The 121896-nt window shown below is 42.4% G+C and overlaps 3 protein-coding genes, 2 long non-coding RNA genes and 1 pseudogene across 5 annotated transcripts; 3 read left to right on the top strand and 3 right to left on the bottom strand.

Annotated features, from left to right (window-relative positions):
* The first annotated feature begins 591 nt into the window (after positions 1–591).
* Positions 592–25284, top strand: LOC122646497. Its single transcript, XR_006330631.1, has 3 exons — positions 592–603; positions 14540–14543; positions 25077–25284. It is a non-coding gene; the product is annotated as an uncharacterized LOC122646497 (long non-coding RNA).
* On the bottom strand, positions 2311–63503 carry LOC122646496. Its single transcript, XM_043840067.1, has 5 exons — positions 63137–63503; positions 59256–59386; positions 46532–46657; positions 26863–26990; positions 2311–2822 (listed from the first exon to the last, which is right to left on the bottom strand). Exons 1-5 carry the CDS (start codon positions 63333–63335, stop codon positions 2516–2518), a joined length of 891 nt encoding a protein of 296 aa, XP_043696002.1. The 5' UTR covers positions 63336–63503; the 3' UTR covers positions 2311–2515.
* A 9745-nt stretch (positions 63504–73248) lies between these two features.
* On the bottom strand, positions 73249–73713 carry LOC122646911. The gene is made up of 3 exons (XR_006330715.1): positions 73684–73713; positions 73549–73588; positions 73249–73334 (listed from the first exon to the last, which is right to left on the bottom strand). It is a non-coding gene; the product is annotated as an uncharacterized LOC122646911 (long non-coding RNA).
* Positions 73714–96295: 22582 nt separating this feature from the next.
* Positions 96296–102555, top strand: LOC122644707 (G-type lectin S-receptor-like serine/threonine-protein kinase B120). Its single transcript, XM_043838101.1, has 6 exons — positions 96296–97604; positions 100732–100940; positions 101022–101232; positions 101447–101684; positions 101842–101992; positions 102250–102555. The coding sequence occupies exons 1-6, from the start codon at positions 96296–96298 to the stop codon at positions 102553–102555; spliced, it is 2424 nt and encodes an 807-aa protein (XP_043694036.1).
* A 3210-nt stretch (positions 102556–105765) lies between these two features.
* LOC122645764 lies at positions 105766–117554 on the bottom strand (annotated as a pseudogene).
* A 591-nt stretch (positions 117555–118145) lies between these two features.
* LOC122644706 (uncharacterized mitochondrial protein AtMg00810-like) lies at positions 118146–118988 on the top strand. The gene has a single exon (XM_043838100.1). It carries the CDS (start codon positions 118146–118148, stop codon positions 118986–118988), a length of 843 nt encoding a protein of 280 aa, XP_043694035.1.
* The last annotated feature ends 2908 nt before the right edge of the window (positions 118989–121896 follow it).

Here is a 121896-nt window from a genome sequence, read left to right as displayed (position 1 = left end):
TAGTCTAGAGACTTGAGCCTTGGAATCAAGGTTACTCTCTCAAGCAGGGAGAGTAACATTGATTAGAACAGTCACGGCAACAGTCACAACATTCTGGATGACCTCTACTTTGTTAACAAAAGTCAACTCAAAAAACCCTTGACAAACTACAATCTCAGTTCTGGAGGAACCTATGACCAAAATACCCTTGAGAAATTAGTAAATTACAATCTCAGTTCTGGACGAACCATAAGAGAAACAAAAGATTATATCTTAAATCTTGGAAGAGCATTTGTTGGTCTAAATTTACAAGGCTAGGGATTAGAACTAGCTCTCAACAGATCAAGCTTTAATACTAAAACAGGGATAGAGAGTACTCAAAACCTTGATGAAAGTGCTAAAAGCCAAATATTTCTCCAACTCTTAATTTTTGGATGCCAAACTAATTCAAAACTCTTCATGGGCATGGAGGAACCCGGAAAAGATCCGACCAACACTAAGAAAATGGGTATGTTGGAGTGTGGACACAAGTAAGATTAACATATGGAAATTCATGGATATCAGGCTATAACAACTTTAGAATCCCTGCACATGTCATTGACCAACTGGGTTTTCAGAGGATTAGTTAATTAGTTAACCATGACAGAACCTAGCACATTCCTCTTCTTCATTCCTTGTTCCCAAAGATACTAATGATTCTATTCTCTGAATTGCCCTCTCTATAAACCACTCACCTGTTAGATTGATATGTACAATCTCATGGATAGGGAAACTACGACCAAACAGGCCAATAGAGACTGTTATCACAGACAAACCAGAATTCAGATGGATTTCCATGATAGCCATCTAAAAATTGCCTTTGAGACCAAAATTCTAATTTTTCTTTGGATGTGCATACAAAATATTCTTCAAGCTGGGGTTAAGGTATAAAACTATTTAACTAATTTCCAATCTAAATGTCCTACCTGTCACCATGAGGATGAAATCCTGTGGCATGCTTACACTCATGTCCTTGCTTTAAGAGAATTTGATCAGCTTCAAATTTGGGTATTAAAAAACTGAGCATATCTGCGTGTCAAGCAACAAATTAGTGAGACAGGTGATGATCTCTTCCACCCATATCAAATTTCAAAATATAAAAAAAACTGGCTGTTGACAAGAGGTAGTCTCTTAGAATATTCGCTGTGGCAGGCGAGGAACCGACTGGTATCGAATCAGAGAAAATGGAACCCAGACCACCTCAAAATTATAATCACTGGTGCAAGGAGTCTGATTTTCCGATAGTTACAGAATCTGATCATGCAATAAACTTTGACTTCCACCATTCCCATCAACAACCCAAATGACTTGTTAGCAAAGTCCAGAAATACAATTCTAACCAGGACAAAAATTACATAGTGATCATTTGTGAAGCCAGTTTGATATCTCTTCAATTAAATTCAGCTGGTGTTCAATAATCTTTTTTCCAGGTGCAGCTATAATCTGTGCACGGGTTGGTTCAGGACACTGCTCCCCAACCTTTGAAGCAGAACTGAGGGGGATCTGGTCAGCTTTTCAACTGATCAAGGAACAGGAACTGAAAAACGTGCTGGTGGCATCAGAGTACTTGGAAGCTATCAAAAATTCAAAGACTTCTCAGTTCGCAATGGAAGTTCTTTCCCTTCCTATTCGATATTTATACAATGTATAAAGAACTTCATGATTGTGTGATTTGTAATTGAGCCAGCTCACAAATTGGGATGGAAAAGTAATTTTAAAAGACACCCTGGTGACTATGTGTTAGATATTGACTCTTTTAACTCCGTGCAATTTTCCTCAGTTCACTGTTAAATTTCTTTCACCAAAAAACTAATTTCTGTAATGAATTGGTCAATATCAACTTCAACTAACACAGACTACCTGAGCCTGACTCTGGTAAGTAGATTCACATTCACCCTAATGTCCATTAAATTATATTTTTCCCCATGCATTTCAAACTAAACCATTCAATGTCTTTTGTCAGCAAATGAACTTCATAAGAGTAATTCTGTGGGAATCAGTGGGTACAGACAGTTGACCTCACCTTAAAAGTTGGAGGCAACTTTCAAGTTCGGATGACTAAGATGTAACATGTTCTTCTTACCTCATAGATGTAGAAAGAATTTCTCTGTATTTAAAGCATCAATAAGGTATGGATGGAAAGATTGAAGCCCAATATAGTCTCTTGAAGCCCTAGAGCCAATCTAAAGTACTGATGTCATGCATCTAACCATATAAAACTGAAAAGCGGATGTACGGCCTAAGAAAGCATGTGCAAAATGAAGATTTTGAAGTAGACCAACTTAAAAGTTATTTTCACAAGAGAAAATATAAGTGGAATTTCTTTTTTAAATGCCTGTTAAATTTTCTTCCTTTCTAATTCAAGATTGTACATAACAAATATCTTGAGTGGGTCAGTATAAAGAGTATCCCCTACCCCTAGTATATATAAGCATACAAATTCGGAGTGATTAAATGGTGAAATTTACAAGGATGAGCATTACCTTTCGGCAATGGATCAAGAGTTCATAAAGATCTTCGGAATGCCAAGCATCTTCCCATACTGGATGGTCAACCAACCCATAAAGGAGGCATACACAATAAGAAAACAAGCCCGCTTGAAATAAACCCCATAGAAGGCAGGAAGAAGTTTTCTCTCTTTCCAGCTTCTGATCAGCCTGAATTTCAACGCATGCAGTAGTTTAGCCAAGCTGACAAAGATTAACGGAGTTGACAAACCAGTTATAATCCCAGCTATGCTATCACGATATGGGTGCTTCGCATTTCCATTGTTGGCGGGCCAGGAGTCCGTAATCCTTCTGAAGCTGTCCATACCCAAACAAAAAAAAAAAAAAAAAAAAAAAGGAAAAAAAAAGAAAAAAAGAAGTTAGCGCTGAGAACAGAAATTTAATGATTGGAAGATGCAATTCCCATATTTAACTGGAATTTCAAATAGTTAAAAAAAAATTCAGTTATATTTTTCTGAGTTTTTATTTTTTTTTCAACACCCACACACACATAAAGATGATGCCCGGTAGTCTCCAACCATTGCCAAAAAATATGGCCCCAGTAACTAACGGGTTGGAATATCTCATCAAAATGCATTTTAGGCTATTATCAATTCAAGCCTGTCAATCAACTCATGTGAAAAACTGTTAAAGAGTGACTTTTATTCAAACAAGTTTCCCAAAAAGGGCACATTTAGAAAGGAATATCTTAGGACATCTTTTATCTGCCACATGGCATCCAAATTTTGTGGGCATGTTTTGTCACCACCTCCATTCATGTGGTAAATTTCATTCCAAAAGCATTATGCACAATCTAAATGTCTAATGATCATTTGGATGGTTGAAAGAGGATCCAACAATGGTTCAAAGGATTGAGTTTGGCTGTGAGATTTGAAAGGATGGTGGTGTAGGACAGCCTAGAGGTTAAGATTTCTAGGGCTGAACCATGAGGTATAAGCAATAGTTGTCATGGTGTCTTGGTGACCCAAGGTGTTGGAGAGGCTCCAAATTCAAGGCGACAGCAACCAGGCGACCAAGGCGCTTGGATGCCACCTAGGCGACGCCTTGACAACTATGGGTATAACCGTATAAGTGGTGAACATTGTTAGGACTGATTAGGCTATAAAGAAGGAGGATAAATTAGGAAAGGAGTAAGAAATTAGAAATCAGATACTGTTAAGAGGCTGTGAACAGTACCCATGAACAGTAACTCTTAGAAGAGCTTGAAGAAGAAGAATGTAGAAGATATTGATAGAAGGGAAAGTAAGCGATATTGTTAAAGTATATCGAGCTCCTAGGAGGAGGAATCTCGATTAGAATATTCCCTTATTCTAGTCGAGATTCCCTTCCTCGGGAGTCTCTCCTATTTTGTGTTTGTTTGAGTTATATTTTTCTAGTCCTAGTTGGAGTCTCTAGTTCTAGTTTCTTAGTTTAGTTCTAAGTTCTTTTTTATTTTCCTATTGTAATTCGGAGTCCTAATATGATTGGGAGTTTCCCCTTTAATGTAAGGGTTGAGTATAAATACATACAAGGTGAGGGAGACTGTCATATTTGATAGTTCTCTTCTCTTCACCATCTTCTTCTTCTCCTCTTTCTCAGTTCTGGTTCTCTAATAAGTGTTCTTGTTACATGGTATCAGAGCACAACCTTTATTTTGGTACTCCCTCTGCTATTCTGGTTTGAAGGTTTCTTCATTCAGTTTCTCTTAAAGGGGTGCAGCACCCTATGCTGCATATTACTACAGTTTAAACCCTAGATGGAGTTTTCAATTGAAAACTAGGGTTCTCTTACATATCTAGATGTAAGATAGATTGGAGAATTCTCTTCTCAGACTGCGGTACTTTTTGAAGACCACATCTGCAACTTTTTCTTGAAGATCCCACTAACTCTGCGATTTCTTATTGAAGATTTCTTATATTTCATATCCATTCAATGGATTATTGTTGAAGATTGAAGTTTTTCCAAGGAATTTCTGTTCTTAGCTCTACAGCAACATCGTGAGGGTTTTTTTCTTCTCCAATCGATCCAATTTTCTGGTGAGTTTGTTGGATTTAGTTCTCCTTCTCTCAGAACATCACTCGGCAGTCTAATCCTTCTGTTTTGGGTTGGTATACTCTTGGGATTAATATCCCTTACTGCTGCTGGTGTTTTTTTCTGCATATTAGGGTTCATAAACCCTAATTCTGCTTCTGTCGAGTGTGCTGCTACTGCACTGATTATTACTTCTGTGCTATTATCAGTACTGCCTAGTGAACCTGATGAGGATATCAGCCCATTGAGCCGACAGTTCAGAGTGTATCAGAGACGGCAACGTAGAGATCAGTCTACTGCAGCACAGATATGGATGGATGATGAGTTTAGAGACTACTGTATTGCCTGTATTGCTTACTTGGATCAATGATTTCAGCCCCTACTTGCATACTTGGATCGATGGAGTGCAGTCTAGTTAGTTTAGTTAGTTTATTTGGGTTTATTTGGTTCTTTTGTAGTCTATTTGGTCAAATGGGTCGACCCACGGATCAACCCATGGGTACTTTCACTTAAGTGTTATTTTTTACTTTTTACTTGTTATTTATTCCAATTAGAAAAGAATATTCTGTTTTAGGGTGAAGTTGCTATAAAGCCTTGTAAAATCCCATGATGGAGATTATTGATTGAATGAATTTGAAATTAAAAGAAGTTGCTGCCCCACTCTCCTCTCTTGATTGTGGACTGCTTCTTCCCCCCACCCCCCCATCGGGGAATTTTTTTTTCTTCTTCTCCCTCTCTCTCTATCAATCGTCCAGGTAAGACTGCTTCTCTCTTCTCTTCTCTTATTTTATTCTCCTTTCCTCACCTATTGCTGCTACTGTGGAAACCAAACCCCTCCCCCACAGGTTTCAGAATTGCAGCCCATTCCCCTGCTGCAAAGTTTTAACAACCTATTATTTGTTCTATGGATTCTTATGCATTGAAATACTTTCTGATTTTATTTATTAGAGGTGTGATTAAGGAATAGTACAACACTTGATCTTTTCGGACTAATGAGAAAACCTGTACTCAATTTGATTTTCCTGTTCCCTGTTATCAGACATTACCTAAGTTTTGTACACCTTAGCATAGCCTACCTAACCAGCCTTTGTAGGACCCCTAGTCCCTAGGGTTTCCCCTACATCAGTACCACTGCTGTTTTGGTTATTATTACTGCCTTTCTTAGGATATTTTTAAGCCCTACGATACTGCTGTTCTGGCTATTGGATCTACTAATAGCACTGCTACTGACTTAGGTTATCAAAACCTAATCTTGTTACTCCTGAACATACTGCTGCTGATTTTAGGTTATTTCAACCCTAATCTGGTTCTATCTAAGAGCCAATCTACATTTCTGTCGCAGTTACCTTAATCTGGTTTGATGGCTGATCCCAAACCACCAATGGACAATGTCCAAGTTCAGATAATACTATTAAACTCTCTGGAGTTTAAAATTATTTATTGTGGGCCCAGGCAGTGCAAACTTACATACATGCCAAGGGCAAACTGAAATACATTACAAAGGATCCTCCTGATTGTGATCCTAAGGACCCTACCACAATCATAGCTCATGATGAGTGGATGTGTGAAAATTCTATTATCAAGATATGATTAAGGAACAGTGTTGAACCTGCTATTGCCTCCAATGTGATGTTTCACACCCTTGCTAAGGATGTCTGGAATGGCTTACGTGAAAGTTTCTCTCAATAAAGGAATATCTCCCGTATGTATGATCTCTATGAGAAACTCTTTACTTTCCAATAAGGAGATAAAACCTTGAATGAGTATTTTGCCAGTTATAAGGGCATGGTTGAAGAACTACAGATACATCAGCCTTTGATTACCAATCTGGATCAGTTAAAACAACAAAGAGCTGAGTTTCATGTTGCAAAATTCCTCGCTGGACTACATCCTGATTACCAATCTATGAAGAGTCAGTTGCCTACAGGGGACAAGGTTCCTTCTCTCAATGAAGTTTTTTCTTGTATTAACCGTCTGGCTAATCCATCCAAGTTTGACAATACACCCAAGGAGGCAAGGACACCTCAGCCATTGTTGCAAGTCATGGTCGAAGGCATGGTCGTGGCCAATTTAGAGGCCGTGGCCGTGGCACTAGTGGACAAGGTCCAGGCCATTAAAATGTTGACAAATCTTCCCGCCAGTGCTCTTATTGTGGCAAACCAAATCATAAAGTAGATACCTGTTGGGCCAAGCATGGAAAACCTGAGTGGGCGAATGAACAAGCCAATGCTCCCATGACTGACACTACTACTGAGAAACCTACCAGTGAAATGACTCAAAGTACTACTACTTCATCATCTGTGTCTCGTGATGATAACAACCAGCTAGTCAATTGCCTCCAACAATTTGCAGCTGCATCGGCCTCCACCTCTACCACCACTTTAGCTTATAAAGGTAACTCTGCTTTTTATCCTTCTTGTACTTCATGGCTTATTGATTTGGGTGTTTCATGTCAAATGATTGGTAAGTCAAGTTTATTTTTTTTTCCATGAATCATGTTTAAACCTCTTCCAATGTTATACTTGGTGATGGATCCTCTACTCAGTTAGCTGGTCATGGAACTGTCTCTCCAACATCCTCCATGACCTTCGCACTTGTTCTTCATGTTCCTAAATTACCATTAAGTCTTTTATCTGTCAGTCAACTTACTAAGTCTCTTAACTGTTCGATAACTTTCTATCCTCTTATTATGTTTTTCAAGACCTTCAGATAAGGAAGATGATTGGTGGAGGGCTTGAACGTGATGGGCTGTATTACTTGGATGGCACCGGACCTTCCACTGCTGCTACATCTACTACCATACCACCTACCATGCAATAGCATCTACGCCTTGGTTACCCCTTTCTACCTAAACTCCAATTAATGGTTCCTAGTTGTAAGTCCACATCTCAACTTTAATGTGAGGCTTGTGAATTGGGCAAAAATCATCGTGCCTCATTTCCTGCTCGTACTATACCTAGAAGTTCTTCATTGTTTTCTTTAGTTCATTCTGACATTTGGGGTCCGAGTTGAGTTCGTAATAGATTAGGATTTTCTTATTTTGCTAGTTTTGTGGATGATTATTCTCGTTTCACTTGGGTTTATTTGTTTAAGGACCGGACTCAATTTCCTACTGTATTTAAAATTTTTTATCAAGAAATACAAACTCAATTTGACACATCCATAAAAAATTTTCGTTCTAATAATACTCTTGAGTACACTCAAACTGAGATTTCTAATTTTTGCCTCACTGTTAGAATGTATGGGCCAGAATACCGTGGGGGTATTCTGGACCTTTCATCCATTTATGTTCTTCTTTTTTTTTGTTCGGCTATGTAAGGGCATATATGTCCATGTAATATTGTTTCTCTTTATTATAAATAGAGAGCTTGAGGGATCACATCGATTCACTTAAGCATTATTCCCAAACTGTTTTGTTAACATGGTATCAGAGCCAACTCTGATCTAGGTTTTCAAAACCCCCCACCCTCCCATCGATTTTTTTTTCCTCTCCTTCTTCCATCGTTTTTTCTCCCCACTTTCTCTTTGGTTCTCATCCTTCCCTAAGGGCAGCACTACAGAGGTGATCGTATGATCTAGTTGCTGCCCTCCTCCCTACCTCTTTCCCCTTTTATCATGAATTAAGACTTGCTCGATAGCTGCTGGACCTCTCTTTGCCGTATTGAAGCTTTCCAGATTTTTTTTGAGATCGGCCCCTACCATTGTTGAAGGCTGTTTTCCCTTATTGGAGCTTCATCAGCACCCTTCCCAGCATCTATCGAGCCTTTCACACTTGATTGAAGACCCCTACTCCCAATCAATCTCCTTCTTTGGGGTTTTTCAAAACCTTGACAATTATCGATTTTGGGTTTAGGGCTGCTTGTTGCTGCAAATTTTTTTGGAGGAAGTTTCTATCACCAAGGGAATCCTCTATTGATTCCGGGACAGCCCCTATCCAGCTCTACCTGCAGATTTTTTTTTTTTTTGAAGCACATCCCCAACATCGATCTTGACTTTTGACACCATCGATTTTTGGGATAGGGTTCTTCATTGTCGCTGATTTTTCTGGAGGTGTTTTCCCCTTCCAAGAGGGCCACTCGACCTTGCTTTCAGCCATTGTATTGGAATTTTAGTTAGGTTTCTCTTTACAGCAGCCACTCTTTGCAATAATGGGTGACTCGGCTACTTCCACTGCCACATCTGATCATGATGGCCTTGGCAAATCAGAATACCACAGCTTTCCACCAAATCCCAAACTAGATGGAACAAACTACCTACTGTGGTCTTGGTCTGCCTCCTTTGCCATTGCTGGCTGTGGCCTCACTGGTCATATTGATGGCACCAGTACTACGCTGGCTGCCCCTGGTGCTGCCCAGACTCGATGGCTTGCCAACAATGGAGTTCTCATGTCATACTTGATTGGTTCTATGACTTCAGACCTTGAACATGGGTTTCTCCTCCTTGATACAGCTTCTCAGATGTGGTCGGCTTGTAAGGAAACATATGGGCAGCTTGATAATGATGCTCAAGTTTATGAACTCAGAAAGAAGGTTCTTCATACTACTCAGGGGGACTTGTCAGTCTTTAAATATTATGCTACTTTGCGTAGCCTTTGGCAACAGTTGGACCACTTTTTTGATTACCACCCTGATACAGCTGCTAACTTAGCTGCCTATAAGAAACATGTTGACAAAATTAGGGTCTATGATTTCTGGGCCGGGTTGAATGTTGAGTATGACCAGATTCGTGTTCAAGTGTTGGGCCATTCTCCTTTTCCCACACTTGAATAGTCCTATGCCCTGGTCTCCTCTGAAGAAAAGCGCAGGGCTGCTATGTTACACCCTCCTGTTATTGGAAGGACAACACTTCAGACTGCTGCCCCGGCTCGTACTGCACCTATTGGCACACTCTTTGTTGGTAGTTCTACTCCAGGCCCTGTTACTTGTGAGCAATGTCACAAGCCTTACCACACCAAGGACCGGTGTTGGAAACTTCATGGGAAGCCAGACGACTCTGAACCCAAACGGGTTGCCAAGAAGAAGCCGAAAACAAAGCAAACCATTCTGAATCTGTTCCTACAGCCCCAGCTACAGACATTGGTCTATGCCAGGATGATCTACAAGCCTTCCTACGTGTGCTAAGGACTTCCGCTGCTGCTGCCTCTACTACATCCGCTGTCACTGCCAACTCCATTGCTACTTCAGATTCAAACTTTGCCCGAGCAGGTATCCCATTTGGTGGTCATTGTGCTTCTATAGCTTTCCATCCTTGGATTATTGATTCTGGAGCTACAGATCACATAACTGGTTCCTCTAGCCTATTCCACAGATATTCTCCCACTTTTGGGAAAGACAATGTCAAAGTAGCTGATGGTTCCCTTTCTTCCATATCTAGAAAAGGAATCATTAACTGCACTTCTTCTCTTCCTTTGTCTTCTGTTTTGCACATTTCTAATTTTGCTACTAATCTTCTTTCAACTAACAGTATTACTCGTGATCTTAACTGCAAAGTAACTTTTTTTTCCTTCCCATTGTGTTTTTCAGGATCTGGGAAGACGATTGGATTGGGTAAAGTACACAGTGGACTGTACCTGCTTGATGAGGGTCGCCTGTCTCCACCATTACCTTCTCCACTACATCAGAACTCCTTGGTCACTTCTGAACTTTACCAATGACACTCTAGATTAGGTCACCCTCCATTAGGAATTTTAGCTCATTTATTTCCTACTTTGGTCACCAAATGAATAAGGATAACTTTTTTTGTGAGGCTTGTGTTCTGGCCAAACAGACACATTCAACTTAGTCTTTATCCAATAAAAGGAGTTCTTCTTGTTTTAATTTGGTGCATTTTGATGTTTGGGGTCCTAGTCGTAAAACGTCTATTTCTGGCCATCGTTGGTTTGTCTCCTTTATTGACTGTCATTCTAGAAACACTTGGGTCTATCTTCTGCACACTAAAAATCAGGTTTTTGCATGTTTTCAGCATTTTCATAAATGATTCAAACCTAATTCCAAGCAACTCTCAAAATTTTATAGAGTGATAATGGGACTGAGTATAAGGAATCTCAATTTCAAAAGTACTTTGTTGATCATGGGATTATACACCAGACTAGTTGTGTCGATACCCCAACCCAAAATGGTGTGGCTGAAAGAAAGAACCGCCAATTGTTGGAAGTGGCAAGAGCATTGATGTTTGCTCGACTTGTTCCATCCCAATATTGGGGTGATGCTGTCCTAACTGCAGCTTATCTCATTAATAGGTTACCTTCACGGGTTCTTGATTTCCGTAGCCCAGCCGATATTTTACTTGGGGATTCCTCCTTTGTGGTTCCTCCCAAGGTGTTTGGTTGTGTCTGTTATGCTAGGGATACAAAATCCCCTGGCAAACTTGAACCCCTTGGATTACAGTGCATTTTTTTGAGTTATTCTCCAACCCAGAAAGGTTATAAGTGTTACCATCCTCCTTCCCATCGTACTATGGTCAGTATGGATGTGGTTTTCATGAAACCCCTTCTTATTATTCTTCCTCACCTCTTCAGGGGGAGAGTTCTAGTGAAGATGTGGTTCCCTCTCTTGAGTTTCCCCTCCTTACATCACCTATAGTTGCTGCCCAACCTCCCATGACTGATGACCAACCTCCCATGACTGCTGCCCAGACTCCCGTGGGTGCTGCCCAACCTCCCATGGCTGCTGCCCAGCCTCCCATGGATACTGCCCAGCCTCCTTTGGCTGTTGCCCAACCTCTTTTGATTGCTGTCCCTTCACCCAAGGGACAGGGGGAGATAATGGAAACAAGTGGTGGTGATGCTCCTATTCAGGGGGAGCTGACTCCAGTATAGAGAACTATTCGTAAATTTCAGAAGGCCATTGACAAATCCAACATTCTCACTTATAAAAAGAGATGTTCCCGCTTCAGTCCACTGTAGCACCAATACCCATCTAGTTGCCGACTCAGGATCCAGATCCTCTTTCTCTTGGCAAGCCTTCCTCTTCCGATCTTTCCATTGCTCGTCGCAAAGGTACTAGGACTTGCACTCTACATCCCATTTCTCGTTTTGTTTCTTATAGTTCTCTTTCTCCTTCTTTTCGTGTATTTATATCCTCTCTTTCTTCTGTTTCCATTCCTAAAAATTGGCAGGAAGCATCTACAGATGGAAAGTGGAAGGCAACAATGTTGGAAGTAATGAGAGCATTGAACAAAAATAATACGTGGGATCTTGTAGCTCTTCCTCCAGGGAAAAAACCAGTGGGATGTAAATGGGTGTTTGTGGTCAAACAGAAGGCAGATGGTACAGTGGATTGGTACAAGGCATGTCTGGTTGCAAAAGGCTTCACTCAGACGTATGGAGTTGACTACTAGGAGACCTTCGCACCAGTAGCAAAACTCAACACTGTAAGGGTATTGCTATCTTGTGCTATGAACCTTGGATGGGATCTTCAGCAGTTGGATGTGAAGAATGCCTTCCTCCATGGCGAACTGGAGGAAGAGGTATATATGGACATTCCTCTAGGTTTTTCAAGCGGTGTTACCAAGGGCAAGGTGCGAAAACTGAAGTGTGCCCTCTAGAAGCAGTCACCTAGAACTTGGTTCGGTAGATTTCGGAAGGCTATGCTTTCAGTAGGATACAAGCAAAGCAATGCTGATCATACCTTGTTCATCAAACGAGTGGATGATAAGGTAACTATCCTCATAGTCTATGTTGATGATATTGTAGTGACCGGCACTGATGGTGATGAGATGAAAAACTCGAAGCTGTTCCTTGGCCGTGAGTTTGAAATAAAGGATCTGGGGACTCTAAAATATTTTTTAGGGATAGAGGGTGCTCGTTCTTCAAAGGGCATTTTCCTGTCTCAAAGAAAGTATGTCCTAGATCTATTGTCAAAAATTGGGCTGCTGGGGTGTCATCCTTCAGACACTCCCAGTGAAGCTACTACAAGACTCAAAGAAAAGGGAGGCGAACCAGTTGAAAGGTCGTTATCAGAGATTGGTGGGCAAACTTATCAACCTCTCTCACACTCGATCAGACATAGCCATTGTAGTTAGTATGGTCAGCCAGTTTATGCATGACCCTCATTCCTCTCAAATGGAGGCAGTCCTTTGCATTTTACGATATTTGAAGTCTGCGTCAGGAAAAGGAACACTTTTATCTCCCCATGTTCATCTTAAGGTTGAAGTGTACATTGATGCAGATTGGCTGGTTCAAGTGATAGGAAATCCATCTCTAGATATTGCTCTTTTGTAGGTGGGAACCTTGTCACTTGGCATAGTAAAAAACAGAATGTGGTGGCAAGATCCAGCGCTGAAGCAGAGTTCCGTGCTATGGCTCATGGAATCTGTGAATTGTTGTGGCTTAAGGGGTTGTTGCAAGACATTGGGGTTGCTGTCCAACTTACAATGATGTTTGTTAGTAGAACCGTGGGTTAGAAAGAGAGAATTAAAGAATAGAATGACTTATTCATTGATAGGTAACCCCTAGAGGGGAAAATTACAAAGGTACAGAAATACCCCTAACTAACTGACTCTATAAGAGCAGCAACTTAAACCTAATGACATAAGAATTAAACTACCCCCAAAATGACATACCCCCACGGTATTCTGGATTACATATTCCAACACTCCCCCTCAAGTTGGATTATACAAATAAGTAAAGGAGGATCCAGCTTGAACTAATAAGAAAAAAAAAAACTCTATAATAATGCTGACACTCCCCCTCAAGTTGGCGCATACACGGCACTAATGCCCAACTTAAACAAAATGGGAAGAAACAAAGTTGCAACAGAGTCCAGTCTAGACAAATGAATGCAGCTCCCAAATAAACCTTTAAGAACTTGAAAAATAGATCTTCAAAACCCGGGCAGACTTGATCAGCAAACCGGGACTGGAATATCTTCCAAAAAAGGCAGCTTTCACCAATCTTCTATAGCTGCCCAGTGATGAATCTCTGACTGATAATCTAGAAGATAAGCAACTAGGGCAGCAAGCAGCGGAAACAAATGAATTAGGCAGCGGAAATGATCAACCCAACTGTAGATTCTCATATAGACACTGTAAATCCTCAAATAGGCAGGCAATAACCAAACAACTTCAATACTCTTCATCTCCCCCTTACGGTAAACTCAACCCATTAATGAAGGATACCCAATAGCAACGGTGGAGAAGACTGAGATCTTCTATATTTTGTACCAATGTTCCTACAAGTTCTGTTTTCTACAATGGCTGTAGGTGTATTGTACATAATCCCTCCCTCACGTGTAGTAGTACACGTGGACAGATAACAGAGATGATGTAAGAAATAATGCAAAAGTATAATATTCCAGAATTTTCCAAAAGGTGCTAAGGATAATGGAAAAGGAAGAAATGGCAATTTACAGAATACCATAAACTTCCAAAGTGGTTATGGGTATATGCCAAAGGTATGGTATGGGAGGTGGTAAAGTGAAAAAAGAGTAGTGGGATAATGAGTCACGGAGAAAAACAATGCAACCTATAAATTGTCAACCATCTTCAAACAACTAAACAAACTCCTTAGATGGAAACTTCTGCAGGGGAGAGACATCAACTCCAATATTCAAATCTGATAAGTAAACAGATCTGATTTGAAGTAAGGAAAGACTTCAATCTTCAAGGCTTGATCAATCTTCAAACACGAAAGAACTAGTGTGCTAAACTCCAATTTGTAAACTCCCACATGCTAAATAGAACTGACGAAGATATCTGGGCAAAATTGATGTAATAAACTTCCAAAAAACTTGGATCAGATCTGAATTAGTGAACAATGCTAGGATCAAGCTCTCAAAGTAAGCTGGATTTGAATTAGTAGAGAAAACTTCACACAACGGAATAGGTTCGTAGTTGCAACCAATAACTATGGAACACACTGCTGTAATCCCAAATAAACTGATCTCCAGGGTAGTAGATTCGAGTCTTCAACAATGAAAGAAATTCGATCTCCAATAGTAGGATACTCAGTCTCAAGAACAGGGCAGTAGTAGTCCTCATAAAGGCAGCAGTAACATGTCAACCAGTCATGTCTACAGAAGCCAATCAATAGAACCAGCAAGTATAAGATAGATAACCCAACAGATCCATGGGTAGTTGAAGCGGCCAGCCACATAGGAATTAGTAAAAGAATAGGTTGATGGTAGTTGGAGAAATCGAGCCATAAGAGTGAAACCTGAATTTTTTTCAAAAAAACTACAAGAATGATGCTGAAATGTGGATTGAATACTCCTTTGGTATGTATAAGACTCCCCTAAAAAAATTAGCTTGATAGGGCAGCCCTAACCCTAAAATCGATTTTAGTCAGGGTTTTAGAAAACCCTAAAATTGAGATCGATGTAGGGAAAGGGGGCTTCAACTGCTGATGTAGACTTGCAATAGATGCTGATTAGTACTGCTAGAATGGGACCTCCAATGTGAACAACCAATCTCCAGTTAGAATGAGACTTGTCTTCAAGAGGGAGAGACACCAAAAAGTTGTAGAAAATTAGGGCAGCAGCTATTGCAGTAAATAGACCTTCTTCAAGCCATGAATTGATGAAGTAGAGTCTCTTTTAATGTTAGAACCACCTCCAAAGCACTACAGCAGCAACAAACATCCCTATCCCCAAAAATCGATTTGTATCAGGGTTTTGGAAAACCTTGAAAAGTAGAGATCGATTGGGTAGGGGTCTTCAAAAAAGCTTGGAAAGGTGCAATATTGAGGTCGGTATGGAAGTAATCAGCCCTCCAAAAATCAGCAAAAGCTAAAACCTGTAACCCTAAATTCGATTGGAGTCCCGGTTTTGTCAGGGTTTTAGCAGGTAACCAAATTAGAAGGTTAAGGAAGCTTTGCTGTGGAAACTAATCCAGCCAGCAGAATGGGTCCAAACTCAGGTCGAGTAGGGCTTGTATAGGGAGTAACCTTTACAAGAAATCCCAACCTGATTTGATGGTGTGATTGTGAGAACCAGGGGTTGATCCAAAAAATAGAAGGTTAATGGTTTGGCCAGATCTAGCCATTGGAAAGGAGTGAAAGTGGGGTTGATGGATGCTGGTTAAGGTTGCAGATGAAGCTCCAACAATGAACAATCAGCCTTCAATAGTGGTAGAGATCTGATCTTCAAAAAAATCTGGAAAACTTCAATATCGCAGAGATGGTTCCAACAACCATTGATCTGAAAAAAAGGTAATGAAAATAGGTAGGATGGAGGAGGAGGGCAGCAACTAAATCATTGGTTTAGGTTTACCTCATAAGTGCTGCCCTCTTACAAGGATGAGAGACAAAAAACAGAAGAAGGAGAAGCCGAGAAAGAGAGAAAGGAGGGAGAAGTCGATTGAAGAAGAAAAGGAGGGTTTTTTCTTTCTTTCTAACCTAGATCAGACTTGGCTCTGATACCATGTTAGCAGAACTGTGGGTTAGAAAGAGAGAATTAGAGAATAGAATGACTTATTCATTGATAGGTAACCAAATAAAGGGGAAAATTACAAAGGGACAGAAATACCCCTAACTAACTGACTCTATAAGAGCAACAACTTAAACCTAATGACATAAAAATTAAACTACCCCCAAAAGGACTAGAATACCCCCACGGTATTCTGGATTACATATTCCGACAATGTTATATTGTGATAATAAGGCTGCCATTAGCATCACTCATAATCCTGTCCAGCATGACCGAACTAAACATGTGGAGGTGGACAGACATTTCATCATGGAGAAGCTTGAAGCTGGGCTAATCTGTGTTCCCTATGTGAAGTCTACTGATCAGCTGGCTGATGTGTTCACGAAGGGGCTGAGTGGCAAAGTATTTCATTCTCTTTTAGTCAAGTTGGGCATGTGTGATATCTACGCACCAACTTGAGGGGGAGTGTTAGAATGTATGGGCCAGAATACCGTGGGGGTATTCTGGACCTTTCATCCATTTATTTCTTCTTTTTTTTTCTGTTCAGCCTATGTCAGCTATGTAAGGGCATATATGTTCATGTAATATTGTTTCTCTTTATTATAAATAAAGAGCATGAGGGATCACATCGATTCACTTAAGCATTATTCCCCAAACTGTTTTGTTAACACTCACCCATGGTATTATTCAGCAAATCAGTTGCTCGTATACTCCACAACAAAATGGAATGGCTGAACGCAAAAATCGGCACTTACTCAAAGTTGCCCGGTCTATTATGCTTCACATGAGTCCCTAAACGTGTTTGGTGTGATGCTGTCCTTACTGCCTGTTATCTTATTAATCATATGCCGTCCTCAGTTTTAAATAATAAGGTTCCCTTTTCTATTCTTTATCTTGATAGTCCTTTATTTCCTTCTCCACCACGTGTTTTTGGTTGCGTGTGTTTTTCTCACATTCTTCACCCTACCATTAATAAATTGTACCATCGGTCTATTAAATGTATCTTTCTTGGTTATTCTCGTACTAAAAAAGGATATAAATGTTTTGATCCCATTTCTAATAAACAGTTTATCAGTGCTGATGTCATATTTTTTGAAAATACTCCTTATTTTTCTCGTACTTCTATACCATCCATAGTTAACAATGATGATCTTCTAGGTCAACAAATACTTGTCACCATTCCCATCCCCTCACCGGTTCAATTCTATCACCATCGCCGTTGTCGACCACTGACCTTACCATCCACCACTACTCCTATGCCAGCCTCCATTGTCCCAACCACTGAACCTGGTCCTGTTGAGTACTGAATTTGATATAAAGGATCCTGGAGTTGCGAAAAAGATCCTTGGCATGGAAATCCTTGATATGCGTACAAGGATTTACGTGGTTCGGCAAGGTTGCCTACGTCCACAATGAGATGAGATCTGTTTCACTATCAATGGAGAATAGGGTTACAGTCGCTCGTTCTTCACACCTCTCTCAGATTTTCGTTACAGAGAAAGAACTCTCGCTACATGTTTATAGCGAAACCCTATACAGGAAATTTATCGAAATACCCATGTAGTCCTTAAAAAAATTTCCCCAGGGCCTGCTGCCCCCGAACCCCCTCCGTACCCCCACGATAGCCCACAGAGGCTCTACACAGTATTCCATCATCAGAAGTCAAGACACCAAAACCTCAACAATCTCCACCTTGGCTTGAATTCTGACCAGCCACCTCGAAAATAAGTTGTAGATGCCTCCATCTCCTCCTGTACCTTCCAAAAGGAAAGATACAATACCACACCCCACAAACATCCGGGGTGTAGCCATCACTCTATCAACAATAAGTGATGTTGATCAAATCCAAGTAGTGCTCGAACTTCTCTATGGTAACCGGATTGGTAAACATATCTGCAGGATTGCTATCTGTATGAATCTTCGTCAAGTGAATACTGTCTTCTAACACAAGCTCCCTGATCTTATGAAATCTCACATCAATATGCTTTGTCCTTGCATGAAACACCTGATTCTTTGCAAGATGTATGGCACTCTGATTGTCATAGTGTAGCACTGTACCACCTTGCTCCAACCCCAACTCACGAACCAATCCAGTCAACCAAACTCCTTCCTTGGCTGCCTCAACCACTGCCATGTACTCTGCCTTTGTAGTGGACAATGTAACTGTAGACTAAAGCATTGCCCTCCTCGAGATGGGTCCACCAGCTAATGTAAACACGTAACCTGTAGTAGACCTCCTTCTGTCTAAATCACCGGCATAATCAGAATCTACATATCCTGCCAGCTCTGTGGAACTTCCCTTACCACTGAACATAATACCCAAACTTGTAGTCTTACTTAGATATCTGAAGATCCACTTAATTGCATTCCAATGCTCCTTCCTTGGATTACTCATGTATCAACTGACAACACTGACTGCATGAGACAAATCCGGCCTGCTACATACTATAGCATACATGAGGTTCCCAACTGCGCTAGCACAGGGAACCAAAGACATCTGCTCCACCTCCTCATGTGTTGTAGGGCGTTGCTTTTTAAGAAAAAAAAGGGTTTGTAAGGTACAAAAGAAGGAAGACTGGGTTTTAAAACCTAGTGGAGAAGTGGAATCGTTGAAGAAAAGTGGGAAACAAAGAGGTTTGGTAAGGAAAGAAAAAAAATAAAGGGGTTTTTTGCCAAGCCGATACCGTATCAATTTGGTTTTGTACGAAAAATCAGATTTGTACAGAGGTTTTTGGTACCGAGGTTAGGATTCCTAAGGTTTTTCGGCGTTCCGAACTTAGTGGAAGTGACGGTTCGGGTGAATTCCGCTCTGTTGGTATAGATCTTGTGGGTTCGTACAAAGATCAAGGGTAATACAGTTCGTTTAGCTTGATGGTAGGTACGAAAGGCACTGATCAGGTAAACCGGATGGGGGTGAAGAGTTCAAGCTTCTCCATTGAATGCTTCAATGGCCATAATGATTTTACCTTGTGGCAACAACGGGTGATGAATATTCTTACACGAGAGGGGACAGTCAAGGCTCTCAGGAAGAAATCAGAAAAGCCAGAGAAGATGAAGGACGATGAGTGGCAAGAGTTGAGGGATTTGGCAAACAGCATGATCCAATTGTGTCTTGCGGATAGCACTCTTCGTGAGGTCATCGGGTTGGCGGATCCAAAGGAAGTTTGGGCAAAGCTGGAGAGCATGTACAATTCCAAGTCATTGACAAATCAGCTGTTTTATAAGAAACAATTATATGGCCTTCGGTTGTAAGAGGGAGTGAAGTTTGAGGTGCACTTGGATGATTTCAACAGGATATTGATGGAATTGTCGGCTCTTGATGTGAAGATCGAAGAGGAGGACAACGCACTTCTCCTGTTGGCATCACTACCTCCATTTGATCACATTGTGACTACACTACTATTTGGTAAGGATACTCTCAAACTTGACGAGGTTATTGCTGCTTTGCTGATGAATGAAACACGGTTGAAAAATAGCGATAATGGGGTGTCAGAGGAGGGTAATGCCTTGGCTGTAGGTGGTAGTCAGAGTAGAGGCAGATCAAACGAGAGACTGGAGGAGTCTGGCAAGTATAAGGGTCGCTCAAAGTATGAAGGTCGCAAAATAAAATGCTATTATTACGAGGAGGAAGGTCATATAAAGAAGAATTGTCCAAGGTGTAAGTATAGAAAAGAGGAGGAGGAGGAGAAGGAAGGTAAATCATCTACTGTTGGTATCGTGGAAGAGTCTTGGTGATGGAGATATCCTTCTCACTACATCATCAGGTATGGAAACTTCAGATTGGATTTTAGATTCTGGTTGTTCATTTCATATGTGTTCAGTCAGGGATCAGTTTGCTACATATCAGGTGAGTGAAAGTGGTACTGTCAAAATGGCAAATAATGCGGAAAGCAAGGTTGTTGGGCCTGGGACTGTACGGATTTGCATGTTTGATGGGGTTGTGCAAACTTTGACTGGTGTTAGACATGTGCCAGATCTAAGGAAGAATCTGATTTCACTGGGAAGACTGGATTCAGATGCAAATCTAAAGGTGGAGTTCTCAAGGTTTCAAGAGGGGCCATGGTTGTGATGCAGGGATGGATGATTGGTAATTTGTACAAGCTTGCAGGGAGTGTTGAAACAGGTGGAGCTCCTATTGGAACTTAGGCAAGAGGTACAGGTGGAGGACAAAAGTTGCAGGTGGTTCCAGCAATGAACAAGTACAAGTCTAGAATGAATCGGGTGACTTTTGCTTAAGTTTTGGTGGGTGGCGGTGATCTCTCGGAGTGAGCTGCAGCAGTAGGAGAGGTGGAGCCATATCACATCGTGCGGTGGCAATGAGCTGTACGGGACACCCCGGGCGGGGGTGTAGGCCATGCCGGTTTGGGCATGGGAGAAAGGTAGAGACAAAGGCGGAGTTTGCAGAGTCAACATCAACACCGGTCTTCTTTAGGAGGTTGTTTGCAAAATCCAAGCCAAGGTGGAGATTGTTGGGGTTGGGTGTGTCTTATATTCGGCGGGTCCACATAATTGTAGTTGGTTTGTATTTGTAATTGGGACAGGTTTGGGGTCAATTACATGTACAAGGGTAAAATTGTAATTATGTGGAGATTAGGCTTTTGGGTTTCCCTATATATTGTCTCTGTGTGGAAAACCCTGGGAACAAGCAAAGGGGAACACTTTGTGAGGTGGAGAGTGGTATAGAGAGTTTTTCAGGAAATCGTGGAAAATCTCTAGTTCTCTCGGGTGGATGTAGGCAATCTTGCCGAACCACGGTAAATTGCTTGTGTTGTGTGCGATTGTTTTCTTATGTTCTTCCTCGTGGTTGCACATTCGTCCCCAACAGGTCCATCTCACCCTGCTCTTGCTGTTACAGACTTGCCATCTACTACAGTGGACGCTGATCATCTTGACACTTAATTTGACTCTGATGCTGAGTGCTTCATCAACCTAGCCATTGCTGTCTGTAAAGGTACTCATTCTTGTACTTACAAACCCCACACTTCCTTAATTGTTTATCCTATTGAGTAGTATGTTTCTATTTCTCATCTTCCTTCCCACTATCACCCTCTTGCTTCTGCTTTATCTACTAATTTTATACCTAAAACCCACCATGAGGTGTTCTCTCACCTTGGTTGGAAGGCTGCCATGGACACCGAGATGGATGCTTTATTATCTCGAAATACTTGGACTCTGGTTTCATTACCTATTGGGAAGGATCTAGTTAAGTGTCGATGGGTTTATAATATGAAATACAATCCTGATGATTCTATTGAGCAGCTCAACGCCCGCTTGGTTGCTAAAGGCTATACTCAAACATATGGTGTAGATTACTTTGAGACCATCTCTCAGGTTGCTCATCTGAATTCCGTTCGTATACTTATTTCTTTGGCTGTTAATTTTGATTGACCTTTATATCAAATGGATATCAAAAAAACCTTTCTCTATGGGGATGTTCAAGAGGAGGTTTATATGGAGCAACCTCCAGGGTATGTTGCTGAGGGGAAGAGTTCTACCAAGGTTTGCAAGCTTCGTAAGGCAATCTACGGGGTTAAAACAATCTCCAAGAGCATGGTTTGATAAGTTTAGCTCTATTGTCACTTAAGTTGGATTCTCACAATGTTATTCTGACCAATTTGTTTTTGTTCGTCGACAAAGTTCAAAGGTAGTGGTAATGGTAGTCTATGTGGATGACATCATTATTTCTGGTAATGATGATTATGGTATTCAACAACAACAACAACAACAACAAACTAGGCCTTATCCATCTAAATGGGGTTGGCTACATGGATCCATACAAACGTAGAAAAAAAGGAGAAATGAAGACACAAGATATGAGAAGTGTGAAAAAAGAAATGCAAGAAAGAGGAAATAGGCCCAGCCCAGGAAGTCAAGGAAATCAGCTATATGGGGTCGGCAACATGGATCTTTGCCTCCAAAAGGCTCTATCTGAGGTCATACTTGGTACAAGACCCAGATTACGCATGTCATTCCTCACAACCTCTCCTATGGTCATTTTCGGCCTGCACCTAGTTCTTTTGGCTCCTTCAATTAGAATTAGATCACTCCTCCGTATTGGGGCATCCTTAGGCCTCCATTGAACATGGCCATGCCAACTCAAACGACATTTTCGTAGCTTGTCATTGATCGGGGCAACTCCCAATTCAGTTCTAATACGATCATTCCTTACTTTATCCTTCAAAGTCTTTCCGCACATCCATCTTAACATCCTCATCTCTGCTACATATAGCTTCTCTACATGACACTTCTTAATTGCCCAACATTCCGCCCCCTACATCATAGCCAGTTGGACAGCTGTCCTATAGAACTTTCCTTTAAGCTTTAAAGGAATACGTCGGTCACACAGTACTCCGGTTGCACCTCTCTACTTCATCCATCCCACCTTAATTCTCTATAATACATCATCCATGTCACCTTCTTTATTTACGGTTGACCCCAGATACCTAAAATAGTCACTTTGCGGTATCTCTCTCTCCTCAATTGTCACCATATTATCCATCATAGAGTGACTAAAGTTACACATCATATACTCCGTCTTTGATCTACTAATTTTAAAACCTCTTGTTTCAAGCGTTGATCTCCACATCTCTAACTTAGCACTGATCCTTGCTAAATCATATCTTCATCAGCATTTTCAGATGAAAGACTTGGGCGTTCTCAAATATTTCCTTGATATTGAAGTTTTGCGAAGCAAGAAAGGTGTTAGTTTATCTCAAAAAACATATGCCTTTGAACTTCTGATTGGCACTGGAATGTTTGCTTCCAAACCAGCAGAAATTCCCATGGACCCCCATCAAAAACTTGGGTCCATTGAGAGTGGGGATTTTTCGGATGTTCATTGGTATCGAAGATTACCTAGAAAACTTATTTATCTTATTATTACTCGCCCAGATATATCCTTTGCCATTGGAGTTATTAGTCAATTTTTGCAATGTCCAAAAAAAATTCACTAGGATGCTGCTTGCCGTGTGTTGCGATATCTAAAAAGTGCTCCTGGTAAGGGTTTTATTTATCAACCTAATCCGAATACTAATCTGGTTGGGTATTCTGATGCTGATGGTGATTGGCATTGTACTACGAATTATTGTACTTTTGTGGGTGGTAATTTGGTTACCTGGAAAAACAAAAAACAAACTACCGTTGCTCGGTCAAGTGCTGAGGCGGAATACTGAGTGATGGCACATACCACAATTGAGTGATGCGGGTAAAGTCTTTGCTCCATGAGTTGGGATTTCCCATCACTCAACCTACACAGATGTTTTGTGATAATCAAGTTGATATCTATATTGCCAGTAATTCTGTATATTGAGCCCCTAGGAGGAGGAATCTCGATTAGAATATTCCCTTATTTTAGTCGAGATTCCCCTCCTCCTTAGGAGTCTCTCCTATTTTTTGTTTATGTTTGAGTTATATTTTCCTAGTCCCAGTTGGAGTCTCTAGTTATAGTTTCCTAGTTTAGTTCTAAGTTCTTCTCCATTTTCCAATTGTAATTTGGAGACCTAATATGATTAGGAGTTCCCCTTTAAAGTAACAGTTTGAGTATCAATAGATACAAGGTGAGGGAGACTATCATATTTGATAGTTCTCTTCTCTTCACCATCTTTTTCTTCTCCTCTTTCTCGGTTTTGGTTCTCTAATAAGTGTTCTTGTTACAAATATGTAACGTTTTGGTGCTGTGAACAGACACCAAAATAGATGTGGGAAAAAGTGGAGGAAGAGATAAGAGGAGAGGGTGAAGGAATATACGAAGGGATCAGCTTTGATCGGACTCATGTATTGGATCCTTTCATTCCATTCTATTTTTCTACAAGTAGAGTTTACATCCTTATATAGCAAAACAGGTCCTTGCACAAGAAGCTAAAGATAGCTTAAGAAGCAAAGAACTTACTTGCCTAAGAAGCTAAAAAGTAGCTTCTTCAAGAAGTTAAATGTAGCTCTCTGAAGAAGTTACTTAACCCTTACCCTAAGAAAACAAAGCAAAATTAAGAAAATACCCTCAAGCAAAATAACAAGAATACCCCTACTATATGCAGATTTATCACCAAACTGGGCTCCTTTAGGAATAAGTCTAGGGTTGGGTTATATACATGTTGGGCCTTTGTTCCCATGGGTTCCCAATGTAATAGGTCATTTTTATGGACCTAAAGTATGGGTAATAGGGTTGCATATGGGATTAGCTGTTTTAATTCTGAACTTAGTTTTATTTTGGTGTTTTTGTTCTTAAATTGAACCAGTTGTTCAACTTAAGTGATTTTAATAGTTTTCTCTTTTAAGTGTTTAGTTGGGCTGGATTAGGACTCTGTTTTAAGTCTATTTCAGTTTCCTAGTCAATTTAAGTTGCCTAATAGGTTAAGGATTGGGTTAGGCCTTTCCCTTTTAGTGTAGGAGTCGATTTTTGAGTCTTTTATATAAGGTTGTAAGAGCAAGCATTGAACACGAATTTTGATTAATGAATAACTTTTTGCTTCTCTTCTCCATTGAAGATTTTTGTCATGTGTGTGATCAAGGCTGAAACGATTGGTGTTTGATCCAATCGACACCTTGCAGTGTGAAGCCCGGGAAGTTCTTTGAAGCTCTCAGCCAAGTTTTTGTTGAAGTTTTGTTTTTTATTCAAGATTTACAATCAAACAAGCTGCTGCCAAGGGAATTCTGCAACTATAGTAAGTTTGAATCATCCACAACTCCTACCATTCTTGTTATAAACCTTCCATACACCCAAACCCTAAGATTCCCCTTTTTGTTTTCGATTTTTCTAAGACCCAAATTCTTCCCAGACCAAACCAGCCAGCCAAATCACACCAAACATTGATCGAATTCTCCTCTCATACTAAGGAAAACTCGATCCAAGTGGTTCCCTCATCTGACCATCATAAACCCTAAAAAAAATCCATCTTTTTCTCTTTCAAAAACCCAAAACCCTAACCTCTACATTGCTGCCGATTCTGATTAGCGTACCTAGAACCATTAAACTTTAACAGGACCTTCACTGGAAGACTCCCCAACATCAATTAACCCTAACCCTACAATCAAACACTAGATTCCATTATACTCTAATCCTAATTTAACCAAAACACCAATTTTGACCTACCCGAATTATCCTGTTCATAGTAGATCTTGGTTATTTGGCTCCTAGTTTGACTATTCAAATCTAGGACTACATTAAGTGGTATTGGAGCAGATAGAGCTTGTTATGCCACCATGGTTCTTTGAAGAGAAAGCTCCACGCCTTGAAGACTTTATTCCTAATGTTCCTACATCACCCGAGTTTTGTTTGGGAACGGTCAAAGCTGCTAGTCACATGTTGCTTCCCCCTCATCACTACAAAATTCGAGGACAAATTTTTCCAAGCTGGGGAGAGTTGATGCAGATTTATCACCAAATTGGGCTCCTTTGCTTAGCAATAAGTCTAAGGTTGGGTTATATACATGTTGGCCTTTGATCCTATGGGTTTCCAATGTAATATGTCACTTTTATGGACCTAAAGTATGGGTAATAGGGTTGCATATGAGATTAGCTGTTTTAATTCCTTAGTTTTATTTTGGTGTTTTTGTTCTTAAATTAAATTGGTTCTATTTAAATGATTTTTCTTTTAGTTGGGCTGGATTAGGACTCTATTTTGTGTCTATTTCAATTTCATAGTCAATTAAGTTACATAATAGGTTAAGGATTAGGTTAGGCCTTTCTTTCTTAGTGTAAGAGACTATTTTTGAGTCTTTTATAAAAGGTTGTAAAGGGAGGGGGGGCAAAGCATTGGAACAACAAATCATCATGATCCAGTCCCCAATCCCTTTGTTGGAGATGCATGACCCAAAAAAAAAAAAAGAAGGATAGACACAGTTATAGTCCAAGGAGACTACAAAAAGCATTACATTAAGGAGATATTTGCTCTCATTCTTTAGCACTATTGATATGTAGGGTGGATGAAGTGGAGGGGTGCGTCTAGAGTGTTATGTGATCGACGTATTCCTTTAAAACTCAAACGAAAATTTTATAGGACAGTTATACGACCGGTAATGATGTATGGAGCTGAATGTTAAGTAGTAAAGAAATCACATATAAACAAAATTATTGTAACTAAAATGAAGATGTTGAGATAGATGGGTGGTAAAATTAGAAAAGACAATACACGGAATGAACAAATTAAAACAAATTTAGGAGTAGCTCCGATATATGATAAGCTGCGAGCAGTCATTTAAGGTGGCATGGACATGCACAACGGAGGCCTTTGAATGCTCCAAAACGGAGGGATGATTTGATTCCGATGGAAGGAACTAAAAGAAGGCCTGAAATGACTATACGAGAAGTGGTGAGGAAATACATGCATAACTTAGGACTAGTAGCAAGTATGGCTTTGAAAAGAGCTGATAGGAGAAAAAGGATGCATGTATCGGACAACATTTAGTTGGGATAAGGCTGAGTATAATTTTCTTTAGCAATATGGAAAAAGGTCAACATTAAGATAATGCCTTTTGTGCATATAAATTGAACTTACTATGACCATAGTTATTAAGGTAGGAAGGCGACCATGGCGTTTTAGACGGTTAAAAATCAAGGCGACACCGCCATGGCGGCAAGGCGCCCGCCTAGGCACCCAAGGCGACCAAGGAGACTGGACGCCATGGCGTCGCCTTGATAACTATGACTATGACTAACTCAAAATGTGTTTCATCACATTTTAAGGGATAGTAATAATAAATTTGCAAAGAGGAAGGAGACAGCATCCCACTTCTTCAATATTTAAGTGGCACACAAGGTGTCCAGCAAGGACCCACAATACAATCATTTTTATTATAGTGCACACTGGAGACTTTCTTAGGTCAATTTTCCTTGCCATAATTCCTAGTAATGCATAATGAACAAGATCAGATTTTTCAATAAATTGATCTGCATGAACTCACGTTAAAATGATTTACATAATAATGATCACAGTCTAAAACTGGGTAAGTAACATTTGAAGTACTTACAGAACAGAAAATCTCCAAATCATCTCAACCAGAGATGGATCTTTTGCTTGGCAATTGAAGAGACCATCAGAATATATGTCCACTTTGGATACACCAGGTGTATACCAGCAGTTATAAGTTTCATTCACCTCAAAAATGTACACAAAGTGAGAAATTGTTTAGTCATCAAGGACATAGAGTTTCCAAAAGAGTAATTAAATTCAAAATGGTTTAAGTATAAATGACTCCAAGAACTAAAATCTCAAGCAGTTGGCCATGTGATGCTGTGGGCATCATCACAGCTCAATAACATCTGGACAAGCTGAAGTTCAAATGGAAACCATGCAAGTCAATTTACTGTATCTCTTTTCAACGAATCATTTTGCTTTAGGTTCAATTTCTTTCATGGAATGTACCTTACCAAAATTGAATTAAACCAGAAAGAAATTGTACAAGAACAAAGAAACAAAAACAAAAGAAAAAGAAAATGAAAAATTATTTTACCAAAAATTACTACAATGTGGAAAAAAATTCCAATAAATATTTTGGATTTTATTTTCCAGAAAAAAAAAAAAAATTTGAATGGGTCTTGGTCCATCACAGCGGTGCCACAAATGAAGGGCATCACCGCCATCATTCAGCTGGATTCATTTCTTCCATCCGTAGTTCTAAAACTCATTTCGGTAGGCCATTTCGGTCAGAGCTCTCAGCCTTATCCCAACTAAATGGGGTTGGCTACATGGATCCTAGCCATTTCGGTTAGACCAAAATGCACCAAAATTGGCAAAATCTCACCGAAACAGTGCACTTTTTGGCAGACTGTTTCAGTTGGCCATTTCGGTGGGCAAACGGCCATATTATGTTCTGATACTTCAGAGAAACCTTATTTTGGCTTATATAAACATATATAAGCCTTCATATTGAAAAAAAAGTCACACAAAAGTGGTGGTTTGGATTTGCTCCATTGGTTGGCAGTGTTCGCCAAACCCTATTGTATATCTTGTGTAATATTGTCTATTCTACAAATTGTTTTAGTACTAGAAGACAGAAAAAGGCAAGTAAAACAAGTAAATTATGCACCATGAATGATAAACATAATATTCATTAATTATGAAATAGTCAAAGTACATGCTAAATGCGGTGATACATGGTAAGACCCAAGATCCAACTACCAACAATACATGGTAAGTGAATATTCAGCTGGTGCCAAACTCATCATACAAAATGGTAGCCTGTGCTGATCTACCACTAGGGGAACCTGACTCCCTCCACCTAAACCACTCCTCAGATGTGAACATAGATTTGAGGCTGACCTTCTTCGCCTCAAAGCTCTTCAGTACAATGTAGTTTATGGAGAATCTAGTGATGCGGGGCCTAACCAAGTCTCCACCACACTTCTTCCTTAGAAGGTTCAGCGCAAACCCATGGTTGTAGATAAAGGTGCTCACCTGTCTCACTCTCTCAACCACACTCTGCACTAATTTTATCTTCCCCATGTCCTTCAAAATGAGGTCAATGCAATGGGCTGCACAAGGGGTCTACAAGAGCCAGTACCTACAGTTATGCATCAACTTTTCACCTCCTTCTTGAAGTTGCTTCTGTTGTTTGTCACAACATGGACAACGTTCTCCACACCCACATCCTTCAGCAAGCTATAAATGTATTTTGCATCCTTTTTCTCCTTGGATGCATCCATAGATTTCAGGAATATTGTCATCCTATCACAGTAGATCACAAAGTTAAGGGACTTTCACATGGGCCCAATCCAACCATCGCACAGGATCTTCACCCCACAACTCTTCCACATCCCCTTCAGGCCATCTATATACTCTTGAAGCTCCTGTTTCTGCCAGGGCAAGCAGACATTTATCATCTCGTGTGCAATGGGCCCCTTGACCCTTGGTCCAGCCTCAGCCACCGTATCTAGCGTAATCTGATAATAGGGCCCCATAGTGGCTTGAACTAGGAAGCTATAGGATAACCAATTAGACACAACATCCCCAACCATCCCCTTCACATCACTCCACACGTGCTTTAGTATAGCCTGCTTGTGGCCTTTTTCCTGTAGATACCAGGATCCTACTCTACTACGGGGTCTTGTCATGGTGGTACTGGAGGTGGAGCTGGCCTTATACTCTATGATCTCCTCAGGGGCAACTGAGCTTGCTTCCTCCCATGTTACTGTGTCTGTGCAGATCAACTACCACTACCACTACCACCTACCCTGGATGAACCGGCTCCTCCCCTAGATTGTCTGTGTCTATCCTGCTTCTAAAAACTTGGCTTCACTCCTCACCTGTGCCTGCCAAAAATCCCTAGCCTCTGCCTCTGTCTACACATCATCAGGAACATAGATAGGGTCATCATCCTCTGTCTTGGCTGGGTGATTAGAACTGCCTCCTCAAATTCCACCCTCGCCGCCTTCTTTTCTGCCTAAATCCGAGCTCCTCCCCTCATGTGTGCAACTATAGCTCTAGACATCTCCACAATAACCATAGGGCATGTGGCCACATCTTTGGCATTCCAACCACATATTGTTTCAACCTTGTGGCCCCACCTCCCATGATCTGCTCTCCACAATAATTACACTTTGTTTTTCTCTAGTTACCATCAATTAGCACTCCATGCTTCCATGCTATTTCTCCCTTCTTGTCATCTCCTTCTGCAGCCATTATTTCATCACCATGTTGTGTTGCATGAAGAAAACAAGAGGCAAATCAATTGAGACCACTGAAACAACTATCTAGCTACTTATTATTTTTCCCTTAACCCTTATATTTTCTCTTAACTAAAAAATAAATTTTCATAATAGTTTTGCAAAAAAAAAAAAAATTTGATAACAAAAGCAAATATGTTACAATATAATAAGCCTTATATGCGCTTTGAAACACGCTGGAATTACTTCCATAATTTTCCAATGAAAACAGAATATTTTTCCTTATTTTCCTTATTTTTTTATAATTTTAAATTTTGTGAAAAATTTATTGGCCGGAAACAAAATTCCAACTCTGTGAGGTGGTAGATCTCCCAACGGTGTAATATATATAATTGAGCCCCATCCAGTTTATATTTACCCAAATTTTTCACATTTTTGTTGTAGCAAAATCCATTTTTGAAACCAGAAAAAATATATAATCATATATATATATATAAATACAGAAACATTTTCTGACACTGTAAGGTCGTAGATCGGCCTTCGTTGTGACATAAAAAAATTTTCATCATCAACCATTGGGTATTTATCATGTTTTTTTTTTTTTTTTTGCAAAAAATCACTTTCGGGAAAAGTTAATTCTCTTTTTTTTTAGCCCGAATATTACCTGGGACCCGGGTAAGCCCCTAGACTTTTATTTATAACCAAAGAATCAAAGAATCAAAGAATAAAGAATACAAGGGGGGGACATGCCGCCTTACCCCACACCCGTTCTCAAAATCGCTCAAAGACTCTCTTAGGGAAATTCCCCTTACAAGCAAGCACTGCTAGACCCTGAAGACCGGCATTCCTGCCTTGTCTTCCCTAATAATACCAAAAAAGCCTCCCCCAGGCAGACTGCCCCGGTGGAAAGTGAAAGACGATTCCGTATCACAAGCGTGGTTAGCCAGCCAATCCGCCGCTCTGTAGCTTTCCCGAAATGCAAAAGATACATTAGCCTGCATCAGAGAGATAAGTCCCAAGACCTCTCGGAACCAGTACCATCCCTTCCATAAGTTACATCTCTGTAGAATGACCATACTGACCGTGGTCGCCGAATCTGAGTTTACTATCACCTCCGTTAGGCCAAGCTCCTTGCAAAGACTCAAGCCATCCCTGAGCGCCCTGAGTTCAGCTATGGAGTTAGTGCATTCCCCATAGAAATTTGCAAAGGCTGCCAGCACCACTCCGTTCTGATTCCTGATCACCCCTCCCCCACCACCAAGTCCGGGGTTCCCCTTGTTGGCTCCATCCACATTAAGCTTAACGGAATGGAAAGGGGGACACCAATAGATAGGAAGAGGCTGTTTCAGCTTTGCAGCTGGGGCCTTCATTCCAAAGCATTGTAGGATCAAAGTATTCCTAGGGGACTCCAACCTGCCTAGCTTGGTGGGCATTTGAAATTCACAAACCCAACCTTTGATGTGCTCAATAATGGTAGAAGCACTACGACACCTCTCCCCATGCCTTCTGTTGTTCCTCTCTTTCCAGAGCTCCCAAACAATCAAACTAAGCATGATTCCAATGATGTAATCGCTAAGATTTTTGCAGCTCCCTGACTCTTGCCAAAGCACCATCTAGCTTCTGACATCCTGAGAGGGCAGAAAGGGTATGTCAAGAAGCTATGAAAAATATTCCCAAACCTTAGAAGCCGTGCCGCTGCCCAAGCAGTGATTTGTCGTTTCCCTCTGTGGCTGTCCACAACAATTGCACCTAGAGGGCAAAGGGATGCCTAGGGCCATTAGAGAATCATCAGTGGGGATCCTGCCCATCAACAGCTGCCACGAGAAAAAGGCTACTTTCAGGGGCACCGTTTGGTTCCAAATCCATTTTGCAAAGGCCATTCCAGGCGCCCTGTGCCGAACCTCGTTCCAAGCCGATCTAGAAGAGAATCGGCCATCACTCGCCGGAGTCCAGACCAGAACATCATCTCTGTCTGAAAGCACAAAATTCCCGTGAGTGATGCTGTCCTTTACCACCTCGGAATCAATAAGGTCTAATATGTCCTCCCTCCAATTCCCCATCTCATCGACCGCATCCTTGACACACAGATTCAGATTCACCAGAAGCCCATTATCCACAAAGTCAATCAATGGGCCAACTCCCACCCAATTATCTAGCAAGAAGGAGATATTGCCAGCCCCAAGTAGCCATCTTGATCTCTCCATCACGAACCCCTTGAACCCCAAAGTCTTGCGCCATGATTTAGAACCACTCCCAACAAGGCCAGTCAAAGACTCATGAATATTTTTGAAGTACTTGGCCCTGAAAAAGTCGCCCCACAACGAGTGCCCTGATAATACCTTCCAAAGCCCTTTCAATCTGAGGGAGAGGCCCACATCCTCAAGAAGCCGAACGCCTAGCCCCCCTTCCTCTAGAGGCCTACAAACTATCTGCCAGTTCACCCAGTGCCTGCGGTTGCCCCATTCAGAGCTGCCCCAAAGAAAGTCAGCAAATATCCTGTATAGTCTGCGAAGGACAGCCTTTGGAGGATCTAGTGTGGCTAGGACATGGATCGGCATGGAGGAGAGAACATGCCTCAAGAGCGTCACATGACCACCAGAAGACAGGAGCCTTCCCTTCCATCTTGCCACCTTACTTCTAATCTTTCCAATTAGCCCATCAAAGAAACAAATCTTCATCCTGCCCGAATGTAGGGGAGCTCCCAGGTAGGTGATAGGGAGGGCCTTCCTGGGAAAGCCTGTGACCACCCCCACCATGCATGCTGTAGCCATTGTGGCTTTATCCCCTAGCACATAGCAGCTTTTCTTCCTGTTGACAAGCTGCCCTGAAAAACCTTCATACCTGGTAATGAAGCCCATGATTTGCTTGAGGGAGTTCTTCAAGCCTCTGGCAAAAATAATGGTGTCGTCTGTAAATAGGCAATGTGAGACTCCTGGGCATCCCCTCGGAAGGCTGTAGTAAGCTGCATGCCCTTCAGCGAAAAACCTTTTTAAACCCTTGCTAAGCACTTCCTCAGCCAAAATAAACAGGGCCGGAGATAGGGGGTCCCCCTGTCGCACCCCTGGTGGATTTCAAGAAACCAGCCTGCCTGCCCCCCAACACAATAGAAAACCAGCAGTTCTCCACCATCTTCCTGATCAAAGAAATCCACGCCTCACCAAAACCAAACCTGTCCAACACCAGTCAGAGGAATTCCCATTCCAGCCGGTCATAGGCCTTGGCCATATCCAGCTTGAGAATACCATTTCCACCCCTTGTCTTCCGGTTCAAGTCTTGCACCATCTCCTGGGCAATGGCAATGTTGTCATGAATGCACCTACCCTGCACGAAAGCACCTTGCTCTTCCGCCACTAAGGATGGAAGAAGTCCTGCCAATCTCGAAGTAATAATCTTTGCAAGGATCTTATATGAGAAATTACACAAACTAATAGGCCGGAAATCTGCAATTACCTCGGGGTTGTCCTTCTTGGGGATGAGCACCAGGTTGGCAGGCGTAAAGCTTCTTGGGAGTACCCCTCCTATGAAGAACTCTTGTACAGCCACCCAAACATCATGGCCCACCAACTCCTAGCAGGCCATGAAAAAGATCCCTGAGAAGCCGTCTGGACCCGGGGCACTGTCTCTTGACAAGTCAAACACAACCTTCCTCACTTCCTCCAAGATTGGGACAGCTATGAGGGCGAAGTTGTCAGAGTCAGAAATAATTTTGGGAATTAATGACAATAGCCCCTCATCCACCACGCAGCCCTGAGATGCAAAAATCCCTGAAAAGTGTTGCACTGCCTCAGACTGAATCGCATCATTGTCAGAGATCCACTCACCATCTGCACCCTTGAGTTTTGTTAATGCTTGCCATCCTATGCCTGACTTTCACCATGGAATGGAAAATTTTCGTGTTCCGGTCCCCCTCCTTCAACCATGTTACCCTTGACTTCTGCCTCCAAAAAATTTCCTCCTGAAGGAGAACCCCCTGTAGGACATCCTTGGCCTCAGCAAGAGCCTCCCTGGATTCCATACTGTTACAACTGTCTGACTCCGCTTTAGCCCTGCTGACAGTGTCCTCCGCTTCCTTCACCCTCTAATGGATGTTACTAAAAACTTCCTTATTCCATAGACGCAGGGCACCACGAAGAGCTTTAAGCTTGAGGAACAAAACATAAAGAGGCGAGCCCACAACTGGCTTACCCCACTGTCGCTTAACAAAGTCCATAAACCCCAGATGTAGAAGCCACATCTGCTGAAATTTAAATGGAGAAAAAATTCGGTCGCGATTGACAGCAAAGGACATCCAAATGGGAGCATGGTCCGAGCAGGTCCGGCTAAAGTGTGTAACATCAAACCTCAAAAAAGCACCCGCCCACTCCGCATTGACCAAGAATCGGTCCAACCTGGCTAGAACCCGCCTAGCACCTTCTTGGTTATTTGACCAGGTGAAGACACTGCCCGTGTACCCAGCATCTAAAAGACCAGCCCCATTTACAACGTTCCCAAACTCCTCTAACAAGTGAGAGCAAGCAAGCAGGCCGGCCCCCCGCCTTTTCCATTGGGGCAGCCACAACATTGAAGTCTCCCCCCACCGCCCAACGGCAGTCCACTGTTCTGGAAAATGCCTCTAGCTTCTCCCACATCTCCCTCCTCTCCAAGGCCGAGCACAGGCCATGTAGAAAGGTAATAAAAAAAGACCCCACCCCTGCATCCACACACCCCAGGGTGACGAACTGGTGATGCTCCTCCACAACCGAAACCTGCACCGAGTCCCTCCAAAATATCCACAACCTTTCCTGGATATGCAGCGAATCCAACCCAACCCTTCGCAAAATCCTCCGACCCTTTGTGGCCTACGCCTTAGGCTCTACAATCGCAACAATGTCAATCTTGTGCTGACTCACTCTGGCTTTCAATCGCCTTGACGTAGGCTTGTTACCTATCCCCCTTGCGTTCCAAAATAAATAATTCATCTAGGAACAGTTTGTGAAGCCTCTAACGATCCCATGGATCTCGTGATGCGCTGGCTAGGCCCCTCTCTGGCAGGCCGACCCCGTCTGGCCTTTTTGAGCTTCTTCCTCTTGAAGAATTTTTCCGCACTAAGCAAGGAAGCGCGAGCAGCAACCTGCCTGAACCGTCTTCCTGGTCGCGCCCCCGCAAGCACTGGTGCCCTTTCCTCCTCTCCCAGCCTATCAACTGTTCGTATGACCCTTCTCGCGAGAGTGGCATTAAATCTTCTAAAGCTCTCCAAGAGAGCCTCACGGTCCAAGGTGGGTGCAACCATATCCGCCACATGTGAATCGTCCCTGGTACTCCTTGATTGGTCCCTCTGCCGGAAGAAGGGTGTCGAGCCCTCCTTTATTGACTGCGAACCATCCACACTAGTACAGCTGGGTCGAAGATCCCCTGCTACTATTTCAGAACACACCTCCAGCCCCTCTTGAGCCTGCATTACCAGCATTAAGCCATGGTCCACGTCCTCCTCCCCTCTGTCGAGTATAGCGTCAACATGTGGAATTTCTCCCTCTTCTAAAACCAGAGTCTCCGCACCCCTCTCTGTCTCAGGTAGGACTACACCTCCATTCCTCACCCCCTCAGTTAATCTCTGGTCGTTGCAGCCAGGAGCTGCCACTGGTACTTGGTGCTCCCTTCCTCTAACCTCCTCCCCTACACCTCCAACAGGCCCTTCCACAGCATTACCCCTCGCCTTCTGACCAGCTAGAATCCAACGACCCCCCCGGCGAGTGGGCTCCTGTCGCTGAATAGATGAAGACAACCTCCCAGCCATTCCTTGCGAAGACCCCTCCCAAGTAGGAATGTAAATTCCATTGCCATCTCTGTCGACGATAAGGCTCGGCTGTACAGCTTCCCCTTCAAGATGCTCCTTCGGCTTGGATGCGCTTGAAGTTCTCGACTTACTGCAAATCTCCTTTGCGCGGCCCAGCTTCGAACAACATGTACAATACACTGGGAGCCTTTCGTAGACAATCTTCTGGTAAAAACCCTCTGCCCCACATCCTATCCATATCTTCGACGGTAAATTACGCCTGAGATCAACCTCCACACAGAACCTGGCTTCAACCGTACGAGTAGCTGCAGCGGTGGCACCATCCACCTTCAGGAACCTGCCTATTGCTCCGGCGATCGAAACCAAAAAATTTCCTTGGTAAAAGTTCACCAGCAGCCCTGGCAGTGAGACCCACACCGGGGCGAGGGGGGAATCCCACCCTGAGACGAAATCAAAGAACCATTTAAGAAATCGTAGCAGGAAGCCCTGAATATACACCTGTTCTTTCAGCCAGACTTTGACGAAATCCAACGGCGTCGAGAATCGTAGAAGGACGTGTCGCGGGTTTAGCGTCGAGACGATCACATCGCTTTGCACAAAGAGGGACTTCTGAAGATAAGTCTTGATTGCATGCACGGAGGGCCTTCCATGGCTGCATTTAGCAATCAACGAGGTCAAAAAGGCCTGCTCCGACAACTCGATCTCCTCTTTGGAGAAGAACACCGCAGGGCCACCGTAAAAAGATGAAGGCTTCTTCACGGGGATCACTACACAAGGCCCTGTAGAGATAGCAGGGGCTAAACAACGAGAGACCACAGTAGCAAACGAAGGAGCAGGGCCACCCGTTGGGACCCCACAAGGAGAGAGATCAGGGGGGTGCTCCTCCTGAGATGGAGGACCCTCTATGGCCAGTCACTTCGCAAAACGCCAAAACCCTAGCCTGCGCTACCAGGGCTTAACGTGCGCACTCAGTTTTAATTTCGGTGCTAGAAACTCATTTGAAGAGAATGGCAGAAAAAAAGGAAAAGTTATTATCTAGAACTGTTGAATGTGGCCAAATATTCACCAATATGCAGCAACCAATCTCTTTGGAGTGATGTGGCAACTCGTGATACAAGGTATTTAAGTCTAGTGGATTGTGTCGTTTCGGCAAAACGACACGAAACAGGTCAAAATTTCGATGAAACACCGAAATTAGTACGAAACTGTAATTCACCTAGTATTTCGTCTTAGACAGGTCAAAATTACCAAAATAAGCGAAATTCCGCCAAAATTTTGCCAAGATTTAGAACTTTGCTTCCATCTCCCATGCCAAAACTTGTACATGTACAATAATTTAATAAAGAAAAGAAATCTAAGAAAATTTCCAGAAAACAAAAGCTGTATTTCATTGTTCCCTCAAGATCAAGGTTGCACTCATCCCCCCAATTCCATAGGTCAATGTTAACAGATTCAGAATTATAGTGTAATGCTTGGATGATCAATGAATAATCCCAAGCTTTGTATTTATAATAAATAATCACAACTTACATGGACAGAATTGTCCCTCATATAACCGACTCTATTATAGAGTCAATACAAATCATAATAAAAGATAAAAAGACCAGAATACCCCTATGGTATTCTGTCCCATACAATTCAACACTCCCCATCAAAGTTGGTGTGTAGATGTCACACATGCCCAACTTGACTAAAATAGGATGAAACACTTTACCACTCAACCCCTTAGTGAACACATCGGCTAACTGATCAGCAGACTTCACAAAATGAACACAAATGAGGCCAGCTTCAATCTTCTCCTTGATAAAATGTCAGTCAACTTCAACATGCTTGGTCCGATCATGCTGGACAGGGTTATGAGCAATACCAATGGCAGTCTTATTGTCACAACACAGCATCATGGGAAGATGGACAGCAACACCAATATCTTGCAACAACCCTCAAGCCATAACAATTCACAAATTCCTTGTGCCATGGCACGGAATTCTGCGTCAGCATTGGATCTTGCCACAACATTCTGCTTCTTGCTACGCCATGTGACAAGATTCCCACCCACAAAAGAGCAATATCCAAAGATGGATTTTCTGTCGGTAGAGCCAGCCCAATCAGCATCAGTGTAAGCTTCAACCTTTAGTTGACCATTGGGAGATAAAAGTATTCCTTTTCCTAGAGCAGACTTCAAGTATCGTATGATGCGAATAACTCCCTCCATATGAGAGGAATAAGGATCATGCATAAACTGGCTTACCAAACTCATGGCAATAGCTATGTCTGGCCATGTATGAGAGAGGTAGATTAATTTGCCAACCAATCGCTGATAGCGACCTTTGTCAACTAGTTCACCTTCTTTCTCCTTGAGCTTTGTAGTAGCTTCCATAGGAGTATCTGCATGATGACATCCCAACAACCCAGTCTCAGGCAATAGATCTAGGATATATTTCTTTGAGAAAGGAAGATGCCCTTTGTAGAACGAGCAATTTCTATCCCTAGAAAATATTTTAGGGCTCCCAGATCCTTTCTTTCAAACTCATAGCCAAGGAAGTGCTTCAATTTGTTGATCTCATCACCATCATTTCCGATTACCACAATATCATCAACATAGTCTATGAGAATGGTTATCTTATCACCAACTCGTTTGATGAACAAGGTATGATCAGCATTGCTTTACTTGTATCCCACAGAAACCATAGCTTTGTGAAACCTGTCGAACCAAGCTCTAGGTGACTGTTTCAACCTATAGAGAGTACTCTTCAATTTACAGATCTTGCCCCTGGTCATGTCATCCTGGTGGAATGTCCATATATTCCTCTTCCTCTACCTCTCCATGGAGGAATACATTCTTCACATCTAGCTGTTGAAGATCCCATCCAAGATTTATGGCACAAGATAATAACACTCTTACAGTATTGAGTTTCTCCATTAGTGCGAAGGTCTCCTGATAGTCAACTCCATATGTCTGAGTGAAGACCTTTGCAACCAAACGTGCCTTGTATCGATCCACTGTCCCATCAACCTTCTGTTTGACCACAAACACCCATTTACATCCCACTGGTTTTTTCCCCAAAGGAAGATCTACAAGATCCCATGTATTATTTTTTTTCAATGCTCTCATTTCTTCCACCATTGTTGCCTTCCACTTTCCATCTGTAGAAGTTTCCTACCAATTTTTAGGAATGGAAACAGAAGAAAGAGAAGACACAAATGCACGAAAGGATGGAGAAAGAGAACTATAAGAAACAAAACGAGAAATTGGATGTTGAGTACAAGTCCGAGTACATTTGCGATGAGCAATACGCAGGTCGGAAGGAGAAATTTTACCAGGAGAAGTAGGGAATGGATCCAAAGTCAGCAACTGGATAGGTTCTGGTGCTACAATGGATTGAAGCTGCCCTTTTTTGGAATATCCTCTTTCATAGGTTAAAATGTTGGAGTTGTCGATCCTCTTCTGAAATTCACCAATGGTTCTCTAGACTGGAGTCAGCTCCCCCTGAGTAAGAACTTAACCATCAGTATTTTCCATGATCTCCCCCTGTATTAGATTTTCGTTGACCAAAGGAGTAGGGGCAGCAGCCAAAGGAGGAGGGGCAGTAGCCAAAGGAGGAAGAAATCTCAAGGGAAGGAAACACATCTTCACCAGAACTCTCCCCCTGAAGAGGTAGTGAAGAATAATATGAAAGTCCTTCATGAAAAATGACATCCATACTGACCATAGTACGACGGGAAGGAGAATGGTAACACTTATAACCTTTTTGGGTCGGTGAATAACCTAAAAAAATACACTGTAACCCATGGGGTTCAAGTTTACCAGGGGACTTACACAGCCAAATACTTTGGGTGAAACCATAAAGGAGGAACTCCCAATTAAAACCTCAGCTGGACTACGGGAATCAAGAACCCGAGTAGGCAGCCTATTAAAGAGATAGGCTGCTGTGAGAACAACATCCCACCAATATTGGGAAGGGACATGCCGAGCAAACATCAAAGCTCTGGCCACTTCTAATAAGTGGCGATTCTTTCTTTCAGCCACACCATTTTGGGCTGGGTATCAACACAACTAGTCTGGTGAATAATACCATGGACAGCAAGATATTTTTGGAAGTGACCTTCCTTATACTCTGTTCCATTATCACTTCTCAAAATTTTGAGAGTGGCCTGGAATTGAGTTTGAACCATCTTATGGAAATGCTGAAAACATGAAAAAACATGCCTTTTTGTGTGCAAAAGATATACCTATGTGTTTCTAGAGTGATAATCAATAAGGAAACAAACCAATGATGCCCAGAAATAGAAGTTTTACGACTAGGACCCCAAACATTAGAATAAACCATATGAAAAACAGAAGAACTCCTTTTATTTGAGATAGAATAAGTTGAACGTGTCTGTTTGGCCAGAACACAAGCCTCACAAAAAAATTAATCCTTATTACATTCTTTAACTAAAGTAGGAAACAAATGAGATAAAGTTCCTAATGGAGGGTGACGTAATCTAGAGTGCCATCGTTAAAGTTCAGAAGAGACCAAAGAGTTTTAATGGAGTGGAGAAGGTAATGTTGGTAGAGAAGGGTCACCATCATCAAGCAGGTACAATCCACCTTGCACTTTACCAAATCCAATCGTCATCCCTGTCACCAGATCCTGAAAAATACAGTGAGAAGGAAAAAATGTTACTTTACAATTAAGATCACGAGTACAACTACTAATGGAGAGAAGGAATGAAGGATAGTAGTAAAATTAGGAATGTGTAAAACAGAAGACAAGGCAAGGGAAGAGGTGCTATTAATGGATCCTTTTCCAGAGATGGAAGAAAGGGAACCATCAGCTACCCTAACTTTGTCATTCCCAGAAGTGGGAGAATAACGATGAAAAAGACTCGAAGAACCAGTCATGTGGTCTGTAGCACCTGAATCGATGATCCAAGGATGGGATGCTACAGAAGCACAGTGACCACCAAATGGGGTACCTGACCGGACAAAATATGAACCTAAAGGAGCAAAGGAATTGGCAATAGCTGATGTAGTAGAAGCGGCAATAGGAGAAGTCTTTAGTATACGTAGGAATACCTGCAGATCATCCTGGGATAGACCAATGTCAGTAGCAGGGGCTGTGGAAACAGTCTCAGTGTGATGAGCCTTGTTTTTTTATTTTTTCTTGGCAACCCCTTTTGCTTCAAAGTCAGCTGGTTTTCCATGAAGCTTCCAACATTTCTCTTTGGTGTGGTAGGGCTTGTTACAGTGCTCACAAGTAACAATGCCTTTAGTAGAATCACCAAGAGAAAGGTTCCTGTTAGCAGATCTAAATTAGAGAGTAATTGCTTGAGTGATCAATATGATCAAACAAGCCTTGTATTTATAATAGAAGAGATTACATACTAATGACCAAAAATACCCCTAGCATAGCCGACTGAACTAGGAAGTACAAAGAATGTAAAAAAACAACTGTAAAATGACCAGAATACCCCCACGGTATTCTGGTGTACATAATTCAGCACTCCCCCTCAAGTTGGAGCAAATATGTCAATCATACCCAACTTGACTAAATTAGAATGAAACAAGTTTCCAGACAATCCCTTAATGAAAATATCAGCAATCTGATCAGTAGACTTCACAAAGGGAACACAAATCAACCCTTCTTCCAGTTTCTCTTTAATGAAATGTCTGTCTACTTCAACATGTTGTACCAGGTTGTGTGCAATGCTGATTGCAGCCTTGTTGTCACAGTACAACATCATAGGAAGATGAACAGGAACCCTAAGATCTTGTAGCAAGCCTTTCAACCAAAGTAACTCACAAATGCCTTGTGTCATAGCACGAAACTCTGCTTCAGCACTAAAACGAGCCACCACATTCTGCTTCTTTCTACGCCAAGCGACAAGATTGCAACCTACAAAAGAACAATACCCAGAGATAGACTTGCGAGCTGCAGAACCAGCCCACTCATTATCGATATATGCCTCTATCCGAAGGTGACCATGAGGAGAAAGGAGAATGCCTTTTCCAGGGGCTGACTTCAAGTAGTGAAGAATCCGAAGCACAGCCTCCATATGAGAAGAATAGGGGTCGTGCATAAACTGACTCACAGTACTCACAACAACAGCAATGTCAGGACGTGTGTGTGAGAGAAAAATCAGCTTCCCCACTAGTCTTTAGTGCTGGCCTTTATCAACAGGTTCACCCTCCTTTTCTTTGAGACGGACAGTACCCTCTATAGGAGTATCTGCAGGGTGACATCCTAACAAACTAGTTTCAGCCAATAAATCTAGGACATACTTCCTTTAAGAGAGAAAGATGCCTTTAGAAGATCTGGCAACCTCAATCCCAAGAAAGTATCGTAGCTTCCCTAGATCTTAATTTCAAACTCCTGCCCAAGAAACTTCTTCAACCGGCCGATCTCATCACCATCATCTCATCACCATCATTGCCAGTAACCACAATCTCATCAACATAGACTATAAGAATAGTGAGTTTTCCACCAACCCTCTTTATAAAGAGAGTGTGATCAGTATTACTCTGCTTATAGCCCATAGAAATCATGGCCTTGTGAAACCGGCCAAACCATGCTCGAGGTGACTGCTTTAGCCCATAAAGTGCTCGCTTCAATTTGCACACTTTACCTTGATTACTGTCATAAGAAAACCCTGGTGGAATATCCATGTACACCTCCTTACCAAGTTCTTCATTTAGGAAAGCATTCTTCACATCTAGCTGTTGTAGATCCCATCCAAGATTAACTGCACAAGATAGCAAAACTCGAACAGTATTCAGCTTTGCAACAGGAGCAAAGTTCTCCAGGTAAACAATCCCATATGTCTGAGTGAAGCCCTTTGCAACCAAACGTGCCTTATATCGATCCACAGTCCCATCAACCTTCTATTTGACCACAAACACCCATTTACATTCCACCAGTTTTTTCCCTGGAAGAAGAGCTACAAGATCCTAAGTATTATATTTTTTTAATGCTCTCATTTCCTCCAACATTGCTGCCTTACACTTTCCATCTGTAGAAGCTTCCTGCCAATTTTTAGGAATGGAAACAGAAGAAAGAGAAGACACATATACACGAAAGGAAGGAGAAAGAGAACTATAAGAAACAAAACGAGAAATGAGATGTTGAGTACAAGTCTGAGTACCTTTACGATGAGAAATAGGTAGGTCGGAAGGAGAAATCTTACCAGGAGAAGTAGGGTATGGATCTAAGGTGCTACAGTGGATTAAAGTTGCCCTCTTTTGGAACATCCCTTTTTATAGGTGATAATGTTGGAGTTGTCAATTCTCTTCTGAAAGTCACTGATGGTTCTCTGGACTGGAGTCAGCTCCCCCTGACTAGGAACATCACCACCATTATTTACTACAAGCTCCCCCTGTAAAGGATTCCCTTCGGATGAAGGGGCAATAGCCAAAGGAGGCTGAGCAGCAGCTATAGGAGATGGGGCAGCAGCAATAGGAGACGGGGCAGCATCCAAAGGAGATGGGGCAACAACTATAGGAGACGGGGCAACATCCAAAGGAGATGGGGTTGTGGTAATGAGAAACCCAATAAATACTCCAAGATAAGAGCCGAAAATTGGAGGAGAAACCTCTTTAAATGTACGAAGAATTGTCCCAAAAAACCAGCAGCAACAGATAGGGCAATCCCCTAGATCGACTTTTTTAGGGTTTTGATAAAAACCCTGATTCTGGTGAGATCGATGTAGGGTAGAGTGCAATCAAAAAACCAGTGTAGTGAGCTGAAACTTGGATCGAGTGTACTTGTAGTAGTGCTGAATCACCCTTCCAAAAGCTAGCATCAATAGGGAAGTAAAACCCCAAGATCGATATTTGCAGGGTTTTGAAAAAAAACCAATATGAGAGCAAAATCGATCAGGAGATAGAACCTTGTCCAATAAGAATCTGCTGCAGTTCTTGAGCTTCAACAATGTGAAGAGATCCCTTGTAAGAGTAGATTGAATTAGTCCAAACACCTTGAAGTCTTCAAAAGTCGCAGTTAGAGTACAAGCTCCTATCGATCTGAAAAATTCTATAACATTGAATGAGGTGATGGAGGGCAGCAACTAGATCTGTAGATCACCTCATCAATGCTGCCCTAGTGGGAGAATGAAGAACAAAAGGGGAAAGAGGGGAAGAAGAGCTCGAGAATGAAAGGGAGGAGAAGGGGAAATCGAGAATGGGAAAAAGGAGACTGCCTTAATCCGAAACCTGCTTTGATACCATGTTAGCAGATCTGAATTAGAGAGTAATTGCTTGAGTGATCAATATGATCAAACAAGCCTTGTATTTCTAATAGAAGAGATTACATACTAATGACCAAAAATACCCTTAGCATAGCCAACTTAACTAGGAAGTACAAAGAATGTAAAAATACAATTATAAAATGACCATAATAACCCCACGGTATTCTGGTGTATATAATTCAACAGTTCCCAACAGTTGCAGGAGTAGCCGGAGCAGCAGTCTAGAGGGCTGATCTGTCAGTAATAGGAGGGTGCAGCATAGCAGCCCTACGGTTTTCTTCAGAGGAGACCAGAGCATAGGACTGTTCAAGTGTGGGAAAAGGAGAATGGCCCAACACTTGGACACAAATCTGGTCATACTCCACATTTAGTCCAGCCAGAAAATCATAAACTCGTATCTTGTCCACATGCTTCTTATATGTAGCAATATCAATAGCTGTATTGGGGTGGAAATCCGAAAAAATGGTTTAATTGTTGCCAGAGACTGCGCAAGGTAACATAATATTTGGAGACAGATAATTCCCCTTGAATAGTGTGAGTGGCCTTTTTCTGGAGTTCATAAACTTGTGCATCATTACCAAGTTGTCCGTAGGTTTCCTTGTAGGCAAACCAGATCTGATGAGCTGTATCAAGGAGCAGAAAACCATTTGCAAGGTTTGGTTGTGTTGAGCCAATTAAATAAGACATGAGTACACCATTATTGGAGATCCACCTGTCCTGAAGAGGACCAGGTTCAGTCGGCATAACCGTGGTACCATTAATATGGCTAGTAAACCCACGGCTAGCAATGGCAAAGAATGCAGATCGAGACCATATCAGGTAATTGGAGCCATCCAGTTTGATAGGATTAGGAAGAAAATCACAGTTTTCAGTCCTACCATGCCCATCAGCAGCAGAAGTGCCAGTAGAGAGTTCAGAGTAACCCATAGGTGCAGCCGTGCAGCAGAGAAACTCAAATTGCAGAGAAGGGCTGTTGTGATGAGAAACCCCGTAAATACTCCAAGAGGGCCAGAAATTGAGGGAGAGACCTTTTTAAGGGTGATAATATGTGTCTCCAAAAAACAGCAACAACAGACAGTCCAAACCCCTAGATCGATTTTTTCAGGGTTTTGAGAAAACCCTGATTTTGGTGAGATTAATGTAGGGGAGAATGCTTCAAAAAAATCACCGGATGAGGCTGAAACTTCGCTCGAGTGTGGTTCTATAAGGGCTTGATCACTCTTCCAAATATCAGCACCAACAAAAATCAGCAACTCCAAGATCGATATTTACCAGGGTTTTGGAGAAAACCTGAGAGGAAGGAAAAATCGATCTGAGGAGGTCTTCAACATAGTTATCAAGGCGGGAAAGCAACCATGGCGTTTTAGAGGGGCAAAATTCAAGGCGACACCACCATGGCGGCAAGGTGCCCGCCATGGCGCCCAAGGCGTCCAAGGCGACCAAGGAGCCTGGACGCATTGCCATGGCGACGCCTTGATAACTATGGTCTTCAATATGGCTGGAGATAGAAACTTGTCCAAAAATTCAGCCGCAGTTCTTGATCTTCAATAAGGTGAATTGGTTCCATGTAGTTGAGATGGAATCAATCCAAAAAATACTTAAAGCTTCAAATATCGCAGGCAGGGTGCTGGTTCCTATCGATCAGAATTTTTTATCATTGAATGAGGTGATGGAGGGCAGAAACTGGATCTATTGATCACCTCATCAGTCCTGCCCTATTGTGAGAATAGAAAACAAAAGAAGAAAAGGGAGGAGAGGAAAGGGAGATCGAGAGAGAGAAGGGAAAGAAGAAACCGAGAATAGAAGAGAGGAGAGACCCTAATTCGAAATCTGCTCTGAGACCATGTTAACAGATTCAGAATTAGAGTAATGCTAGAATGATCAATGACTGATCCCAAGCTTTGTATTAATAATAAATAATCACAACTTACATGGACAGAATTGTCCCTCATATAACCGACTCTGTTATAGAATCAATACAAAGCATAATAAGAGATAAAAAGACCAGAATACCCCCACGGTATTCTGTCCCATCAATTCAACAGTCAAACTATTATTAGGAAATGCTGCTTAAGTACTAAAATGCCATCAGCTTATATACACACTTAAGTTATATATCTGTCAACAAGGTGTCAAGTATAGGTATCGGGCAGTGTATCAGAAAGTTGGTTTTAAACGATGTCTGGGAGACGTATCAAAGAGACGTTAAAAGACACTAGATATACTTTGATATGCATGGTTATGTTTATGATACATGAAAAACTAGTGTTTTTAAGCATTGTGAACCATAAATAAGTAATGAATAATGATATCCAACCAATGTCAAGTTATCTCTGTCTTCGCGGCATCTATATGATTCAAATCTTTATTGGCAAGTGCAATACCAAAACCTACTAATAGGTAATAAGAAGCAATTATGCAAGAAGATTTGAAAAAAAAAAAAAAAAATCCATTTGGATATTAAGATGCTAGCATATTGTAACCTCTAAAGGTCCAAACCAAGCAAGCAACATGTAAGTATTAACATACTAAACATACTACAAAGAATTAACATAAATAAAATATGTATACACATTACAATATTACACACATTAACCATACTACTTCACTACTAGTAACATACTAAACAAACCTGAAGTAGTATGTAATTATTAATATTAATAATTACTTAAAAACCAAAATAATCTCATACATGGATAACAAATCATTAAATATGATCCAAATACACATAATTATGCAATTTTTTCAATTTCAAATCATTTGAAGAGGTAAAAAACAAAAAAGAAAAAAAAAACCTTATTTATGCAAAATCATAACCATATCGGTCGGTATCGAACCAAATTGATCCGTATCAGGTACCATATCGGCCCATATCAGTGCAATACAGTTCTGTTCATAAATATTTTTATGTAGTAGTTTTGTATCGTATTAACATGACCAATATTGATACTATCGAACTGATACAGTTTATGCATATCGAGACTTGAAACCTTGTCTGTCAAGATGAAAAGCTGTGATAGACAAGCAATATCTACCTTGAACTTATCTTTGGTCGACCATGCAGCGCCAAAACTTGGCCTACAATCAGGAGGTAGTGCCTCCTTAGGAGCTTCTGCCAATGCATGGTGTGTTTGACCTGAAGAATGCTCTTTATACTCTACCTGAAACGAAATATAGGATAAGAACTAACAATAAATTCATCCATGTTTGTAATCATTAAATGCTCGTACACCGTTAAGTGTCATTCTAGTTTCCGAATCGCAGTCAATTATCAAGCAGCCAGTGATTACCCCTGTTTTCTACCTTTAAAGGTTGGCAGTACCCCCATGGCTTTTCATTGAAAACATAAAAAGAAAAAGGAAAGATAATTCAGGGAGGGGGGAATCAATCATACCCTACCAAAAGGCCAGTCACTACAATCACAAATTAGGCAAACCAATTTTATCAATCAACAAAGAGCCTTTAGATACTGTTGTAATGTAATGGGTACAAGGGTAATTCTGCTATAAGGGTACTATGGTCAATGTATCCATTCTAGAATATTCTCCCTCCTATTATAAATAAAGGGGTTGTGGACACATTGTTCACAAGCCAATATTCATGCAATTCCACATGGCATCAGAGCGGAAATCCATCCAAGAATCCTGGAGCTTTTTTTTTTGGTTTTCTCCTCCCCTCTCTCGCGATTGCGACCTAGCCCCACCAATCACCACCGCCAGCCACCCTTCTGCCTCCCTTCCATCTTCCGCCACCCCCACCTCTTCCGCCTTCTTTTTTTCCGTCTCCCCACTGATTGAGCCATTGGAAGTTGAGATTTCCACTGTTGAAGAATCATTTACAGAAATAGAGCTTCAAGAAAGGATCACTGGGTAGGAACTGGACCAGCCTCTAATACAAGGACAAGTTGAGCAGCCCATTGTTCAGGGGAAGACTGGAAAATATCCCTACTTTGATGAAACATTCGCCAGAGGAACATGGCACAAAAAGACTACCACCACTGAACCATCTCCACCTGTACTATCGGCTCCAAGTTCTACTCAACCTGCTCCAAGTTCCTCTCCTGGTAAGCCTGCTTATGATCCTAGTCTTGACTTTCCTATTGTTGTTAGGAAACCTAAAAGGAGTTGTACTCAACATCCCATCTCTAATTTTGTGTCTTATGACTCTCTATCCCCTTCCTTTCAAACATTTGTTTCCTCTCTATCCTCTGTTTCTATTCCTAACCCTTGGCAGGAGGCAATTGCCGAACAGAAGTGGAAAGAAGCAATGAATGAGGAGATGAGTGCTCTGGGAAAAAATAAAACCTGGGAATTGACATCTCTTCCACCTAGAAAGAAACTGGTTGGCTGCAAATGGGTCTTTGCCATCAAGCAAAAGGCAGATTGGTCTATTGAAAGGTACAAGGCCAGATTAGTTGCAAAAGGGTTTACCCAAACCCACAACATTGATTACCAGGATACATTTGCCCCAGTTGCGAAGATGAACACAGTTGGAGTAGTAATCTCCTGTGCTGTTAACCAGGGTTGGGAACTCCAACAGCTAGATGTAAAGAAAGCCTTCCTCCATGATGATCTAGAAGAGGAGGTTTACATGGAAATTCCACTCGGATTTGCTACTTCAAAGACTGAGGGAAAAGTTTGACATCTGAAGAAAGCATTGTATGGCTTGAAGCAGTCACTAGGAGCTTGGTTTGGGAGATTTCACAAAGCTATGGTGTCAAATGGCTACTGATCTTCTCTCTCCGTAGGAGAAGAGCTTGAAGGGGTTGAGGAAGAGCGTAGGAGAAATCTGGGTTTGGGTTAGAAATAGGGCTAGGGTAAAACAGAGAATAGGTTTGGGGAAGACGAGGGTATAAGAGTCATTTCAAGTCCAAGCCCCACGTCATCACTTAACAGCCAGTTCCTAACGGACTATTAGTTTTGTATTTTTTGAAAAATAGGAGTGTACAAGTGCATTTTTTGAAACTTCGGGTTGAGTAGTACTTTCGGCAAAATACAGAGGGTGTACGCGTAATTTTTCCTAATAAGAATGAGAGTACAAAGACAGTAACACGCCTAGGGCAACACAACATAAAACTCCCAAGAACAATTCTACCCTTATATCCCATATTACAACAATCTTATCTCCCAAACATTTCCAATGTGATTTATAATGACTGAACCAGATCTCAATCTACAATGAGGAAACTCTCTCTGTAAAGAACAGTGTCGTCATGGGCTACAATGGCAGTGCGCCTGAGGTGCAAGGCGACACAAGGCGCATGCCTTTAATCAGGCGATGTGGTTCATTGCTATTTTTGAGCTTTGCCTGGTTCATAAAGGCACACGAGGTAATCACCTGATTGAAGTGATGTTATTACTATGTAATTTTATGAGAATTTGGTACTAATGTTTTTTAGTAAGGGTAAATTTGGTACTAATGCTTCCTAATAAGGGTAAATTGGTATAAAAAATCTAAATAGGGGTACTTATGTCATTCTATTGCATTTTTATTATGTTTCTTCTTGGATAAATTTTGTGGAAGAGGAATTCAACACCATTTGGTCTCTACTGAGTCTTGAAAACACTTCTGTCAAGAACTCTTCAAACCCTAAGACAAGGTGAAGGATACCATCATGAAGGGCATCTAGAATTGTTGGTCTTGGCTGGACTTTGGAGCTTCTTCTTCTTTTCTTTTTCCCTTTTTTGAATTTCTTCCTTCTCTTCTTTCTCCTTTTTCTCTTGTTACAACTTACAACTGCTTATCCCAAAAGCTCAAGCAGCTAAGTGAGGGCCATAACAATGTATATCGACACCCTGCATGTGCATGGACCCCACCCTACACCATAGTTGTCAAGACTTTGTCAAGGTGACTGCCTTGACATCCAGGCACCTTGTTGGTGTCGCCTTTCGTCCAGCCCCGTCCAATGCCTTGGTTCGCTAGACGGTGTGACAACTATGCTATACACACACGGCTTTGCACATGACACCATCACGTGGGACAAAGGGGGCACAACATGTAGGGGCCCAACAACATATAACACAAACCCCTTGCACTTACCAAGGATCGAACACTCAACCTCCTGGTTTTGATACTCCTACCATGTTACAACCACTTATCCCAAAAGCTCGAGCTGTTAAGTAAGGGTCACAACAATGTATATCAACATACAACATCTCTCATTCCATTTTTTTTTCCTAGCCCTCTATCCTGCACATGGCTGTCTGAGACTTGAGAAAGCTTCCCCTGGTTCTCTAAGGGGAAGCTCTGTCCAACTTAGCGAAAAATAAAGAAGGGGACTAGGGGATGCTCTCTTCAAAAAAAAATTTCCTGAAATTTTCTTCTTTGTTAATTGCTATTGTACAATTTTATTTGCTAACTGCTATTGGCTGCAATGTTATACTGATTTTTTCTATGTCAACCTCTCTAAATTTCCTTAGGGAGCACTCTGTCCAAGTGGACACAGCATACACCTCAAAGGGAGGCTTTGATCATTGTTTAGGTGTTAGTACAATCTTCTGATGTCAGAAGAACATAGTTCAAGAAAAAAAGATCCCTACTAGAAATACGTAATTTTGCCAAATCCAAAGGAAACAAATGTTATGGTCATTAATTCAAATCTCTTCCTTAACATCTTGAGGGGTGGGATTTTTTGCATACTATTGCATTGTCTGCTCCTCGGATGTCTCATTGGGAGGCTGTTATGCATATCTTACGTTATCTCAAAAAGGCTCCAAGACGTGGTCTTCTCTATGGTGATCATGGCCATGGGCGGATAGAGGGTTGTTCAGATGCTGATTGGGCAGGATCTCCGATCGACAGGTGGTCTACTACAGGTTATTGTATGTTTGTTGGAAGGAATTTGGTGTCCTAAAAGAGCAAGAAACAGAAAGTAGTTGCTCGTTCCAGTGCGGAGTCAGAGTATAGGGCTATGGCACATGCTACCTGTGAGTTGATGTGGGTGAGACAGTTATTGGATGAACTTGGCTTTGTTGATGATTCTCCGATGAAACTGTGATGTGACAACCAAGCTGCTGTCCATATTGCTTCAAATCCTGTGTTTCATGAAGGACGAAACACATTGAGGTTGACTGTCTGATGCAGCTCCAAAAAGGAAGAAGAAGAAGAAGAAACCCTGAACTTAGGGTTTGAATAGGGACCCATAGATTAGGATTATTATTTTCAATACTTAGTTTATTTTCCTGTTTTTAAATTGAACCGTTTTAGAATTGGTTGCATCCAATTGGTTCAATTGGTCTAATTTAAGTGAAGTGTTCCTATTGGTCAATAGGTCCTTATATCCTATTAGCTAGTATGGAATCTTCTTTTAAATTAGTTGTTTTAAGTTAGATTCTTTTATTTTAAATTAGTAGGGGTATCTTAGTCAATTTACTGTTTTAAATGAGTTAAGTTAGATTAAATCTCTCCCTTCCACGATTTTAGGAGGAGACTTTAATTTGTACTAGGATTTGGCCATTGGCCCTTTATTATAAAAGTAGAAATCGTGGGAGGCTCCCCCACATTGAAATTTGAAAAAAAATACTGTTTCTGCTGCTTGCCGACTGCTGCTACTGTTCCTGCCCCTTGGAGAGTGCATCCTTGTGGATTTCAAGGTGGAAAGGGTGGGTGGATTCCTGCGACTCCTTACGCCGTGATGGCTGGGAGGATCTCTCTTTCTGAAGTTGGTTTCATCCTTCATCCTTCAAGCTGCTGCTGGTGGATTCCTGTGGTAAGTTTGAGTTTTAATTCTGTTTTTCTTATTCCTTCTCCTTCCCCATTCGATCCCCCTTTATTTTTCTGTTTTACTTTCATAAACCCTAGCCTGCTGAGTTCTGTCCAGAACTGTTTCTCCATCAGAAATCAATCAAACTTAGGCCATAGCCTCCCAACACCATTATCTACACTCGACCCTAGCTGCTGCCCATAATCAACAGTCAAAACCCTAAATCCTTCTTCTCCATTAAAACCCAAAAAAACCCTTATTTCTGTCTAGACTTATTCAGCCGACAGAATTCCTTCAAATCACAGCCAAACTTCCATTCCCTTGTCCCTCACACTCGACCTTAAGCCCTGGTCATAAATCCCACTTTAAACCCTAGTTTTGGTAGTTTCCCTAAGTTCTAAAACCCAAAACCCTAACCCTAAAATTCTGGAATCAGAATGTTGATTTAAATCTGTATCAATTCTGTTTTAAAAGCCTTCCCAAAGCCTGCATATTAAAATCAGATATACAGTGTCTTATTCCCCCATACCTAACCCTAGAATTTAGTTTAAAACCCTAATTCTGCCCAGCCAAATCAGCAGTCTTGTTTGGTGATCCCATTACCTTGGTTCCTAGTGGGAATACTCCTACCTAGGACTACATTACTGTCATTTTGTTCAAGAAAAGCTACAACAAGGGTTGATTTCTCCTTGTCATATCCGTACAGGATCACAACTTGCAAGTGTGTTTGCAAAGTCTTTGGGGAGTGCAAGAGTGGATTATATTTGTAACAAGCTGGGCATGATTAAAATCTATGCTCCAGCTTGAGGGGGAGTGTTATCGAGACTTATGTAAGTCTCGGTATTAGCGTGACGGTAATATTGAGACAGGTGAGAAGGGCAGTTTAGTCAAGCTTTCTTATTTCTTTTTATTTTATTTTTCCTGTTATGCCCTTAGTGATTATATATAATGAAGTTTAGTGGGAGATTACACATATCGTGTAACTCCCAAGTTGCATATTTCTTCTTCTTCTTCTCTCTCTCGATTTTCCGTCCACTTCCCTAAGGTGATGAGGTTGAAGAGCAGCCGACTGATACTACTGAAGAGGATAAAAATGACACCCTAGACATTCATTTTTGAGAATGGCTCCTTCGATAGATGTTACAGAGGATGGCATAGTTGTCAAGGCATCGCCTAGACGTCCAGTCGCCTTTCTCTCACCTAGTTTTCTGGTGTTGCCTTGGTTTTTTACCCCCTCGATCACCTTGGTTTGCCTAGGCGCCTTGACAAGTATGGAGGACGGCCGTGAAGAAGATTCTGAAACATTTAAAGTAAAGGATAAACAAGGTGATGATGTTGTTGCAGAAGATCACTTGAGTACAGCCTTCACTACAACAACAACAACCATAACCTTATCCCAACTAAATGGGGTCGGCTACATGGATCCGAAGCAGCCATGACAGTAATAGAAATAAGAGAAGTAGGAGGGAGTATAAAAATGTAAAAAGGAGTAAAAGGAAGTAAAAAAAAATAAAATAAAATTACTAAAGGAAAAAAGTAAGTAGTGGTCAAAGCAGCATCCAAGGAACATCCCCCTACAAGGGATCGGCTACACGGGTCCTTGTCCTCTAAACAACTCTGTTGGATTATATGGGCCAGAATACCCCCAAGGTATTCTGGACCTTTTTTACTGTTTTATTTTTATTTCTATTATGTGGGGTGTCCATCTCATTGTGTATTTCAGGATCTAGACTCGAGGAAGACGATTGGATCAGGTAAGGTGCATGGTGGATTGTACCTGCTTGATGGTGACCCACTTGTTACACAGGCTTTACCTTCTCAGCTATGTCAGCCTGCATCATTCTCCTCTGAAGTACACAAATGGCATTCTCGACTAGGACACCCCCCCCCCCTTTAGGAACTTTATCACATTTATTTCCAGCATTATTGAAAAATAGTAATAAGGAAGATTTCTTTTGTGAGCCTTGTGTCTTGGCCAAACAGACACGTTCAAACTATCCTATTTCTAATAAAAGGTCTTCTTCCTTATTTCAATTGGTTCATACTGATGTGTGGGGTCCTAGTCGAAAAGCTTCTCTCTCTGGTCATAGGTGGTATGTCACTTTTATAGATTGTTATTCCCGATTCACTTGGGAAAAATGAGGGTTTTTTCCTATTTTCAGCATTTTCACACAATGGTCCAGACCCAATTTAGTGCCACTCTCAAAGTCTTGAGAAGTGACAATGGGACAGAGTATATGGAAGGTCAGTTCCAAAGATACCTTGCTGCCCATGGGATTGTACATCAGACCAGTTGTGTTGATACTCCAGCCCAGAATGGTGTGGCTGAAAGAAAAAACCGCCATCTCTTGGAGGTGGCCAGAGCACTTATGTTTGCTCGACATGTTCCTTCCTTTTATTGGGGAGATACTGTCCTCAATACGGCCTATTTGATTAATAGGCTGCCCAGTCGGGTTCTTGACTCCAAGGCCCCTGTCGAGCTCTTACTTGGCTCTTCTTCTTTTATTGTTCCCCCTAGGGTGTTTGGCTGTGTTTGCTATGCCAGGGATACTAGGTCCCCTGGTAAACTTGAACCCCGTAGTATCCGCTGCATATTTTTGGGGTACTTTGCCACCCAGAAGGGGTACAAGTGCTATTATCCTCTTGCCAGACGGACACTGGTCAGTATGGATGTTGTTTTTCATGAGACTGTGTCTTATTATTTGTCCCCACCTCTTCAGGGGGAGAGTGTTAGTGAAGATGTGCTGACCATAGAACCTCCCCTACAGTCTGTTTACAATGAGTCTGTCCCTATTCCTCCTACTTCCTACTCCTCCCTCTGCTTCAGGGGGAGAGGTCCCTATACAGGAGGAGACCATCCCAGATGATGTTGTTGACATTCCTACTCAAGGGGAGCAGACTCCTGTCCAGAAAACCATTAGTGAATTTCAGAGGAGGATTAATGAATATAATGTGTAGACTTATACAAGGAAACATAAGCAGCTTCAATCAACTATAGCACTAATACCCATCCAATTGCCGAACCTGGTTCCAGAACCTGCCTCTCCACCTGGTAATACTTCTTCTCCTGATTTACTTATTGCTATTCGCAAGGGTGTCAGGGCTTGCACTAAGCATCCTATATCCCGTGTTGTTTCTTATGACTCCCTTTCTTCATCTTTTCGTGCCTTTGTTTCTTCTCTTTTTTCTGTTCGTATTCCTAACAATTGGCAGGAAGCTCTATCAGATGGAAAGTGGAAGGCAGCAATGATGGAAGAAATGGAAGCCTAAAAAAAAAATAGCATATGGGAGCTTGTGATTCTTCCACCTGGGAAGAGAACTGTTGGATGTAAGCGGGTGTTTGTAGTGAAACAGAAGGTGGATGGCACTGTGGATAGGTATAAGGCACAACTTGTGGCAAAGGGGTTCACCCAGACATATGGCATTGATTACCAGGAGACCTTTGCCCCTATTGCAAAGCTAAACACTGTTCGCGTTTTGCTATCCTGTGCAGTCAATCTTGGATGGGAATTGCAACAGTTGGATGTGAAGAATGCTTTCCTCAATGGAAAACTGGATGAAGAGGTATATATGGACATTCCACCAGGGTGCTCTTGTGACAAAAACCAAGGTAAGGTGTGTAAATTGAAGCATGCACTTTATGGGCTAAAGCAGTCACCTCGAGCATGGTTTGGCCGGTTTCATTAAGGCCATGATTTCTGTAGGTTATAAGCAGAGTAATGCTGATCACACTCTCTTCATAAAGAGGGTTGGTGGAAAACTCACTGTTCTTATAGTCTACATTGATGACATAGTAGTCACTGGCAATGATGGTAATGAGATCAGCCGGTTGAAGTCCTTTCTTGGCTAGGAGTTTGAGATTAAAGATCTAGGAAAGCTACGGTACTTTCTTGGGATTGAGGTTGCCAGATCTTCTAAAGGCATTTTTCTCTCCCAAAGGAAGTATGTCATAGATTTATTGGCTGAAACTGGTTTGCTAGGATGTCACCCTTCAGATACTCCTATGGATGCTACTATTCGTCTCAAGGAAAAAGAGGGTGAACCTGTTGATAATGGTCGGTACCAAAGACTAGTGGAGAAGTTGATTTATCTCTCACACACACGCCCGGATATTGCTGTTGCTATGAGTACTGTGAGTCAGTTTATGCATGATCCCTACTCTTCTCATATGGAGGTTGTTCTTCGTATCCTTCACTACCTGAAGTCAATTCCTGGAAAGGGCATTCTCCTGTCTCCTCATGGTCACCTACGGATAGAGGCATACACTGATGCTGATTGGGCTGGTTCTACAGATCACAAGTCTATCTCTGGGTATTGTTCTTTTGAAGGTGGCTTGTCACTTAGCGTAGCAAGAAGCAGAATGTAGTTGCTCGTTCTAGTGCCGAAGCAGAATTTCATGCTATGGCACAAGGCATTTGTGAGTTACTTTGGCTCAAAGGCTTGCTACAAGACCTTGGGGTTCCTATTCGTCTTCCTATGATGTTGTACTGTGACAACAAGGCTGCAATCAGTATTGCACATAACCTGGTACAGCATGATCGCACTAAGCATGTTGAAGTGGATAGGCATTTCATTAAGGAGAAATTGGAAGAAGGGCTGATTTGTGTTCCCTTTGTGAAGTCTGCTGATCAACTTGCTGATATTTTCACCAAGGGATTATCCGAAAAACTGTTTCATCCTAATCTAGTCAAGTTGGGCATGATTGACATATTTGCTCCAACTTAAGGGGGAGTGTTGGATTATATGGGCCAGAATACCATGGGGGTATTCTGGACCTTTTTTACTATTTTATTTTTATTTCTATTATGTGGGTTTAGTCCCACATTGCTCACATGTAATACTGTCTTTAATTTTCAACAATATACATACAGGCTTAGGGGTGATCATTGATCATCTAAGCCATTCACTCAATTTGTGTTTCGCCAACAAACTCTATCCGCGGTCATATTACAATCGAACCCTACCATATGCAAATCCTTTCTTACCACTTCACCAATAGTCATTTTAGGCCTACCCCTCCTACCTGTTTTAGGTACTGAATCTGGTCACTCTTCCTTACTGGTGCATCCATGGGTCTCCATTGGACATGACCATACCACCTCAAGCGGCTCTCACGAAGCTTGTCCTGGATTGGTGCAACTCCCAATTCGGTTCTAATACAATCATTCCTTACTCTATTTCTCCTGGTTTTGTCGCACATCCTCATCTCCGCTATACTCATCTTATCTATATTACTCTTCTTAACGGCCCAACATTTCGTCCCATATGTCATCGCTAGTCTTATTACTGTCCTGTAGAATTCCCCCTTAAGCTTAATAGGCATGCATTTGTCACATAAAACTCCTGATGCACCTCTCCACTTCATCCATCCTACTTTAATTCGCGTGGGAAACATCATCCTCTATATCACCCTCTTTTTTAATGGTTGAGCTCAGGTATCTAAAGCATTTACTTTGTAGTAGCTCTCGCTCCTAAAGTTTCACCACTTCATCACCTCTCCTGGTTTGACTGAAGTTACACATCATAAATTCTGTCTTTGTTCTGTTTCACTTAAAACCTCTTGATTCCAATCATGATCTCCATTACTCCAACTTCACATTAATCCCTTCCACTGTCTCGTCTATCAAAACAATATCATCATCGAAAAGCATACACCAAGGGACCTCATCTTGGATGTGCCTGGTTAAATCATCCATGATGAGTACAAACAAATAAGAGCTTAGAGCTGATCCTTGTGTAACCCAATTGTAATTGGGAATTCACTACTTTGGCCCTCTGCAGTTCTGACACTTGTCACCACACCCTCATACATGTCCTTAATTATATCCACATAGTTACTTGAGTTCCTTCTCTTCCCTAGGACATGCCAATTGAGCTCTCTAAGAACTCTATCATAGGCCTTTTCTAGGTTGATAAAGACCATATAAAGATTCCTTTTGTAAGCTCTAAAAATTTCCATAAGCCTCCTTATAACCATAGTTGTCATAGCGGTTAGGCGGTCCAAGGCGTTGGATGGTAAAAAATCATGGTGACACCAAGTAAGCGACAAAAGCACCCAACTCGACCAAAGCGCCTGGACGCCTAGGCGATGCCTTGACAACTATGCTTAGAAGGTAAATAGCTTCTATCGTGGATCTCTCTGGCATAAAACAAATTGGTTCTCCAATATTCAGTTTCTCTTCTTAAATGCCTCCCAATGATTTTCTCCCATAGTTTCATGGTATGACTCATTAGTTTAGTACCTCTATTGTTATTGCAATTCTGGATATCACCTTTGTTCTTATAAATCGGAACTATAGTGCTTCTCCTTCAATTATCTGGCATTTTCTTTGAACTCAAAATCTTGTTAAAGTAAGCTTGGTTAGCCAAGAAACCCCCTTACTCCTAAGCTCTTCTACACTTCAATTGGGATCTCATCCGGTCCCGGTGTTTTGCCTACCTTCATCTTTCTTAGGGCCTCTTTAACTTCGGCCCCGCCAACTTGTTGTAGAAGTCCATGACGTGTGTTGGCTTCAAGATTATTTCTCTCCACTTCCGAATCCATCCTATTAGTCAAGGTAGCTCCATTTAGTAGATTGTAAAAAAATTCACCCCATCTCTCCAAAATGTCCGCATCTTGTATGAGTACAACCTTTACTCTTGATGATAATTGTGTGCTTGAGCACATCGAGTATGTTAGACCACCCAAGTTCTTTGAGGAGAAGGGACCACTCCTTGAGGACTACATATCCACTTATCGTGAGCTTCCGGAATTTTTGTTTAGGCAGCAGTTCAATATTCATCACACTCAAGTGATTCCTCGACTCACTAAAACTTGAGGTCGAGTTTTTTTAAGTGGGAGGGAGCTAATGGAGTATAAGACCCTTGATTTAATTCCTGGGCAGGCCCATATTTGGGCCCATGTTTTGGGGTTATTTATGCCCTGGTTAAGCCCGAGTTCCTGCTCTAAGATGGGCATCGAACAGCAGGTCCAGTGGAAGATAGTTATCAGATTTTGTGGGGCCCAACGGATCTTTATGTGGAGAAGGAATTCCAGAAGTTGTGTATAGCTAGAGTGGGGCCCTCTTGGTGGAGATATGGTGGATCTTTGATGGAGAGATTAGCTAGATTAGTTGCTATTTTGTTTACTTCCTATTTCTTTAGTTTCCTTGTCTTTAGTTTGTATTTTTATAGTTAATATTTTGGTGTTATTGTCTATTGACAGCAAAAGGGTAGAGTTTCTATTTTGACAGGTTTCTATTTTTTCAACTTTGTAATTTGTAAATAGGGGGGCAATCTATATTGAATTTGGCAGGCTACTATGGGCCACACCTGTACTGGTTTCGATTTCTGGTTTCCTCTCTTTGTGATTGCTGTCTATCCTCATCCTTCTCCATTTTAGAGGATGCAAGATCTATAAAGCTATATCCAGGTCTCAGCCTGGGCAGTGTGGGCTCCAATGTAAACGGATTTAAAGTGCTAGCGCCCCTTGAGCTTTAGACCTGGTAGGAAGCTTGAACCTCCATCATGGTCCTGCATCAAATCCCTTATGTTCAACGAAGACTCAAACATATCATTCAATTCAATCAATCCTATGTGGGTCGCCAGAGATTGAATAACTCAATCCATGGAGCATTCATTTACATTCAAAAGCTAAAGCATGCCATTGAACCTAAAACCAGCTATGGTTTTGTAACCTTCCCACTACGAGGCCCGATTACAAGTTCATCAAGTATGCCCTCATCCATGCTTTGGTTTGTGAATGGCATACCTGCATTACCTCATCTCCAGATTCTATAGCTTCTAGCAGTGATAGGACCTGTATGGCTGTATCTCAAAGACTCAAACCCTCCTTCACCCCTAGAGAGCCAGAAATCCCAGTTTAGGCCATTCCAGGTAGAAGGATACAAAATTGGAAACAGTTACTCAAGTATAAGAGGGTTAAAAGAGAATGACACAGGCAACAATAGTGAATCACCCAACCACAAGTCTTATACATTAAATAATTTAAAAAACCTAACAATTGATACAGAATTAGCAGAAAAACGAAAAAGATCTGAACAAAGTGCTAATATAACCTTGAATACTGAAGCCCAATAGTAATCATAATGGCAGCGGAACTTTCTTCTTTCCAAGGGGTAAAAGACATGCTTAGCTTTATAGTTCAACCATCCAAGTTCACAGATCTTGGATGATCTAATATCAACACCTACAAGAAATATAGCAATTCAAGATATTAATAATTATAGTAATTCTCCCATGACTGCAAAAAGACAAGAATTAAAAAGGATTTAAAAAAAGAAAGAAGAAGAATAGCTTGTGTGGCAAGACTACGAAGGATGAAGTAAGGAATGTCCATATTAGAGCTGAGTAGGGAGTGGCCCCTATACATGAGAAGCTTAGAGAGAGTCGTTTGAGGTGCCATGGTCATGTTCAAAGGAGGGCCTTTGGATGCACCAGTATGAAGGAGTGATTTGATACAGTTTGAAAGATCTAAAAGAGCTAGGGGCAGGCCTAAATGTCACTAGGAGAAGTAGTGAGGGTAGTCATACATAGTTTTGGGCCTTGTCTCAAGTATGGCCTCAAATAGAGCTGAATGCAGGGCTACGATCCATGTAGCCGACCCCCTTTTAGGCGGTATTGCTGAGTTTTTGTCAATGATGTGGCACTCTTTCCTTTCTTTTACTATTATTATATCTTGTCTTTGCAAGGATCCATGTAGCCGACCCCATTTAGTTGGTATAAAGCTGAGTTGTTTTTTTTTTTATACAAAAAAAAAAAGAAGAAGAAGTAGACAAATGAATAACAATGCTGAGAATAAAGTGAAACCCAGATATAAACACAATATACATCTCTGATACCTATACAAGATTACTTCCTTCATGACGAAGAATGGCCTCATTATTTTAAGGGGGAGATGTAATTTAATTTAATACTTGCACAGCTAGGGGTATAGCCACAAATTGATTTTCATTACATTGTCAATATCGTTGCATTCCTCAGCCTTGGGAGTTCCTCACCAATCTAAAACATTGCAATTTTCCAGTAATTTCTTTCCCCTTCTAGAATTAATAAGTAAAGCCCTCAAGTCAATAAAATTACATAAGGAGATACAGATCAATTTTTTGCAACAAAAAAATGGCCATCAGAACATTCAGGCTTGGCTGCTGATAATCTGTACAGACCACACGTCCGAACAGAAAAAACAGAATCAAAACAACAAAAGTGGAAAGGATAATCAGAGGTAATTCAGGCCAGGCAGTCAAACAGAATAGATTACAAATTTTGCATTACTTGCATTACTGGATATTCAGATGTTGATTGGGCAAGCTTTGCTAGTGATCGTCGTTTAACGACTGGTTATTGTACATTTGTTGGTGGTAACCTTGTTTCTTGGCGAAGTAAAAAAACAAACTACAGTAGCCAGATCTAGTGCTGAGGCAGAGTATCGAGCTATAGCTCATACAACTTCTGAGCTTATGTGGTTGAAGTCTCTTCTGCAAGAATTGGGGGTGGTCTGTGTTATCACCTATGGAGATGTATTGTGACAATCAAGCCGCCATTTATATTGCTAGCAATCCAGTGTTTCAAGAAAGGACCAAGCACATTGAGGTTGATTGTCACTTCGTTCAGACCGCTGTGTTACAAAAGCTGATTTCTACTCCATTCGTTTCGTCGATTAATCAACTTGGCGATCTTTTCACCAAAGCTTTGTTTCGGCCGGCGTTTGTTCGTGGTTGTACCAAGCTGGGCAAGGGCGATATATATGCTCCAGCTTGAGGGGGAGTGTTAGAAGTCGTAGGTGTGAGGGTCTATGGAGAACCATAGACCCTATACGATAGGTCTTAGTTGAGGGGTTTTTAGTTTATTCCCTTTTCTCCTTTGATTTGTTTTTCTTTTTTGTCTTTGATTCTGAAGTTTAGTTTCCTTTTTGTTCTAGGAGACTAACTCCTATTATTTGTAATTCCTTATTATATATATACATCGTGTGAGAGGCTGAACTAATTATCAAGTTTCAGATTCTCTCTCTCTTTTCTCTTCTTCTTTCTCATTCTCTCTTCTTCCCTACTGCTTGGTTTTACCTTCAGTTTGGCTATAATTTCAAATACACCGTGGTGATCTATAACTTCAGTTACCCAGTTATGGCAATGGAATAGCATTTTATGTATCTTAACTAAAATTTTCTACTGAAAATGGAAGTATCTGAAATACTGTTGCAGCCATTTCAAGTAAGCAAGCAAAACACTCTACAACAAATCCAAATCATCTCAAACCAAATCCTCTGTGGCATCACAACTTCATAGGATCTATTTTTTTACCAGTTAGCATAGTTTCAGATGCAATCAGAATAAAAATGATTCACCAAAACCAAAATCCTGGTTCTTCTCCCTTTAGGGGCATTTGGTAACAGTCACGCAGTGTTTCTGGTGCTTTTCTGCTCTACAATAGTGAAAAGGAGTGGAAACGCACTTAATTGTCCAGTTCATTTTTCTCTTCTCCCAAAGTGAACCGGGCATCTGGAATAGAAAAGAAACAGAAATAGAGAAGCAAAAAAGCAAAAAAACAAAAAAAAAAAAAGTTGCTTCTCCATTCTGGAACACTTCAAGGAAGAATTGAAAGAAACAAAAAAAGGGTTGAAACCCTTGACTATCATGAGCCTCTAGTTATCTTTTCCCCAAAAGCAAGAGAAGAGACACCACCACATGTACTCCTTCCTTTCCTTTCCTTCAGTACCTTGCTTCACTGGTTCACCTAAATCTGCCCTTCTCTCCTCACTCATCTCCCATGACTTCTGGTCCCCGCTAGTCTCACTCAGGTCTGGGCCTCACCCTCCCCTGCATTCGGACAAAGTCATTTGGCTCCCCTCCCCCAATGGTATTTTTAGTTCTAGCTTTGCTTGGAACATTGTTAGATCGCATAGCCCCTGTCCCTTGGCACAAATTAGGTTGGTTAAAAGGACATATTCCACAACACTCTTTCAACGTCTGGAGAACCCTTAACCTTTGCCTCCCCACCCAATCATTTCTCCTTCTCCGCCACATCCCTGTCTCCCCCTCCTGTATTCTTTGTTGGAATGGTGTTGAGGACGACGATCACCTCTTCTTTCTTGCCCCCTAGACTCCTCTATTTGGAAGAAAACCTTAGATTCCCCATAGTCGACGTCCCATATCTTTTGCTCGGGAGTGGTTATGGCTGGACATGTCCTTTTCAGGTAGCTCTATCTGTGATATCGCTGGCAAGTTGGTGTTTGGGGCTGCTATCTCTCATATTTGGATGGAGCGAAATCATCAAAGATGGACACTCCGGGTCTATTGACTTGATTTGGAAAGTCATCTTCTTCAATGTTAGCTCTAGACTTCATATGCTCCCCCATGGCTCTCTTACAGATTCCCCAAGGAACAGGCACATTGTTGTCACCTTGGACCTAGATTCTTCTATTTTGCAGTCTTCTGGCCCGGCTTCCTAGGCCTTGAGGTTTGTACAGTTCCTCCTCTCTTTCCCTGTGTATTCCCCTTCCCCCTCCCCCCCCCCCCCCCCGGTCTTCTGGGGTTTTGGTAAAAAAAAAATTTATTCACAAAAAAAAAAAGTGTCAAAAGTGTCTGTAGAAGTGTCTTCCAAACACGTTTTTCACTTCTAATCTGATAAAAAAAAACCACTACTTACATCCTATTATCAAATGTGTTTCTACTCCCACAGAAGTGCCAGCTTCAAATAGCCACTTACTTCCTTTCTTGCGGTTCCACTCATTAAACAAAGAGAAGAACTAACAAAACAACCACTCATTTACTACAAAGTTGGCAGAAAATACTGGATCATTCATAAAAAAAATAAACACATACACTAAAAAATAAGTTCAAATATAGATGAATTTACAGATTCAACAAGCAACCAAACCCTAACTAACAAAACTGACCATAAGACTTCAATAAGAAAGGCAGAGGAAATTAGAGATATTTACCGCTGGAAATAATCTTGCACTGTGCGGCAACTGAAATCGGACTGGAAATTGCGAAATATCCGATCATCATGTCCAAAGATGCGATCACCAACGTGAGGAAGCACGAGGCGACGAAGGGGACGAGAAGAACAAAACAGATACGAAGGAGAATGCGGCAAGGACGCTTATGAGCTCCATCATCTTTCTCAGGGGAATCCATGAGAGGGATTGGTTAATGTAAAATCATGGTGGAACTCGTTGATCCCGCTGCAATTCCCGGTCACCGGAAGCTGTCTTCCGGTGATCGGAGACTCGAAGTTGAAATGCGCGGAGATACTTTTAAGAGGAGAATTGTTTGGAAGGCAGCAGCAAATCTAATGAACATTTTTATCTGATGAAGACAGTGGAAAGTCAAAAAAAACGGAAGTGACGAATGCATCCCTCGGACCCGTGGTTTTAGGAACCGGTATTGGATCGGGAGAATCCGCTGATTCGTATCGATATTCTGGACCGATCCGTATCAGTGCATAGTATAGAGTATAGACAAAGGTAAAAATGGAAGAAAAAAAAAACAAAAAAACAAAAGATGAATCTGACTGATCCAAACTGATACGGACGGATTCAAATCAATAATGGCAGAGATCAATACCAATACCAATGTGAGACCCATGTGGATCAGTATCAATCCGAGTCAAACCAAGGGTCTAGTTCTAAGAAAATGGACCCACGTTTGGTTCAGGTGGTTTAGAATCTACCACGAAAAAGGATACATAGTTAGGTTCGATGATAGAACAAACGGTCAACAAAAGATCCGACCCATTAACAATAGGAAGTTTTAAATACTTGGATATTGCTTGGTGACCAAACCTTGTCATATGGTATGGGTGGCTCTAAATCCTTTTGAATTCACGCAATGAGAGGAAACCACGTAGAGTTGTGATTTAGGTCACCTAGGGGTATTTAGCTACTTGACCATTTCAAAATGGAGACAAGAGATATTTCTAAGAACCCATCCCTACTCTTTGCCTTTGGAAGTAGTAGAGGTGGGGGGCACCTTACGCTAAGGTAGGCCAACCTAGCCTACAAGTTGTGTATGTTGGAATTATAGATGTAAACGGATCAAATTCGAATTGAATGTAATACTATCTGTATATACATCTGATTAACTTTCAAACAGATTTAAATAGTTTTGGGAATCAGTTTTTAGGATTTTAATTATATTATTTGGGCTTATAAGTTCATTCCATAGGTGTTAACCTTAAACTGGCCTCGATTGGGAACGATATTGGAAATCCTGTTTATATGGTCGTCGTACTACATGTCACGAGAAAAGGAGATTTCGGTGCATGGGTATGGGTACATGTCGAGAATGTGTATAGATTAGAATCCGGTACGAGTATCTTATGTAATGCTACTGGCTGTGTGAGTGATACACGTACCCGCTACTCGATGGCCCTTAGACCTGAGAGATTCCATTTGTTGCAGTGTGGTGTTACGGATTTTGGTAAACCAATGGTTGATGTCTGTTAGAGCTATAAACCAGTGCACTGGATTCGTGATCCCGCATTGTAAACAAAGAGGATGCTCAACATGGAATCCACTGCCCGTTCGCGGGGAATATCCAAGAGAGAGAAAATGATTGGTCGAAAGTAAATCTGGATCTATTGTTTAATCTAAATGTTTTTATTAATTTATTTTCAATATAGAATCATTATATAAATTATATTGAGAATTGATTTCGAAGTTTTTCGGCCGTCCGATCGTAATCACATATTCTCTTGATCAACGTACATGATGAATTGGGGATTAGTAGCATTAAAGTACATACCTTATAATTTATTCTGAAATATTTGAAAAGTGGAAAGGCTTATGTGCAATAAAAGAGTTTATTTGACACATGACATTATATGGGAAAGCAAAATATTTATGGTTAAATATCTTTTTATATTATGGCAAGAGATATTATGAGAATATCTTATGAACCATAATTTAGAAAGATTGTATCCCTTTTGAGATTCTATGTCTTCAACTTTAGTAGCAACTCGAGTTGCAAAATTAGAAGATTCACAAAACACCAAAATGGAAGATTGAGCCTTTTGAGATTCTATGTCTTCAACTTTAGTAGTAACTGGAGTTGCAAAATTAGAAGATTCACAAAACACCAAAATAGAAGATTGAGCCAAGTCTAGGATGGACAGGGGATTACTTGAGATCCAAGGATCTCCAAAATCATAAAAAGGGAGAGGGAGGAGCCTCTCCAGGATTTTGGCAGGGCTCTCTCCCCCTCCCACGAATTTCTCTCTCTCCCCTCTCTTATAGTGTGTCTGAGACTTGAGTTTGAGAACTCAAGAAGCTTTGGTGATTTTTGTGTTCTTCTAAAAGTTGCAAGGATTGAACAAGCATTCAAGTGTTGAATAAGTTTTCAATCTCCATATTTGCACAAGTTAGAAGACTTATTATCTATAGGAGGAGTTACGCTTACGACTCTAAGGTAACCATGAGTTTTGTTTTTGAAATTGTTTCTTCCCTACTCTTGATCATGAACTACAAGTATTGACCCGATCTAAATTCCTCTGCGTATCGGGTTTATTCCAACAAGAGTTCCTTACTAAAATCTCTAATTTCTTCTCTCATCAATCCGATTTTGTTCAATGGAAGGAGAACGAAGGATTTGGCCACCATTCTTAACTGCAACAACCATTCAGTAAGCAATATCATGGATGTTTATACTAATTTTTTCTTTCGTTTTTCTCTAATCAGAAACAATTTTTTACCAGGTTTACCATACAACATTTGTTGGTACAGAATTACTCCAAAAGTCCAGAAACATCGATTCTGACTCAGAACCAATTTTTTAAACGTAATGGTTGCCATACAGATCCTAGGTCTGAGTTTTGGATGTCTATACGAAACTAACTCAAAAATAGTAATGAGAATTTGGTAGAGAGAGGAAAAGATTTGGATAACTTTAAAATTTAACGGTCAGTTATTGGCATTTCAATTTCATGGATATTGTAATGTGCATGATGACTACAGGTAATACAATGCAGTCTATGGGCGATGCCTCTTTTTTTTGCTTCACAATTAACACTCCAATCTGAAGATTCCCCCAGGTTTGATAGCATAGTACTTATGCACCTAAACCTGATTTTTTAAAAGTTAATTGTGATGCCAGCCTACTAGCAGATTCCACACAAGGAAGTCTTGGTTTTATCTACCGCAACTTAAAAGGGGAACCCGTCCTTGTAGTGAGTGAAATTTGATGAATTGGCTATCGGGGAAGTCATGGCCATTCGTGCTGCATTATTGGAAGGAATCTCTGAGGATTACAGCAAGCTAGTGGTGGAATAGGATCACAAAGGTGTAATTATCTATCTCACAACTGGGGTTACATCTTCACCATTGAGGATGCAGAGCATTTTGGAGGATATCCGATATTTGGCTTCTTTTTATGATACTTGTATGTTTTCTTATGATCCAAGAGAGATTAACAATTTGGCTGACTCCCTGGCAAGGAGGGCTTGGTTAATAGCGTGTACGACTATTTGACCCAATTCCGATCCATGACTTTAGGAGATATATTTATCTCCACATAAATAAGTTTCCCCCTCCCCCCTCACAATGCGGGTTGGGGTTCTTCGCACCAAAAAAATAAAATAATGTGTTTTGGAAGTTTTTATAATGTTATAAATATTATGGAGAGAGAGAGAGAGAGAGAGAGAGCATTATACGACTGAAATGGTGATATTCCAAGTTTTCGCACTTCTCGACTCTTATAGGCATTCTATGTATTCTTTGGTTTTTTTAATAAATCTTATAAACAATAAAAAAAGGAACTTAGTCCTAAAAAATATCAATAATTTGGTTTGATGTAATTTTAATAGTTCATACTTCATAGTGGAAACTCTCTTTTCTCGTATGGGTTTGTTTTCACACAACCACATTCTAAATGTTGATATTTATTATCTAAGGTGCATTGGGGATAGGTTAACGGGCTTGATTTAAAGGGTTCCATAAGCTCTTGAGCTTTTGGCGTAGCGATCAAATACCTAACATTTGGTATTAGACCCAAACACCACATCATGGGTTTGAGTACAGAAAAAGACTACTTAGGAGAAGGGCTATCTGGAGTAGATTGACGGTGCTCAAGAAAAGACTGCCGACTGCTAGGCAAATAGCCTGGGGCAGAGTGAATCTATTCAGGAATTCAGAATCTAAGTTGTTTTATGGTGAAAATCGAATTGGTTCAGGAATCGAGAATCAGCCCATGAATGAAAATGACTAGGAATCGGCTGATTTAGATCTGATTCAACCAATCTGTTTCTGATTTAGGAAGCAACGATCGATATCGATGAGCTGATTCCAATCCAAATCTATCGATTCACCAATCTGATTCCCGGTTTTTAAAACCATGAATCCGATGAAAACTTGAGAAGAATATACTCGATTAGCCATCTCAAAAACAGACCAAATTTACTATATATTGCTAGTTTAGAAGTGACAACCATGGCCTAGTGGTAAAATTCCCAATTGTTTTTTTTTGGGTGAATAAAATTCCCAATTGTTGACAATGGAGACTTGGGATCCACTTCCCCTTCACATTGCGGGGTTTGGTCAGTGGTGCTTCCTTGTAATTTCATATACTTAATAAATATATGGATGGTCCAACGTAAGACTGGGCTACATAAATTCAAATCAATAGAATATATTTCAAAATATTACGATACCTTGACTCACAAACTCAAACAATTTGAACATTGCATCACCTTTGACAATGAAAAATTATTTATAGGATATATCTTCTTGTCATTAAAATGGTGAAGTCATAAATTATAATCTTCTTTTGACTATCTCTTATTTTATTTTTAAAAGTCATTCAATAAGAGTAAAAAAGGATTTCAAATTAATTTGAAAATAATATATTATTATGTTATTATTAAAAGTTGCAGGTTTTTCGAGTAACCATGTGAAATGACACAATTTACCTTGATTGAATAAAATGTGTCATACAAAAAGGGTAAAAAAAAAAACTCCCCCTCAATCTTGATTACAACAAGATTTTACATTATTTAAATAACTATCTTATTCATCATCGTCATCATCGTCGTCATCATCATCCCACACTAATAAGGATGTAAATGGGTCGAATTCAATCGGACAGTGACATTATCATATTCGTATCCGATCATATTTAGACGGATTCTGATAATATCCTATCCGTTGACATCTTTACTATTTTGTTAATGAGGGTTACGGTTGAGACTTGAGAGTTCAGCAGTTACCCTTTCTTCTACTCTTTTTAGTCTTTGATTTTTTTATGTAAAGAATCACATTATCTTTACTTATAAAATTATAAAAATAAAAAACTTAATCAGATAAACGGACACAAAGATATATTTCAGACATTTTATTACCATCGAATTGCTAAACGAATCGGACAATAATCGGTTGGATAGGGGGATTATCATCTTCGTATCTGATTAGTTTACAGATGGATTCAGATTCTCCTAAATGGATACAAACACAGATCGAATACGGATTTTCGAATATCCGTTGACATCCTTACACACTGAGTTGTTAATTAAGAAATAAAACTAGATGGTTTGGAGTCTTTTAAGTTAATGATCTCCTTGAGGCAAGCAACAATATCATAATACTACGACATCGTGGGTTTGTCCGTATGTTGTGCCCGCGGTGTGGTCCCCACTTTTCGTGACACCAGGGGGAGGATACCGCGGTGCTGTGGTTAGAATGCCGTGACATCACATTGGGAGGCCGTGGCGCTGCGAACAACCCCCTCTAGTCTGGCTTGAATTTTGGCATTTTTAGGATTTTGGGTTTTAGGTCCCTTTTGACTCTTCATAAAATTTCTGTCGGGGTGCTCCGCCACCCTCCCCTCTAAATCCCCCGGCAAGCAGGGTGGCTGTCTACCCCCTACAGCCCCACGTCCTGCTAACCAGCTAACGGGACCGCCGTGGTTGGGGAAGGTGAACAGTACCTCCTTCAACATTTGGTAAAAAGGGGCTTTTGAATCATTTTTAGGGATGTGAGAATGATATGGCTTGGGTGCAAGTGGAAGAGTCCTTTTTGAGAGAGATGTCGATGTCTATCTGTATCCTGTTGTCGTCATCATCGAGGAGGGGTGACAAAATTCAGCATCAACACACGTCCTTTAATCTTGCCTCGATTTGAACCTTGAGATTTTTGTTCCCTTCTTTGAGTAATTCTTCTGTGGGAGTGGTGCCTTCATTATCGTATCAGACAGAGCTGTTTTGGTGGAGAAAATTAACTCATTGGCCTCTTTGAGTTGAGGATTTCTGGATCCGTTGGATTTTCTCAAGTTTCTCCTATAGTTCTTGAACTCTTTTGGCTAGGTCTGGCTGCTTCTCTCTCTCTCCAAACTTGGTTCTAGGGGGGATCTCTTTTTGATGATTCTGTCATCAACCATTTCTGGCTAGTGCTGGCTGTTGAATTGTTGTTGATCATCCCTGATCGACTTCAGTTGCTCAGACTGCTAGCGATCATTTCTGATTTGTTGTTGTTGATCATTCCTGGCCTGATCAGAACGATCCTTAGGATCAGGTTGTCCATGGGAAGTGTAGTGGTTTCCGCCTGAACTGTTGGAGTCCGACCAGCTGTGTGCTTCTTGTTGCACAGGATGGAGGTGTTGGTGATGGTTGTGTGCCTTGCTCCCTATTTGTCCTTGATTTCTCCAGATCGCCTCTATTATGAATTCCAATTTCTGATTCTTTGTGGTGAATTGACCTTGGGTGACTGGAGCCTCTGGATCAACATTTTTGTCATAGAGGAGAGCTTCTTCGTGTTGACTATGCTGGCTATGGTCGCCTTGATCGTGGAGGTTGGTCACCGGCCAAATGGTTGAGTGAGGATTTGCCGCCATTAAAATGGAATCTACCCTTTTCACCTGGAGTTTGGTTCTTCTTTCGTTGTTTCGACTAGTCATTTCCGATGGCTTCTCGTTCTTCTACACTACTTTTCAATTAGGGCCCCATGGTTGGCGCCAATCTGTTGCTGCCGAGATCCTTCGAGATTCTAGGTCAAACCTGCACACAAGAGAACCGAGAGACAAAGCGGATGAGTGGCCTGAAGTGGACTCCGAGGGGGAATCTCCGATGCCTAAGTAAGATCTCGAGGAGAAACAATAGTTATAGGGGTCGGAGACGGAGAAGTAGTAGTCGAGTTCAATGGTGAATCAAATAGACTTAGTCGAATGAGAGTGAACTTACCTTCTTCCTGTATCACGACCCTATTTATATGAACTTGATGGAAATGTCTCTTCTGTCCTTCAGCTTACGTGTTCCTTAGGTAGGTGGGAGATCTGAATGGGAACAGTTAACTGAATTTGTCCGTACCTATAGCTTGGCATTGTCGGAGATTATCTCTTTTGTAGGGCACGTGTAAAGTACCTTGTTCATGCGTTTGGCGCAGGGAGTCGAGGGTCCGGAGTTTGATACGAACCTTTGGTCTGTTCTTTGTGATGAGTTATCTTTGGCCCGGGTTCATTACACATGTTGCCTTGTCATTGGAGGTCAGATTCTATATATATCACTTAGTATCATCTGGAGGCATATTTGAATTAGGTTTCTTCATGCATGATAATTCTACTAATCGATATGTCAGGATTTGGTACAAGAAGACCTCGTACACACAAGTTGTTTGGGTCTTAAATGCAATGGAACTAATTTTGGATTCCCTTGGAAGTTTGTCCATCAACAGTAAAGGTAATCTTATTCTTTTGGATGGGAAACAAAATGTGATTTGGTATACAAATGCTTCCACTCTATCGAGTAATAGTACTGTTGCAATACTAGATGACGTGAGAAACTTTGCCCTTAGAGAAAACCATTCATATGGGTCACTTTGGAAGATTTTGATCATCCCTCTAACACTTTAATACCAAACATGAATCTTGGAGATACCGACCAACATGGAAGGAGTCAATAATATCTTTTTTACCCTACACATTGCAGTTGATGTAATTGCTTTTTTTCAACTAACTCTTCCCTTTAAGGCTATGTTTGGATGTCAAGAAAGAAAATAAAAAATTTGAATTAGAATAGAGATATAGACACATAAATCAATCCTTGCACCATCATGATTTTTGTCCCATTATGTTTTTTCTTTTCTTGGCATCCAAACGTAGCCTTATGGGTGAATCAGTTGGGTATAATCAGTCCCCACCAATTTAGGTTTCTCCTCGTTTAATTAATCGGGTCTCATAGGCTAAGCATGGGCATTGTTTATATTCATTATTGGTTGGCTATTAGTCCATAATTGGGTTAATCGGCTGTAAACTAACTTTAACCGTTCAACTATTGGTGTGAGTCGGACTACAACCAAACACTGAGAATAACTAAATATTAATCGATCTTTGCCTACCGTTTACTAACCAATTTGTCAGATTTTAAGCTTTTTCGATTAATTCCAATAAGACTGCTTATTGGTGCATGCTAGACAGCTTTTGACAACCCTATATCCCTGAGAATGGATCATCTGCACATACGTGCAGGTGATCGAATGTTCTTGTGAGAGGTAACCACTTGTTCTTTTTGTTTCCATTAATATCCCTCCTCCCCTTGTAAATAGCAAAAATGGGACTTTAGGGTTCACCATTCGTCCTTCTATCCATGGGGTTCCAACAACAGGTTAATGTTTTGAATTTCATGATTAACTCCCAATGGAATAGTAATTTACTTGCATCTTTAGGATACCGCGGTGCTGTGGTTGGAATGCCGCGACGTCGCAGTTGGGAGGCCATGGCGCTACGAACAACCCCCTCTAGTCTGGCTTGAATTTTGGTATTTTTAGGATTTTGGATTTTAGGTCCCTTTTGACTCTTCATAAAATTTCTATCGAGGTGCTCCGCCCCCCCTCCCCCCTACACCCCCCGGCAGGCAAGGTGGTTGTCTACTCCCTACAGCCCTATGTCTTGCTAAGAAGATAGCGGGACCACGGTGGTCGAGGAAGGTGAACAATACCTCCTTCAACATTTGGTAAAAATGGGCTTTTGAATCATTTTAGGGATGTGAGAATGATATGACTTGGGTGCAAGTGGAAGAGTCCTTTTTGACAGAGATGTTGATGTCTATCCGTATCCTGTTGTCGTCATCGTCGAGGGGGGGGTGACAAAATTTAGCGTCAACACACGTCCTTTAATCTTGCTTTGATTTGAACCTTGTGATTTTCGTTCCCTTCTTCGAGTAATTCTTTTGTGGGAGTGGTGCCTTCATTATCGTCTCAGACAGAGTTGTTTTGACGGAGAAAATTAACTCATTGGCCTCTTTGACTTGAGGATTTCTAAATCCGTTGGATTTTCTCAAGTTGCTCCTGTAGCTCTTGAACTCTTTTGGCTAGGTCTAGCTGATTCTCTCTCTCTCTGAACTTGGTTCCAGTGGGGGATCTCTTTTTGATGATTCTATCATCAATCATTTCTGGCTGGTGTCGGCTGTTGAATTGTTGTTGGTCATCCCTGATCGACTTCAGTTGCTAAGACTGCTAGCGATCATTTCTGATTTGTTGTTGTTGATCATTCCTGGCCTGATCGAAATGATCCTTAGGATCAGGTTGTCCATGGGAAGGTGTGTAGTGGTTTCTGCCTGAACTGTTGGAGTCCGACCAGCTGTGTGCTTCCTGCTGCACAGGTTGGAGGCATTGGTGATGGTTGTGTGCCTTGCTCCCTGTTTGTCCTTGATTTCTCCAGATCGCCTCTATTATGAATTTCAATTTCTGATTCTTTGAGGTGAATTGACCTTGGGTGACTGGAGCATTTGGATCAACATTATTGTCATGGAGGAGAGCTTCTTCGTGTTGACTATGTTGGTTGTGGTCCCCTTGATCGTGGAGATTGGTCATCAACCAGATGGTTGAGTGAGGATTTGCCGCCATTAAAACAGAATCTATCCTTTTCACCTGGAGTCTAGTTCTTCTTTCGTTGTTTTGATTAGTCATTTCCGATGGCTTTTCGTTCTTCTACACTACTTTCCAATTAGGGCTCCACGGTTGGTGCCAATCTATTGCTACTGAGATCCTCTGGGATTCTAGGTCGAACCTGCACACAAGAGAACTGAGAGACAAAGCGAATTTGGTTGCAATAGCACTCTACTGATGGTATGGACCAAACCTCCATGGCAGAGCTGCAAACTTGGTTGCAATAGCTACCTCTACTGATGGATCTTTCTCTTTCCTTTCCTTGATGAATCTACAGAAAAAGGGGTAAAAGTAGACTAGATTTCGGAATCAATCTCAAATAACAGGGGAAAGAATTGTAAACATAACATTTCATTCTTATTAATTTTGGCTGCCATACTCTTTTTCAGTTCTTTAGCCACAAGAAGAATCACATTTTTATTGGTAAGTAAAGAAATCAAGAAAGTTTTCATAGCTTAACAACTAAGTCCTGTGGCTGGTGTTACCTTCCAGTAATGTTTCTGAATTAACTGCACCCATAGACAACTGTAAGAGCAGAGAAGGTATGTTTCAAAGCTAGATTCAGATTAATTAATGGTATGGACAAAGAGACAAAGAATGCAAGAAATCTCGGTTCTCACCCTTGAGCCATAAACCTCAGTAGTATCGAATATCTCCAACGTTACTTTCATCATTGATCATTTCATATGATCAATGATTCTCAGAATGAAATGGAACGAAGAAACAAAAACAAGAGTTTCTAACCCCAAAAAAGGAAGAAGAAAAAAAAAAAAAAAGGACATCCACAGCAACTAGTAATTAAAGCTAGGTAATTTCTAATAAATCCAATGATCAGAATTCAGAACCGAACAAGATATCAGAAATCTGACATCCTAAACACACTTAGAAACAAATAGAACAAAGATGAAAGTAAAACCTATTCTATTTTCTTTTTCCCTACCTTTGTTTGATCAAAACAAATCCAAATTAGCTCGAATTCTACTGTTTTCACTTTTCACCATCACATCACCAATATTAACCCATGTTCATACATATATAAACTACATACGGAAATCCATAGATAAACACAGAATGAATCGAAGCAGAAACAGAGAGAGCGAGAGAGAAAGGAGAGTTTAAGATTAAAATAAATATTTAAAACAAGAGAACTTAACTACAGAAACCCTAAACAAAAGAATATTGGACAGAAAACTTGAAATACTAACAACAGATCAAACACAAGAACTAATCCTTTCCAACAAATCAAAGCATGTAAGAAAAAAGCAGAGGGGAAGGGTTTGAATGGGATCGAACCTTGTGGGACTTGCGAGAATTGGTATGACTGATGAGAATCTCCGAAATCTTTTACTAATAGAATTGGTCCAATCTATTACGTACCTAGTGAAAGACCAGGTTACTGCCAAATTCACCAGTCCAACTAGCAATAGTTGCCGATTCACCGTTGCTCTGCAGTTTGAAAGAGATTTCAGAGAGGTTTGACGATTGAGAGAGGAAAAAGACTTGAGAGAACTGACTCCTGCTGCTCTAGAATTTGAAAAGATTTTTGAGAGAACTTTGAGAGAGAGATGGAAAGAGTGGGGGAAACGAAAAGGTTTTTGAGAGAGAGATGGAAATCGCGGGGAAGTGAAAACGATTTTGGGTTTTTTTTTTTGAAACCTATTATTTTCTACGGCATTTATCGATAAACGCCGTTGTATTGCGACATACAACGGCATTTCTTTGAACACGCCGTTAATAAAAATATTAAATCATTATTAAACGGTAAGCTACAGTGGCGCTTGTTAAAAAAAATACCGCAGAAACTAATTTGTGTAACGGCGATTGTGCACATATGTCGTTATATATTCATATATGACGACGTTTATACCTAGACGCCGTTATACCTTTATATATGATGGGATTTTTTACAAAATGTCAGTATATCTTCATATATGACGACGTTTGTAGCAAATGCCGCAATAGCTCAACCCAAAGTGCCGCCGTTGCACAAATTTCTTGTAGTGGAATGAGTGGCCCGGAGTGGATTCCGAGGGGGAATCTCCGATGCCTAAGTCAGATCTCGGGGAGAAACAATAGTTATAGGGGTCGGAGACAGAGAAGTAGTAGTCGAGTTCAATGGTGAATCAAATAGACTCAGTCGATTGAGAGTGAACTTACCTTCTTCCTGTATCACAACTCTATTTATATGAACTTGATGGAAATGTCTCTTCTGTCCTTCAACTTACGTGTTCTGATGAGCACATTCATGTGTGAAATCTTAGGGCATAAAGCATACATTTACCATATTGGACAGAGTTACTTCGGTACTTTCTTGTGTTTTTCAGGTTTTAAGTGAATTCTTGTGAAAATGGAGCAAAAGATGCTAAGAATAGTCGGATGCGCCCAGGAGTCAAGAAAATCAAGTTTGGATTGAGCACTGAAAGAATCACGCCAATCAATCAAATTTGAATATGATTATAGTGGGCCCCTTAGCATGATTTTGAGGTGTTAATAGTATGGATGCGTAGCCCGTCGAGTCAGCTTCGCAATGATTCAAACGGCACTTGATTCCGAGTTGAAACGAAGAAGTTACGGCCGTTTCCGTGGATATGGGTTTATTTATAATTATTGACAGTCGGCCGGGGACAAAATAAAACAAAAGTGCAGATTCTAGGGGCCTTAGCATAATTATCAGAAGTTATCTTTCTGTCAGCCGAAAGATTCCATTTGGAAGGCTTTGGAGCAGTCCAACTTCAACTTGAGATATCTTGGGCTCCCAAATTCCAAATTGGACGAAATTTGGGTCTATTTTGGGTGATTTTTCGTAAGGAATACAAAAATGAGGCCCATATAAGCATCCCATGCTCCAGGTTTTTTGAAGGACAGACTTGACATTTCATTAATTGTGAGTGGAATCCTAGTCATCACCCTTGCTCTCTCTCTCCTCCAACTTTTTAAGGACACTTTTGGAATTCTACTTGGGATAGATTTCTTTTGAAAGATATTCTCTCATCTATGGAAGGTTGAAAGGTCAAAGATTCCTTGATCTCATTGTTTGGAGAAGATATCTACAAAAAAAAGGAAGCACAAGTTAAAATTAAAAAGTTACTTTTTAATAAATAGAAGGTTTATGTATCTAGGATTCTTTTCTCTCCCACTTTATATATATATTTTTTTCCGTGGGATTCAAGGCAATGTAAAGGAGGAAGGAGAAGAGAATATTATCTTTTCTTAGGGAATATTTCTCCTACACTTCCCTCTTCTCTCTTCTCCTCTCTTCCCCCTATAAATACCTGTTGCCCTTTGGGTTGTAAGAAGTTAGTTTTTAGTTAGTTTCTAGTTCAATTTTAATTCAGTTTTTAGTGTAGTTTTTAGTTCAATTAATTAGTGAAATTTCTTCTTCTCTTCTTCTAGTTTTTGGCTTTCTAAGTTCTAGTTTGATTTCATGCTTTCAATTTCATGGTTGTGATGCTTTTGATTCATGCTTTAATTTTATGTCTTCAATATAGTTGTAATAATTCTAGTTTAGTTTCAAGCTTTCTAGTTTAAGTTTCTAAGTTGATGACAAGACTTGGAGATTTAGAAGATGAAGCAATTTCAGTCCGGTTCAAGCACATCCAGGTTTTCATTCTCTAAACCCTTAATCTTATCCTCTATCTCTCTCTCTATCTTCTTCTTCTTCTCCCTCTATTTCTTTTATTTATTTTTTATACGATTGTGGTTTGTGGATGCACTTTTATTCCCTTATTCCTTTTTATGTGGTTATTATGTGTAGCTGCATTTTTATTCCTTTCAATTTACGTTAGTTTGATAGGTTAGATGCTAATGTGTTAGGATGCCAATTTAATCCCTTAATTTTGTTAGATGCTTATGAGTTAAGTTGCATTAATTTTCATTAGTTTAATTTAACACTTTAATTTGGTTCACTTTGCATTACTTTTAAGTTAGTTAAATAGAGTGGCGTATATCTCCTCGTATTCGACCCGTAGCTACGATTGACCCGTATGCTTGTGGTATTATTTTAACTCAAACATGTTCCTTAGGTAGGCGGGAGATCTGAGTGAGAACAGTTAACTAAATTTGTCCATACCTATTGCCTGGCGTCATCGGAGATTATCTCTTTTGCAGGGCACGTGCAAAGTACCTTGTTCATGCCTTGTTCATGCGTTTGGCGCAGGGCATCGAGGGTCCAGAGTTTGATACGAACCTTTGGTCTATTTTTCGTGATGAGTAATCTTTGGCCCGGGTTCATTACACATGTTGCCTTGTCATTGGAGGTTAGATTCTATATGTATCACTTAGTATCATCTGGAGGTGTATTTGAATTAGGTTTCTTCATGCATGGTAATTCTACTAATCGATATGTCAGGATTTGGTACAAGAATACCTCATACACACAAGTTGTTTAGGTCTTAAACGCCATGAAACTGATTTTGGATTCCCTTGGAAGTTTGTCCATCAACACACTACAAAATATGTTCTCTTTAGCCGCGGTTTATTCTGCGGCCATTGATCAAAAAACCGTGGCTAAAGATCAATAACCACGGTTTTAAAACCGTGGCAGATCCGCGGCCAAATCTTCCGTGGCAATTCAAAAACCGTTTATGATCGCGGTTTTTACATCCGCGCGTGTAATGGTTTTTTTGCCGCCGTTTTTTAAAACTGCGTCCATAAATCACAAGATACATTTCCCTGACAAAATGTAATTATTTTATAAAAGTTTTTATTTTCAAAATTTATTTTTTAATATAATAACTTAACCACGGTTTCTAAAACCGCGGCAAAGTACAAAATATTTATTAAAAAAAAAACCCACCCCTACCAGTTTCGGTAGGGGCAGGTTTTGACCGCCTCTACAAATCACCACCACACCACTCCTTCCCCTGGATCCCCATGCCCACGCTCCACCCTGCCACTGCACCCCTGCCCACCCGCCACCTACCGCTACACCCCCATGCTCATCCGCCACTGTTGCGTCAAGAAATCGTCGAGCGGTCCTACGAGTGCCGTCACCTACAAGTGGACCAAGGGGTCAACAGAGAGAACCGGTGTGGTTCCGGCCTGGGGCTCTCTGATGCCAAAGTTAGATCTCCTGAGCAAGTAGATGAATAGTGATTATTCAATATGAGTTTAGATGTCCCCTGATGGGGTTGTGTACCTTGCCTTTTATAGTAGTGTATGGCGGTGTGGAGAGTCCCAATTTGATGGCGAGTGTGCCATTGAGTGGATAGATGCCCTGGGTAGCCTGGTGGTATCAAGATCCTTGGCGGATAGATACCCGCATGTGGTGATAACGTCATTGGTGCTTGAATCCATCTGGGTGACGTGACTTCTAAGCGATGGCCTAGAGTCCTGGTGGTGACATGAGTCTGTAGTGACACGATTGGGTCATAGACGAGTGGCCCCGGTGTCCGTGTACATCACATCTGCGTCCAAGATGCCACGCCTGGGTGTGAGGCCATGCCTGGGTGAGGCCGCGCCTGGGTGAGGCCACGCCTAGGTGAGGCCGGCGCCTGGGTGAGGCCGGTGCCTGGGTGAGGCCGCGCCTGGGTGAGGCCATGCCTAGGTGAGAGGCCGCGCCTGGGTGTGAGGCCATGCCTGGGTGAGGCCGCGCCTGGGTGAGGCCACGCCTGGGTGAGGCCGCGCCTGGGTTCAGGCCGCGCCCGGGTGGGACCCCCGGTTGGTTCTCCTTGGTTCTGAAGTGGGTCACTTTGTGACACGTAGCAGCCGCTGACTGGTTCGGTGAATCTTGGATGTATCATTTGCCCCCCCACTCTCTTGAGATAGGATGTCCAAGAGAGTAGATGCCTTTATATAGTGAGGGGTCCACTACGAATGAACTTTCTTTGTGGGGCTTTCCTGTAAATCTGTTAGTGAGGTAGGAGAGGTTGGAGGTTCAAACATTTCCTCCTAAGCTTTTCCTTCTTCTTTTTTGCTTTGTTTTTTTGTAGATATATGCCCCTCTTCTTCACTTTCTCTTTTTTCACTTTCTCTTCTTTCACTTCTCATTTCTCTTTCTTACTTTTTGTCTCCCATTTTGCTCTTCTTTAATTTCTCCTTTACATTCCACATTTTATCTTTTGTCCTCTTTTTGGTGCCCACCATGTGCTTGTCTTTGGGTCACCTAGACTAGTATCCATTTTGCTTGATTTTGGGACCTTGTGTTTGCTTTGTGCTCACTTGGTGCCTTGTTTACCTGGAGGGCTTGAGTGGTGCTTGGCTTGAGTGCCTTGCCTCTGGTGGTCTTTGTCACTTGATCGTGCCAATGGTGTGGCCGCATCGTCGTGTGCCTGCCTCCCCGTGCGATCGCCTTCCCCCTGAGGTAAGTTCAACCCCTTCTCTTTCTTTTTCCTTTTTCTTTTATGCAGGGCTGCGCCTAAGTGAGGCCGTGCCTACGGGCATGAGGCCTTGCCTGTGGGGGGTGAGGCCGAGCCTGCGGGCGTGAGGCCACGCCTGTCGGGCATGAGGCGCACTGAGGTCGCTGCGTTTATGGGGTGTGAGGCCGTGCCTGCGGGCATGAGGCCGCTGGGTCATCGCACCTGCGTGAGGCCACGCCTGGGTGGCTGCCGCCTGCGGGTGTGAGGCCGCGCCTATGGTGGTCGCGGCGTGGGTGTAATGGACCCTTATGCTTCTCCACTCTCCTTCTTCTTGTTTGTGATGGATCTGCTGTTTATACTTTGCAGGTGGTCTTCATTTCATTTTTCTTGCTAGCTTCTTGTCTAGGAGATCGTTGCTCTGAGCAAGTAGCTAGTCTACTTCATTATTTGTCCATGTGATCACCTAATGACTCTGATCTGACTGCGGTCGTGGTTGGATCCCTTAAGGAGTCTTCTTCGGGGCCGTCTTCCCCTGCGGATACTTCTTCTTCTTTACCTTCCCCTATTGCTAGTGAAGGGGAGGAGGAGGTTTCTGGAGATTCCACCCCTAGTAGGGGTCGTAGGGCCTCCAGAGCTTCTATTTCTGTTGGTGACCTTAGGAGTAAGTTGGCTCTCATTCCTAGCGTCTTGACTTCCTCGGACTTGGCGGTTCGCATTCTGGAGAAGACCCCTGATTATGACTTCTCAAGGTTCCCTGAGGTCACTACGCTGCTACCTGAGACTGCTGTAGTGGCTCGTGTCTCTCCTGAGGATGATGTTGTGGTGACAGAGGAGGGTGCGGTCTTACCAGAGGAGAGTATTGCTCGTCCGGCTGAGGCTGATATGATGTCTCCTTCTGGATCAGAGGCTGCTCCTCCATTAGATGCCCCCTGATTTTATAGGTGTTCTTTCTGGATGTTGACTTTTTGGATGATAACTTTTGGATTGTGATGCTTGCTTTTGTATGTACTTGACTCTTTCTTTAGATGTTGATATGATTTGATCCTTGTTGCTTTGATATTGATCTATGCAATCTCATGTAGTTGGCGGTCTATGGGGATGCCTTGTCTCGGTGGTCCTCGGACCTTAGTGGCATGACGCCTCAGTGGTGGCATGACGCCTTAGGCATAGAGCCTCGGTGGTGGCATAATGCCTTGGGCATAAAGCCTCGGTGGTGGCATAACGTCTTAGGCATAAAGCCTCAATGGTGGCATAATGCCTTAGGCATGAAGCCTCAATGGTGGCATAACGCCTTAGACACAGAGCCTCAGTGGTGACATAAAGCTTTAGGCATGAAGCCTCAGAGGTGGCATAAAGCCTTAGGCATGAAGCCTCAGTGGTGGCATAAAGCCTTAGGCATGAAGCCTCAGGGGTGGCATAACGCCTTGGGCATAGAGCCTCAGTGGTGGCATAAAGCCTTAGGCATGAAGCCTTAGGGGTGGCATAACGCCCTAGGCATGAAGCCTTAGAGGTGGCATAACGCCTTAGGCATGAAGCCTGGGGGGTGGCATAACGCCTTAGGCATGAAGCCTCAGGGGTGGCATAACACCTTAGGCATAGAGCCTCAGTGGTGGCTTAAAGCCTTAGGCATGAAGCCTCAGAGGTGGCATAAAGCCTTAGGCATGAAGCCTCAGTGGTGGCGTAAAGCCTTAGGCATGAAGCCTCAGAGGTGACATAAAGCCTTAGGCATAGAGCCTCAGTGGTGGCATAAAGCCTTAGGCATGAAGCCTCAGTGGTGGCATAAAGCCTTAGGCATGAAGCCTCAGTGGTGGCATAAAGCCTTAGGCATGAAGCCTCAGAGGTGGCATAAAGCCTTAGGCATGAAGCCTCAGAGGTGGCATATAGCCTTAGGCATGAAGCCTCGGGGGTGGCATAACGCCTTAGGCATGAAGCCTCAGGGGTGGCATAACACCTTAGGCATAGAGCCTCAGTGGTGGCATAAAGCCTTAGGCATGAAGCCTCAAGGGTGGCATAAAGTCTTAGGCATGAAGCCTCGGGGGTGGCATAACGCCTTAGGCATAGAGCCTCAGTGGTGGCATAAAGCCTTAGGTATGAAGCCTCAGAGGTGGTATAAAGCCTTAGGCATAGAGCCTCAGTGGTGGCATAAAGCCTTAGGCATGAAGCCTCAGTGGTGGCATAACGCCTTAGGCATGAAGCCTCAAAGGTGGCATAAAGCCTTAGGCATAGAGCTTCAGTGGTGGCATAAAGCCTTAGGCATGAAGCCTCAGTGGTGGCATAACGCCTTAGGCATAACGCCTCAGAGGTGGCATAAAGCCTCGAATGTCTTATCTCGGTGGTCCGTGGACCTTGGTGGCATAACGCCTTAGGCATAAAGCCTCGGTTGAGTAGTAGAAGAAGCCGAGTATTCCCAAAAAAAATTTCAATTTATCCTTGAAACTGTAATGCCATCTACTGCTACTGTTGGTGCTGCTGCTACTCCGCTGTTGTTACTTCTACTGATAGTAGTTCTTCAGGTGTAGTGAGTTCCAGGTACGGTCTACCTTCTTGCCCCCCGGAGTCTTCAAGCGGTAGATCCCTGGACATATCTGCTTGGAGACTATGTAGGGTCCTTCCCAGTTGGCTTACAGCTTCCCTGCCTTTCTGCTGGCTGTGATGCACTTGCCCTCCGTAGGACTAGATCTCCCTGGTGGAATAGCCTTTCCTTGACCCTGGCATTATAGTATCTGGTAGTACGTTGTTGGTAGGCGACGTTCCTTAGTAGTGCTCTCTCACGGACCTCATCTATAAAGTCTAGGTTCGCTCGTAGTCCGTCGATATAGGTACGTTCGTTGAACTGTAGAACCCTATGGGACATGGCGCAGACCTCTACTGGCGCCAATGCTTCAGTGCCATATGCTAGGCGGAATGGGCTCTCTCCTGTGGGTGTCCGTACTGTAGTTCGGTACGCCCACAGGACGCTTGGTAGCTCTTTGACCCATTTTCCTTTGGTTCCCTCTAGCCTTTTCTTGACTCCTTCCAGTAGTGTTCTGTTGGTGACATCCACCTGACCATTGGCCTGTGGGTATGCTATCGATACAGGCCGATAGACGATGTTGTAGCTGTGACAGAATGCTTGGAATTTGGGGTTGTTGAATTGTTTGTCGTTGTCTGAGACAAGGATCTGTGGTACCCCAAACCTGTAGATGACGTCATCGCAGACGAACTTCTCCATCTCTGTCTCTGTTATCTTGGCCAAGGGTTTAGCTTCGACCCACTTGGTGAAGTAGTCAATCGCAACGACCAGGTACTTTTTGTTTTCCGGTGCTGCGGTGAAGTTGCCTAAGATGTCCAGTCCCCACATGGCAAAAGGTATGGGGTTGAGGATTGATGTCAGCTTGGTGGCGGGTAGATGGGGTACTGGGGCGAACAACTGACATTGCTCACACTTTTTGGCATATTGGATGGCCTCCTCTTGCATTCGTGGCCAGTATAGTCCCTGGCGAAGGATTTTGTAGGCTAGGGCTCGTCCCCCCATGTGGCTTCCACATATCCCCTCATGGACTTCTGCTAGGGCGTACTCTGCCCCCTTGGGTCCTAGGCACCGAGTAGTGGTGTGTTGGCCCCGCTTGTACGAGTCCCCATCTAGGACGGTGTACTTTGCAGCTCTCATCCTGATCTTCCTTGCCTCGGCCTTGTCTTTTGGTAAGACATCGTTCTGGAGGTAGTTGAGTAGAGGATCCATCCAGCTAGGTCCCTCCTTGATTTCGTTAACCTGCTTTTCCTTATACGTTGGCTCATGCAGGATCTCAATATAGACTGCGCTAGCCAAATTTTGGAGTTCCTCATTGGCTAGCCTGGATAGGGCGTCGACGGCGGCGTTCTCATCCTTGGGAACTCGAACCATCTCGAACTTCATGAAACTCTCGATCAATGCTTGAGCACGTGCTAGGTATGATGCCATCCTATCATCTTTCGCCTCGTACTCTCCATTCACCTAATTCACCACAAGCTGGGAGTCGCTCCAGGTGGATAGGTGTGTGACTTGGATGGCTCTGGCCACCCGGAGTCCAGCTAGTAGTGCTTCGTATTCTTCTTCATTATTGGATGCTTGGAAGGTGAATCGGAGAGCATATTGGATACGGAATCCTTCGGGGCTGGTTAATATGAGGCCAGCGCCGCTTCCCACCGCGTTACTCGACCCATCCATGAACATGTCCCACGATCCGTGATCCTTCTCCTCAGGCTCCCCTATCTCAGATTCGATCTTAGACAGGGTACACTCTGCAATAAAATCTGCAAGAGCTTGGCCTTTGATGGCTGTCCTTGGTTGGAACCTGATGTCATGCTCACTTAACTCCATCGGCCATGCTATTAATCGTCCGGAGACATCTGGCTTGTGGAGTATCTTCTTCAGAGGTAGGTCTGTGAGGACCATGATGGTATGGGCTTGGAAGTATGGTCATAGCTTCCTGGCTGCGATTACCAATGCATAGGCTACCTTCTCGATCCTAGTGTACCTGGTCTCCGCATCGATCGAACATGGCCGACGTAGTAGATAGGCCTCTGGACTTTGTCTTCTTCCTTTAGCGATCTAGGCGACCAAAGGGTGGCGGCCGGGTAGAGCTGCAATTCTTCGTTAGGTTCTGGTCGCCCAAGCAGTGGTGGGCTCTCTAGGTACTCCTTCAATTCTTTGAACGTCTTTTGGCACTCTTCCGTCCATATGAAATCTTTAGGGCTTCGGAGGTTCTTCAATGTTTTAAAGAATGGTAAGCACTTATCACCTGATCGTGACACGAACCTGGAAAGGGCGGCGACCCTTCCATTCAACCTCTGCACTTCCCTGACAGTCCGAGGAGGTGCCATCTCTTGGATGGCCTTGATCTTAGATGGGTTGGCTTCTATTCCACGTACCGAGACCATGAACCCCAGGAATTTTCCAGACGTTACACCGAAGGCGCACTTTGCAGGGTTTAGTGTCATCTGGTTCCTCCTCAGTACTGTGAATGCTTCCTCTAAGTTGGTCAGGTGTTGGTTGGCGTGGATGCTTTTCACGCGCATGTCATCCACATATACCTCCATATTGCACCCGATCTGCTCCTCGAACATCTTGTTGACCATCCTCTGATAGGTGGCCCCTGCATTCTTCAACCCAAGCGACATGACGTTGTAGCAGTAGTTCTCTTTGTCCGTCTGGAATGCGGTGTAGGACTCATCACCCTCATGCATGAGGATCTGGTTGTATCCGGAGTAGGCATCCATGAAACTCAACATCTCATGGCCGATGGTGGCGTTGATCAGTAGGTCGATCCTGGGCAGTGAGTACTCATCTTTTGGGCATGCCTTGTTCATGTTGGTGTAGTCGACGCACATCCTCCACTTCCCACTTGGCTTTGGTACCATGACCATGTTTGCGAGCCAGGTTGGGAACTTCTCCTTTCTGATGAACCCTGATTGGCTTAACTTCTTGACCTCTTCCTTGATTGCTGCTTGTCGGTCGAGGGTAAAGTTACGCCGCTTCTGTTGAATGGGCTTCCTGGTTGGGTCGACATGTAGTCGGTGCTCCGCTATGGAACGTGGTATTCCCGGCATGTCAGAGGTCGACCATGCAAAGACATCCATGTTCGCTTGGAGGAGGTGTCCAAGCCCTTCTTTCTGTTCCTTGCTTAGCAGCGAGCTGACCTGAATGACCTTGGAGGGGTCGTCCTGGCTGAGGGGCCATGGGATGAGGTCTTCCACTGGTCTTCCCCTTATCTCTGTCAGTTCATCTCTCTGGTCACTGACCATATTCTCTAAGCAGAGTGCCATTCCACGGGTGTTACCATTGTTCTTTTTCATGAAGGTGGCGTAGCACTCCCTTGCTTTCTTCTGACCTCCTCGGACTTCGCCTACCCCATTCTCGGTGGGGAACTTCATCTTCAGGTGAAGTGGCGTTATGACTCCTCTAAGGGCTGTCAGAGATGGTCGCCCTAGGAGACCGTTGAAGGACACCACGGACTTGACTACCATGAAATTCACCATGATGGTCACTTGTCGAGGGTGTACCCCGAAGGTGACGGGTAGTTCTATGGTACCTCTGATGGAGGCGGTGGCACCTGAGAATCCATGGAGGTAAGTGGGCTCTGGTTTGAGCTGATAGTCCCGAACCCAAACTGTCGATAGGCGTCCAATGAGAGTACGTCAACAGATGCCCCTGTGTCTATCAGTACCTTGTGTACAGGTCGATTGGCTACCTCCACCTGTACTACCAGGGCATCTTCATGTGGGAAGTTTAGTCCTTCCAGGTCTTCATCCAAGAAGGAGATCACCGCCTCCGTCTTGGCTATCTTGCTTGGCTTCTCTGCCACTCCCACGAACTTGGCATGAGCTTTAGCTTTTCTGGTGGACTCTTGCCTCGGTCCTCCAAGTATGGTGAGGATAGGAGGTCCCTTGGTGCCACTAGGTTCTGTTGCATCTCTCCGCTCTTCTGGGCGATCTCTCTCTCGATCTGTTCTTCTTTCTTCTCATCTCGATTCCACTCTGTCTCCGTCGCGACCTCTATCTCCTTAGCCTGAGCGGTTGTCACGTCTCCCCTTCACATACTTGTTCAAGCTTCCTGCTCTTACAAGTTGTTCTATCTCTCTCTTCAATTGATAGCACTCCTCTGTGTCGTGCCCATTCTCTTTGTGGAAGAGACAATATTTGTTAGGGTTTCGCTTCTCTGGTCCTGCTAGCATGGGTCGTGGCCAATGGAGTAGGTCACGGTCTTGGATCTGCATGAGTATCTGGGACCTGGTGGTGTTTAGTGGTGTGAACTCAGGGGTGCTTACCCTCTTACTTCTCTCTGGGCGACGGTCTGTCCTCTTAGATGGGCGGTCACTCTTCTCTTGTCGACACTTTGTCCTCGACCTCTTACCCTCTTTGCGGTCATTAGGTGCTGACCTCTTGTTATCCTGTGGCTTGGCCTCGATTATTTTTGTTCTAGCTTGTAGTACCTCGGCCATATTTGCAAACTCATTGCACCGCTCCAGGAGCTCTTTCATAGTCCTGGTCTCATGACGTGCCAGGTCCTTGATCAGGTCCAGATCCCTGATGCCTCCTGCTAGGGCTGCATGCTGTGTCTGGTCGTCCAAGTCTCGAACCTCCAGGGACTCCTTGGTGAACCTGCTAACGTACTCTCTAAGAGATTCCCCAGGGTTCTGTACCACGTTCAGTAGATTGAAGGTGGTCTTCTTCTGCTTGACACTGCTTTGAAAGCGTGTGACAAATTGTTCGCATAACTCTACGAACGAGCATATAGATCTCGGTCGTAGCCTGGAGAACCATGATGTGGCTGCTCCCTTGAGGGATGCAGGGAATGCCCGATAGGAGACCACGTCCGACCCACCATACAACTTCATCATGCCATTAAAGTAGTTGATGTGGTCATTAGGGTCAGTGGTACCACTGTAAAGTTCAAATGTGGGTAGTCGGAACCTGGAAGGTAGCGTGGCTGACATGATCTCTGTCGAGAATGGGTGTTGTCTAGGTATAGAATGTGTCTCGCCTTTGGTCTGCTTCTTCAACCCTTCCAGCTTCTCATCCAGGTCGAGAAGTCTTTGATCGAGCTCCTCGTCCCATGTCTGTCCCTCACGCCTGGCCGGACACTCGTTGCGACCCCGTTCACGCTCTCTCCTGGATGTCCCCTCCCGCCTTGAGTGTTGGCGGGATGGGGAATGGTCATGCCGTGATGAACCCTGTCGTGAAGGTGAGGGGCTTTCCTCTCTGTAGGTCCGGCTTCGTCACGGTATGTGACCTTCTTCAAGTAGTCCGTCGAACACAGACCTCCGGACTGATCTCTGCGGGCTAGACACCCTCGCCCTGGGTGTTGGTGTCCTCCCACGTTCTGACCGTGGTGAGAGGTCTCTTGTTCTCCTGGGATGCTGGGATGGCTCCCCCCGCTGCGGAGTGGGGGTTGCCCGTTGCACAAGTCTCTCTGATCTCACGCCCCTGGGAGATGATCTCCTAGGGTTTGGCTCTTGTCGAGGTACGAACTCCACCCTTGCTGATGGCAAAGTCCTTCGACGGTGAGACGTCGCACGCTGTGTTAGGTATTCTCGAAAGAGTTGTTGCTCATCGAGGATCTGTCGTTGCAGGTCATTGATCTGACCCACAATGGCTGGAGCATTGGGGTCAGGTATCACCACCACCACCACATCGTCTGCCTCGCTATTGTTGGGCTCGTCGACCACAAACTGGTCGTTAAGGGGGATCTCTTCTTCCAGAGGGACATGGTCCTGGTCATTGGCTCTGTGACGAGAGCACTCTAGGGGTGGTAATCCATTCCTTGCTCCGTTGTTGGTGGTGGTAGTCTTCCTTCGTGCCATTGAATGAATATGGAAGCGAGCTAGTAGCTGTAATGGCTAGCGTCGTTCCCACAGATGACCCCAATCTGTTGCGTCAAGAAATTGTCGAGCGGTCCTGCGAGTGCTGTCAACTACAAGTGGACCAAGGGGTCAACAGAGAGAACCGGTGTGGTTCCGGCCTGGGGCTCTCCGATGCCAAAGTTAGATCTCCTGAGCAAATAGATGAATAGTGATTATTCAATATGAGTTTAGATGTCCCCTGATGGGGTTGTGTACCTTGCCTTTTATAGTAGTGTATGGCGGTGTGGAGAGTCCCAGTTTGATGGCGAGTGTGCCGTTGAGTGGATAGAGGCCCTGGGTAGCAGGGCTCTATCTTGATTGGCCATCTCCCCACGGGAGGGAGTGTCCTGGTGGTATCAAGATCCTTGGCGGATAGATACCCGCGTGTGGTGATAACGTCATTGGTGCTTGAATCCGTCTAGGTGACGTGACTTCTAAGCGATGGCCTAGAGTCCTGGTGGTGACATGAGTCTGTAGTGACACGATTGGGTCATAGACGAGTGGCCCCGGTGTCCGTGTACATCACGACATCATGTCTGCGTCCATGATGCAGCTCCTGGGTGTGAGGCCATGCCTGGGTAAGGCCGTGCCTGGGTGAGGCCGCTGCCTTGGTGAGGCCGCGCTTGGGTGAGGCCGCACTTAGGTGAGAGGCCGCGCCTGGGTGAGGCCGACGCCTGGGTGAGGCAGGCGCCTGGGTGAGGCCGCGCTGAGGCAGGCGCCTGGGTGTAGGCCGCGCCTGGGTGAGGCCACGCCTAGGTGAGAGGCTACGCCTGGGTGTGGCCGCGCCTGGGTGAGGCCGACGCCTGGGTGAGGCCGCGCCTGGGTTCAGGCCGCGCCCGGGTGGGACCCCCAGTTGGTTCTCCTTGGTTCTGAAGTGGGTCGCTTTGTGACACATGGCAGTCGCTGACTAGTTCGGTGAATCTTGGATGTATCAGCCACTATCCCTGTAACTGCACCCCACTTCCCTACCCCTGCAAACTACCTCCTCCCCACCCCTTCCTTGAACTCGCATGCCCATTCGCCTCCACCCATCTCGTCTCTGCAACGACAAAGAGATAGAAGCTTAGAAATTAAGGGGAAAAAATAAGTAACAGACATTTGAATGTGACAGAAGATTGAAAAAAAAATTTTCAAACTTACCTTACAGCCTCTATAAACCACCATCTCCCCACCCCTTCCCCTGTACCCCATGCCCAACTGCCACCACTCATCTCGTCTCTGCAACGAGAAATAAACAAAGGTTAGACACAAAAAAGGGTAAAAGTAACAAAGATTAGAAAACAAAACAAAACAAAAAAATATAAATAAATACAAAACACAAATTTAGTTTACTGTGTCTCCTCCTCCTTCTTCTTCTACTTCTCCTTCTTCTTCTTCTACTTCTTCTACTTCTTCATCTACTTCTTCTTCTTTTGTTTGCTTCTTCTTCTTCCTGCGTTTGCTAAAGTCTAACTAAATAATAAAATAAGGGAATGAGGTGGGGAATGAGAGCGGCAATCGAAAACTCAGGCGGGAATTTTGAATCTTGGAATTTCACTAATGACCACGGTTTCTATAACTGCGGTTGTATATACATATATACGTGTTTGCTTTTGATTGATGACTTAATCACTCATTCCACCGCAATTAATAAAAACTGTGGCATTATATCAATATTGGAGAATGTTCTCTGTGCCGTAGCGTAGGCTACGCCAAACACATGGGCCTACGACTCAGGGAGCAGGATGGTCATTGCGCCCACCCCCATGTGTCTGGGCACAGCCTGGGTTGTGGCACAGAGAACATCAGCCCTATCAATATTTAGCTATAGTTAATAAAAACCGCAGCTTTCTACCAAAAAAAAAAAATACCGTTATATATATATAATTCAAGAGTAGTCAAGAAACTTCTATTAAATAAAAAATGAATATTTTCAAAACAAAAAGATACATAAAGACATATAATTCATACATACATGTAGGTGTGTATATATATAATGTATTATATCTTTTTTGAGGGTAAAGTATAGATATATCTATAAAACAAAACAAAAAAATATATTTTGAAAGTGGGATTGATGCCATTGAAATTAGGTCAATCAAAGTTCTAGGGAAAAGGATTTTGTTTTGACGGCGGGCCTATAATGATATGACCAAAAAATTGTTTGGAGACCATGGAAACTTGATAAACCTAGGTTTAAACTACCTATTTTTTTGAAAGTGGTATCTGATGACATTGAAATCAAGTTAATCAGAGTTCCAAATTAATGTTCTATTTGAGGGCCTTCATTGCAGACATATATTTAATATAGGCATTTATGTATCTTTTTTTTTATTATTAAATTATAGATATATCAGCAAAACAAAAATATCAAAAATATATAATTTGAAAGTGAAATCTGATGACATTGAATCAGGTCAATCGGAGTTCCAAGAAAAAAGATTCTATTTTGAGGGCCATCATTGACCGACAATGATATGACCAAAAAATTATTTAGGGACCATGGAAAATTGATCAAGATTAGTCTAAACTACCTATTTTTTAATGTTAATGTTCCATTTCGAGGGCCCTCATTGGCAAACATATATTTATACACACACACACACACATTATATTATATGTATATTAGATAATATATTATATATATATATATATATATATATATATATATATATATATATAGAAATTTAAAATGAACGATTATATTATAAAATCGATGATTATGATATTAATATATTTATTGGTTATATTAATTTTCTTAATATTAATATTATTAGGAAAAATTTTCTATTAATATAATTTTCTTAATATTATATTAATAGAAAAGTTTAAAATTTAAATTTATTTTATAATTAATTAAAATAAAATGTAAAATTATAATAATGTGATAGATAGATATCTACAACTATATATTTATATAGTTATACTATTTATAAACGGTAACTATGCATCTATATATGACCACGGTTTTTACAAAGTGCGGTTAGAAGAATGGTATATAGCCACGGTTTATAGAAACCGCATCTAAAGGACTAGTAAATACCCACAGTTTATAGAAACCGTGGCTAAAGGACTAGTATTTACCACGGTTTATAAAAATCGCGGTATATTTGCAACCCCAGAGTACATTTTATCGCATTTTATGAAAACCGCGGCTAAAGAGTATCTTTCACCACGGTTCTCGGCAACCGCGGCTAAAGACCTCCGCCAAAGTGTGGTTTTTGTGTGGTGACAGTAAAGGTAATCTTGTTCTTTTGGCTGGGAACCAAAATGTGATTTGGTATACAAATGCTTCCACTCTATCGAGTAGTAGTACTGTTGCAATACTAGATGACGTGAGAAACTTTGCCATTAGAGAAAACCATTCAAATGGGTCACTTTGGAAGAGTTTTGATCATCCCTCCAACACTTTAATACCAAACATGAATCTTGGAGGTACCGACCAACATGGAAGGAGTCAATAATTTATTTTTTACCCTACACATTGCAGTTAATGTAATTGCGTTTCTTCAACTAATTCTTCCCTTTAAGGCTATGTTTGGATGTCAAGAAAGAAAATAAAAATTTTGAATTAGAATAGAGATATAGACAGATAAATCAATCCTTGCACCATCATGATTTTTGTCCCATTATGTTTTTTCTTTTCTTGGCATCCAAATGTAGCCTTATGGGTGAATCGGTTGGGTATAATCAGTCCCCACCAATTTAGGTTTCACCTCGTTTAGTTAATTGGGTCTCATAGGCTAAGCATGGGCATTGTTTATATTCATTATTGGTTGGCTATTAGTCCATAATTGGGTTAATCAGCTGTAAACTAACTTTAACCGTTCAACTATTGGTGTGAGTCGGACTACAACCAAACACTGAGAACAACTAAATATTAATCGATCTTTGCTTGCCGTTTACTAACCAATTTGTCAGATTTCAAGCTTTTTCGATTAATTCCAATAAGACTACTTATTGGTGCTAGACAGTTTTTGACACCCCTATATCCTTGAGAATGGATCATCTGCACGTACGTGTAGGTGAATGTTCTTGTGAGAGGTAACCACTTGTTCTTTTTGTTTCCATTAATATCCCTCCTCCCCTTGTAAATAGCAAAAATGGGACATGTGGTTACCTCTCATACGTACGTGCAGAGGAACCATCCTCTTTCTCTCCCACCCCCTTGAATATGTTACAAACTTTAGAGTTCAGAGCTTAGTTCCTCTACACGTAGAGGTGCACATACACGTTAGAGGCAACCATTTGTCCCATTATTGCCTTTATAAGGTGAAGAACAGAAGAAGGGTGTTTATGAAAATAAAAGAGACAAGGATGCCCTCTTTCAGGTTACTCGTAGTATTCGTCAAGGATGCCCTCTTAGCCTGTATCTGTTTATTCTAGCTATGAAAGTCCATTCCAGGTTGCTCTCTACTTATCGAGAGTTTAATTTATTTAAGGGAATCAAGATTGCTCATTCTGCTCCTGAGGTTTCTCACCTTCTTTTTGCAGACGACATTTTTATTTTTTGTAGGGCTACTTCTGAAGACCTTCTCACTATCAAGGCTATCCTTGACCTTTTCTCAGACCTGTCTGGTCAAGAAATTAATTTTGACAAAAATGGGTTGCATTTTAGTTGTAATGTTTCTCATTTTGAGGGGGCTTATCTTTGCTCTGTTATTGGTATTAATGAAATGTCTAAGAAATCATCTTATTTGGGTGCTCAACTGTTTCACTACAGATCTAAAGTTATGGAGTTGAGTTCTATTTTTCAGAGGGTTCGTAACAATTAGCTTCTTGGAAATCCAATTTCCCCTCTTATGCTAGTAGAAGTGTATTAATTTAATATGTTTTGGCTTCTACCCCTGCATATCTTATGAATTGTTTTGCATTTCCTCTTCAGATTTGACGCAGTCTTGACTCGATCTACCTATATTTTTGGCTTGGGAATTCTAGTGCTAAGAAAAAATGCGCTCTTATTGCTTGGGATAAATTGTGCCTCCCCAGATCTAAAGTTGGGCTAGGGTTTGAAAAAATTGAGACTCATAATACGGCTCTCCTTCTGAGTTTGGGTTGGAGGCTGTTATCTGATAAATCTTTTCTTTGGACTACAGTTCTTAAAGGAAGATATTTCCCTCATTCTTCTTTATTTGATGCTAAAAATTCTTTGAAAAAAGGTTCTTGGACTTGGAACAACATCATTTCTATTATTCCAAGATTAAGGAAGCTTGCAGCAAGGAGGATTGGGAATGGTAAGGATACTTTCTTCAATTCAGGACTGACCCCTGGATCCCTTCTATTCCAGGGTTCACCATTCATCCTTCTATCCATGGGGTCCCAACTTACAATAGGTTAAGGTTTTTAATTTCATGATTAACTCGAAATGGAATAGTAATTTACTTACAGCTTCTGTTCCTTTGAATTTTTTATTTAATATTTTGAAAATGAATTTATCTAATTCTGATGATAGTTGGTGGTGTACTCTCGCTATAGATGGTCGATTTAGAACCAAACTTGCTGCCAAATCCATTTTACATTTATCCTATGCCCATAACTTAAACCACTCTTCCTGGTGGAAGATTTTTTGGAAGCTTAATCTTCATCCCAAGTTTAAATTATTTTTTTGGCGTGTCTTGCATGCATGACTTCCTATCAATGCAACTCTATCAAAATGGATTCCGATCGACCCACATTGTGCTTTCTGTGGCAATTGTATTGAATCATACTAACACATCTTCTTTTCATGTGATTGGGTTAAGCATGTTTGGGCTATTGACCATTTGGGATTACGAATTGAGTTTCTCTCTCATCCTTCATTGGATCACTTCAATATGACCACATTTCTCTACCTGAAACTTGATAAACTCTCTTTGAACTAGTTTTTTGGTGTTTTTATTATTACCTGCTACTTTATGAAACAAGGTTGTAAAAGGCTTAGAGAAGCCGAACCCTATTAAGACCTTGGAGAACATTGGTTGTTGGATTAGGGATTTAGGTTTATCCCCCTCCCTCCATTTCATCCCATGATGTATATTCTCCACTAGAGAAGGTGATAACTGTGACTTCTGTTAACCCTTTACCTGTTTTCAATTTCCCCTTTTTAATTTGTGCAGGATCTCAAGCCACAGACATAACTACGGTTGGATGGACTTACTATTTTTTGTTAGAAAAAAAGTTTATTTCCATTGCTACAGGTTGGTTAAAGTCTCATCATATTTTGAAACCTGAAATCTCTGGAATTCTTGTAGAGCTTGAGTATGCCACCGCCAAACATGGCTTGAAGGTAAAAGAAGTATGGTGTTCGAACTAGATGATCCCTGATCTTCTTCCATCTCCTACTCATTCTCTTTGGCCATGGCCTTTTCTGGACCACCTTTTGAAGATCAATACTTTGTGTCACGATGTGGTTTTTACTATTATAGCTGATCCCCTAATTTTGGTGCTTGCTACTAATCTGGCTAAACAAGCCCAAATGAACAAATTATCTTTAAAGTCTGATTGTTTATAAATTTTATTTTTCTCATAAAAAAAAATAAAAGATAAGTGATTAGTGGATTTATATTTTACCCAAAAAAAAAAGATTAGTGGAGGTATTCTAGAAACTTTATGGTGATAGACACCAATCACTGACTTTAAGGGTCAAGGCTCCACAATTTTTTTTTTGGGGTCAAGGTTCCATAATGAAGGGCCATTGAAAACGGAAAGGGCGGTTTGATCTACTGCTACGACTTTATAACATTAAAATGACAACTGATAGACACCATTTTGGTCTACTACTATGACTTTTTGAAAAATGACTTCTTGAATTCTTCGGTCTTTTGTATAAGAACAATAAGTGATGACTCAAGTCGTTACCGTGTTTCCTCCTTTTACCGGATGCTAATCTAGAAGCTAAAGCTAATCATCGGGCTCTAACTTACCTCCTTCATATCTACTACCACTTTATTGATTGCTGATCGCCTAGGCAATCGATCTGAGTCATGGTTCTAAGTATCGGTATTGTATCGTACCAATTTTGTTAGTCATCGATATTAATACTGTATCAATAGCACGGTACAAACAAGGGATATTGTAGTTAAAAAAACTCATTTTTTAAGGAGAGTCAGGGGTAATTTTGTCTGATACAGTCGATTCAAGTTGATACCATATTGGTATCATTTTGGTTTTGGAGGTTACCGATATCTAATATTCTGATACTGTGCACTAAAAACATGGTCTAACTAAGGCCATGCTTTACCCACCAGCCAAGGCATGAAGGGAAACCCTAATTTTTTTTCCCCCTCTTTTGAATCAAGAGAATCTTATTGCGTGAAGTTTCTTTTTGACAAAGATGAACAAGCCAAGGAATTGATAAAGACTGAACTATCTTATACGTAATAGATAGGCCTCTCTTAGCAAGAATGTTAACAAAGCCATTATCATCCGTTGAAAAACCTATTATTAATTTGTCACATAGAATCCTTCAATTGGATTGGGGGAAAGATATCATCTACCATAAGGAAAATTATTTTCTCCAATTCCTTAAAATTCAGTAGTGCGGCAATGCTAGGTGGAGATGCCGACATGTGGTAATTCGGACATCCAACGGTGTGCTATGTTGAATTTGGACCATTGAATGTCCGAGCTGCCATGTGTCAGCATCTCCACCTAGCACTGCCGCACTGCCAAGCTTTAGGAATTGGGAGCTTTAGGAATTGGAGAGGATAATAATAGAGGTTGGAGTTTTGAGTCTAGGGAATCTCCACATACGTGAAGTGACGAATAAATCAATTTACATACAATGTATATATGAGACGTGTTAAGAATATATTTCATAATTAATTTGTTAATTTTTTACTTCTTCATTGACACATGTCGTCATGTAATAGTGAAAAATCACTTTGTCTACATGAAGATTCCTTTCTTTTGGGAGCAAGGTTTTAGTAATGGGAATTGCTAATCAATACGGATTTGATACCGATCTGGCTTGGATGGATTTACCCTTGCAGTCTTCAAAAAAACATGGACTTTTGTAAGGAAGAATGCACAATACTGCTCCCAAATATATAGGGACGAAATGATCGCTCTGTACTCATGAAAGGTAGAAATGCCCATCCTACATATGGCAGTTGATGTAATTACTTTTCTTCAACTAACTCTTCCCTATAAGACTATATTTGGATGTTAGAAAAATATGAGTGCAAAGGCTCCTGCCACTGTGGGGTCTAGGGAGGGTCATAATCTATGTAGTCTTACCCTTGCTTCGCAGAGAGGCTGTATCCAGAGACTTGAACACCCGTGACAAAAATCATGATGGTGCAATGACTGATTTATATGTCTATATCTCTATTCTAATATTCAAATTTTTTTCTTGGCATCCAAGCCATAGGGGTGGACCGGTTGTGTACAATCAGTCCCCACCAATTATTTAGGTTTCTTCATCGTTTAGTTAATCGGGTCTCACAGGCTAAGCATGAGCATTAATGTTTCTATTCTTCGTTATTGGTTGACTATTAGTTCATACTTGGGTTAATCAGACTATATATAAAACTTTAATCGGAAGATTCAAGGGGGTGAGGGAGATAGGAACTCTGAATCTTATCATTCCTAGCAAGGCATCATGAGCAGCTTTTGAGATGGGCTTCAGCAATATTTCAGGAGTGAGAACTCTTCTTTCTTCTCTTCCATATTTTCTCTTATTTCTATTACCAAATTGCATAGCAATAGACACTATCAGTGCAGGTCAATCAATCACAGATGGAGAAACCTTAGTATCAGCTGGAGACATCTTTGAATTAGGCTTCTTCAGTCCTGGTAATTCTACTAATCGATACGTCGGGATTTGGTACAAGAAGACCTCATACACACAAGTTGTTGGGATCTTAAACGCCATGAAACCGATTTTGGATTCCCATGGAAGTTTGTCCATCAACAATGAAGGTAATCTTGTTATTTTAGATGGGAAACAAAATGTGATTTGGTATACAAATGCTTCTTCTACTATGTCCAGTAATACTAGTACTGTTGCAATACTAGATGACATGGGAAACTTTGCTCTTAGAGATAACCATTTAAATGTGTCACTTTGGGATAGTTTTGATCATCCTTCCAATACTTTAATTCCAAACATGAAGCTTGGAGGTAATGATAAATTCGGAATAAGTATGAGATTAACATGTTGGGAAAGCGAAAACAATCCGGCACCGGGGAAATTTTTCTTACGCCGGAATCGAAAACAAGTACAGCAAGTATACGTCGTGAGTGGTCCAGCTGCAAACATCGTGAATGATTCGAATTTAGTCAAGCACTGGAATTCCGGTCAGTGGAATGGTCGGAGCTTCATCGGAATACCGGAAATGCCTCAAGATTACATTAATGGTATCACCTTCAGCAGCGATGGTAATGGAGGGGAGTATTACACTTATTCCTTATCTGATACTTCAAACATTTCCCTTGTTGTTCTTCTTTCTTCAGGAAATATAGAGACAATAAATTGGGATGAACAAAAGAAGGAATGGGTTGTTTTTTGGTTAGCAATTAAAACCCAATGTGATGCTTATGGTGCATGTGGGCCTTTTGGGGTTTGTAACAAGATGGAATCGTTAATTTGTAGCTGTATGAGAGGGTTTCAACCTAAGTTCCCTGAGAAATGGAGAAATGGAAATTGGAGTGATGGGTGTGAGAGAAGTACTCCATTACAGTGTGGTTCTGACTCGGAAGGGTTTCTGAAATTGAAAGGAATTAAGTTACCAGATGTTTCAGAATATTTACTAGTTACGGACGAGAATGCATGCAAAGTTAGATGCCTCAACAATTGTTCTTGTCTGGCTTATTCATTTGTTAGTGGACCTGGGTGTTTGGTTTGGACCACAGAGTTGATTGACGTTCAGCAGTACTCTTCCGGTGGTCAAGACCTTTATCTCCGTCTTCCGTCTTCATTACTAGGTACTCTCTCGATCTCTCTTCTCTCTGTCAAACATTTATTTATTTCTTGGTATAGAACAAACATTTATTGAAACATCGTATGTATCCATGGTTTTAGTGCACGGTATTGGAATGGGTATCAGCAACCTGCAAAACCGATACGATACTGACATGGTATTGGCTAGGATTGATTGTATCGGACAAAATTATCCTTAAATTTCCTTAAAAAATAAGTTTTCTGACCATCTTACCCCTTGTCCGTACCATGCTACCGATACGGTATCGACATTGGTAACTAACAAAACCGGCACGTATTGTCCGTATCGGGCGATACGATACTGATACTGATACTTTAAACCATGTATATATCTGAAAAGAGGGTGGACCTTGGTGCAAGAGTAAGGTTGCTCCATTGTGATAAAATGGTCACGGGTTCAAATCTCTGGAAACAGCCTCTTCGTGAACCCGAGGTAAGGCTGCGTATTTTTTACCCTCCCCAAACCTAGCAGGTAATGGATATGCCCTTTTTTTATGATATGTATCCGAAGAGGAAAATTTTGTTATAAACAATTGGTAAAACCTGGCAAGTCGGCACTGTGCCCTGCCTAAGTGTCTCCCTCTCACCCCTATGGAAATGACACTCATGCCCTCCTCATCCCACCCCCTTCATTGGGCAGAGCCACTAGTAGTCCTCAAGTTCCCCTTAAAAGTCAAGTTTCAGATAAAATGGAGTCAATAAAATGGAAAAACAATTCGTTGAAAGTCAAATGAGAAAATAAAAAAAAAACAAATAATAATATAAGAGGGGAAATACCTATGATATCCAAGAGAAAAGATAGCTCACCTAATAATACTTTTCTGGAAGGAGTGAATGGAGAGAAGAAAAAGACAGAATATCTATAATCGAAGAACAAGACTTGTTTGTGATAGCTAACGGTCGTGTACTTGAATGTTGAAAGTATATAGCCATAGTTGGTCAGGCATAAGGTATTAAGTCTCGGCTTTGCTTTGGCTTTCAGTTCCACGTGAACGTGAACGACCTTGCCGGCCCGGTGGATAAGAAAGTTGACTTCACCCTCGAAAATTGATAGGTGACTATGTCAATATCATTCTCTTGATATCCAACGGCCAGCATCTCTTACCCATAACACAACTAGGTGTGTGGTCCATATATATCAAAGTGGCATTCACACCTATCACCATTTTATTAATCAAGGTTAAACTTGATCGATGTCCCATATATTAGCTATTAGAGATTTTTAGTAGTTAAACTATCCTGGACCTTCAAAGTAGCTATTTAATTATTTTCATAAAAGAAAAAAGAAATTTAATTACAAGATGTGCAACCCTAGAAAACTTCTAGAAGGTCACCCTTTTAGTCGTTACAAACGGATCATTATCTACTTCATTTCTCTGCTTGGTTCATTTCCCCAAGTTCCTCTAATAGGGGGTGGAAATGATCACCCCACCCTCTGCCCGAACACACTGCCCGAGTGGGTCCACCCCTATTAAAGGAATTTGGGGAAATGGACCGGGAAAGAAATGGAGGAGATAATTTTCTCCATAATAGTAGTTAGAAACTCAGTTCCTTGATCATGACTTCAAATAACCTTTTGTGAAATATTCTAAATATTATGGATTTTCTTTAATATTCTATCTAAATATTTATGGATTTTCTCTAATATTCTCTTCCATTCTTAATTAATTCGTTTCTTTTAACTAGTTGAAATTCAAATTAGAGAGAAGGCTGCTCTAGAATTGTGTTTTTTTTTTTCCATAGTTTTGATTGATACTTTAAAGCTATGATCTGTTAGTTTAATTCTTCAGTATCTTCTTTCTGTCCAATTCTTTTTGCAAGCCTATTTTTATTTTCTATTATTTAGTTGACTCGATTGAAGGATTGTGGATTGTTGGTGTTAGATGGTGACTCCAATCTGGAATTCAGATTTTCTTTTCCCCTTTCCTTTTGGGGTGGTATTTCTAGGAAACTTCAATTCAACAAAACTTAATTGGGGAAATAAATTGGAATATAACATAATATGGACTCTTTTCTTTATTTCCACACATCTATATCAAATATTTCGGAAGGACTAATTAATTTTATCATCCTCATAAGGGATTTATAAGCTAACATGAATTTAGCATAGACATATTGTCAATGAATTTAAAATCCATTCGTTTTAAACTCAGATGGTTACCATTTTAAGCACATAAAAGTCGCTTAGTTCACTTAAAAATTAGTTGGAGAAAATTTAGTTGCATGAGATTGGCTGTTTGATACGCTCCTCACACAAGATATCTAGATGGAGGAGGAAATCAAACAGATTTTCAGACATTATTTGTTTCTATATATGTTTGAGATACCAAAATCCTCCTTCTGTGTTAAGAGTTTTAATTTAAATAGAATTTTCCCTTTTTGTATCACATCTCAAGTAATTGTACTCTTTCTAAATTCTATAACTACAATTACTATAAACTAATCCATTCATTCTTTTCTGAACTGCTAAACATTTTGATCCATGAAAATTCATATGTTTAAACCTCTCTCTCTTGTCATTGCATTACATGAGTAAATCGTGATTGACTAGAGGATCATAATATTATATATTTTTTTAGCATCTTGTGTGCTTAATGGTTGGATGTTGATAGGGAGCATTAAAAGATGTAAATTTCTTTTGCTAATTTATTCCACTATGAAAATTTAATTATACACAATTTATTGGTGTCTTACTACAAAAGTTGCAATACTTGAGCCACACAATATTCTATTTAGTCTTTGTGTCGTTTGTAAGAAGGCAAAGTATAATCTGTAATTGAATGTGGTTAATGAATTATTGAATGTGGTTAATGAACTATCTAAAAAGTTCTAGATAATTTTTATATTAGATGAAATTATGGGTTTTATAATTTATTTATTTTCCTAAATTGCAGACAAACCAAGAAAACTAAATAAACTTGCTATAGTACTCATAGCAGTTTTGGGAACATGTACAATCACCATACTTGCCACTGTGTATATATTGTATCGATCCAAGGGAAAACAAAAAGGTAAAGTATGTAGATTACCTTCATTTATATTAAAAAAATATAATTTTGGCCCCACAATAAATTTTTTTTTTTGGTGTGTCCTTTCAAACATTGAAATCAGGGGCAAATACATCTGATTTGGTCAAAGTCAGGGAGAGTTTTTCATCCTCTGTACAAGATGTAGAAGATCCAGAAATCCAATTTTCCCATGTAAAACTTGGAGAAGATCAAGAACTCCAATTATTTGACTTTGATAGTGTCAAAATGGCTACAAACAACTTCTCATTTTGGAACAAAATAGGTGAAGGAGGTTTTGGCATTGTTTATAAGGTAACCTTTTGACCTAAAAGAATATATGCAATGGAAAGTCTTTTTCTGTAAAACCTTTTTCTGACTTCATAATTCCTTTAGGGTGATCTATCATCTGGACAAGCTATAGCAGTCAAAAGACTTTCAAGAACATCAGGACAAGGAATTACAGAGTTCAAGAATGAAATTATGTTAATTTCTAAACTCCAACATAGGAACCTTGTCAAGCTTGTGGGTGTTTGCATTGAAGGAGAAGAAAAGCTTTTGCTTTATGAGTATTTGAGCAACAAAAGTTTGGATAAATTCCTATTCGGTAAGTTTATTGTACCACTTCTTAATTCCTTATTCTCCCCCCAAAAAAAAATAAAAGAAATGCATAATAAACTTCTAAAGGCTAGCTAGTTATGCCTAGCCAATTGGTAATCATGAAAAACCAAAAGTGGATATAATTTTTCTTTTTGAAGATATACATTTATTATATACTTCAACAGATTATTTATTGGGTGACATTGATCATTGATGATTAGACCCAATAAAACGAGCCGAATTGGATTGGAGTACGCGCTTTAGGATTATCGAGGGAGTTGCCTATGGATTACTTTATCTTCATCGTGATTCTCGGTTAAGAGTCATTCATCGAGATTTGAAGACAAGCAACATTCTCTTAGATGAACAAATGAATCCAAAAATTTCAGATTTTGGCATGGCAAGGATCTTCGGCGTGAAACAGGATCTAGCAAATACTAATAGAGTGGTTGGAACATAGTAAGTATGAAGTGTATTTAATCTAGACTTAGATACAATCAATAGCATTTAAAGGATCATTTAAACAAAGTGTTTTCATACCCGTACTCCTATAAGATAATTAGAAGAGTGTAAGCATTGTATGATGTTAAGATGTGTTATTGAATGTTTTATGCAGTGGCTACATGGCACCAGAGTATGCCTTGGAAGGGATATTTTCTGAAAAATCAGATGTCTTCAGCTTTGGTATCTGCTTACTAGAGATTGTGAGTGGTGCAAAAAATAGTAGCTTTTGTCATGACGAAGAACATCTAAGCTTTCTTGGTCATGTAAGTTACATTCTATTAATGTTCTCTTTTATGCGACTTTTGGTTGGGGACATGGGTAGAACTCATCCTTAAAGCTAGTCATTAAGGAGAAGTCACACAAGTATGTACCTATAAGTCTCCATATCGAGCTACTCACATCCGATGTAGGATTATTACTTTTTCCTTATGAGTGGACATTTCATTCCATCACTTTTAACTAATCATTTAATTTATTTTTCATCTTGAATTCTCATTACTCACATTTGAGAGTATTTCAGGTATGGAAATTATGGAACACAGGCAAGGGAACGCAATTGATTGATCAAACAGTAGTTGATAGTTGCGATCCACTTGAAGCAATGAGATGTATCCATATAGGACTTCTATGTGCGCAAGATTACGCGGTGGACAGGCCAACTATGTCTAAAGTAGTTTACATGCTTAGTACTGAAACAACTGATCTTCCTCCTCCAAAAATGCCTTTATATATTCGCAACAGCAAGGATTACAATAATTTGAGTTCACATGGAAGTGATGTAAACTCTATAAATGAATGTTCCATAACAGCCATTGAAAGCCGATAAGGAACATAATTACTATTTCACGATTATGTGTAAATATTTTATCTTTCTTTTTGAATTGCTATTATGATATATTTATTTTGTCATAATGTAAGTTAATTTGATTTGAACTTTATTAACTGTAGAGATTAGCAATTGCGTCCAAGGATACAATTGAAATATTATTGGCTTTTCTTAGTGCGTTTCTTTTTGAGCTTGGATCTCCTTATGGCTTTTCTCTTATCATTGCAAAAGAGAGAGGACAAGTAGAGAAGAGGGAGGAAGACTCTCGTTAGAGTGTCGAATCTGACCTTTGGCTTCACATTGTTGGATGGGAATTGATGTGACAAAAAGTATAAAAAAACGATGGAGAAAGTTTTCTTCACCACGCAATGATGGTTCACCATTCAATCTTGGTTTTTGTGTATTACCCAAAGTACCCTCCCACATGCATCTATAAAGTCCCACGTGAATGGAACGGTGAATGGATTTCCATTCACTGTGGCTGAAGGAAAACTCGGTTCAAAAATCATTTTTCAAATTTTTTTGCATGTTTGAATGTTTCAAGGAATCGTTATCCTCTCCTGTAATTGCACGGTGCTGTACTGCATCATGCGGCACAATAGAACCCATGTGGCACAACGGGCCCCACCTGGTGCACATGGCTTCTGCAACCACCGCACGTTGCAGTACAACACCGTGCAGTTACTGCATAGAATAAAAATTCATGTTTCAAGGGACAAAGATACCACACCATTTCCATCCCTTCTCCTAAAAAGTGCATCCGTTTTTCCTTTCCTTTTTCTCTTAGCTCTCAATTATCATTTTCTATATCATTGAATTTTTAGAGTTTCTCTTTTCAAGTCTAGCAAGCATTTACTTGAAATAATTAGGTCAAAGCAATAATAAATACTTACCCCAAATACTTATTACGTGTTTCCTCAAATCCCATAGTGGATTTAATATGCAATGAAAAGGTTCATAGAGCTCTAATAGTTGCAAGACAATCTATCTCTCCCCCCCCCCACCCACCCACCCCAAAAAAAAAAAAAAAAAAACAAAATGAAAGTGAAACCCTCAATTCCACTCCCTATAAACTGAAGCCCTATTGGGAGTGGTGATAGAATCATATGGACTGCTTCAAGCTCAGGATTCTTCACATCTACCTCGGCTTGGAATCTGGTGCGAACCCATGCACCTAAGGTTCCTTGGCACACCATCACTTGGTTTTTAAGCCACATCCATCACCACAACTTTATCAATTGGAGGGCCTTATCTCTATCTCTGCCTATGCAGTCCTTACTGCAGAGAGGAATAAATCAGTCTTCTACTTGTTGCCTATGTTGGTATGCCCAAAAGGATGTCCCACATCTCTTTTTTTATTGTTCATTCTCGGCCACTGTATGTAAAGGCATCATTCAAAAGTGCTCCCCTTCTCCACATAGACTCCTCCCTTTTGATAAGGAATGTGAGTGGATCAAGAGTAACTTACAACAAATTAATATGACTATGTTTGCTTGTATAATAAGATTGAAGCGATACAAAATGAAACTTACAACTGTAATAAAACTATGCTCGAGAGGAACTTGTTTGTCCAAGTGTCAAAAAGCTTGGCTTCATTCTCATCTTAGTTTCTGACTAAGTATTATTTTTTTGTGGTCAAAAAGAAAAAAATAGGCTTAGATGTTCTAGCATTGTTTGCAAGCCAATGAGCTACTTTTACCCAGGTTCTATCATTTTTCAACATATTTATATAACCAATTTTTTAGATAAAACAAAATATCCAATAATAATATAGAAAAAAAAAATGTTTTTATAGCTAATGATACTCCTTACTTTGATCCATATAAATATTCCACCATTTCTTTACAATCAATATAAATGAATAGCCGGAATCTTTTTCAGTATTTGTATCTATATCCATTTAATACTATTTGAATCGGTGCAAAAGCTAAACAGATGCAAATACGGATAGGCTATAACTATTTGAAAAGCTATATTTACATGTAAACAGATAAAATATCCGATCCGTATCCGTGTAGCACTATCCGAATCTGTCCAAAAGCTAATTGGATTCAAATGCAGATATAGCACTATCCGAGCCAAATCCGATCCATTTACACCCCTACTCCTAATGCTTTTGCCATTTGCAACCCTTGGAATAATCACTTAATTTGCCTCTATTTCCTAGGCACATCCTCTTGGTATTGTTGATAACCTTATTGATCATGTGACCAAGGCTTGAAAAGTTAACCTCCTATTATCAATTTTTGAATTTGATTTTGTTGATAAGGTGGTTAAAATTCCTAAGTTGTACATTTTCGATGATTGTTGAGTCTGAACTCTAGGCTCTAGATGTATGAAAAGAAAGGTATTTTTTCAGTCAAAATAACATATCATGTTTCCAATTCATCTTCCCCTCCTTATCAACAACCAAGTCAAACCCCTTCCATTCTTTACTTGGTAAGCTCTATGAACTTTGAACATTCCCCCAAAATCAAATCTTTTGTTTGAAGGGTGTATCATGGTTCTTTAGCTGTTAAAACAACTTTGGTGGAGAGAAATTTTATCCAATGCAACAGTTGAAAACATTACTCACACCCTTTTGTCCTGCAATTATGCTTAGTCTTTCAGCAAAGATAGATAAGATGCATCACAAGAGTCAATAACGGTCAAGTAGAGAGAACTTGAAATAATTGTCTCTGTTTTAGTGGTTCTGATGATGCTGATATCTTTGCGAAAGAAATTGAGATAAACCAAGCATCCAGCGATGGAACTCATCAAAACGAGATAGGAAGTTATGGAAGATATGAAATCAAAGTATCCCAAGAGACTGTCTTTGAGCTCATTGATCGAGCTCAAGGACTAAAAAATCAGTCCAGATTGGCCCAAATCCAGATCAGGATTGGCAAAGATCAATCTGATTCCAGCCAATCTAAATACCGATTCCATACCGATCTAGAACCATTTCGATCCGGAAATATTGCATTTGATGTTTTCATTTGTTTTCACGCACATCTATTGCTCTGTATTTTATGGTTCAGACTTTCACCTCAAATTCCAAAATTTCTATTCTGCACTTAAAACCATCCAGATTACAATCAACCACATACGCCAACCGCCAAAAGGAAGAGAAAATTCTAGAGAATTAAACCCTAAACCCAAACTCCAAACCCCAAAACGGTTCACTATACAATATTAGGAAGTGATTCACCAAGAAAATAATAGAGAGAGTTGCATTTTAAGCACGCTCACCCCTAATCCGATGAGCAAGCTGGATATCTTTGGGCATAATCGTAACCCTTTTCGCATGAATCGCACAGAGGTTAGTATCTTCAAAGAGCCCAACCAGATAAGCCTCCGTAGCTTCTTGAAGCGCTGAAACCGCGGAGCTTTGGAAACAAAGATCAGTCTTGAAGTCCTGAGCGATCTCCCTAACCAAACGTTGGAATGGAAGCTTTCGGATAAGAAGCTCGGTACTCTTCTGGTACTTCTTGATCTCTCTCTGTTGCGTGTGGAAATCTTTGATGTTTGGTTCGCCCACGGATGAGCCTGCAAAGACCAAGTGATGAGCACAAGAGAGCCGGTGTGGCTCCGGCCTAGGACTCTTCGATGCTAAAGTTAGATCACCAGTGCAACAGCGTAACTGCATAGTGAAAGCCAGATGAGGAATGGTGCTCCATACCTGGGTATTTATAGAGTGAGGATGAGATGAGGCGGTTGGGAGAGTCCTCGTATGGTAGGAGTCCTTCTTTTGGAAGGCTCCCTCGCGTAGAGCGGAGTAGAGAGCTATTTTCGGGGTCGGGCTCTTATTAAGGTAAGAGTCCATGTAAAGTGTGATTTCGTACTGGGGGATCGCGGCTCGATCCTTATCCCGTGATTCTCGGGATGTGCTGACGCGGCCCCGCGATCCCCGGTGGGGCACTATGGTAGCCTCTGTGGAGGAGGGCTCGGCCTCGGAGGTTGGCCTGGTCGGGCGGCCTTGATAGTCACCTCGGCCTGGGAGGTCGGCCCGAACGGTTGGTCTTGGCTGTCAGCTCGGCCAGGGGTTTATGCCTGACCTGTGTGAGCTCGGCTTGAAGTTGGGCCTCAGCCACCGACTAGCTTGAGCGAGTCTGGCTCTGTCAGGTGACTTATTGGAGATGGGGTCGGCCCGGTTTCCTGCTCGGCTCAATTCGGTTCTCGGACTGAGGTCAAGTCGGCAATGTGGCAGCCTCTGATAGGTGGGGTGTTTTATGCCTCATCACAGGCCCCCCCACTCATCAGGGGTCGACTCAGCATTGATGAGTGAAGTTTCCAGGTCCGCTTGTCTGGAAGATTTTTGCGGCCGAGCCGAGCTTATTTTTGCCGTGGATTTGACGTTGCACGGTCTGACGGTTGGGCGTCAGTGCCACGTCAGCAGAGTCATTATGGCAGGCTCGGGAATTCGAAAAGTCCTTTGATCTGGGCCGTTGAATTATGCTGAGCTCTGATCGGCCGTTGGATCAGTTCAACCCAAGAACTATAAATAGGTGACTCCTAACTATTCATTCTTCACTGCTCCAAGTTATTGACTTCTCGGCAAGCTCGGATTCTTCAGCTCTGTAGCGCTCGGTGCTTTCTGGTTCGTGATCAGCTCGGCCTTTGCTTCCTTCGTGCTCAGCTCATCCTTAGCTCTTCTTCAACCAGTAAGTCTTCTCCGCCCAGTATGTCAGTTGGTAGTAGTCCCATGGGCGAGCTGTTCGCCGGGGCGGCAGAGGGCGCTAGTCCGAGCCAAGAGCTCCCCGCTCGTTCTCCCACCATAGACTTGTTGGGCTCGACTTCGGATGAGCCCGATGTAGTGGAGCCTTGTCAGGCCGAGGTGGCCGAGCCTCCGTTGCTCCTGGAGTTCGACCACGCGGCCCAACCAATCACAGCAGACCGAGCCGAGAACTCTGGGTCATCCTCATCCGATGAGGTGTCAAGTGAGGGAGATTTGTCCGAAGTGGGGGTTGGCTCGGTCAGCTTGTCCGCTGACGCCCGTGAGCTCGAAGAAGGGAGTGTCGGCATCGTTCCGAGCACGATCACGGATGCCGACCTCAACTATCTAAGGATGACCTATGCCATCCCCGAGTACATTCAGCTCCGAGCTCCTAACCCCGGGGAGATGACTTGCTTCATCAGGCCCGGTGAGGTGGCTCTGTACGAGACGCCTTTCAAGTACACGTTCAGGCTCCCCGTCCTCGGCTTGGTGGACCAGATCTTTGACCACTTCCACCTGTCCCCTAGTCAGCTGGTGACGAACTCTTGGCTGGCCGTGTATGGCTTCTACTCCCTATTTTGCGAGATAGGCCGAGGTGCAAGCGTGGCACTTTTCTCTCGGCTCTTTTTCTTGAAGAAGTCTCCAGAGAAGGGGTGGTACTACTTCAGTTGCCGATCTAAGAAGAGTGCGGCCCTGGGCAGTCACAAATTTCTGGTCGGCACACCGACCTTCAATAAGTATTGGAAGCCTCATTTTTTCTTTGCTTCCATTCCAACAGCCCTCTCCGAACCGAGTGGAAGGAGATGAACTTGAACTATGTCAATAGGGTACTGCCCCTAATCGAGAATGAGCTGACCTCGCTTGATCTAATCCCCCAGCGTCCGCCCTTTGACGTCCTTCGGCTTCAGGACGAGGGGTTTCTTCAAAGGTGGCACATGACCCCTGGTAGGAGCCCGAGCCGAGCCCGTTTTCGTTCCCGAGCTGACCTCTTTAGTTAGTCTTCATTTCTTTTTTAATTTGTTTTTGACGTTTGGTTTCTCTTGCAGTGGTCGACCATATTCCCCCTATGGATACAGCTCGGCTAAGGGCCGAGACCCTTGCGGACCGAAGGAAGAAAAATGTAGAGAAGAAGTCCGGGGGCGAGTCCTCCAAGGCCCCCAAGGGCAAAGCTGTGTTGCCCAGCCCGCCCGAAGCTGTGGTCGGCCTTGAGGCCAAAAAGAGTACAGGCCCAGTGGGGTCTCCGAGGAAAGGGAAGGGCCGAAAAGGCGAGAGGAGCCCGTCGAAAGGGGCCAAACGTCAGAAGCTCTCGGTCAATCTGATGAGTGGTGGTCTTCCGCCCGTGGCTTCTCCCCCCAACATTTCCCGCTATGTCTTGGGGAGGGCCTTGGCCAGTAACGTTCCGGTGAGGCCGACCTGGCGCCTCTTCCTAGGGGACTCGGCATTGACGTCAGTTGTGCATGCCAAGGAATGGCTGGATGCAGGTCGACTCCCGGTCGACAGGGAGAAACTCGAGGCGCTGTCAGACCCCGAGCTCCTCTCCACCCTGTTTCAGGATTTCAACATGGTAAGTTTTATGCTCGGCTCTTATGATTAGATCTGACCTGTGTAATTTGTCATGAGTTTTGTTCTCATGCTTTTTTGCAGGGCTTCGCCAAGGCAGTGGAGACTATGTTTCGCTTTGAGCGGCTCTTGACCGAGAACCACTCCTTGGGTGTCCAGTGCAAGAAAGCCTACCAGGATGCCCAGGATGCGGTTCAGAGGCGTCGGGAGACCCAAGAGAATCTTACTGCGGTAGAGGCCGAGGTGGAGAGCTCTAATGCCGAGGTGATCAGGCAAAAAGAGAAGGTCCGGGCTCTGCAGGCTCAGCTCGCCGAGGCGAGGGAGAAGGCCAAGGAAGACCTGGCCCTGGCTCGGGACGAGGCGATCAGCGACTATCTCCAATCGAAGGATTATGCTGACGTGTGCCATGAGATCAGGAAGCCTCCCTTTGCCGAAGGTTTTGAGGCAGGCCGGGCTGATCTCTTGGCCGAGATCAAGGCAGTCTATCCCGATCTTAATCTCTCTCGTTTCAACGACGACGTGACTACTTTTGCCGGGGAGTTGGGAGATGAGAAGGGAGCCGAGGTCAACCAGGCTTTGCCCATTGAGGAACCTACGCGGACCGACCTCTTCGTCCTTGACGCTGAGCCCCAAGACCCCCTTGCCAAGCCTACCACCGCGGATGTTGCCGAGGTCGCCTCCAAGTCCACCACCGAGGAGATTGAGATGTAAATATATATATATATATATATTTTTAGGTAATCGAACTGCCCTCATTGTAACCATGCCGAGCAGTCGGCCTGTACTGAATAAAAAATCTATTTTTGCCAGAATTTGTACAAGTGTTTTAGCTCAGCACTCTTAACCTTCTCTTCCTTGTGTACGTTGTTCCATTTGAGGTTGTGGCCAAACTGTCGAGTTGTTCCGCTAGCCGAGCTTAGGGACTTGTCTATTTTTTACCCATGCTTCACGTGGTCAGCGGCTCGGCCATGCCATTCCCGAGGTCAAGGTGATTTTCGCTTTGGTTAGTTAATTCGCCATTCCCATCGGTCCGATTGGACAAGCTATCATATAAGCGGACGCGTGGCCGAGCAGCCTTCCTAGCCGAGCGTAATGCCTTAGCTTAGTTTCAAACTTTGTTAGGCTCGGCCAAGGGGGGAGTTTGCTCTTGAGAGGTCGGCCAGATCTATGAGGACCGATCTTACAACTTGATTGCCGACCTATGAGGGCCGATCTTACAACTTGGTTGCCGACCTATGAGGGCCGGTCTTTGAGGTCGGCCAGGTCTTTGAGGACTGGTCTTACGACTTGGTTGCCGACCTATGAGGGCCGGTCTTTGAGATCGGCCAGGTCTATGAGGATCGATCTTACGACTTGGTCGCCGACCTATGAGGGTCGGTCAGGTCTATGAGGACCGGTCTTACGACTCTACTGCCGACCTATGAGGGTCAGTCTTTGAGGTCAGCCAGGTCTATGAGGACCGGTCTTACGACTTGGTTGCCGACCTATGAGGGTCGGTCTTCGAGGTCGGCCAGGTCTATGAGGATCGGTCTTACGACTTGGTTGCCTACCTATGAGGGTTGGTCTTCGAGGTCGGCCAGGTCTATGAGGACCGATCTTACGACTTTGATTTAGGAGCTTGCAAATACGTTAAGTGGTGGAGAAAGACTTTATTTAATTGAATCAAACGTCGGGGCTGAAGCCGAATACAAGCATGCTCAGTTATTGAAAAGATTTCTTCAAATTTTCCAAGTTCCAAGGTCTCGGTACCTTCTTTCCCCCCGAAGTCTGCAAGCGATATGTCCCGGGGCGAATTTGCTTGGAGACTATGTACGGGCCTTCCCAGTTTGGTGCTAACTTTCCTTGCTGCCTTGGCTGGGATGCGCTAAGCTTTCTGAGGACAAGGTCCCCTTGACGGAAGTGCCGCTCTTTTACTCTTGAGTCATAGTACTTTACCGTCCTCTGTTGGTATGCCGTGTTTCAGAGTAGGGCATTTTCTCGAACTTCGTCGAGGAAGTCAAGGTTGGCTTTAGTCCATCTTCATAGGTCTTCTCATCGAAGTTGAGCACTCGGTACGACGATGCCATAATTTTGACCGGGGCGAGGGCTTCGGTCCCATAAGCGAGGCGAAAAGGACTCTCCCCGGTTGGTGTTCTTACTATCGTCCTATATGCCCATAGGACACTTGGGAGCTCTTCCACCCATCTTCCTTTGGCCTCATCTATCCTTCTCTTAATGCCGGCGAGTAATGTTCGGTTGGACACTTCTACTTGTCCATTTGCTTGTGGATGAGCTACTAAGACGGGTCGGAAGTCAATGTAGAAGTGTTCGCAGAACTCTCGGAAGGTCGGGTTATTGAATTGCGTGCCACTATCTGTGATGAGCACTTTCGGTAGCCCGAACCGGTAGATGACCTTATCTCGGAAGAATTTCTCCATGTTCTTCTCGGTGATGGTTGCAAGGGGCTCGGCCTCGATCCACTTGGTGAAGTAATCGATTGCCACTACCACGTACTTCCTATTTCCCGATGCCGGGGTGAAATCTCTGAGAATATCCATTCCCCACAAAGAGAAAGGGATTGGGCTCAACATTAAGGTCAGCTTTGTTGCTGGTCGGCTCAGGATTTGTGCAAACAGTTGACACTTCTCGCACGTCTTCACATACCTCATGGCCTCTTCTTGCATTCTTGGCCAATAGAATCCTTGCCAAAGTATCTTATATGCAAGAGCTCGGCCACCCATGTGACTCCCGCATATTCCCTCATGCACCTCAGCCAAGGCATACTCGGCTCTCTTCGGTCCAAGGCATCGGAGAAGAGGGGCTGAGATTGCTCTTTTGTAGAGTACTTCGTCGATCATGGTGTACTTGGCAGCTCGGATCTTGACCTTTCTTGCTTCGTCTCGGTTCTCCGAGAGCAGGTCATTCTCCAAGTAGTTGATAATGGGGTCCAACCAGGTCAGCCCGTCCTCTTCAATGTGCTTTACGCTTTCTTCTTGCAAGGAGGGCTTCTCCAAGATTTCTATGTATACTGATCGGCTCAGATATTGGAGGTCAGCCTCGGCCAACTTTGACAAGGAGTCAGCCATGGCATTCTCTTTTCTTGGTATTCGAGTCATCTCAAAGTGCTCGAGTTCGGAAATCATATCTCGTGCTCGGCTCAGGTAAGCTATCATCCTTTCGTCTTTCGCCTCATAGTCTCCATTGACCTGGTTGACCACGAGTTGGGAGTCTCCTCACACCTTCAACCGCTTTATGCCCATTGCTTTGCTGACTCAAAGTCCGGCTAGGAGGGCTTCATACTCGGCCTCGTTGTTTGAGGTGGAAAACTTGAACCTCAGGGCATATTGGATCAGAAACCCTTCGGGGCTCACCAGGATCAGGCCTGCCCCGCTTCCTCCGAAGTTGCTTGAGCCGTCGACATTCATGGTCCAAGTCGGGTCGGCCGTAGCCCCGACCTCTTCTATTGTCTTTTCTTCCCCGACTTCAAGGTCAGGCCCTGTGCATTCAGCGATGAAGTTGGCAAGGGCTTGTCCTTTTATCGCCATCCTCGGACGATAGCTTATATCGTATTCACTCAGCTCAATCGCCCAGGTGATCAGCCATCCTAAAACGTCGGGTTTGTGCAGTATCTTCTTGAGTGGCTGGTTGGTCAGTACCGCGATCGGATGAGCTTGGAAGTACGGCCTTAGTTTCCTTGCGATCATAACAAGAGCGAATGCTACTTTCTCGAACCCGAAGTATCTTGTCTCGGCGTCGACAAGAACGTGGCTGATGTAGTATATGAGTTTTTGGGTTTGACTTTCTTCCCTAATCAACACCGCGCTGACAGCTACAGGGGTAGCGGCTAAGTAAACTTGAAGCTCCTCTTTTGGCTCGGGTCGGCTGAGAAGAGGCGGGTTCTCCAAATATTTCTTCAGCTCTTCAAAAGCTTTCTGGCATTCGTCCGACCAGATAAAGTCCTTCGGGTTTCGGATATTCTTGAGGGCCTTAAAGAACGGTAGGCACTTGTCGCCCGATCTCGACATGAATCGTGCCAATGCTGCCACTCGTCTGTTTAGCCTCTGTACTTCTCGGATCGTCCTTGGAGGGCTCATCTCTTGGATGGCCTTGATTTTTGCCGGATTGGCTTCGATGCCTCTGACAGAGACCATGAAGCCGAGGAACTTTCCTGAGGTTACGCCGAATGCACACTTGGCGGGGTTCAGCTTCATTTGGTTCTTCCTCAATACACCAAAGGCTTCTTCCAGGTTGGCCAAGTGGTGTTCGGCCTTCAAACTCTTCACTAACATGTCGTCCACATAGACTTCCATGTTTCTTCCGATCTGCTCATGGAATATACAGTTCACGAGCCGCTGGTATGTCGCTCCGACGTTTTTCAATCCGAACTGCATGACCTTGTAGTAAAAATTTTCTTGGTCAGTTCGGAATGCCGTGTATGACTCGTCCTCCTCATGCATCATGATTTGATTGTAGCCAGAATACGCGTCCATGAAACTCAGCGTCTCGTGACCTGTCGTGGCGTCGATCAAGAGGTCGATTCGAGGTAGCGGGTACTCATCTTTTGGACAAGCCTTGTTGAGGTCGGCGTAGTCGACACACATTCTCCACTTCCCGTTCGGTTTGGGGACCATGACGATGTTAGCCAACCAGGTCGGGAATTTTTCTTCTCGGATGAACCCTGATCGACGAAGCTTCTCCACCTCTTCTTTGATCGCGGTTTGTCGATCAAGTGCGTAGTTCCTTCTCTTCTGCCGAATTGGTTTTCGACCTGGATCTACGTGGAGCCGGTGTTCAGCTATATGCCTGGGTATGCCTGTCGTGTCCGTAGTCGACCAGGCAAAAACATCGGCGTTCGCCCTTAAGAAAGCTCCGAGCTGATTCCTTTGATCTTCATTCAGTAATGATCCGAGCTGGACCACCTTTGCTGGGTCATCTTCGCTGAGATGAAATGGGGTCAGGTCTTCCACGGGTCGTCCTCTCCTCTCGATAAGCTCATCCCACTGATCCTCGGGGAGGTGTTCGACGCACATTGCCATTCCTTGGACATTGCCTTTGTTTTGTTTGACAAAATTAGCATAGCACTCCCGCGCCTTCTTCTGGTCGCCTCGGACCTCGCCGACACCGTTCTCGGTGGGGAACTTCATCTTCAAGTGCGTTGGGGAGAAGATGGCTTGGAGAGCGGTCAATGAAGGACGGTCGAGTATGGCGTTGAAAGCCACTACCGACCGTACTACCATGAATTTGACCTGGATCATCGCCTGGCATGGAGCTTGCCCAATCGTGACCAGCAGGTCGATTAAGCCCTTGATGGTCGCGGCAGCTCCCGAGAACCCGTGAAGTGAGGTGCCTTCCGGCTTGAGCGCTTCATCGCCGAAGCCAAATTGTCAGTACGCGTCTAGTGACATAAGGTCCACGGATGCGCCGGTATGGACCAATACACGGTGGACGGGTCTCTTCGCAATTTCTACCTGCACCACTAAAGCATCGTCGTGAGGTAAACTTATACCTTCGAGGTCGGCCTCGGTGAAGGAGATCGTCACCGCTGGCTTGAGCTTCTTGGTGGGCATCTGGGCAACTCCGATGAACCGTGCATTTGCCTTAGCCTTTTGAGTAGTCTCTTGCCCGGGCCCTCCGAGGATAGTGTATATGGGAGCTCCCTTGTCACTGCTCGGCCCAGACCGGTCCTCTTTCTTCTTAGCTCGGACTTTATCTTCATCTCGTTCGACTTGCCTATTTTCGGGCCTAGGCTCGGCTCTTCTTTGATCCCGCTCTTCAGGCCACCGACCCCCACGCTCTTCACGGCCTCCTTTGACATATTGCCTCAAATGGCCCGCTTTTATTAGCTCTTCCATTTCTCTTTTCAGCTGATAACAATCCTTGGTGTCATGATCAGTGTCCTTGTGGAACTGACAATATTTGTTGGGATTCTGAGATGACCCCGCTTGCATCGGTCGAGGTCGGTGGATGTACCCACCGTCCTGTACTTGCATCAAAATCTCCTTGTGCGAGCTATTCAGTGGGGTGTAATCGGGGCTCCGAGCTCTATCCGACCTGTCGGCTCAGTGATCCATCCAGGGCCATTTGTCTTCCCTACGGTCGTCTATTTTTGGCCTTTTCTTATCGGGTAGGCCTTCGTTTCCCTTCCGGGCCTAGAGGACCTTGACCATATTTGCAAATTCATTGCATCTCTCCAAGAGCTCGGCCAGGTTTCTGGTCGGCTTCTGGGCCAAGTCCTTGATGAGGTCCATGTCGGCAAGCTCATTGCTCATAGCCGTATGGGCCGTGGCCTCATCCAAATCCTTGATGTCTAATGATTCCTTGTTGAAGCGGGAGACGAAAGCTCGGATCGACTCTTCGGGCCTTTGCTTCACGCTGAGGAGGTTGACCGTTGTCTTCTTGTGTTTCATACTACTCTAGAAGCGCGTGACGAAGGCTCGACAGAGTTGAGCGAAGCTTGTTATGGAGTTCGGCGGCAACCAGGAGAACCATGAGGTCACCGCGCCCTTGAGGGATGCAGGGAAGGCTCGACAAGAAATGATCTCGGTTCCCCCGTACATGGTCATCATTTCATTAAATTAGTTGATGTGATCCGTCGGGTCGGTCGTCCCGTCATATCGGTCGAACGGGGGAGGTTTGAACCCGGTCGGTAGCTGCGCGGTCATGATCTCAGGAGGATATGGGTGACGCCCGACCAATGAATAGGCATCCGGGGTCGCTTGTTTCTTCAACCCCTCCACTTGCTCTGCTAAGTCTCATAGCAGCCTCTCCAGCTCGGTTTCAGGTGCTCGGCCAACCGGCTCATCCACCGGATACAAATTATTTTGCTCGCTCGGCCCAGGTCGACCATTTGGCTCCTCAGCCGGAGGTCGGTAGGCTCGGCCGTCCCGTTGTGGTCGGCCATTTTGGTCAGCTCGGTCTGCACCATCCTTCCTTGTTCTTCTTTCTTCCTAGAAGTTGGACCCATGGGGGCTCCCCTGTTGTTCTTCTTGGGGAGGCGAGCTTTGATGCCGGGGGGTATGACAAGATCCTTCTCCTTGTCTCGCTGTGCGCCTTTCATTCGGCTCTTTCCCTTGTTCTCGGACTCTCCTCGGCTGTTCGTCCTCTCTGAGCCGTCCAAAAAATACCGACCTCCTCGCTACCGAGCCGGCTGGTTCCATTTCTTGCCCTGTTCCCAGGCTTCGCCGATGCTCTTGCTCGTCCCGCCGAGCGCCTCTACTAGGGCGCGGAGGTGGAGTCTTCTGACGAGACGGGTGTGAGGACATGGCTCGGGTAGGTTCTGCCCTACGCCGGCCACCATTTTGCTGTAAGTTTATCTCTACGCGAACCGGGGCTGGAGGGGGCTCGACCAGTGGTTGGCCCATCAGTCCGCCTCGGGCCATCTGGTTCATGAAGGTGCGCAGCATCTCGTTGGTGTGGAGCATCTGCAACTGCAAGTCCATAACTTGTCGATTATTTGCTGGGGCTTCGGGGTCCAAACTCTCCGGTAAGGGCGGCGACGCTGGTAGGCCCAACTCGTCCAAGCTTGGCTCGGCCTGTACCCGATCAGCCACGGCTGTGGCTAGCACACCTCCCCCATTCCCACCCTCCGGTGGGGGAATGGGACTGATCGTGGTGCCCGTGATGGGCAGCGCACCCCCTGCTCGAGGGGGTCTTCTGTTTATCCCCTGCCGAGAGGCTTCAGGGGGAGGTGATCACCTTGTCTACCCAACGGGTTGTGGCGCATCCATGCGGGAAGTCGAGCCATGCTGCCCTAATCTAGTGTGCACCATTATTGTTGCTCTTAAAGTTGGTAGAAACGACGATGGCCTGCTGATGTCGTTCCCACAGACGACGCCAAATCGGTTGCGTGTGGAAATCTCCGATGCTTGGTTCGCCCACGGATGAGCCTGCAAAGACCAAGTGATGAGCACAAGAGAGCCGGTGTGGCTCCGGCCTAGGACTCTTCGATGCTAAAGTTAGATCACCAGTGCAATAGCGTAACTACGTAGTGAAAGCCAGATGAGGAATGGTGCTCCATACCTGGGTATTTATAGAGTGAGGATGAGATGAGGCGGTTGGGAGAGTCCTCGTATGGTAGGAGTCCTTCTTTTGGAAGGCTCCCTCGCGTAGAGCGGAGTAGAGAGCTATTTTTGGGGTCGGGCTCTTATTAAGGTAAGAGTCCATGTAAAGTGTGATTTCGTACTGCGCTGGGATCGCGGCTCGATCCTTATCCCGTGATTCTCGGGATGTGCTGACGCGGCCCCGCGATCCCCGGTGGGGAGCTATGGTAGCCTCTGTGGAGGAGGGCTCGGCCTCGGAGGTTGGCCAAGGAGGTCGGCCTAGTCGGGCGGCCTTGACAGTCACCTCGGCCTGGGAGGTCGCCCCGAACAGTTGGTCTCGGCAGTCAGCTCGGCCAGGGGTTTATGGCTGACCTGTGTGAGCTCGGCTTGAAGCTCGGCCTCAGCCACCTGCTAACTTCCACGAGTCTAGCTCTGTCAGGTTACTTATTGGAGATGGGGTCGGCCCGGTTTCCTAGTCGGCTCAATTCGATTCTCGGACTGAGGTCAAGTCGGCAATGTGGCAGCCTCTGATAGGTGGGGTGTTTTATGCCTCATCACTCTCAAAGCGACCGTTCCAGGCCTGAATCTGTGGGGTTTCTTCATGCCTCCAGTCGCTGGAGCAAATTTTTAAGCCGCCTTGGTAGCCAATTGCTTCCTCGGAGCCTTTCCTCCGGTGGATTTCCTTGCAGTTTGTTTCGTACGCGCCATTAGAGAGATTGCAAAAGCTGACAGGTTTAAAAAAACCAAAAGTTAATCGATAACTGAAATTAAAGGGAAAAGCTTTTGAATGTTGGAAACCAAGATTTGGGTGGCTTTTGTAGAAGTTCAAAATTGTGGTGGGATGTATGAAGGAATCTTGGCCGTTGGTGTTTCAAATGTTCTACGGTTCAAATTTGTTTTGAAAGTTAAACGCGGATCGCCAGCTCGGATACTAAAGTCCCCTTCTTTTTATTAGAAGGAAAAATATTATATTTAATTTTCAAACTCCAAGAATCGATCCTTTGACCTATATAACCCATGGTTTCAAAAATCGAATCCAGCATCGGATTCGCCGATTCAAACGGTAATCAGTATTGGACGATTCATAAGTTGCAATCATATGGTCAGAATTATCAATTTAGAACCCTTTCTTATGTGGTCTCTGCATCTAATATAAATAGATTATGAAAGCTAAAAGAAATGAATAAATAATTTTTTTTTTTGGGTGGAATGAATAAATAATTCCAACATGGTCTTTTTGGTCATTTACTTATATAGTTGGTCGAGGTTTTGTGGTCAATGTAGTATGTCATCTATTTAGTCCATATAATCGATAAATGGTCTATGTAGGTCCCAAGGTCCCTTGTTCATATGTGAGTGTCAGTAATAATGGAGTTTGTCAAGTGGAAAACCAAAGCATTGAAAAATCCCTACTAAATTTTGGATTCAAAAAATGTGAATGTGATTCCTCAATGTTTGTTAAGAGGATACCCAAAGGAACTGTGGCTGTATTGGTCTGCGTGGATGACATTGTCATTACTAGTGATAATCATCATGAAATCACTAATCTGAAACAACACTTGAAAGAGAAGTTTGACATCAAGGATCTTGGGAAATTGAGGTATTTCCTCGGGATAGAAGTTGCTAGCTCTAACAAGGGACTGTTCATCTCTCAAAGAAAGTATGCTTTGGACCTGTTGAAGGAAACAAGGAAGATGGGAGCTAAACCCGTGGATTCTCCTATGGACTACAACAGTAAGTTTCTTGATGACTCAACTCCATTACCTAATGTTGGTCGTTTTCAGAGACTTGGGGGTAGGTTAATATATTTAACTATTACACGACCAGCATATGTGAATATCACATATGCCGTCAGTTATATCAGTCAGTTCATGCATGCCCCTACAAAAGGGAATATGAATCTTGTTAATCGCATATTGAGTTATGTCAAATCTTGTCCTAGAAGAGGTATATTGATGGGGAGGAATGGAGATACTAAAGTTGTAGGGTACGTCGGTGCTAACTGGGCAGGAAACCCTATTGACAGAAGATCAACTACAGGTTTTTGTACCTTTGTGGGAGGAAATCTTGTCTCATGGAAAAGTAAGAAACAAAGTGTTGTTGCATATTCAAGTGCTGGGCGGAATACAGGGCAATGGCTGTTGCTACTAGCGAGTTAGTTTGGCTTCACCTGTTGTTACGAGAATTGGGATTCCAATCTTTCCAAGCTCCTATGAAACTCTTTTGTGACAATCAAGCTGCTACTCATATTGCCTCCAGTATTGCGTCCAATCATGTCTTTCATGAGAGGACAAAACACATAAAACTTGACTGCCATTTTGTCAGAGAGAAGGTTCAAGATAAGACTATTGAGACGCCGTACATTAGGAGCACTGATCAGCTCGCAGATGTGTTTACCAAGGCTTTGCCTAAGGGAATGTTCAAGAGCATTCTGTCCAAGTTGACCTCAGAGGACATTTTCGCTCCAACTTGGAGGGGGAGTGTTGAACCAACTACGTCACAAGCTGAAGAGGATCATATAAGGATGCCAGGTCATTCGCCTAAGAGGGCAAGCTGTGCCTTTCCGGTTATAGAAAGGAGTCCTATTACTGAAGGAGTTCTCTCCTCTATGGAAGGAGATCGATTAGGATTATGTAATCCGTATAAATCTGGGAACCGTGATTTTATGTGTAATCTTGTATGTAACACTACTCTATTTAAGAATGAGATACACACCCCAGAAAAAAAATAAACAAGGGGTTTTATGATCGTGGATGTAGGCAGCCATGGCTGAACCACGTTAAACTTGTGTGTGCTTATGAGTGTGTGATTGTGAACAAAATTGGTCACTTTGGAAGAGTTTTGATCATCCCTCTAACACTTTAATACCAAACATGAATCTTGGAGAATTGGAGGTACCGATCAACATGGAAGGAGTCAATAATTTATTTTTTACCCTACACATTACAATTGATGTAATTGCTTTTCTTCAACTAACTCTGCCCTTTAAGGCTATGTTTGGATGTCAAGAAAGAAAATAAAAAATTTGAATTAGAATAGAGATATAGACACATAAATCAATCCACCATCAGGATTTTTGTCCCAATATGTTTTTTCTTTTCTTGACATCCAAACGTAGCCTTATGGGTGAATCTATTGGGTATAATCAGTCCCCACCAATTTAGGTTTCACCTCGTTTAATTAATCGGGTCTCATAGCCTAAGCATGGGCATTGTTTATATTCATTATTGATTGGCTATTAGTCCATAATTGGGTTAATCAGACTGTAAACTAACTTTAACCGTTCAACTATTGGTGTGAGTCAGACTACAACCAAACACTGAGAACAACCAAATATTAATCGATCTTTGCCTGGCGTTTACTAACCAATTTGTCAGATTTCAAGCTTTTTCGACCAATTCCAACAATACTTATTGGTGCTAGCCAGCTTTTGACACCGCTATATCCTCGAGAATGGATCATCTACACGTACGTGCAGGTGAATATTCTTGTGAGAGGTAACCACTTGTCCTTATTGTTTTCTTTAATACCCCTCCTCCCCTTATAAATAGCAAAAATGGGACATGTGATTACCTCTTAAACGTAGGTGCAAAGGCGCCATCCTCTATCTCCCCCACCCCCTTGAATATGTTACAAACTTTAGAGTTCAGAGTTCATTTCCTCTACACGTAGAGGTGCACATACACGTTAGAGGCAACCATTTGTCCCATTATTGCCTTTATAAGGTGAAAAATAGAAGAAGGGTGTTTATGAAAATAAAAGAGACAAGGGTGCCCTCCCTCTTTCAGGTTACTCGTGGTATTCATCAAGGATGCCCTCTTAGTCTGTATCTCTTCATTATAGCTAAGGACGTCCATTCTAGGTTGCTCTCTGCTTATCGAGAGTCAATTTATTTAAGGGAATCAAGATTGCTCATTCTACTCCTGAGGTTTCTCACCTTCTTTTTGCAGACGACATTTTTATTTTTTGTAGGGCTACTTCTGAAGACCTTCTCACTATTACGGCTATCTTTGACCAGTCTCAGACTTGTCTGGTCAGAAAATTAATTTTGCCAAAAATGGGTTGCATTTCAGTTGTAATGTTTCTCATTCTGAGAGAGCTTCTCTTTGCTCTGTTATTGGTATTAATGAAATGTCTAAGAAATCATCTTATTTGGGTACTCAACTGTTTCACTATAGATCCAAAGTTAAGGAGTTGAGTTCTATTTTTTTAGAGGGTTCGTAACAAATTAGCTTCTTGGAAATCAAATTTCCTCTCTTATACTAGTAGAAGTGTATTAATTCAATCTGTTTTGGCTTCTACCATTGCATTTCTTATGAATTGTTTTGCATTTCCTCTTCAGATTTGTTGCAGTCTTGACTCGATCTGCCTATATTTTTGGCTTGGGAATTCTAGTGCTAAGAAAAAATGCACTCTTATTGCTTGGGATAAATTGTGCCTCCCCAGATCTAAAGGTGGGCTAGGGTTTAGAAAAACTGTGACTCATAATAAGGCTTTCCTTATGAGTTTGGGTTGGAGGCAGTTATCTGATAAATCTTCACTTTGGGCTAAAGTTCTTAAGGGAAGATATTTCCTGCATTCTTCTTTATTTGATGCGAAAACTTCTTTGAAAAAAGGTTCTTGGACTTGGAACAATATTACTTCTATTATTCCAAGATTAAGGAAGATTGCAGTACGGAGGATTGGGAATGGTAAGGATACTTTCTTCAGGATTGACCCCTGGATCCCTTCTATTCTAGGCTTCACCATTCGTCCTTCTATCCATGGGGTCCCAACAACAGGTTAAGGTTTTTAATTTCACGATTAACTCCGAATGGAATAGTAAATTAGTTGCATCTTCTGTTCCTTTGACGTTTTTAGTTAATATTTTGAATCTAAATTTATCCGATTTTGATGATAGTTGGTGGTGTACTCTAGTTAAAGATGGTCGATTTAGAACCAAACTTGTTGCCAAATCCATTTTACATTTATCCTATGTCCATGACTTAAACCACTCTTCCTGGTGGAAGATTTTTTGGAAGCTTAATCTTCATCCCAAGTATAAATTGTTTTTTTGGCGTGTCTTGT

This window comes from Telopea speciosissima, chromosome 11, assembly GCF_018873765.1.
Source record: "Telopea speciosissima isolate NSW1024214 ecotype Mountain lineage chromosome 11, Tspe_v1, whole genome shotgun sequence".
Taxonomy (NCBI): Eukaryota; Viridiplantae; Streptophyta; class Magnoliopsida; order Proteales; family Proteaceae; genus Telopea; species Telopea speciosissima.
Note: the sequence above shows the minus strand (reverse complement) of the source record. Positions and strands in the feature narration are given on the sequence as shown.

Coding starts and splice junctions, on each gene's coding strand:
- LOC122646496 (XM_043840067.1), bottom strand. CDS start 63,335: ATGGATTCCCCTGAGAAAGATGATGGAGCTCATAAGCGTCCTTGCCGC. Junction 46,658..59,255: donor ATTGGGCTTCAGTATTCAAG/GTTATATTAGCA, acceptor ATTTCGTTTCAG/GTAGAGTATAAAGAGCATTC. Junction 26,991..46,531: donor CGACCAAAGATAAGTTCAAG/GTAGATATTGCT, acceptor TACATTTTTGAG/GTGAATGAAACTTATAACTG.
- LOC122644707 (XM_043838101.1), top strand. CDS start 96,296: ATGGGCTTCAGCAATATTTCAGGAGTGAGAACTCTTCTTTCTTCTCTT. Junction 100,941..101,021: donor GTTTTGGCATTGTTTATAAG/GTAACCTTTTGA, acceptor TAATTCCTTTAG/GGTGATCTATCATCTGGACA. Junction 101,685..101,841: donor AATAGAGTGGTTGGAACATA/GTAAGTATGAAG, acceptor TGTTTTATGCAG/TGGCTACATGGCACCAGAGT.
- LOC122644706 (XM_043838100.1), top strand. CDS start 118,146: ATGGTCTATGTAGGTCCCAAGGTCCCTTGTTCATATGTGAGTGTCAGT.